Source organism: Balaenoptera physalus, assembly GCF_965194825.1.
Source record: "Balaenoptera physalus genome assembly, chromosome: 13".
Lineage (NCBI taxonomy): Eukaryota > Metazoa > Chordata > Mammalia > Artiodactyla > Balaenopteridae > Balaenoptera > Balaenoptera physalus.
In genome coordinates, this window is record NC_138892.1 from 13,432,466 (window position 1) to 13,576,644 (window position 144,179).

Consider the following 144,179-nt stretch of genomic DNA (forward strand, 5'->3'; position numbering starts at 1 on the left):
ATCTGTTGATGGACATTTAGGTTGGTCCCATGTCCTGGCTATTGTAAATAGTGCTGCAATGAACATTGTGGTACATGTCTTTTTTTGAATTATGGTTTTCTCAGGGTATACGCCCAATAGTGTGATTGCTGGATCATATGGTAGTTCTATTTTTAGTTTTTTAGGGAACCCCCAAGGGAACCCTCCTGCACTGTTGGTGGGAATGTAAATTGATACAACCACTATGGAGGACAGTATGGAGTTTCCTTAGAATCTTGATTTTCAATTAATATTTCCTAAGACCTTCTTTTGCCTGCTATGGGTATCAATATGCATCTCGAAAATAGCAAAATAATAATAGCTCATATTGAATATTTACCTTGGTCCATAGTACATATTACTATGTTATAAATATTTTTCAAACTTGAATCTGTACACTAATCTTGGGAGGTAGATACTATCATATCCATTTACCCACTCAGGACAATGGGGCTCAGAGAAATGAAATAACCCGTCCAAGTTCGCAGGGCTGGGAAGCAGCAGAGGTACATTCTGAATTCCAATCTTCTAGATCACAAAGCCTGCTCTCTTAACCACGAAGCATATTGCCACCTAAAAACACATTGATCAGTTTTCTCTACATTAACGGTTTTTGCACGTATTCATGGGAGAGAAATCTATTTAGATTTTAATAGATAAAAATCTATTTGGAGTTCAAGCATTTTGGGGATTCATTTTTTTCTTCTTAGTAGGTGATTTCCAGTAAACTATGTGATAGATAAGGCAAGAGCAAAATAGAATGGAAGCTGTAGGGATTCCTCTTTGTCATTAACTTAAACCTCACCCTCAAGTTCACATTATCCTTTCTCTGATTTTATTATCATAATAACATGATCCTATGGCTATCGATATAAGAAGGGCTTGGAGCATGCAGATTTTTTTAAAATTAATTAATTAATTTTAAAAATTTATTTAATTTATTCATTTTTGGCTGCATTGGGTCTTCGTTGCTGTGCACGGGCTTTCTGTAGTTGCAGCGAGCGGGGCCTACCCTTCGTGCATGTGCTTCTCATTGCGGTGGCTTCTCTTGTTGTGGAGCACAGGCTCTAGGTGCACGGGCTTCAGTAGTTGTGGCGCATGGGCTTAGTTGCTCCACGGCATGTGAGATCTTCCTGGACCAGGGCTTGAACCATTGTGCCCTGCATTGGCAGGGAGCGTGCAGATTTAATTTGAATGCTAACTCTGCCACTTGCTGCTTTTGTGGCCTTGAACAAGTAACATACACCCTTAGTTTTCTCATACACAAAATAGAAATAATGAGGCTTCCCTGGTGGCGCAGTGGTTGAGAATCTGCCTGCCAATGCAGGGGACACGGGTTCGAGCCCTGGTCTGGGAAGATCCCATATGCCACGGAGCAACTGGGCCCGTGAGCCACAATTACTGAGCCTGCGCGTCTGGAGCCTGTGCTCCGCAACAAGAGAGGCTGCGATAGTGAGAGGCCCGCGCACCGCGATGAAGAGTGGCCCCCGCTTGCCGCAACTAGAGAAAGCCCTCACACAGAAACGAAGACCCAACACAGCCATAAATAAATAAATAAATAAATAATTTTTTAAAAAAGCATAAAAAAAAATAGAAATAATAATGCCTTTCCTACGAAGATAATTGCTTTGAGTCTTAAATAAGCATAAATGAGTCAATAGCTGTAAAGCATTTCAGAGTGTCCTCGATAATTAGCAGGGTATGGTAAATACTTCTTTATGTAAGACTCAACACATTTAGGGTTTTAGATTTCCTAATAGTATATACGATCATTCATTCAGTCATAAATTTTTGTTTTTACTAAGAACCAGTCCTTGAGCTAAATTAGAGACATGTAAAGATTAAAATTTTTTACTCATCTCTGCATTTTTCTCTGTCTCTTCTGAGAGGTCCAGACATTCCTGCCTAAAAGTGGGAGCTGGGAGAGAAAATAAACCATAGACCACTGCAGCAGCTCCAGCTTCAAGCAGTTTAATGGACCAGGAGAAGCAGGAGCTCTGCCAGCCCAGTGTCCCTCCTCACAGTGGTGGTTCTGGGTGATGCACTGTGGCACGAGGGTTCCCATTTATTTCATTATTTGTACTAATCACAGCTATAGATCAGTTGTTTTCCCAAGAAGAGTCTGAAAATGTTGGCCCCTTAGAACTCCCTTTGCACAAGGCTCATCTTCTTCTCCTTCTGAGTTCCTTCTTTGTTGAACAAATTTTTGCCAAATAATTCTCTGGATCTGCTTACAAAATGGAGCTGGGTAGAACATTGGTTGCTTGTCTGTAGTTATGATTTATTTTGTTAACACATGGATCGGTTCCTTATTTCAATATCATTACCATGGGGTGGCTCCATCACCAGGATACAACTTTCAATATCTGTACCTTCTGTTCTGTTCAGACAAGTTCTGTATACGCATACAGCTGATCTCATTTTTATGATCACAAGGGTATAAACATATAGCAGCTCCTGTTTCTGATTTTCTGATGCTCCATCTGCCTGTATACTTTTTTCTACATCTCATTCCTGTATCTTATTCTACTTCCATTAATTCATATTGATATTTTTTCCTCATCTGATATAAAACATTTCCCTTGTGATCAATACTGTTTATTTAGCAGAGTTCACCATGTAATTGGGTAGACAGACATAAAATCAAATACAGAAAACATCATTAGGGAGAACAATCTTACATCTGAACAGTATGCACACGGTAGAGTGGTGACATGGAGAGGAATAGTTAATTCTGCTTAGAGCAATCAGGAAAGCCTTCTTGGGAGGTAACATTTGAATTGAGTCTTTAGGATTCAGTATGAGATTTCCAGACATCACCCTAAAAAAACAAACAAACAAGGAGAACTGAGAAGTTAGTCTGAGGACATAACATGTGCAAAGATGTGGAAGCCCGAACCATGATGGATCAAGTAATTATTAGGTTCTTCAATATGGCTAGAGCATAGGGAGTGTGGGGTTGAAGATGGAAGATGAGAATGGAAAATATGTTTGAAGCCAGATCACAAAATGCTGTAGGACTCTATAGGGCTTCAAATTGTAGGTGATAAGGAGCCATTAAATAAGAAGCAAGCAAAATAAAAATCTGTAATTAATTAGCAATCATTTAGTGAGCCCAAAATAAAGTGGCAGACACTGTACATACACTGCAAGCAGTCTACATACATTTCATGTAATTTCACTGTTAGAGATGAAAGGGAATTAAATGAGATTAAATGACAATATCATATGGTATTTACCGTTAGTAACCCAAGAATGCCTGGACCCTGCCTAGGAAATCATCCCAACCCTACCAAGAATTTCTAATATGGATAGTAAATACGCGAAATTTAAATCCAGCCCTGTCACACTAAGTCTGCACTTCTAATCTCGTTTTAGAATGATTGTTGGTCACCAACAATCATTCTAAAACGAGATTAGAAGTGCAGACTTAGTGTGACATTCTAAAATTTATGACTGAATGAATGATTCTAAAATTTATGACTGAATGAATGATCGTATATACTATTAGGAAACCTAAAACCCTAAATGTGTTGAGTCTTACATAAAGAAGTATTTACCATATCCTGCTAATTATCAAGGACACTCTGAAATCTATTGACTCATTTATGCTTATTTAAGACTCAAAGCAATTATCTTTGTAGGAAAGGCATTATTAAGGTTTACTGGGGAAAACCTTGGAAGAAGTAGAAAGGGAAGCAGAATGTCACTGCATTAGTTAAGGTAAGAAGAAACTGAATTAAAGAAGTGACCCTGGGAAGGGAGAGAAGGAAACAGATTGGAGAGATACTTAGGAGATAGAATAAACAAGACATTCATTGAAAGTGAAAAGTGAGCAAGAGAGAAAAAACTGTCCAGGCTGCAGACTCTGAGATCTCAGGGGATAAAGAACAGTGTGGAGAGCATTCCAGCTCTCTTTCAGCTATCCTCCCATCCAGAACCTCAGAGTGTCACATCTTGAAACTTTTTGAAACTTCCCCCAAATGCCAGGACACTCACTGCCTCAGCCTTCCTCTGTAACTACCGCAAACCCAGAGATGATTTAACTGCCTCCTCTCAAACTTCTTGCCACTTTTGATTTGCAACTGACCCTTCCTTGTTCTGCACTAATCATTCTTCTAGACACGGCTCCTTCTCTGCCATTTCTAGCCCAGCCAGCTCCGGTCCAACACAGAGCCAATTTCTCCTGAACCCCTATAGCACTGTTTGTAGAGTGATGGTAAACTGCTATTTATTTTTGAATCTCCAATGACTTGCACAGTATCTGGCACATAGAAGACAAATGATTACATAAAACTTGTACTTGAGTTTTCTGAGCTTAAGTTTCCTTGCACATGGAAAGGGGATAGGAAGTCCTATCTCAGTGCATGGTTTTGAGGATAAAATGTGATTTTAGGGAGGGGGAAGTGTAAGCTGTGACAAAGTGAGAGAGTGGCATGGACATATATACACTACCAAACGTAAAATAGATAGCTAGTGGGAAGCAGCTGCATAGCACAGGGAGATCAGCTCGGTGCTTTGTGACCACCTAGAGGGGTGGGATAGGGAGGGTGGGAGGGAGGGAGACGCAAGAGGGAAGAGATATGGGAACATATGTATATGTATAACTGATTCACTTTGTTATAAAGTAGAAACTAACACACCATGTAAAGCAATTATACTCCAATAAAGATGTTAAAAAAAAAAGAAAAGAAATGGTAAAAGTGTCTTTCAGGTTGCATTGTGCAATATACATGGAAGGAAATATTACTGTCCCCATTACCATGAACAATGGTTAATTATATGTGTCAACTTGACTGAATCAGGGAGTATCCGGACATTTGGTCAAACATTATTCTGTGTGTATCTGTGAAGGTGTTTCTGGATGAGATTAACATTTGAATTGGTAGAATGAATAAAGCAGATTGCCTCCCCAATGTAGGCGGATCCCATAAAATCAACTGAAGGCCTGAATAGATTGAAAAGGCTGACCCTCCCCTGAATAAGAGGGAACTTCTCTTTTCTTGCATTCAGACTTGAACTGAAAACTCAACTCTTCTTAGGTCTTGAGTCTGCAGCTTTCACATTGGAACTTCAGCCTCAGACTGGAAATACACCATCACCTTTCCTGAGTCTCCAGCTTACCAACTGCAGATCTTCGGATTTGTCAGCCTCCATAATCACGTGAGCTAATTACGTATAATATTGGGTTGGCCAAAAAGTTCATTCGGGTTTTTCAGTAACGTCTTAGGGAAAAACCCGAACGAACTTTTTGGCCAACCCAATACATCTCTTTCTTAGATAGATAGATAGATAGATAGAGATCCTATTGGTTCCATTTCTCTGGATAACACTCATTAATAAGACATTATTATTCCTAAGGTCAACTCCAGAATTCTTCCCTTCTAAGAAGCTCACACTGAGATCCAACCCATGATGAACAGAGTAAGAAATGCTACTCTGGGGAACTTGGGCAAATACAAGTTACAGGGACTGGAGTGGAACATGTGGGGATTGGGCAGGAGTGACCAGCAAGGCCAGCAGCACACTCCACATACCTACGAAGCAAGAAACCTCAGAACAGTCCTCAAAACCAGAGCAGGAGCGACCACTGGACGATCAACTCCTGGAATGAGATATGACCAATCATGTAAAGATAAACCACAGGGTCGCAGGCTGAGGCTTCTAGTTTGTTACTTTTTGTTGCAGTGTATCAGGATACACTCCGATTATTTCAGAAAATAGAATGAGAAGTGAACAGACAAAATAGCTGCCCAGCTATGGGCATCTCTAATATATCATGAAAATTAGTAAAAGATCCAGAAATGCAGGGTGAGTTTTGACAAGTGGTTCAACACTTAAAAAAAAAAAAAAAGGAGAGGGTGCCAGGGGCTTTTTTTTAAGTGGTAGCTCCAACTTGGTTGGATAACAGGAGTGACATGGTGCCTTAAAGAAGTCAGGTAAATTAAAGACTCTGGAGGAAAGTCTTTTCATTTCTTTCTTCATTTTTAAAAATATTTGAACCTAAGCATTCACTTTCCGAAAGGATTTCTCTCTAGAAACCTGTGCAGCCTGAATAGCCCTGAACTTGTGTTGGAAATGAGCACTTCCAACAGAGCTTTATACTCATCTGTCAAACCATAGTCTGCCCTGAAACAAATTGACTCTAAAACCGTGAAAACACCATCCCCTGGCTCCACAAGGTCCTTGGGAAACATGTCCTGGGACAGCAGATATGCAGGGGAAATATGAGTGGACTGCCCTACCTGAAGGGAGACATTGATCAATGGATTCTTGAATGTCCAGGAAGGACCAGATATAAACATCAGCCTTGCTGTAAAAGAGTGTGCAGAGCCCTTGATGTAGGAGCTGCCCAGTTTTGAACCAATTATAAAAGGCACAGACATGATAAAGATCAAACTGGAGGATCAATGCTGGGTCCGGGCCAAGTCGGCTGGTGGAGCCAGATGAGCGTTACTCAGTTTCAAGGTCACCTGCCTGAATCAAGAAAGGTTACCAATAATATATTAGGCAAAGTGTGTGTGGCTCAGTTGCCTGGGCTGATCTCCATGAATGCATATATTCTTATAGAGGTACCCATGCATTAGTAGAAAGAAGATGTTATCTTCTGAAAGAATTATTTTTTTTAACATCTTTATTGGAGTATAATTGCTTTACAATGGTGTGTTAGTTTCTGCTTTATAACAAAGTGAATCAGCTATACATATACATATATCCCCATATCTCTTCCCTCTTGTGTCTCTCTCCCTCCCACCCTCCCTATCCCACCCCTCTAGGTGGTCACAAAGCACTGAGCTGATCTCCCTGTGCTACGCGGCTGCTTCCCACTAGCTATCTATTTTACATTTGGTAGTGTATATATGTCCATGCCACTCTCTCACTTCGTCCCAGCTTACCCTTCCTCCTCCGTGTGTCTTCAAGTCCATTCTCTAGTAGGTCTGTGTCTTTATTCCCGTCTTGCCCCAAGGTTCTTCATGACCTTTTTTTTTTTAGATTCCATATATATGTGTTAGCATACGGTATTTGTTTTTCTCTTTTTGACTTACTTCACTCTGTATGACAGACTCTAGGTCCATCCACCTCACTACAAATAACTCAATTTCGTTTCTTTTTATGGCTGAGTAATATTCCATTGTATATATGGGCCACATCTTCTTTATCCATTCATCTGTTGATGGACACTTAGGTTGCTTCCATGTCCTGGCTATTGTAAATAGAGCTGCAATGAACATTGTGGTACATGACTCTTTTTGAATTATGGTTTTCTCAAGGTATATGCCCAGTAGTGGGATTGCTGGGTTGTATGGTAGTTATATTTTTAGTTTCTTAAGGAACCTCCATACTGTTTTCCATAGTGGCTGTATCAATTTACATTCCCACCAACAGTGTAAGAGGGTTCCCTTTTCTCCACACCCTCTCCAGCATTTATTGTTTGTAGATTTTTTGATGATAGCCATTCTGACTGGTGTGAGGTGATATCTCATTGTAGTTTTGATTTGCATTTCTCTAATGATTAATGATGTTGAGCATTCTGAAAGAATTATTTTTTAACATCATTTATACCACTATAAGCTATGAGACCTTTATAGATTTATATAGCCTCTCTGATTTATCGGTTAAATAGAAATTAAAATGCCTTGGGTACAAATAAGAGGAAACCAACTCAATCAAGCTTACGGAAAAAGGAATTTGTTGATTCATGGACTTGTATCATTAAAAAGTCCAGAAAAATACAATAGTTGGGCAAGTCCAGATCCCAGGGTTCAGTTAAAATAGTCAAGATTCTGTTACTCTCTCCAGTTCTCAGATAGCATCTTTCCATATGAAGGAAAATATGGCAGCTGGCAACTCCAGACTGTTAGTTTATTTCCAATGGAAATAAGTCTTTCCAAAAATTCCAGCAGAAGGCACCATGGAAGATTCTAATTGGTCCAACTTGGACCATATTTCTATATCCCTAAACAAATCACTTTGGCAAGGAGAATAGGATATTGTTATGAAAAGAGAGATACAGGAAAGGGTAGTGAAGTGGTGAAATGCATAGTATATAGATCAAAGGAACAGATGTCTGTACTTGTTTCCTTTTCTATATTTTTAGGACCAGATGAGATAACTACTTGGAAATCGTGTTTTAAAGTGAAAATTCTTACAAAAATTCAGATGTGTCTAGCACTTAACATAGGGATAGTCAATGTTAATGTTTTATTTGTCCACAAATAGCTGAGAGATAAATGTGGGCTCTTTTCTTGCATTTTCTTCCCACATTGAGTAATAGAAAGGTACAATTTCTGGAATAATGAGACCTGAGTTCAAATCTAGACTCCCCTCTGTTACCAGATGCATGATCTAGGGCATGATCTACTAGCTCACAGGATTGCTAGGAGGATTAAGAGAAACATACTATGTGGAAGCACTTTGTAACCCAGAGAGCTGTATGCAAACATAAGAGGAAATAGAGTTATGAAGCCACGTTACAGTACAAAGAGAGATGGGGAAAGTGCGAACGGCCAGGAGCTTAAATAGCCCTCAAAAGCCTGCAGGGCAGCTTCATAAGGCCTGAGGTGGAAAGGTCAGTGAGACTCAACTCTTTGGGGTGGTCAGTTACAAAAAAAGGGGGCAGCTTGGGGCAGTCACTGATGCCAGGGTCTCTTGGTAGATAGTGTTAGTGGAGAGAAGACCAGGTTCAAGACTTCTCAGCCATACCAGCTTCTCTCCATCATCCAACATCACTCTGGTCCTACAACCTATACTTCATTCCCTTTAGGAAGAGTCCAAGAATGAAAGGACTCTAAAAAAAATAAAGGCTATGCAGAAAGCAGAGCTTATTGTTAACATCTCATTACCCAAGATTCAAGGATAATATTCACAACTGCCTTTACGGGCGCTGGGAAGGGCAGGGAGGAGGAGATTGGAGAGGGTGCTTTGAATGATTTGACTAGAGTACATGAATGTCTTCTATACTAGACTCTTTGATTTGATCTTACCTGGTAAGCCCTGCCAGATAGAGAAAAAGAATAGCCCTGTTTTGGGTCATGCTCTACCTAATTCATTGATTCAACTGAAATACTTTACTCTTATTCTCTAAACTTCCCACAACACTGCTCAATGCTATTCTGTTACTTCACTGAGTCCCTACTCTGTGCCAGGTCCAGTGCTGGAATCTAGGGTGTGAAAATGAGTAACCCATGTTCTCTGTCATCCCAAGGAGCCCAGGAGGTAAGGACAGGGCAGCACGATGGATGCTATGACAGGGGGAAGCACAGGTGAATTGGAAGAACGGAGGAGTGGTATCAAACACAGTCCAAGGAGGCATTCCAAGAATGCTTCCCAAAGGAGGTGATCGCTAAGCAGAGTTGACGATATCCAGGCAAAGGAATGTGGGGAGACCATTTTGAGGTAAAGAAATACAAGAAGCAGCATCATATGTATAGAGGTTACGAAAAGGTGTGTTTTACCAAAGGGCAAAGTGGAAATGAGCTTGTTGAGGGGGTAATATCGGTGTGTAAGGAGCATGGACCTTATCCTGTAGCTGTTCAGGAGCCACTGAAGGGCCTTACCTGGAGTGCATGGTCTTATTTTTATTTCAGAAATATCTTTATGGTGTCTGCATGAATGATCTATTAGAGATGAAGCTGGATATAGGAAATAGAGAGCTAGAGCAATAACTCATTTGGAAGATAATGAGGTTTTGAATGAAGACAGAGCTCTAGCAGGGATGAGAGAAGAGAATTAATTTAAAAATATATATGTAAGGTAAACTTGGCCAGATAGGCAGCTAACTGATTGAATACAGAGCTGAGGGAGAGGACAGAATCCAGCATAACTCCCAGGCTTCTGACTGCGGGAACTGGTGGTACCGTCAAATGAGTTAGTCAAAACAGGGGGGACAGGCTTAATGGGCACCATGATAAGTTTGTTTTAGAACATATTTGAAACAGTGATGTTCACAGAACCTCAAAATGGAGAGGTCTGTTAAGTAGCTGCATGCACAATTCTCTGTGTCGGGGAAGATACAAAGGTGAGTATCACCAGACTAGAGGTGGTAGTTAAAACCACAGAAGCATGTGCTATTGCTCAAGGATAACTTAAAGACTGATGAAAGGAGTTAGCTGTGTGTGCCAAGAATCCAAGAAGTAAGGGAAGAAAGGAGGAGGTAGAGCAGATACAAGATGCCAAAAAAAGAATGGCCAGAAATGGAAAGACAAAGAAGAGAGAAGTCTCAAGATGGAATGCAAGTGGTCATTATTATCAAAAGCTACTGAGACATCAGGGGATGTCTACAGACTAAAAAGAGTCCTTTGGAGGTGGCAATTAGGAAGTCACAGGTGAGAAGAGAGATTGCAACTGAGTGTGATCAGTTTTGGGGAACCAATTAATAGCATCCCTACCTTCCTAGTCTGTGGGCAGAATCAACTGAGACATTAAGACAGAAAACTCAAATGGAAAGCAAAATGTAGCTTAGAAGTGTAATTGAAGAGGCTTGCTCCTTCTTCCTCTCCCTTGAATTGACCTCCTCCCTCCTCAATTTAGTTCTCTTGGTTGCAGAGTAGAGTGTATCTGAGTGAGCTTACTGCAGGGATAAACAGATAAACCTGAAAGAAGGGGAGGAAAAAGTTGAGGAAGCAGGCTTCAGCTTTTTTCCAGTATCATCAATCAGACAAGTCTATCCATCCCCAGAAAAACAGAGGGAACAGTGAGGCTATCTTTCTGGTAAAGCTTCATTCTGGGAGGGAAGGAAAAGTTGCCTTCCCTCTTTGAAACAAAAATGACAGAGAAAAAGAAATATCATATGATATCGCTTATATAAAAGAAATATCATATGATGGCTCTTATATGTGGACTCTAAAACAATGATACAAATGAACTTATTTATAAAACAGAAACAGACTCACAGACTTAGAGAACAAACTTATGGTTACCAGGGGGAAGGGTTTTGGGTGAGAGATAGTTGGGGAGTTTGGGACTGACGTGTATACACTGCTATATTTGGGAAGGATGGCCAACAGGGACGTACCGTGTAGTTTAGGGAACTCTGCTCAATATTATGTGGCAACCTAGATGGGAGGGGAGTTTGAGAAAGGATGGATGCATGTACGTGTGTGGCTGAATCATTCTTGCTGTACACCTGACGCCAGTACAGCATTGTTAATCAACTATACTCCAATATAAAATAAAAAGTGAAAATAAATAAATAAATAAATAAAATTAAAAACAAAAAAACCCCCCCAAAATGATAGGGGAAAATAATGTTCTCTTCTAGCAGTGGTGGGGATAAAATCGAAATTTCAAGACACTGAGGAATGAATGAAAATGAGGAAGTAGAGGCTGCCAATGTAGATAACTCATTCTGTAGGCCCAGCTGGGAAGGGCAGGAAAGAATGATTGGAGAGAAGAGATTTGAATACTTAGTTTAGAGCACGTGAATGTCTTCGACACCAGACTCAGATTTTGTCTTACCTGTCCCAAGGCCACGACTCCTTAATTTCAATCAGCGTTATACCCAGAGGCAAGAGAGAGACTTCCTTGTTCTAACCAAGCTGAATCAGCAAAGTTGGTCCTTTTCCCTCAAATACAGTAGTTTGTTCTTTGATGGTAGAAGGAGCGCTGGGTTTGGAGTCAGAACATCTGGACTCCAATGCCAGCTCTTTTACTTACTCTTTATATCACCTCGAGTAAATCTTTTACTATTCTGAGCCTCGGATTGCCCATCTCTGAAATGGAAATAATTGGCCATATCTCATAGGGTTGTTGTTAAAATCGACTCAAATGGAATCAAATCAGATTAGGTTAATATCAATAGGAGAATGCACACGATATGGCCTCCTCACATTGCTCAGGGGCTCAATACATGCTTATTGATTCTAAATCTATTTACTGGCAACAATGCTCTTCTATAAAAGCATCTAAGAACTACAATTTAGGACTATTACACACAACAGTTAGTATACTGTTGTCCCTCTGGAAAGACTCCCTTTTTATTTACATAGAAGAAATATCAGGCTAAGAGTCTGGCTGACTGCTCAGAGCACAGTAGTGTCTTGTCAGAATCACTCTTTTCTAGAGCTTAGGCACCAATTTTGCCAATTTGGATTCTCAACTTTGTTTCAATACCTAGAGGTAATCTTACTTAAAGGAATAGATCAACACTGTCCAAAGTTACAAGGGAGCTGGGATGTAATACAGGTGCCAATATGTTTTTAACAAATCTGCTATTCATTGGTGATAATATCCAACGTGTTATATTTATTTACTCAATCATTCATTCAATACTTAGTTTTGTTCTGTGCCAGATATTGTGACTACAAAGATGAACAATAATGATCTCTTACCTTGAGGAACTAATGGTCTGTTAGCAGAGAGGCATGCAAATAGATGCACGCAAAGCAAGAGACGAGTGCAAAATTCCAAGTCTAGGGACCTCAGTGCCACTGAAGAGAGGTTAACCCTGCTTGGAGGAAATCAGGGGAGATTTGAGAGTAGCAGCTGCTTGAGCTGAGTCTTGGAGGGTAAGTAGGAGTTTGTCAGATGAAGATGGTAAGAAAGAGCACTCCAGACAGAGGCAGCTGTGCTCTGGAGACATGAAACAGCTGCTCATTCTAGGGACTGTTCATTCTGGAAACAAGTTTAGTGGGAATGGAGGGCTGGATGCAAGTGATGGAAGCCGCAGTGGAAAGTGGAAAGGTAGATGCCATATCAGGGAAGACGATGAACACGAGGAGCTTGTACTCAACCTATAGGCAGAGGTAGCGATGGGAAGGGGCTGGGATGAGCCAGTCTCTGCCTACAGTCTCTGCCATGCATGAAACCAGCCTCCCAGGAAATTACTTGCTGATCTGACGTCAGAACAAGCATATATGATGACATTCTTCATTAAGGTCATATGACTCCCCTCATTAGCTCATTACTCAGTTGACTTACCTTCATTGTTTGGCAGAGCACCTGCCCTCCTCTTCCATGAGTGAGGGAAATATTCTATGTCCCATATGGATAACCCGTTTCCATTTAAAAATATCTTGTTTCTAACCTATCACGGTATAGCTCCGCAGTCAAGAACGTGGAGCCAGACTGCTTGGGTGTGAATCCTGGCTTCTCCACGAACTAGTTGTGGAAACTAAAATGTGGGCTCAAGCTTTTTATGCCTCAGTTTCCTCATCTATAAAATGGGGGGATAATATAACTGCCTACCTTAAAGTGTTGTTAGATTAAATGGGTCAATATACTCTATATAAAGTGCTTAGAACAGAGCCTGGCTCATGGGAAAAGGTATGAAATGTTAGTTGTTGCTATTATATCTTAGCAATTAGATTGTAGCTTTAAAAGTTCTGTTCTAGACAGTTAAAGACAACAGGCCCAAAACAGAGTCGCTTATGTTAAGCCCCGTGTCACCAAACCGAGACTTAATAACAGTTTTGGCTCTCTCAGAAATGGAATCTTAAAACAGTCAGTAAGGAATTGCCTGGTCAACACTACTTAGGAGTGCCTGATAGACCCCTACTATCCCCTAAAGGAAAGTAATCTTGCAATAACAACCTTTTTTTTTTTTTTTTGCCTAGTATAACTTCATTATTCTTGCTCCCTTTTGCCTATAAGTCTTTCATTTTGTTCAGCTCCTCAGAGCTCCTTTCTATCTGCTAGATTGGATGCTACCTGATTCAAATTGATATTTTGCTCAAATAAACTCTTAAAATTCTTCATATGCCTCAGTTTGTCTTTCAACAAAACCCACGAGATTTCCCTAGACTGTGGGGTATTTTGTCTAGTGTTAATCAAAGAGATTCAAACTGCCTAGGTTCAAATCCCAGCTGTGGCCCTCAGTGTTCATATAATATTTGGCAACTTACAAAACTCTGTTAGCCTCAGTTTTCTCATTTATAATATAAAATCAGTAATGTGCACCTCAAAGGATTAGTGTGAGGGTTTAACACAATAATGTCTGTAAATGTTCATATCACACAGAAGATATGCAATAATTTCCTATTCCTTCCATTAGGAATCAGCTAACACTGATTCTTCCCTGTGACCCAAATAAGAAAATAAACCCAATAACAAAGAGCACATAGGGAATTTTTGTCAACTAGGTTTCAGAGATGAAAAACTGAATAAGAACTGACTTTGGATTTGTCTTTAAAACCCAGTGAATAGATTAGTCATGATTTATCCAGACACTAATTTCCCTAAGCTGATTTGAAAATTGTGAAAAATGTCTTCTTTCTCTTTGACCCTAAACTCTAATATTGGGCACATCCATCCCAGATCCCTTTCATGCAGGTAAATGGTGCTGAAATTGTACTAACTAACTGTGATCACTCACCTTGGTTATAGCTTCTGGATTCCTGTACAACTTGCTTTTGAAGTCCCAAAGTGCACATCTGACCTGAAGAGGTGTCAGTTTGAAGATTACTTTGACTTAATCTAGCTCTGCACTTCAGAGACACTCAAATGTACCCCCGGTATAGACTCACCTAAGCGAACATTCATTTGCAAACATTTCGTCTGAAATTTACCCATCTGGGCAGCCAATTTCTCATTGGTAAAATGCAAAGTTTAGATTATCAGGGATTCTTTTCTTTCCATTTTTAATTTTTTTCTTTTTTATTGAAATATAATTGACATATAAATTATATTAGTTTCAGGTTGTACAACATAATAATTTGATATTTGTATATATTGTGAAATGATTACTACAACAAGTCTAGTTCACATCTGTCAGCACACTTAGTTATAAAATATTTTTCTTGTGATGAGAACTTTTAAGATTTACTCTCTGTAGCAGCTTTCAAATGTGCAATACATTATTATTAACTATAGTCACTATGCTGTAAATTATATCCCATGACTTATTTATTTTATAACTGGCAGTTTCTACCTTTTGACCACCTTCACCCATTTCACCCACTTCCCACCCCCCACCTCTTGCAATTATCAATCTGTTCTCTGTATCTATGAGCTCATTTGTTGTTGTTGCTTTGTTTCATTTTGTTTTTAGATTTCACATATATATGGAATGGAAGAACAATTTAGGAGTTGTCAATATTTTCAGGGTGGGTATGCTTTCTTCAAATGGTGCAAGCCTCCTGGGGATTCTGATAGTTGCTTTCCTGGAAAAGGGAAAGAAGGGAAAAATGGTGTAACTCTTCTCCCCTGCCCCCATTATGGAGCAGCCCAGAATCATGTAATGAAAGCTCTTTTTTTTGGTAGGACTATACGGAGGAAATGTTGAGGGCTATTGGATTATAGTATTTCTGAGAGCTTTGGTAAACTCTCAGAAGTGAGGCAATTGAAAGAGCACAAGTTTTGTTGCTGGAGAGGCGATATTCAAACCCCAATTGTATCTTTTATTAGTGAGAGTGAAAGGTTGTTCAAGGCTTAGCCTTGATTTCTCCATCTGTAAAATGGGGATGACCATAGAAGAGAAGAGAAGAGTAAGTGAGAGATTGAATGTAAAATCATAGTAAATACTCAAAAATGTTATATACTTTATCCCAGCAGGGCACTATGGAGCCTTCCCAGGACAGACACCACAACCACCCCCATGTCCTCAGCCTGCCTCTTGTCTATAGAAAAAATTTAGCCAAAGTATAAATTTAATCATAGAAGTGAGAAAATGAAGAAACAAAGGAAAACAACCAAACAAGAAAAAATAATAATAGTTTAGCCATTAAGTAAAGTCAAGAACATTTAGTTCCTCCTCAAGGGCTATAGATAATATTCTGAGCCATATCCTTTGAGCTGTTTTGCAGGTACTGAAACCCCTACCAGGTGGAAGAAGTTAACTACATGGTGACCAGACTGTAGCCATGACATAAGCTGCTCCATCTTGCACAATTCCAAGAACTGGCCTCAAGGAAATGGGAACAAACCAACCCTGGAGTTGAAGATGAACTGTACTTAAAACAATCAAGATGACCAGACCATCCCATGACCATTTTCAAGATGGTTGTAGGAGCCAACTGTGCTGTTCTGCACATAGCCCCCCTTACTCTACGTGTGCACCCTTGAGATTCCCCTTTAAAAGCTCTTGCCCCTTGATCAGCAGTGGAGGAGTGGTTCTTTGGGACATGAGTCCACCTTCTCACCAGGATTTCTGGCTTCCTCAATAAAGCTATCTTAACTTTTACACAACACTTGTCTCTCAGTATTGGACTCTTCGGCAACAAGCAGCTGAGCCTGAATTAGGTAACAATGCCTTTTTTCTAACACCCTGCATCTATGATTCAATGAGTAAAGGTTACAGGCATCCATATTTTAACTGTGTATTAGGAAGAAATTTCTAATATTGGGGGTCTCCCAGTAATGGAATAGACTGATTCATAGGATTCTGAGCCCCCCAACTCCTGTTGTCTCCTGCTATTGCTGGAAATAGTCAAATACAGTCACAATAACCTGCTTTTATTATAAAAGATGATGAGATAGGAAGTTGGCTTAAATGCCACTTAAACTCAAAGACTTTAGGATCCTTGAGAAGTCACTTCTTTTTTTTTTTTTTTTTTAAACTGCCCTGATGTGGGCCAGTTAGGTTTTTTTTTTTTTTTTTGGTTGTTGTTGTTTTTTTTTTTTTTAAATTATTTAATATTTATTTATTTTTGGCTGTGTTGGGTCTTCGTTTCTGTGCGAGGGCTTTCTCCAGTTGTGGCAAGTGGGGGCCACTCTTCATCACAGTGCGCGGGGCCTCTCACTATCGCGGCCTCTCTTGTTGCGGAGCACAGGCTCCAGACGCGCAGGCTCAGTAGTTGTGGCTCACGGGCCCAGTCGCTCCGCGGCATGTGGGATCTTCCCAGACCAGGGCTCGAACCCGTGTCCCCTGCATTGGCAGGCGGATTCTCAACCACTGCGCCACCAGGGAAGCCCCGAGAAGTCACTTCTAATTTTTAAAATTCCCTAATGGATAAACTAGATGCTTTTAAAGACATTCAGGTTATTCATAGGAGTTTATAGGGAGAACACCCTTGTTACCCAGAGGAAGAAGATCCTCAAGTATGGGCTTGATCATGGAAAGAAAGTTCTACTGACATTATTTAACCTCAAGGGCATCCACCTCCTTGAGATACCCTTGCTTTAGTGTGTAAAAATGGAGATTACACAGTGTCACAACTGTTAACTGAAAAAATGGACAGAAAAGTATTCAGCAAAAGGGTTTCTCATTTACATTACCCCAAAACAAACAGTTCCACTTCTTGTCCTCTGTGAATTGACTTGAACTAAATTTAGCGTTTATCAGAGGGAGGGAGAATAATTCAGTCTTACAGGTTGCTGTTGCCTCTTTTACTTAGAGAGAAAGCAAGGTTTCATGATGAAATCTTAAGCTTCAGCCCCATCCCTGCCCCTGACAGCTATATGTCTTTGGGCTAGTCATACAATGCCCCGGAATTTCATTTTCCTCATTTGTAAAATAAGGGTATACTTTAAACATCTTGTAGAGCTGTTGTAAGAAGAGTTGAGATTTGTTTTCCAAAGTGTGGTGGTTTTTGTTTGTTTTGTTTTCAAAATGGTACAGGCACTTTGGAAGACAGTTTGGAGGTTTCTTACAAAACTAAACGTACTCTTAACGTACAATCTATCAGTCGTACTCCTTGGTATTGACCCAGAGGAGTAGAAAACTTATGTCTACACAAAAACCTGTACAAGGATGTTTATAGCAGTTTTATTCATAGTTGCCGAAACTTGGAAGCAGCCGAGATGTCTGTCAGTAGGAGAATGGATAAACTGTGGTACAACCAGGCAATGGAATGTTACTTAGTGCTAAAAATAAATGAGCTATAAAAACATGAAAAGACATAGAGGAAACTTTTATTACTAAGTAAAAGAAGCCAATTTGCAAAGGCTACATACTGCATGATTCCAACTATATGACATTCTGGAAAAGGCAAATCTATGAAGACAAGAAAAAGACCAGTGGTTGCCACGGATTTGTTGGGGCAGGTGGAAGAATGAATAGGTGAAGCACAGAGGATTTTTAGAGCAATGAAAAGACTCTGTATGATACTATAATGATGGATCCATGTCATTATAAATTGGTCCAAATGCATAGAATGCACAACAGGAGTGAACCCCAAGGTAGACTATGGACTTTGGTTGATTATGATGTGTCAGTGTAGGTTCATCCACTGCAACAAGTGTACCACTCTGGTGGGGATGTTAATAATGGGGGAGGCTATGTGTGGGAGCAGGGAGTATATGGGAAACCTCTTCACTTTCCTCTTTATTTGCTGTGAACCTAGAACTGCTCTTTAAAAAGTCTTTTAAAAATGTGTTTCTTGGGTCACTACAGTTCTGCCTTTGAAGGGGGTATAAAGAAACCAAACAGATAAAGTCTGGGGACTCTCACTCCACAATCCAGAGTAGCTCCATATTGGCTTCAAGATTTTAAGCATTTGAAAACCCTTAAGCTCTCATTTATTCATTCAGGTACTCACATATGTATACTTTGTTTTGCTATATGCCAGGCACTGTCGTAGACCATGGGGATACGACAGTGATCAAGATAGACAAAGTCCTGGCCTTCATGGGATCATATTCTAATGCGATAATGTTCACAGGACTGAGGGGAAAGTGATTATTATTTTACCAGAGGATTGATTCTAAGAAAACCAACAAGTCTGGCTGGCACTTGGAAAACATGTGAAATCTGACTCTGGAAGCCAAATCTCTATGTCATATTTCTCAAGAAGTTGTGCCCATCTGGCCAAAAATGCTTTTGCTTTGGAGAAAGGGAGTTGCCAAATGGCAGGATGGGTTCCAGTGGGATAGTCCAGGCATCCTTCCCCGAGTTGGGGCAAGAAGCCCACTGTTCAAAGTAACTTGCCAAACGTCCTCTTTATGATATGAAAAATTCACCACTCTCCACTCTTTAATCATATAGCTGCTTAATCTGCAATCAAAGGCTGTCTGTAGATTGCCTTGAGCCAGTTTTTCCTAGGCATGGGTCATTTCCATGCCACTTTTGAGGTATTTTCTCTCTCTCTTTTTTTTGCCATATCCACATACCTTCATTATTATTATTTATTCACTATACAGGTTTAAATCTACTCACATTTTACTCAAATTTACTTAAATAAGAACCTCTAGTAAATAAAAAACTGGAACCATTTTCCAGAAACCATAAGGTATGCATAGGGAATAAATACTACACAGACAAAATAATGTTATTAAAATCTAAAGTGCTGTCTGCTAAAGATTTTGAGCCCAAGACCTGCTCTCTCTTTGTTAAAATATACTATTGCAAGGGTTAGAATCCTGCTAAAGATATGCTGACACTAAACTGGGACTTTCTGCTTGCCTTAATCAGAAATATGGAAATCGAAAAAGAACTGTCTCAGTATGTGACTCAATGTTATTTAATTCCATGGTTGCATACCACCTAGATGCATCTCACACACCACCCATTGGCCTAAAATAAATAGACTGCCGGAGAGTTCTCCAGCAAAGATGGGTTTATTCAGAATCAGCAGAGAATTGCAACTGGGGTCTGCAACCACGGCGAGCCACGTGCAAGTCAGTCCCCACATAGCAAGGGAAGGAGAACCCTTTTATAGAGGAGGAAAAGAAGTTGGGAGGGCTGTAGTAAACAAGGAATCTATGGCATTTCATTGCTGAGTCCTTTCCAGGAAAGAAGAGGAGTCCTTCTTCCTCCTGTTGGGCTCAGCTGTCATCGCAGGGCATGAGAGCTCCCCCTTCAGGTCTCCTGACTCTATTTAATTGTGATTTCTGTTTATTAACTTTTAACACATCTAAACTCATTTCAATCTCACCAGTGCTGAGTGCTCCTCGTTGGGGAAGCTGTTTTGCGGGAGCTTGACTTTTGTAGACCTTAACATTACGCTCTGTGACGCCTCAGATCTAGCGGACCAGCCCTGGATATGCTTCCACACATCACCCGGTCTGTGAGCCAGAGATGAAGTCCCAGTGTCTCAGCTCCAAACTCATTCTTTTTTACTCTCTTTCTGATGCTGAGGCTGGGACTTTGCAAACCACAGTTCCCCCTTACCAGAGGGGTTCTCATTAAATTCTGCCAGTCGGAGGCATTTGAGGGATTCCGCGTGGCAGGAGGAGGGAGAAGGGACTTGCTCCTCTCCTTTTGCCTGTAGAAGTTTCTGTTGGTTTTGCCCGAGCAAGGGCCTTTCACCTGTCGTGGGCATTGGTTCCGCTCTCCAGACTGTTTATGACTTCCAGGATCAGCCTCATTGCACCCCTCAGAGATGCCCTTGGCAGCCGGTCAGTACCCTTCCCTTGGGCCATACATCTGTACCTCATCTCCACCAGGACCTGTGAACTTCTCAGGTACCACCATCAACGGGGCAGCACTCTATCTTCAGATATCTGAGTCCCAGCTCCTCATAGCCGCTCTTCCAAGTCATTAGGTTTTGGTGACCCCCAAGCTCTCCCTTTGTTCCTGTAACCCTAGCAGTTGTGGCTGCTTCCTGAAGTTACTATCTCTGTGGTGCTTCAGTGCTCCCTTTTGGCTTTTTCTGTTCTCCAGCATCTGTTAACCAATTCCTTTCATCAAATTCTCTTGGTTGAAATACCTAGTCATTTTTGTTTCTTGACTGCACCCTGACTGACAAGTATTTGCTTACATCTTTCTCACTAGAGGGAACTCATTAAGCACAGAGATCATTATTAAATATTCAACCAGTGTTTTCTGAATGCTTGCTTTGTAGAAGGAAACAATTTCACACTCTTGTTATCACTGCTGATCATCCCTTCCTACTTCTGATTCAGTGTCCCTGAAGGGAGAGCTGCTAATCTGATTGGCTAGCACCCAAGACGTTGGCTCTACATCATTCCCTAGTGGTCAGTGTTCCCAGGAGCCACGCCCTCTTCTGCACCACCACTTTCACTCTACATTGGGTCAGACCCCTTTTAGGATCTAGCCATCTTTCTCTTTCCCCCACAGACAACTCAAAATATGCTGCTCATAAGATTTTAATTCAAAGGAAAATAGGAATCTCACTTGGACCTCCAGGGCTAAGCCCAATAATAGCTCAAAACAAATTTTATCATACATAGTGATCCCTCTATATCCATGGGTTCAGCAACTGCAGATTCAACCAATCACAGATTGAAAATATTTTTTTAAAAAGTCCAGAAATTTCCAAAAAGCAAAACTTGGATTTGCTGCATGCCAGCAACTATTTATGTTGCATTTGCACTGTATTAAGTATCATAAGTAACCTAGAGATGATTTAAAGCATACTGGAGGATGTGTGTAGGTTGCATTCAAATATTACACCATTTTATATAAGGAACCTGGGCATCCATGGATTTTGGTATCTGCGGGGGTCCTGGAGCCAATCCCCCATGGATACGGAGGGATAGCTGTACATTGGGGTTTGTGGGTACTGGATCTGTTAATGATAAAGTGGAACTTTTACATATCCTCCTATTGGTTTTTGTGGGTTTTGCTTCCTTAGGAACTTGGTAGAGATGAGAGTTGTATTATTTTCTATTACTGTATATCAAACCACCCCAAAACCTACTGGATTAAAATAATGACCATTGATTTGCACATCATTCTCTGGGTTGGCAATTTGGACAGGGTTTATCTGGGATGGCTCATTTCCACTCCACCTGGTGTCGGCTGGGCTCATTCATGTGTTTGCCATCAGTTGGTGGATCAGCCGAGAGGTGGCTGTCCCTGGATGCCTGATGATTGCCTAGGGTGATGGGGGCGGCTGGACCGCATGTCTCTCACCATCCAGTTAGTCTGAATGTCTTCATATGGTGGCTAAGTCCCAAAAGCAGCAAGACAAAGAGAGTGAGCACTAATGTGAAAGTGATTTTCATCCCTTTTCTACCATTCTATTGGCCCAAACCAACCAAGTCACATGACCAAGCCCAGAGTCAATGTGGGAAAGGACATGAGGTATAAAGCCTTGCATGGTTTGGGGTCACACTCACCTTTCTGGTTCTGTCTTTAGCTAGACTCCCCCCACCAACCCCCACCTCACCAATCTCCTTCCTCCAGCCTTCTACCTGCCTCACTCCAACCCTATCTTATGATCTAGACTTATGAAACTAATTGCATTCCCTGCCATCTCCACGTTTACTTGCACCTCTGGCCCTTTGCACATGCTATTTCCTCAGCCTCGGATTTTTTTTTTTTTTTTTTTTTTATTACCACCATCTCTCCTCTGAGTCTTGTGACCAGTACTGGTCATTCTTCAGCATTAAATGCAACTTCCTACTGGAAGCTTTCTGCCAATCCTCTGAGACTGTGTAAACTTTTCTTAAAACATGTTTCCATGGCACCCAGCTCCTGTCCTATTGCATAAGATATGGAACTTGTCTGTTTGCTTATCTGTACTCGCACCAGACTATGGGTTTTGTAAGGATAAAAACCATGCACATTTCTGTGCCTATAGCCCATCAAATTTGTTTTCTCTAACCTTCCTGAGCAAAGAGTTCTCTAGAATAGAAGAAAATGTTTCCCTTTTGCATTATGATGGCATGAGAACAGGGCAAGCTCAGGACATTGAGACATGGCATCTTCCCATCCTTTCTGGACTCATGTTTGGTTAATGTGCTCTATAATTGGCTTCCTGACTTTGAAATGTTCTCCTCAGGAAGCAGTTTAACTACCAAACACAGTTACTCTAACAACACGCTCCCTGGGGGTGTTGCTGGAGTGGAGAAGAGAAGATTTAACTGCTAAGATATTAAGATTTTTTTCCCTATTTTTTTTCTTATAAAGATCTTATATTCATAGACATAAATGGAGAAAAATTGACCCATATGGTACAACAACAGAGAGATGACTCAGACAGCTAGATTAGAATTTAACTGCTCAGAGCTGTACCTCAACAGAACCCTCAGTGTTCCTGCTTATAGGACATGTGCTACAGGGCAAACCCAGGGGTACCTTAGTGAATAACCATTGTTTGACCTTCAAGGCTTGGAAGGACATCTTGCTTTTGATCAGAAGGACCCCTCACACACATACCATCCCACCACCCTAAACATCAGTGTGGAAACAAGAGAAACTGTTGCAAAGTAATTAGTCACCTAAAAAGGTACATCTAAAAGTCTATCCCCCTCAACCCCAGTGGTCATTGAATTTGGAAGCCATATCTTGTTCACAATGTACAAAGACAGCCTTGTGCATAGAAGATACTTAATTATCATATGATGAATAAATTGATAGTGTTGGTGAATGGGAAAATAAAGTCCCTATTCAAGCCTGTGTTCCAAGTGTGTAAAATTATGAACAAGGCATATCTTCTAGAAGGTGTTGAACAAGTCTTTGTTGAATGAATGAAGGAAGCTGAGGCCCTAGAGAAGGTCAACACTTCCAATAAACACGTTAATCTCAGGAGTCAGCCTCTTCATTTTGACATTTCTCCCAAAGAGAAAGTCAATTATCCTTGAAATATGACCCAACACTTTGTCTCTGATTATTCTTGAATATATGAACAAAAGAAAAAAAAAGAAGGTCACCTGGGGAAATAAATTTTAAGATGGTAAGCTTCGAGAGAGAGATTTGCCTCAATCTGGAACATCCAAGATGGAAACTTAATATGTAGCAATGGAAGAATGCAGGCAATGCCTCTGGGCAGAGACAGGAGTCCTGCCTACTGCTTTTCACTCCAAACTTCTATCTTGGAAAGATGCAAGGTCATTAGAACATCAAGGCTGGGTCTGAATAGAAGACTACTTGGTTCTGCACCTCTTCAACTACATAAAGCTACAAATTCATCTCAATATGAACAGACAGACAGCACATGGCATAAAGCAAGAGTTCTGCGTTACGGGTTGATAAACTTGTGTTCAAATTCAGGATCTCCAGATAACAAACTCTAGGAACTGCATAAATTATTTCCCCTTTTCAGGCTTTAGTTTCCTCATCGTAAATAATGACAATAATATTTCAGATTGTGGTAAGCAGTAAAAGAGAAAATGATTTATAATGAACAATGCTACATAGTGCAAGCGGTAATTGTCACTACTATAAAGACAGAGCTCTCATCTACAGAAACTTAGAATCTAATCAGAGAGATAGATCCGCGTTTAAAGCTGGAATTCATGGAAATCTGTATTCCTAATCCATCTGTTCCTTGAGTGATTTTCAACTGTTATTTGTTCATTTAACAAATATTTATTGAGCATGCACAACTGGTCAGATAATGTGCTGGGCACTGAGGGGATATCATGGCAGGAAGAAGAGAGACAATCCCACTCTTCTCATGGGCCTTCTAAGTGAGTGGGTGACCTGCAGACACACGCAAACGGGATGTTGAGAGCTTCTTAAGACAAATCCCATTTGGTTGCCTCCTCTCTCTTTCTTGAGTGCTGTGATCACTCTAGTTATTTTAACTGCCTGATCTTTGAAGGCAAAAGAATTGGCAACAACTGGGCAAACTATTTGGCTTTTCCTGTGTGTGCTCAATGTGATATATGAGCAAAGAAGAAGGTTAAAATAAGCCTGGCCATGGAATGGAAATGAAAAGCTTGGGTATGGAAGGACAAAAATCTTGGGGATTTCAAGGATTCCTAGTCTGAAAGTTTTCATAGATATTAAGAATCCAGTCTAGATGAAGGAACTCCTATGTTTTTCCCTGGACTGGCTCTTTAGACTGAAGTTTGAGAAAAGGGGCCTTTGTAGAGGTAGGGACTGGTCTATGTGACCCTTTTCTCTAAAGTCACGACTAAAAGGAAAGAAAATTGATGGCTCCTTCTTCAGGAATGTAGACAAAGCTGAAATCACCATCTTAGTAAGAAGGAGTCTGAAGAATAGAAGCATGGGAGAGCTTGGGAAAGTCCAACACTTTTTTTTTTTTGATTTCCTTTTTCATACAGATCAGCAGTGAAAACTCTTAAAAAAAAAAAAAAGGAAAAAAAGAAGGGACCACTTCTTTAGGAGAAGCTGAGAAAAGAAGATGTGAGTAAACTGTATTCCACTCTGCAGCCAGAGTGGATCCCAAGCAAAAGCCTGGGTGGGGTCTGCCTCAGAGGCAACACACTTCCAGGGCCTCTGCTCGTGGGAGAGTGGGGAGAATTCGCTGTTTGGATGCTGACCTTGACCAAAGAAGGCAGCCTGGGCCTGAGCCTCAGAAAGACCAGGGACACCTATTGCAATAGTCTTGAAAAAAAGTCTTCTTTACCATTTTAAGTGTCAGAATAATTTTTTTTTAACACGAACTCTAGCGAACCTATAGAATAAGGACCAGAGCCTGTGACCCACAGCTCTGAGCTCTTTATCCCAATCGTTCAAATTTATAGGTTCGTACTACTCTACCCATAGCCTGAGAGAGGTCCACTCTTTTATGAATCATAGGGAAGCCTTATAGCAGGTCTTACTATTTACAATCTTCTCTGCTGTTATCCACTCTCCACAATGCGTTGGAGAGTATTTCTAGAGCATGCATGACAGGATAAATTGATGGCCCAAGAGCAGGCTCTGTGAAGAGCGAGGCTGAGTTATCTCTGAGTTTACATATGGAGGGCTGGAAGCCAGGTGCAGCACTCTGATGTGTTTGTTTGACCCACAGAGTCTTTTTAAAAGAATAAGTTAGTTGGCACTTTAACAATGAAAATCAACCTGGAGAGTTAGCTAAAAGTCTAAATTTCCTCCCTTGAAAAAATGGAAAATCTGGCCATAATGGGTCAGCATTTCTAAAGGCAACAATCCAATGGAGAGCAGGAGCTGTTGTTCTCCTAGATAAGGCATGTATCCTCCAGTTTGTCCCAGTCCCCACCATTCCCTATCGCCACTCCATTGAGTTATTTAACCACCTAATCTTTGAAACCATATGTGTTTTTAACAACTGGGGAAACTACTTGGCTCTTTTTTTTTTTTTTTTTCTTTTTTTTTTTGCTGTGTGAGGTATGCAAGTTAAGGGGAAGAGTAGAAATGTACGTAACAAATGTTGGGTGGGGAAGGAAGAAAAAGTTGGGGAAAGGTATCAGAAATGGCTAATGGAAAAGTGTGATGAAGCAACCCACACCACCTTCCATAAAACCTCTGCTTTTGAGTGCTTCTGTCATTAGCTTTGAGAGTTATAGGAAAGCATTGGGAATCAGCTGAAGGTGGGCACAGCTCAAGAGCAGAGACTGCCTAGTGTGTAGACTCAGCAAAGCATGGCCTGTGGATCTTCCTGGTCACATTATTCTCCTGTGTTAAATCTATGTCCCTCTTTCCTACTCAACTGTGGGCCTCTCATGAGCAGGGACCATTCTTTTGCCCTTGTGTCTCCTGTATCTTTCTATCACTTTCCTGATTAAATCCAAGTTCCTGAGACTAGAACATAGGACTCCAAGATTTGATTTACTTCCCAATTCTTTTTTCTCACTACTTCCTCTGCATGATAAACTCCATCATTACCCAGATGTTTATAGTTCTCCAAACGCCCTTTATTCTTCTACACCCTTGTGCCTTCACGTTTGATGTTTCCACTACCTGCAATATCAAACTTCACCAAGCAAATATAAATTTTTCCTTCAAGCCTCAGCTTAAGCATCTCCTTGTCTTTGAGTTAATCCTGGATTCTCACTTTTCCACAGGCCAAATGAGTCATTCATGTGTCTTTGTACATATCTGCATTGTATCCATTACATTCATCATATTGTGATATACTTGCATCTTTACAGGATTCTCATCCCAAAGGTATTCAGAGCAAAGGATAATAGTAAATGTATTATTCCATAGCTCAGCCCCCACCAGTTAATGTTCTACAAATGGAACATCGGCCCATCCGTGAGGCTTCCTCTGACCTTTAACCCGTGTGCTTTCTGCTGAATGGATGAGTGTGGGGATGGATAAATGCATACATGGCTTAAGAAATGGAAAAATGATTCCTGAGGTGTCCTAAGGAGACTGCTATCCTCTGTGCCCATCTTGTCTTGGTTCCCACACACAAAGATGAATCCCCTCACACCCAAACTATCTGTAGACTTAACATCCCTACCATTGCCTGATGGAGCCCTATACCTGTGTCCTCCTAGCCTAGAAAGTGCTATTGCAGATGTTACTGCTTATCATGCATAGTGCCTAAGGCTCTGTCTCTGGTCACAGAATCTCTCATGCAAGGGGCCAAATTAAGCCTCTGGCATGATTCTTCAAAGTATGCTTCGTAATTGGATCAGCAGATGTTCCTTCCCTCTTGCCTGCCATTTTTCTTACCATGCAGTGAAAGCCTTCCACAAGGGATAAACCCCACACTGGGAACGTTCTCATTTATCAGCCACTCGCACCATTCTCTGGGTGTTTTTTTTTCCTACTTCCATGGAGCAAATTCAGTGCCCTCCATAGGGGAAGTTGCCCCTTCAGAGAGCTCGCCCCAGTTTCCAGGCAGCTCCCTTAGCTTTCTGCTCCCTCCTCCCATTCCCAGTTATATCTCATGCAGCAGGCTTGACTTAATTCTTGTGATTCTCTTGGATGCTTTTGTCATACATAGAGGTTTACCTCTCTCACTACACCGAGGAGGAAGAGTAGGAACCATCTCTTCTCATATTTATGGGACCTAGCCCCACACCGGCCAAAAGCAGTTGCTTAATAATTACTTGTTTAATTAAGAACAGTCTTAAAACCTGGCATTTAGTTGTAATAATAACTATAATACTAATGACACCTACAATTTATTGATTACTGGCATACATAAATTATGTCATTTAATTCTGCCCCGAATCCTGAGTGGTCATATTATTATTTCCATTTTCCAAACCAAGGCTCAGAAAATGTATGTGACTTGCCCAAAGTTACACAGTTTAAAAGTAGTACCCACGTTTTAGATTGAAAGGAAGACCTGATTTCAAAACACATCCACAGAATGAATGCAAGAGTAACTATGTGAACGTTTCCATTTGGAAGTAAATAAACAAATAAGCGGAGTCTAAATATTGCAGTATAGGCACGGTCATATCACATCCACAAATGCTATAAAACTGCACAGCCCTTATGAGATGCAGGTGCTTGGGGTCTTAGAAGCAAGAAGCTTGGGTACCTTTCAGTCTTCAAATTGTTGCTTGGCTGGTGAAGAAGATGCAGGAGTTAGGGTAGGGAGGAGGCGGGAGGAAGTCGACAGAATTTTGCTCTGCTCTATTCGTCGTTCTTTGGCTGGACACACATTTTTCTCCAATTCAAAAAAAAAGGGAAAGAAAAGACAGAGATCTCTTTTGTCTCCCTCTGCTCTTCCTAAACTCTCAGGCTCTTTCCCACAGGTCCACAAAACTATCAAGTATCCACTGAAGTGGAAAAAAAAAGAGATGTTTTTTATACTTCAAGTCACAATCCTAGGAGCACCTCTGGCATGGATCTTTCAAGGAAAAGACTTGATCCATTGCCTCAGTAATTACACCATCCTCCACAACTTCCTCCTATGATTCCAGCAGACCTGTCTCTCACTGGAAGAGGTGACCCGGGACAGGAAGAGCTTCATCTTATTGACGCAGATGAGAGGGGACTCAGATCCCTCTTCTTTAAGTGGATTTTGCTTGTGTCCTCAAGACTAGGGATGAGAGAGGTGTTGAGCCTTCTTGCTGAGCACACTGTAGTTCCCCCAAAGAACTGGCATCAGAGGCATGGAGGTAGCTGGGCATTGTGAGGGGGGTAGCAGAACTCTAGGACTTCCAGACTTCCCTCAGAGGCTCAAACCTGATATGCTCTCTCTGATCTCAGGAGTTTTCCCCCTTGCTGTTCTCTCATCCTCAAAATGTGCTTCTCTGGTCTCTTCATCCAAACAATTTGAACCTAGACTCATGATCTCAGCCAAAATATCACCTCCTCCAGGAAGTCTCCCCTCACCTTCAGATTTTGTCACAGTAGTAGACTGGTCAAGAGTGTGGGAGCTGGAATCCCTAGGCCTGGAGTTGTACCCATAGCTACCACTTACTAGCTATGATCTTTGGGCAAATTACTTTACCTCTCTGTGCTTCAATGTTCCTTTTTAGTGTAAATTGGGAGAATAATGTTGTGAACATTAACTAAGTTACAGCATATAAATCACACAGAACAGTCCCTGTCATGTAGTAACAATTTCATACCTGTCAGTTATTGTCATTATTATTATGATTTTTCTTTATTGCACTTTGGCACTTGGAGTTATTTGTTCATCATCAGCATTTGCCCCGAGACATCAAGACTCAAGAGGTTCAGCGAGTGTGTCTGTCTTGTTTACAGCTAAATTACAACCGCTTTGCATGACACATCAAAGACTGAATAGATTTTGAATAATGAGTGACTCAATCAATGAATTGAAAATCTTCGGCACACAGTGAAGTGACACCAGCTCTCTCTAAGAATATCTATCATGTTTTCTTTTAAATCCCTAGCACAATTTCAGCCTTCCAATAGACAAGAAAGAAATATTTTTGGATGAACCAATGATACTTCTGGGGAAAGGTGGAAGAACAGTAGAAATAAGAAACGCAATCGCCAAGCGCGTGCCAAAATGCCAGAAAGGGTTTGTTCTTGCAAACGCTTAACATCCAGTGAAAATCATCTGGGATAAAGGGGCTTGTCATGTAGCAACCTATGAAAACACAAAAAAGGAAGCACAGTGGTGGCTGCCAGATGAATATGTTTCAGGCAGCTGAGGCCAGGTTGTGCTGTGGGAAGTGAAAGCAAAAAGAAATACCTCACTACTTAAAATCAATGAAGTTTGATTTCTGCTGCTGCTCTACAGGGAGTCCCTGGAATCCCCCAGGGACCAGGCTAACAGGGCCTCTACCATCTTATAACGTCACCGTCTCAACACGAGACTTCAGGGTTTTCAGCAGCAAAGGGAAGAGCGCGGAGAATCACACACCCAGCAGTTCAGGGAAAGAAACAGAGTCTTGGATCCTTTGGGTTCTGATCCGGGTTGGCACCACTGGATCTGAATCTTTTATGCAATTCCTAGAAAGCAGAAGTCTTTGGAAGTAGAGCGGAAGTAAAAATGCATTATCTGAAGAGCCGGTACCAGCATTTTTCTTAAGGAGGAAAACGCCTTTTCTTTTTTTTTTTAAGGAAAATACTTTTGGAAGCTACTTGGGGTAGAAGGTGGGACTCTGAAAGCGCGAATGCTGGCAGGAGCTCTGGAAGCAAATACGCCAGTTCTGCGTGAGATAAAAGAGACGAATTATACTCCAATAAAGATGTTTAAAAAAAGAGAGAGAGACGAATACAAAGGAGAGGAAATCTCGTTTGTTCCTAAGAAGGGAAAGATGGTTAAGAGAATGAAATGATGTTCTTGAGATCTAAACCATGCCCCAACTTTCCTCTCTTACATACACGTCTTCAGTAAAGTCAACCGACACAAAGACTGCTTAATATGAGCCTATTGTGCGTGAATGTATGTGTGAGGGAGGCTGAGTTCCTATTTAGGCTGACCATGTATGGAACCAAGACACCATGCCCTCTCGGGTGAGATATCCTGTACAGCAGGGAAGCCAAAAACCCTGCCAAAGGCAGCTATGAGAAATGTAAAGCCCCTGGGAACCGTCAGAAATACGGGACAGTACTTTGAATTTCCGGAGACTAGGATGGAAGCCAAAACACATCTCATTTAGATCACACGAGAGTCTGGCTGGAATTTGGGACATCTGTAAATTAAACTCTCATGAAAACATTTCTTCTGTAATGCCTTGCAGTTGTAAACATTGCACACTAAAAAATAAAAGAGTTCATGGGAAGAACGGATTGGGGAAGATCATTCAAAACTCTTTATAACCAGAGCACTGAGAAGACAATCACAACCCTAGTACAAATACTAACAGACTTAAGTGCACCAGCAAATATACGCAGACCAGAGTAAGTCCTCAGCAGATTTACATCTGGGCTTTATGTCTCCTTTGACTAACAATTTCATTAAAATTAAAAATACGACCCAGGTTGTAATTTTTTCCCTGAATCCATCCCTTTAATGAGGGGGAAATGTCTTCCCAGATCCTCTAGAAGCTTAACATGTGGAAAGCACAGTAGTTCTTGAGGCCATCAAACTAGCCATTACATGTACTAACGTTGCAGGATCACCATCTTCTGTTGCAAGCTCTTCTTTAATTATTGGAACACTTGCTCCTAATCACGTCAAAGCATTAATATGCTGGGGGAAAGCTGTGAATGAACTAATGTGACTTCTGCATTATACAGACATCGTGCCCTTCTTAACTGATCACGTAGGAGATAATTCATGTCAATGAAATGTGTTGACAGAACAGACAGTACTACTTGCTTCTCTCTATTCTTTTTTTGGTTTTTTGAAGGAGGAGATGGAGACTTTAGGGCATCTTGGGACCCACTGAATTGCCCATCTGAAGCCCTGCTTACCCCAGGGAGCATCCCTGGTAACAGAGCGATGACAATGATCTTGGGCATAAAGTAAGAGAGGTCATGGAAATCATGAAAAGACTCTTCTCTGAGCTCCGAGATCTTAAATATTCTGTTCCTCTTTCAAGACTGAGTTTTGTCTCAGAAACCTAATTATAGTTTCAGAAACTTTTCATTGTCATATATTCATTTTTATAGCCTTTCACTTATTCATTTGTTTTTTTCATTAACTATATATTAAGTGGCTGTTGTGTTTAAGGGAAGGATACAAGACATGAATATATATTAATGTATATGTTTGTTTTCTAGGCTATCTCCCCCTCTAGATTCTGAAATCATTTACATCAAATGTTCATCTCTCTATCCTTACGGTCTAAGTCATAGCCTAGCATAGAACAGATCTCCATAAATCCTGCCGAATGAATGAATAAAAGGAACTTACTTACTTGGCAGTTAAAATACATGCCTTGGATCCAGAAGAGCCAAATTTGAACCCCTTTTCTACCACACAGATAAAACCATAGACAGGTTACTTAACTCCACTAGCCCCAGTTTCCTTATATGTGCAGCGAGAGCAATAATAGCTGTTGTGAAAACTAAATGAGTTAATGAGTGTCAAACAGCACAGTGCACGGTACAATTCATACGTTCAATTAATGTTAGTTTGTTATTATTATTACTATTATTTCAAACATATGAATAAGACGTGCATCTTGCCCTCAATTTGTATATTGATAGATCAGAATGACTCTAGAGATCATCTAAGTAATCGTTTTACTGGGGAGACTGACTCAGAAATGTAGTGATTTGCTCAAGGTGGATTTAATAAACTCAGTTAAGTGACAGCACCATGACTAGAAGAGTGTTCTAAATCCTAGTCTCTCTGTGACTCCAAGTCCTTTTCTGAATCTATCTTTTACTCCTCACTCCCACCCAATGTCTGGAGAAAAGAAATAGATGCTACGATTATTCAGACATACAATTTCACATGTTCTTCCCTGTGTGTTACCGGTGTTACCTTGGAGACTTGCAGTATCCCATGAAAAACATATGACAAATATCATCATCTCCATGAAGCAGTAAGTGTTCTTTACATTGCAAGGAATAGAAGATTCAACATAAACTAGATTAAACAGTAAAGGAGATTGTTGGCTCATGTGATAAGAAAGAGTGAAATATGACAGGCTTCAGTATGGGCTAATCCAGTAGCTCCATGATCTAACACTAAAGACCTTGTTTGAATTTAAAAAAAAAAAAAAAAGGACCTTGTTTGTTTAGGTCTCAGCCCTGCTCTCCAGTGTCAGCTGCATCCCAGGGCTGGCCTCCCATCATGGTCACAGAATGGTGACAAGCAGCAATCTTATGTCCAATAGAAAGCAGAGAACTCCATCTCATAATCATCAAACAACATCTTGAACTCCATGATGACTGGACTACCTCTGAACCAATCCAGGTGATGAGGAAAATTCCATGTGCCAATTGGCTTAGACCTATGATATTCTCAACCAATCACAGTGGAAAGTGAGGTGGAATTAACCTGATTGGCTTGGACCACTCAGGGTCTATTCCATAGCTGTGTGTGGGGAAAATGCCACCAAAGATAGATGGTTGTTGCACAGTAGGAAAGAAGTAGAATGAAGAGCTGATGAACTACATCCTAGTTACAAATAAGGAAGACTAAAAGGGAGGCTGGGCATATTGGAGCTATATTTAGAATAGGGTTTTCTTGATTCTCATGCCAGTATGTTTTTTCTGCTATTTCCTCACTTCCATGAGAGGTGGGTCAATTTATTATTGATTCTATTTTTGCTCTCCTAGGTGAGTGAGGTGTGGGTGCCCAAGCACTGACAACAGGGATGCTTTTCTCACTGCATCACTACTTGATATGTACCTGGTCTATGTTATTGTCTGCAAAGGATTAGAATGAGTTTGGGGGACCCCAGAGGTCAGAACAAACCTGTGCAAATGCAAGTACTTTTCATATATATATTTGTAAATGTCTTCTAGCCTTTTCATTGTTAGCACATAAATCAATGGCATAGTATAACCCAACATTACACAATGCACAGTAAATAACTGAGTGAACCGTGTCAGTGTCATCTTGAAGATGCCATCACTGAAAATTATGGTGCTGGCACTTAAATATCAAACATCATCATAAGTTGTGTAAAAAAGAATTCTTTTGTCATCTTGAGCACCAGAATTGTGTGTTAAGAAATGGCTCTCCACGTCTGGTCGCTTTATACTCCTCTGGAATTTCAATTCCATGCAATGAATTTGGGTTTGGATGTCAGTGTCCGTTTTCAGTTCTATTTACTTGCCTCTTTAATGAATTTTTTCTCTGGTAGCATTAGCAGAAACTCTTCAGCATGAATGTCTGGGAGAGTTCTTTGAAGTACCTGCAATGGTGCTGCATTTGGTTCCCCTTCTGTGTGTCATCTTAACCTATCCAGGGTTTTCCTTACTTCACCTTCAGCACCAACACCGTGATGATGTTTTCCTGTCCCATCTTGAATGACTGCATGTTATCCAAATCCTGATGAATTGTACATTGGGCATTGCATTCTCTTCTCTTCACAGAGTCAATACTGTTTACTTCTATCTCTGTTAAAAGAATGGAAATGGCAATAAAAACTATTAATAATGTAGCATTGGCTTTTCTTTTTGTAAGTATACTGTTTCTGCCATATTTCTCTGAGAATTTTCAAATAGAGATGTCATATTGCCAAGCAACAGTAGGGTTATTAATTTTTTCTTTTGTAACCATCTGACCAATGGTCATTTGCTTACCGCTAAGGGAAACCTTACTAGTGTCTTATGGGTTCAACACCCAGTTCTCCTGGGCTGGATCAGCCTACGCACCAGCCAAGGGCATAGTGGTCTACGCTAATTGGAAGGTAAGTGTGGGAGTCATACCCACTAACACCTCTCCAAATAGTGGAAGACATTTCTTGAGGTCTACCATGATCATACCTCTACAGAACGTTGATTCAAAGGAAACATTGCCCATTTGTCCCAGGTGATGGGATAGTTTTAGGAGGGTTAGTGAAATACCTGGTATCTCTTCATACCAACAAGCTCCTTCTTTCAAACTCCACCCTTATTGAATGACCGAGCCACGTCCAACCAAATGTCCAGTGACATATTAATGCACTGTGCATGGCAAGATCCCATCCTCTACCTGTCATTCTCTGTGCATTTCTCTAACTGTAGGATTCTTCCTCCAGATGCACAGTTAATATAAATCCTGCTCTTCTGTAAGATTCAAATCCCAGCCCTCTACCTAACCCCATGTGGCATCACCAGTTAGGCTGCCAAGGCAAGAATGGTTGTTGGCAATACAGTCATAACACAATTATTGGACCAATAAAACCTGAGTATCTTTTATGTATTAATCCTATAAATCAAAGTGTAAATAAATGTTATGGGCTATTTGAACCCAGGGGCGTTTTCTAAGTGTGGATACTTTTGACAGGACCAAACTTCAAGGACATTATAGTGTAGACCAAATGTCTCAGTGGTCATTTTGGACAGGACCAAATATCTGCTAATAAACTTTAGAACATTTTCATCTCCCCCAAAAGAACCCTTAGTCATCACTTCTAATCCCCTCATTAACTCTTCTCAAAACTCTCTTTATTGAGAAATATTTCATAGATGCAAGGAAATAATTTAATGTATATGTAAAGTTTAAAAACTGAAAATAAAACAAACAAAAAATAAGGCTTTGTTGAATAAAGAACTGATGAGTAAAAGACGATGCTAAAAAGTGAAAATAAAACAAATCTCAAATATTCATTCCCCAGATGGAAATATAAAACATTGCTAATACTATTGATGCTCCGTGTGCTTTTCTCTGATTTCATCCCCTTACTTTCCTCCTAGAGGTACCCAGTGTCCTGAATTTTTAAACATCAATTTGATTGCATTCCCTGATAATTTTAGAAGAAATACATGTGTTCTTAAACTATGTATTATTTAGTTTTATCTGTTTTTGAAAGTTGAACAAATCAAACTGAATATATTCTTCTGCAACTTGTTCTTTTCCCCCTCAATGCTATGGTTCTTGAGATTTATCCATGTTGATGCTTGCAGCTATAGTTATTTTCACTGCTTACTTATGTTTGTTGTATGAGTGAAGCACAATTTATCCATTTCATAGAAGACATTTTAGTCACTGTTTTTTGCAATTCTGAGAAAAACAATGCTGCAATAAACATTCTTTACATGCCTATTAATATTCCTAAGTATGCACTTATATAGAGTACAGCCCCAGTTGTAGAAAGCTGGGTAATAGGGCAAGACCCTGTTCAGTTTTATTAAGTAGTGCCAAGTTGTTTATCAAAGCAGTTGTTCTATTTTCCACTCCTTCTGTGAATAAATGAGATTCCTATTGTTTCACATCTTTGTTATTATTAGACTTAAATTTTTTTCAATTTCATGTATTTATTTTGCCTTTCTCCAATTAATACTGAGGTTACAAAGTTTTGTCACATTTGTATTAGCCAATCATGCTTCCTGTTCTGAGAGATACCTAATTTTGTCTTATGCTCATTTTCTATTTTGTGATTTGTCTTTGCATATTGTTTCATAGGCCTTCACTATACATTCTGGATACTAATTCTTCCTTGGTTATACCTATTGCAAATACCTACTTCAAATTTGTGGCATATGTCTGTGGTGTCTTTTGATGAGTAAAAATTCTTAGTCAAAATTATCAAACTTTTCTTTATGGGTCGCATGTTTTTGAATCTTGTTTAAAAAAATCCTATCCTTTATGAGATCAGAAAGACTTTCTTTTATACTGTCTTCTGATCATTTAAAAGGTTTTCTTTCACATTTAAATCTTAGATCCATCTGGATGTGATTTTAATGTGTGATGTGTAGAAAAGATCCATCACTAATTTTCCATATGAATAAGCACTTGTCAATATATAATGAAAAATAAGCTAATGCTTCCATTGATCTGAAACCTCAGCTCCATCATATATCATGACTCCTCGTAGGCAAGTGTATGTGTATGGTACTTTATTGTGTTCTTTTGGAATAATTATCTCATTTTGCACCAGTACAACAGATTACTAACTATTATAGCTTAATAGTGAGTCTCGATATTTGGCAGGGTGAGTCTCCATTGGGAGCATCTTAACTACTAATTGGTTCTCCTTTAAAATTATTCGAATCAGTCTATCAAGTTATGTGAAAATTCTTCTTGTGATGTTGACTGGAATTCTGACAAATTTAAAGATGAATTTGGAAGGAATTGACATATTGATGATATTGAGTTTTCCTGTCCATTAGCATAGCATTTGCAGTCCTGAGCTCTGTCCTCATTCTTCAGTTCATATGTTCTATTGCCCTCAGACCCATCGACCTGAATGTCCTACTTATTCTTCTAACCCATAGTATCCAAAATGGAATTCATCAAGCAGTGCCTCCCATACAGGCTCAGTCCTCTCATGCTCCCTGCCTCAGCTGATGGCACCACCATCTCTCCAGTCATCCAAGCTGTTTCCACAAACATAATGTGAATTGCTATCTGCTTACCTTATATCTGTAACCGTGATGATTGGTTAATGAACAAAACCTTGACTCAAGATAGGCCAATCAGAATGCTTCCCTGGGAATTTCATGCCTAATTCTGAAATAAGAGGGCTTTTCCCATCTGGAAAGACATGCACCTATAGCTACTTGAGACCATGGTTCCATTCTGATGGATAAAACAGAGCTGAGAGGGTGAGACAGTAATGATAGCTCCTGTTAATTGAGCACTCACTATGTGCCTGGCACTGTCCTTAGTGCCTTGCATGTATTAACCATTTAAATCCTTACAACGACCCTATGAGGTAGGTACTATTATTCTCCCCATTATACAGATGAGAAACTGAGGCACAGAGGAATTAATTATTGGCCAAGATGGCCCAGTGCCAAGGCATGACTACAACAGGCAGTCTGGCTCTTCTCTTAGCCACTATGCTATACTGCCCTCTGATGGTCAATCAGGCATTGCAGCTGCAGCACATCACAGGCAAAAGCATGATCATGTGCAAGTTCGTGGTAACAAGAATTCCCATTTGTATGGAGTAAATATCTCTATGGAAAAGAAGCAGGAGATAAAACTGAAAACTAGTTTGTAGGTCACATCCTGAAAACTCTTCATTGCTGTGTGAGCCTGGACTCCATTCTGTTTTCCTGAGAGCAATGCAGCTAAATACACGATCAGGCCACAGTGCAGATGCCAGTGTTCAGAGTCGCCAGGCACAACTGTTGAAGTTGTGCACTGCACAAAGGCACCTAGCCGCAGGGACCCGTGGGGGCTGAAGTCCAGCTTGTGCATCTCTCCAGACCAGAGGCCTTGCGCAAGGAGTAGCCACCTGGAGATTGCACCTGTTTATAGTTTGCACAAAGTACTATATTAACTAGCAGACACCCGTCATCTTCTCTGCCGTGTTTTCTTGCTCTTAAGAAACTGGGAAACCTTTCACAGAAGCCACTACTGAGGGCATCTCCAGTGCCAGGCAATGAACTAGATGTTTAAATGCTCTGACTTCTGATCGTTACACAATGCAGTGTGGTAAGTTATAATGTCCCACTACAGAAAAGAACTAAGGTGAAGAGAGGCTATGTCACTTGCTCGAGGCAGTGGGACCGACACTCAAATCCAGGTCTCACTCCAAGCAGCAGTGAGATTTTTAGTCCCCTCCCCCTACCTCTTCAACATCAATGTTACACAAAATTTTCACCCACGGACACCATGCTATTAATGTGCCAGTGCCAGGGCAAAGCTGGCCCGCTGGTTCCTGATCAACCACATCTAAGACCAATGACCCTGCTGAAGTCTCCCAGCAGCCCAAGAGGGATTAAGAAAATCAGCTTCTGGGCTGGAAAAGCGGATGGAGTGGACTGCAGTTTGCTTTGAATCCCATCAGGAAATAAAGCACGGAAGACAGGTGAGCAGTGTTCCTGGCAGCAGACGAGAGTGAAAATGAAATCCAAGCTGCCAACTCGCACCTCTCCTTCAGTTTAACAAGTATATTATTGTCGAATTTGTATCGACGGACATGCCAGTTATGGTTCAAAGCCCTTTCTGTTTTAGCCACAACTCAGTCAGTCAGAATTGGCAGGGAAGGATTTTTAAAAAGAATACTTTTCAGTCATTGTTCTCCAAAGTGAACCTTAAGTTACTGTGACTGCGTGTGAGGACCAGTGGGGGGCGTCCCCAGAGGTTTTTCTCGGGTCAGTGAAGAGGGCATTTTGCCCCACTTTCATTCTCTGGTCTTTAACTGGTACCATCTTCAAACAGAATTTTTTTCCCTGGAATTGTTTAAAATTTCAAACATCAAACACAGCCTCCGGGGAATCCTGGTTGAGGGCATAGAATCCTTGCTGAGCCAAAGGAAAAAAAGAAATGATTCTGAATGAAGGAACTTACTTCCTTGGAGAGATGCTACTGTTAAGACCTGCAGATGGATGAGGGGTCAGAGAAACAAGAGATTTACTGTAAGAAATAAGAAAAGGAAGGAAACCCTACCATTCTTGTATATGCTCAGTGTTGGGTGCTATTCTAAAAATTTATACTTATTAATTCATTTAAACATCGCAACAACCTGAGTGGTCAAATACCATGATTATCATCCCCTTTTACAGATGAGGAAACTGAGTCACTAAGTTAAATAAATCACTCAAAATCAAAAACATTGGTAGAGCTCTGGTTGAATGCAAGCAGTTTGGACCAAGAGGCTGTGTTGCTGACCACCATGCCACATGGCCTCTTGGTGCTTGCTTTGCTTCAAGGGACATTTATGAAGACAATTCTCACACACCTGAACAGAGGAAGAGCTTAATGAAGGTACAAGCAATGTGTTATGGGTGCATACAAGAAGAAGCTGGAGAGGGTGGAAAATTAGAGACCACTTCACAGAATGGGTAGATTTAGACCGGATCTTGGGAAGTAGGTAGGATTTAGAAGGGTTACAAACAAGAGGAGAGGCTTTTAGATAGTTCCCTCTCTTGAGCTCAGTTATGCAACTTCTTTTTGGACATTCCAAATTTGGCCATTCACTGTGATTTCAACTCAGCATATGTGAAACCGAGCTCAATAGTTTTCCTCTCCCTCCCAACCTGTCTCTCTTGTACTCTGCTTTAAATGGTGATCTCTCCATTCCCTCAACCACCCAACTTAGGAATCCACCTGGATTCACCTCCTCAATATCTCATCAACAATTTTCCTGTGTCTCACAATCGTATTTTGACAAGAAACCCAATTTATCAGGAGGGTTTGGCCTAAGGGACACACAGGAGATTCTTCGGGAAATTCTTCACAGGAAATACCCTGAAGTTAGTCCATGGAGAGCGCATGTAGGAACAATTCAAGAAGCTTGGTTTGTTAGACTTGCACTAACTTGTTTGTTAACTTGTTTGTTAACTTGGTTTGTTAACTTGCACTGACTGCTGCAAAATGAACCCATCTCCTTGGGTCTCAAACTCCTCTTCTGTAAAATGGCAGGAGAAACAATAAAGAATAAAACTTGGCGGACTAAATATTTATAAATTCCCTTTTAGTTTAAGTATTCTCTTATTCTTTGCTTTCTGACCAGTCGCTTGCAGACTTAAGAATTTACAATAGATCCCATTTTGTCTTCATCAAGTTTTTTTAAAATTAATTTTTATTGGAGTATAGTTGCTTTACAATGTTGTGTTATTTTCTGCTGTACAGCAAAGTGAATCAGTTATACGTATACATATATCCCCTCTTTTTTAGATTTCCTTACCATTTAGGTCACCACAGAGCACTGAGTAGACTTCCCTGTGCTATACAGTAGGTTCTCATTAGTTATCTATTTTATACATAGTAGTGTATATATGTCAATCCGAATCCCCCAATTCATCCCACCCCCTCTTCCCCCCTTGGTATCCATAAGTTTGTTCTCTACATCTGTGTCTCTATTTCTGCTTTGCAAATAAATTCATCTGTACCATTTTTCTAGATTCCACATATAAGCGATATTATATGATATTTGTTTTCTTCATCAAGTTTTAATTAATCCTCTTCCCATCCTTCATAAATTCTGAAGCAAGAAAAAGCTTGATGTACCTATGAATTCTGTTTCCTACAAGGTCAGAAGGCCCAGTGAATCACCTCACTTAGGTCTTCCTGTTCCCATCCTAGCTATGAAGGTTAGTCCATTGGTTCCTCTATCCTAGATCAGAGGGCAGATCTAAACAGCCTGAACAACACTTCCTTTTCTATAAACCACACTCTGATTCCTGCCTGGGTCTCTCAGGATGAAGATTTCTCCCAAGAAGGGGCACCCCTTGACCTGTCTTATCAAGCCAGTCATATGCCAAAGAAAAAAAGAGAAAAATTCGGGCTTCCCTGGTGGTGCAGTGGTTGAGAATCCGCCTGCCAATGCAGGGGACGCGGGTTCGAGTCCTGGTCTGGGAAGATCCCACATGCCGCGGAGCAACTGGGCCCGTGAGCCACAACTACTGAGCCTGCGCGTCTGGAGCCTGTGCTCCGCAAACAAGAGAGGCCGCGATGGTGAGAGGCCCGCGCATCGCGATGAAGAGTGGCCCCCGCTTGCCGCAACTAGAGAAAGCCCTCGCACAGAAACGAAGACCCAGCACAGCCATAAATAAATAAATAAATCATTTAAAAAAAAAAAAAGAGAAAAATTCATATGAGAAAGAGAGAGAAAAGTCTAAGAACAAGAAAACGAGCATCATAAATTCCTCAATTCTGAAACAAATCACAAAATAAAAATGTACCCAAATGCAATAAGAAGTTGATTTTTCCATCCCCAAATTCCACTCCTTCCCCCTCCCCCAAGATCACAGCTCAAGACTGTGTCTTTGACAAACAAAGAAACTCTCCTTTGGAGTAAAATGAGGCAGAAGAAACCTTGAGCTCTTCTTAGAAGTCAAATCGTGTCACAACTGCACAGTCTGTCAAATAAAATGTAGGTGTTCAATCGATATCTGTCAGGTGAAGAATGAATACATTAACATTGTAATGTTCTTCTCAACACTATAGTTAATAACAAAATCCAGTTCAAGCCATCATAAATATTTGACCAAATAAAGCAAAGTTTCTTTCTTTCTTTTTTTTTCAACCACGTGGCTTTTGGTTCTCTGCTAATTCTGTTTTTATTTTTGTTTTAGAAATTTGTCAATTGAAAACACACTGTTATCATTCCATTCATTTCATGGCAGAGGAAACTGAAGTTCAGAGACTCTAGGCACTGATGACAAGTAACAAGCTGTGAGGGGAGTCAGGATTCAATTCTGTTTCTATCTGACTTCCAACCTGGTACCTTTTCCATCTCACTGTGTGTTGATAGGGAGAGATGTGAGCAAAATTGAAGACAAATAGGTTTAAGTTTTATCATCCTCTTACCCTCTAGCTTGCTGAGAAAGTAGAACTTCACTTTCCTCTTTGCCAGTTCAAATATGCCTCTTAGAAGCTGCATCAAGAGGGAGATAGTGTTTCTTGAAGGAGTATCCTTGTCCCGTGTCTAGAAATGATGACATTACTGCAAGGCTAATATTGCTTTACTATGGATTTTTTTTTTTTTTTTTTTTTACTTAAATGAAACTAAGGAGTGTTTCAGCTGGGACTCCTTCCTCCTAAGAATCCATCTTAAGATGCTGAACTTGCTATCATGTATATCTTGTTCTTCTCTTCCATTCCAAAAAAGAGTAGGGACAAAACAGCCTTCTTTCCAGGGCTGCAGGATGATGGGGAGAGGCTGATAGTTTTTTCCTTTTGCTCTTTTCTATCACTGTCAGTGTAATCCAATCTATTCCACTTGTGGTTTAATGAAGTTCTTATACCCCTGTTGATTCTTGTGGAGACCACTGGTCTTTCCAAAAGACTTGTGCCCAAACTGCAAAGACCTAAGTCAAACTCTTAGAGATATCAACGTTAGCTGGCCTATCTAGACTTTAGCTTAACTGAATGTAGGCAGATACTAAATCTTGGGGAAAAAAAAGAGGGAATGTTTATACACTGTAAAGGTTTTAGTCTTTCAAAAGACTGCCCATACACTTGTAATTTTTAAGTTTCTGCTCTTTAAAGATAATTTTTGTGAGATTTCAATTTCTGAATCTTGTCAAGGTAAAATATTAGTAAAACTACTGCTTGGATAGTGCAGGTATTCATCAATTAATATTGCTACATATTACATTGGTACATACTGACCTGTGCCCATGTATGAGTACACGCACACACACACACACACACACACACACACACACACACACAGCAGCCCCTCTTCCACCCCTTTCCACTTTAGACTTGTTGGAGAGGAAGTCTTAGTCCTACAGCCTGATGTTTCCTTGCACATGAGTTAATATCCACTAGTGTGATTCCCCTGCCTCTTGCTGACACTTCCTTCTCCTCTGGGTGGGAGGGGCAGTGCTTGTTCTGATACTGAGTTTGAGAAGAACCAGGTATGTGTAGATACGCGTCTTCCATTCCTGTTATCTCTTTGGGAACACCCTGCTCTGAACCATGTGATAAGTTTACCTGTAAAGTCTCCCCTCCTGTGGGTGAAACTTTTCCCAACCCTGTCTTAGGTGGATGGTAAGCCTGTCTCATTCTGAAGCTTAGTATCAGGAAGCCCATGGCGGCAACTCATCCAAGCCACTGACCTACCTTTAACAATGCTTATACCTTGCTCACTGTTCGCTGGATTCCTTTTTCTCTCTCAATTGGCTCAGGACAAAGGCAGGGGAAAGAGGGGAATTATGTGTGTATTTATAACAACAACCCTCAACAATTACAACTACAGTCACCCTCACCATCCACGGGGAATAGGTTCCAGGAGCTGCAGCAGATACAAAACCCTGCAGATGCTCAAGAGCCATAGTCGGCCCTCCGTATACATGATTCCACATCTGCAGATCCAGGCAACCACAAATGGTGTAGTGCTGTATGTATTTATTGAAAAATATCTGCGTATAAGTGGACCTGCGCAGTTCAAACCCGTGTTCAAGGGTCAGCTGTACTTCCATTTTCTAACCTACGAGCAGACACTGGCTAAAGGAAGGGAACAAACACAGACTACATTGATGGAACACAAAAGCTCTCCCTAGATACCAGCTCTCAAATATCCCTTCCATTATATGGTGGGGGGGGGGAGGGGAGGGAATCCTGACTTCCCTTCTGGACTCAGCCGTGAAAGCAGCACCATCACAGTACTGCCAAATGAGGTACACGCACCCCCGTGTACATAGCAGCACTATTCACAATAGCTAAGACATGGAAACAACCTAAATGCCCATTGACAGATGAATGGATAAAGAAGATGTGGTACATATATACAATGGAATACTACTCAGCCATAAAAAAGAACGAAATAATGCCATTTGCAGTGACATGAATAGACCTAGAGATGATCATACTAAGTGAAGTAAGTCAGAAAGAGAAAGACAAATGCCATACATATCACTTATATGTGAAATCTAAAATATGACACAAATGAACCTATCTATGAAACAGAAACAGAATCAGGGGCATAGAGAACAGACTGGTGGTTGCCAGGAAGGAGAAGGGTGGAAGAGGGTAGGATTGGGAGTTTGGGATTAGCAGATACAAACTGGTATATACAGAATGGATAAACAACAAGGTCCTACTGTGTATAGCACAGGGAACCATATTCAATATCCTGTGATAAACCATAATGAAAAAGAATATGAAAAAGAATGCATATATATGTATAACTGAGTCACTTTGCTGTACAGCAGTAATTAACACAACATTGTAATTCAACTATACTTCAATAAAAAATAAATTAAAAAAGAAGACACTTCCACACTCCCCTCGTGAGCATAGAGATCCTCTACTGACTCATTTTATAGATTCGGCACCTCTCTGGGCTGCACCTCCCACACCTATGCAGTGGGGATAATAGATAATAGTGCTACCCAGCTCATAGGGTTACTGGAGGATAAAAGAAGACAATAGATGGCAAGAACTCAGTTTCTGACACTCCAGAGGTCTCAATAGAGTTTATCTAGATTTGTTACTTCTTTGTTTTGTTTTTACTTCATGTTGTTAGTTTTGACAACGAGGCCCAGGAAGGTTATGCATCTTCACGCAAACACTCGTTTCACAATTCGGCATCTGTTTGCTTTGACATCTCACCCATCTTTCACCTCGTTGTTAGTGAAATGCCAAATTAGCCTAAGTGGGCAGGTCTTCTTTTCATGTGAATGGAGTTAGAGTCCTAATCATTTTTTTTTCAAAGTGATCACCTTTAATCAAGAGAGACAAGACCTCTGTGCACAAAAGAGTCCCTGCTCAGTCCTGCATTGATTGGTAAAGGTGTTCATGGCATCCACCTATAATTAATTACGCTGCCCTCAGAGGTCAGCGTTTCCATTATCGCCAGCTCTGTCACGGATGTGCCTAACGTGAGGGAGGAAAGGAGCAAGGGAAGGGCCTACTGTGCCCTTCAAGACACTTACAGTCCTGTGACACCCATGGGAGCCACAGTTGCAGCAGGAGCAGATCAGGTCAGGAGGAAACAGTGATTTTAAGAGTGTGATAGTTCAGAGCGCCGGGGCCCTGAGCAGAAAGGCTATTGGCCTCTAAGTCAGGAGTTCTGGGTTCGAGTCACCTATCTGCCTCTAAGTAGCTAGACAAACCCTGACAACAGAAGGGAACTAGCATTACTGAGTGCTTACTCTGCCAGACTGCTAAGTACATGATTTTATTTCACCTCTTTAAAATCACCATGAGAGAGACATTATTCCTCTCCAATTGACAAGGAGTAAAAATTAAGCTCAGACTAGCAAATACTTACTCGAGGGCACACAGCAAGTAGATTACAAATAGGGGATTCAAACTCTAGAGACTGACTTGTTGCCCTGCATCCTTCTGTCTCCAAGATACCATGCTTCTAAACCGCAAGACGAAGGATGCCTCTGTGTCACCAACGGTTCACATGCTGCTCATCAGCCAAGGAGAAGCTCTGTGCCATTTCTTCCATGATGCTGCTTCTGACCTCAGCTAGCTACTATATCTCTTTATCCTTTACGCGCCAGGGTTACGGTCAGTTAGTGGAATCTTGTCATTACCTATGGCTCAAATATACTAGCCCTTTTAAAAGCATTTTGCTTGTGCCTATAATGGACATAAATTATTAGGTCTTCCCAAAATGTCTCCCTTCCACCGGGAACAGCAAATTCTTTTCCTGGAGCTTCTCCTCCTGCACTTCCAGCCATGGTGTTCAAGTGGGTACCACTGTCTTCTTACAAACCCTATCTCCCTGATTACACCAAGTTCAAACCAGTCCATCATGATACCACATCTCTCATCCTTTCTCCACTCTCAGTTGATTGGTCCAGACGTGAAACAAACAAAGGAGAGACTCTGAAAAAGTGGAAACAGCAAGATTAAAAATGTAGAACTCATGGGCGGCTCTGTCCCATACCAAGTGGAGAAAGCAGTGTGTGTTGGAACAGACTGAAGCAGAGATGCAAGACCAAGGTAAAGGTCATCCTGGTGGTGCTCAAAACCTCCATGTCCCATTTAGCTGCATGTCTACACTGCCTGCCATTTTGAAGTTCAGCTGATACCAGGGTACCCTTGCAACAAATTCTACTTTTTGCCTTCCTAATTTCAGTATACTGGTAACTAAAATATCCTAATTTAATATCTATCCACCCACCTTGTGGCATATATATATATATATATATATATATAGAGAGAGAGAGAGAGAGAGAGAGAGAGGGAGGGAGAGAGAGAGAGAGAGTCAATCCTCATTATTCACAGATTTCATAGTTACAAATTTGTCTACTTGCTAAAATTATTTGCAACCCAAAATCAATGCTCATGGCACTTTTGCTGTCACTGGCAGACGTGTAGAGAGACGAAATATTTGTTTCCGACATGCACGTTCTCAGCTGTGGTTGAACAAGGCATTGGTCTACCTTCTTGTTTCAGCTCATACTGTAAACAAATGTCCTTTTCACAGTCTGTTTAGTGCTGCCTTTTTATATTTTGTTGGGAATTTTGCTCTTTAAAATGGCCCCCAAGCATAGTGCTGTGGTGCTGAAGTGCTGTCTAGTGTCCTAAGTACAAGAAGGCTATAATGCACCTTATGGAGGAAATAGGTGTGTTAGATAAGCTTCATGCAGACATGAGTTATGGTGCTGTTGGCTATGAGTTCAATGTTAATGAATCAACCATATATATTAAACAAGGTGTCTTTAAGCAGAAACACACAAAAAAACAAAGTTATGTATTGATTGGTTAATGGAAATCCTGTGACCAGAGGTTTGCAGGGACCTAACTAACCCTGTATTTCCTCTAGGAGCAGTGGATCAGTATTTGCTAATTCAGTGTTTACAGTGACTTATAGAATAAAACTACTGTGACTAATAAGAATCAACTGTGAATATAAATACATACACACATATATCGTGTGTATATATCATAGGTAGTATATATAATATGAATATTTGTGTGTATGTGTTTATATATATAACTACTATGACTAATGAGAATCAACTATAGATAGAAATACATGCACACATATATCATATGCTATGTATATCACATACAGTATACATAATATGTATATATGTATGTATATGTATGTGTGTGTTTGTGTGTGTGTGTGTGTATATACATCTAGCATAACTACTGTGAGTATAAGTGCTTATAGAGAAAAATGGCAGGCCAAATAAAAAGGGATAACAATTGGCTTTTGGGAGTTTGGGACTGACATAAACAAACTGCTATATTTAAAACAGATAACCGTCAAGGACCTACTGTATAGCACAGGGAACTCTGTTCGATATTCTGTAACAACCTAAATGGGAAAAGAATTTGAAAAAGAATAGATACATACATGTGCATGACTGAGTCACTTTGCTGTACACCTGAAACTAACACAACATTGTTAATCAACTATACTCCAGTATAAAATAAAAATTTTAAAAAATAAATAAGGACCCTCTTTAAGAAAAAAAAAAAGCAATATAGCATAGTCAAATTCAGTTGGACCAATCATTAGCAACATATCATTGGGCAAGTTACTTAATTTCTCTGTGCCTCCATTTCCTTGTCTATAAAAAGGGCTAATAATGGTAATACCCACTTTTATGAGGGTCTTTATGAGCAGTAAATGGATTAATATACATTGAGTACCTAGAATAAGATGAGGCACATTGGAAACGATATGTAAGTGTTTACTACTATTATTTATGTAAAAATTGTAAATTAACATCAGATGCTGGAAGACAATGACATAATATTTTAAAGTGCTGTATGATGGGAATTTTGGATTTATATTTTATATTTCACTAAACTAAAAGTTAAAATTAATATAAAATGTATTCTTGGATGTTTAAGTTCTCACAATTTTTACCTTTAAAAAGCCCTTTATGAAAATATTCATGGAAGAAGAAATATGGCAGGAAAGGAATCAGAGAAATGTGGGACCAAGACGTGGGACTAATGGGACTCAATAAAAGTTGATGTTGTTTAAATAAATAGTAATTAAAAATACAAGGAAAGGAAAAGCATACTTGTGACAGTACAGAGCAAAACTTTTTGATTAAATTGAATTGGTAGGGTACATGGCTACGTAGGTATACACCACGAGAAATGAAATCAAATGTTCATGCAAAAATGTGCACAAGTGTTCATAGCAGCATTATTCTTTTTTTTTTTTTTAATTAATTAATTAATTAATTTTATTTTTGGCTGTGTTGGGTCTTCGTTTCTGTGCGAGGGCTTTCTCTAGTTGTGGCAAGTGGGGGCCACTCTTCATCGCGGTGCGCGAGCCTCTCACTATGGTGGCTTCTCCCGCTGCAGAGCACAGGCTCCAGATGCGCAGGCTCAGTAGTTGTGGCTCAAGGGCCCAGTCGCTCCGCGGCATGTGGGATCTTCCCAGACCAGGGCTCGAACCCGTGTCCCCTGCATTGGCAGGCAGATTCTCAACCACTGCGCCACCAGGGAAGCCCAGCATTATTCTTAATAGCCAAAAAGTAGAAACAACTCAAATGTCCACCAACCAATGAATGGATAAGTAAAATATGGTGTCCATATAACGGAATATTATTCAGTTATAAAAAGTAATGAAGTGCTGATAGTTTCCACAATGTGGATGAACCTTGAAAGCATTGTGCTAAGTGAAAGGAGCAAGTCACAAAAGACCACAGATTTTATGATTCCGTTTATATGAAATGTTCAAAATAGGCAAATCTATAGAGTCAGAGAGTAGGTAAGTGGTGTCTAGGGCTCAAGGGTGGGAAGGCAGGGGAGGAACATGGGGAGTGACTACTGATGGGTGCAAGACTTCTTTTTAGGTTAATGAACATATTCTAAAATAGATCCTGGCAATGGTGACACAACTGTGAAGAGACTGAAGCTATCAAATTGTACACTTTAAATAGGTAAGGTGTATGATACATAAATTACATCTCAAAAAAGAAAAAAGAGAAAAGTTTGAGCAAAGTTAAACAAAAATGCTTCAAGAATACCATAGAAATAATTCTAGGCAATAATCATTTCAAAAAGGTCATCAAAATGAATAAAATATTAATTTCAGAGTGAATATAAAAGAATTTTACATTTTAAAGGTCAAAAATAAGACCAAAACTTTTATGTATTAGATGAGAAACTTATAAAAACAATCCTTGAGAATGACTTTAATATACCTTTCTCAGCCTTTGACAGAATAGGATGTGAAAAGAAGAGAATGACAAAGAAGATTTAATTTTTAAATAATATTATAAAATTAATAAAATACGTGTACAATTATATTGACATCAAACAGAAAGCACACCTTTGTAAGCATTCATGTGATGTTTACAGAATTTAATAATATAGTAGAAATTGTAGAGGTCATAGTTTCTACATTGCATTAAAGCTAGAAATTAATCACAAAGTGTACTCAAAACAATGTGAAAAAACCACTTGGAAATTAAACAACATTCTATTAAATAAGGATTGGTTCAAAGAAGAAATAAAAAGTGTAATTACACGCTATTTAGAAAATAGCAAAAATGAGAACAATGTTTATCAAAACCGATGGGAAAAGGTTACACTTTACCTAAAGTCAAATCCCTAAAAGCTTTCATTATTAAATAGAAAATAATGTAATCACTAAGAATCACTAAGCATTCAATCTTAAAAAAGCTAACTAAAATAACGCTAAAATCAACATCAAGAAAAGAGGAAATGATAATGTTAAAAGCAGATACTTGTGAATTACAAGTAAATAGAATTCTTAATTAAACTTTGGAAGTAATTTGTGGATTCTAATAAAGAGAATGTGATTAACACGTGATGTCCAGAAAGACTTCTCAGAACAGCATATAAAATGCTGGATAAAATATGGGCCTTGAGTTTTTAAACACATGGTTCAGCTGGCTAGGAAGAAATACAAATCTTAAAAGGCCAAAAAAATCAAATAAATAAAAAATGTAGAGAGATAAGTGAGCCTTGTAGCACCATTTACCCTCAGCAATTTTGTCACCCCCTGGTGGCCTGGAGTGTGAGTTTTAAAGGATTCCACGTGTGATGGGAACTAGACGTGTAATCAGAAGACAAAACCTAGAACACACAGATTGAAGACCCTTGCACAAATCCAAACCCCCCTAAGGGCAATGCCATCCTTGGTAAACTAAACACACACACATGCACACACACACCCCTCAGAGATAGACAGACAATATGGATTCTGGTCTCTCTTGAACTTGACTCAGGCTTATGTGAAAAATAAGAAATAAAAACAAAAGCAAAAGGCAAGATTTCACCCAGGGAATCCTTAACACCAAGTTTATACTCACATGAGTTTTAACTACCTTGACCATGGCCCTCAAAAATAAATATATATATATAATGTAAAGTGTCCTGGAATAAGAACCCTCCCTAAGCCACTGGCAGTAGCAAATGTATTTCTCTCTGGAGAAATGTACCTTAAATTCACACCTCAAAAATTTCCACAGATAATGTTTCACAAAACATCATCTTATAATCATCAATCACAGGAGCTATGGGAAAAATTAAGCCACCATAATGTGAGGCAGCAGAAACAACTAATCATACTCACAATGACTGTAAATGTGGGAATTAGCAGATAGGCAATATATAACTGAATATATAATTTGTTTAAAACCAAAGGAATTAAAGTGATTTACAGTTCAATATAATCCCTTTTAAAATCCCAATAACTTTTTTTTTTTGAAAAAATAGAAAAATCGTTCCTAAAATTCATATGGAATCTTGAGGGACCCTGAATAGCCAAACAAAATCTTGAAAAGGAAGAATAAAGTTGGAGGACTTACACTTCCTGATTTCCTTACTGCAGAGCTACCAAATCCAGCAGTAAAATTAAAAGAATTATTCACAATGACCAAATAAGACATCTAAGAAATGCAAAGATCACTTATAAGGAGATCTATTAATGCAACATTTCATATGAATATACTTAAGGAGAAGAGAAGGGTAACAACTCTAACAGAGGAGGAAAAAACAGTCAGTAACATTCAAAGTACATTCTATAAACCTCCCAAATTTGTTTTTGGGAGGGAAATAAAAATGGAAGATTTTTTTTCACATATTAAGACTTTGAATCTGAAACTAACTACTAACATTATCTTTAACCGTGAAAAACTAACAAGAATTCCTATTAAAACCATAGGCAAAAGCAAGCAAGCAAACAAGATGCTCGTTGTCCTCATTATCATTTGCCATTGTTCTGAAAATTCTCAGCAATGCAATTAGCATGAAACACGAAGAAGAGATACGATTATCGAAAAGATGACAAAATTATCACTTTGTACAATAATGCAATTATATTCTTATAAAACTCCAGAGAATCAATTTTTAAAACATCTTTCAAGTTAGTTTTGTAAAATAGCTTCATTGAAGGTATTAAGATCTGTATTTTTCACATATATCAATGAAAATCCATGAGAGATTGACAAAAAAGACATTTTACCATGGTAACCAAAACATAAAATTCTGAGGAAAAATAAACTTCCTGAAGAATAAGTACGATCTGTGGGATACACTCCAAAATTTGCTGAAAAATAACAATAAACATTTTTAATATACAGGCAAAAAATATTCATGTATGAAAGATTTGTACATTAATTCTTCTGGGATTAATTTATGAGCTTAATGAAATCCTCATTACAATCCTAATGGAATTTGTTTGGAACTTAATTATTGGATTCTTTAGTTCTCCTGGGGGAAAAAGCAATAATAATACAAACAAAGCAGATTAATAAGAAAACTACTGAGAATTTTTTAAAAGAGTGATTAGAGAGAATTTTCTTACAAAAAACAAATGAATCAATACATACAACCATTAAAATGTGTGATAAAAGCCAAAAGAGAACTATCATTAGAGGGGGGTGGTTAAAGAAACAGGACTGGTCCTTGGGGCTTCCCTGGTAGTCCGGTGGTTAAGTCTCAGCGCTATTAATGCCCTGCCGTGGGCCCCAATGAGGAAGTGAGGGATTATTCAGGATATTTTATTTTATTTTGGTTTTTTGGTTTTTTTATTCAGGATATTTTAATGGAAAGATTTACTATTGGGTTAGCCTCAACCAAACGACTACAAACAATTCTGTGCTGATAAAGAGTTGAAAGTTTAAACAAACCCAGAAATCAGAAATCCAGGGGGGAGTGTACGGGAGTTTTCAACTGTCTTCAGTTAGTCAGAGCTTCTTTATCAAGCCCTGCTTCCTTCCTCACCCTCCACCCCACCCCCATCTAGCCCCTCATCAAGTCCCAAGAAACTGAGCGCTATAGCCTGTCTCTAATGCTTCCCCATCTCTCCACCTCCTCCGCCACCTCACCTGTCCAGGCCACTCTCCCCTGGACCACTGCCACTGTCTCCAGGGGTCTTCTGGTTTTGTGTCCTTCCAATCCATCCCCCATCCAGTAACAAAAGTGACCTTCATCACACGCGAATTTATTCGCATTATTGCTCTTCTTACTTCCCTTTCTGGCAATCCATCGCACTTAAGATACATTCCAAAATCTGAAAACTCATGTTATCTGATCCCTCACTGCCTCTCCAATCCCAAATTTGCTCATCTCCTCTCCCTCATTCTTCTTCTCCGGCTACATTGCATTCATCAGTTCCTCAAAAGAAGCTTGGGAAGAAAACAGAAACAGGCAATGGAAGAAATCGCTAAGAGAAAAGATGGATAGATTTGATTACATAAAATTTTAAATCCTCTTTACATAAAAAGTCATCACTGAAAAAAATCATCGTAAGTAAGAGGATGAGAGATGATGAACTGGAGAAGGATTTGCAATAAATAACTAGACCAGGACTCAGATACACTGCTACTTAGCAAGGCTTTTCAAATTAGTGAGATAAGAACAAAAATTCCGTTTGGAACCTGGGTCTGGAATATTCCCGGGAAATTCACCAAATAAATGCTTAAGACAGATAAACATGTGAAAGATTTTCTCCCTTACTTAGTCAAAGAAATGAAAGTTTGAACTACAAGATAGAATGTTTCACCTATTGCTTTTGTAAATACGTCTTTTTCTTTTTAAAAATGTTTCTATTGAGTTATAATTTATATACATTAAAGTATGCAAATGTTCAGCATACATAGTTTTTACATCCATGTAACCACACCCAGATCAAGATATAGAACATTTACAGCCCCGGAGAAGCTTCTTTATGCCCCCGTCTAGTTAATACCTCCCTCATAAAAAGTAACCATCATTCAGACTTCTGTTTCATGAGCTTAGTTTTACCTGTTCTTCAATTGGACAAAGACAGGATTCTACAAAATGTCCTTTTCTGTATCTGTTTTGTTTTGCTCATACATAGAAAACACCTCAGTGCATCTCTTCATTCTCTTTTTGATGGACATTGGGGTTGTTCCACTATGGATCTCGTATGAACAGATTTGCTATGATATTCTTGTATACTTTTTTGTGGGCATATATATTCATTTCTCTGGATATAAACCTTGGAGTTGGACAAGGATTGCTTGGGTCATATATTTGTCTGTCATACGTTCAGCTTTGGTAGATAATGCCAGACAGTTGTCCAAAGGTATTACACCAAGGATTGGTGCTCAGGCCTTCTATAATGAAGTTTGGTGCTCTTTCCTAGAATGTGAAAACAGAATGCTCTTTCCTTCTTTTCTACCTTCCTCCCCTCCTTCCTTCCATTTTTCTCTCCCTCCCACCCTCTCTTTCCCTCCTTTAATCTCCCACTCAACTTGTCCCCATCCTCTCTCTCCCCCTCCTACACCATTTCAGACCACTTACAGCTGGACATGCTTCTGGCCTGAGCAAGCCTGTAAACTAGATTCCATGCTCCTTGCATCAGCAACTGCTTAATTAGAGGCACACTTTGTGGTCCAGCAAAGTCTCCGGCAGCCTAATGTGTCTCTCGGAGCTTCTGCCCGTAATTACCTCCAACTTCCAGTTCACAGAAGGGCAAGAACATCTGCATCAAGAGTGATGAGAAAGCCCTTGCCCAGGGTTCTCTGCAACAAGCGTGTAAAGCAGGGAGCCAGCATGAATACACATTCAGCGGGCCATCCTTTACTTCCTCGACAGTCCCTCAGTATCTCCTGTCCCGTGTCTCTCTTGCCCAAGGGAGAGGAGTTAGTTTCTAACTCTGGAGCCAGTATTTATTATTTAAATGGGAGAAGAAGGAGAAAATGAGGCGTGCATGGAGCATAGATTCTTAAACGTAAGAATACTGAGGCATGTTACAAAGTTAGTTGGTTCCTAATAATTAAAGGACCGAAGTCGCCAAGTGATGCCCTTTTCCAATAGACAGAAGATGCAGGTCCTTCCTTACAATATCAGTCCTCTCATTTCCAATTCAGTGCCACCATGTTTAACTCTCTTCAGTACCCACCCCGTGCCAGGCCGTGGGAATTCAGTAGTGAGAAAAATAGAAGTGGTTCCTATCGTGGTAGTTCTGCAGTCTAGTTATATATTAACAAGGCATTGCTCAATTATTTACCTAATAACTGTTTCATGTTGGGAAGAAATGTAGTGATCACGGAGGTGTAAGGGCAAATTCCAAGGGTCTTGAAGGAGGGTGCGAAGGTCAGGAAAGGCATCACCGAGGAAATGACAGTTGTGATCTACAGGATGGATGGGTGTTGGGGAGTTGGAGGGCCATGGACAAGATAGCCTGGAGTGAGAGGCTGCTGTGTTGGTGGGAGACAAAGGGCCAGAAACACAATCAGGCACCAGAAAGTACCAACTTCCCTGGTCGTTCCCATTAAAATACCACAGGCATGCGAAGGGTTACTCTAGTTTCATTTGTTGGATCAGAAAGAAGAGAAACTCCGTCTGACAGTTACCATTTCTTGAGCACTTATGATGTCCCATGCATTAAAAGTATTTTCTCATTTAATCTTTACACTCATCTTTTGAACTCTGCCCTCTTATCATCCCCATTGTACAGAAGTGGAAACTGAGGCACAGAGCAGTTAAGCAGTCTTCACTAGGTCGCTCTACTAGTAATTTCAGAGCCAAGTACACAAAGAATTCCTTTGTTTGGTGGGAGCAGCAGCAGCCACCAGCCCTCTTGGGCCTCCTCTCTAGTTGCAAATCTACTGTTAGCACTAGGAGTTCCCACTCAGTCTTAGTGAGGCCAAGAAGCTTCCCGGGGCCCCTTATTTCCTGAGGCCACAGTTGTTGGTCCTGACCTTGCCCAGCCAACCTTCTGAAATATGTCCACCCAAGGAACCCAGAGAAGTCCAGGAATGGCATGAGGAAGTCAGCAGAACAAACCTTGTACATTCAGCACGATGTCACCAGTGTAGCAAGCATGAATTTACTCCACAAATTTCAGGTTAAAAAATATTTCAAAATGTGTTCTTTTTCTGAACCGAATGGAATCTGGCTTCTAGGGCCATTAGTGAGTAGATCATTCCTCTTTCTAAGGTCACCTGAGGGCTCAGAGGGACAGAATCAGTACAAAAAAATGTTGTGGGTACCCCTGTTCTTTCCTTCCCTCCAGGCTCATTCTTCCCAGCTCCCTCTACAGAGGCTTGGACCTCTCCTATTCACAGGAGTTCCAGCCCTAAAGTCCACCCTTGGGGGAGAAAATGTTCATTGCCCTGTTGGGGCAAGTAGAATTCAGCCCTCCATTTGCTACATGGCAGAAGCGAAATATCACTGGGTACCTTTCTAATGAGCTTAGGGGAGAATCAAGTTATCCTGTGTGTGTGTGTGTGTGTGTGTGTGTGTGTGTGTGTGACAGAGAGAGAGAGAGAGAGAGAGAGAGAGAGAGAAGGAGAGGATAAAAATCTAACTAGTAGAAAATACTCCGAATAGGAATACCAGTTGTCTCAGCATATTGAGATTTGGGATGATTTTTATTTCTTTCTTTATACTTTTCTCTATTTTCTAAATTTTCTAAGACTGACTTGTATTGCTATCATAATCAGAATGGAAACAATAGAAGTCCTCCCTCTCTTCCCCCTTCCTTCCTCCTTCCCTCCCTCCCTCCCTTCCTACCTCCCTCCCTTTCTTCCTTCCTTCCTTGCTCCTTCTCTCCCTCCCTCCTTTCTTTCTTTTTCTTTCTTTCTCTTTCTTTCCTTCTTTCTTTCTCTCTCTCTTTCTTTCTTCCTTCCTTCCTTTCTCTTTTTCTTTCTTTCTTTTCTCTTTCTTTCTTTCTCTTTCTCTCTTTCTTTCTTTCTTTCTGTCTGTCTGTCTTTCTCTCTTTATTCGGCTCTGTATAATTGCAGGGTGCCTTCACTGAATATGAGCTCCTGGAATTCCACTGCACTTTAAGCTGCATTTTTGTTTCCTTCTGTTTAGCTGCCATGAACGACCACTGTTATTATCACCAGCTTTCCTCCTGCCTCACGGTCCAGAGAAATGGGAGCTCAGAAACCCAACCTCCTCCTCTCACAGCTGCAAATTAGATCTAAGGTTGTGGTGACTGTGACCCACGCCTGGAGTCCAGAATTGAGAGGGAATTTGTTGAGGCCGCCTGGGTCTCCATTAGGCTAGGAGGAGAGAGAGGGAGACAACTGGGACAAAGGGACCTAAGATGCTGCAGTGCTGGTTCTGCAATTTTGTGTGTTTTGACAAGAGTAATTTAGTTCTAATTACTGACAATAATTATTTCGCAGTCCACAGTGGGAAGCTGTCAGGCTTGTAGCTATGTGGATTCCAAGGACCTCTACTTGGGCAATGCCTCTGTTGTGAAGCAGTTTGGACCCTGAAGGCTCTCTGGTATGAAAGGCTGAGCCTAAAGATGAAGGGGGAGTGGGGAGGAGGAATTCCAGGAGGGAGAGAGCTGATGGAGACCAGGCTGATGGCCAGAGCCTCCCCATCAGAACATCTGCCTGTGGAAAGAACACTGGCCTCAGGACCAGGAGGCCTAGCTCTGATGCTAACTTGCTGTGCAAATGCTGACCTCTTTAAGCCTCAGTTTTCTCATCTGTAAAATGGTGATGACAGAAATGCCAACCTCACAGGCTTGTTGTCAAGATTGAATGGAAAGTTCTAGAAGAGAGGGCCTTTGTTGGGTTTTGGCCTCCCAGCACTCTTTCTACTCTTTCTTTGAGTTAACTACACTTCAACTTCCATCTGAGGAACCTCCCCTTCCCCCACCTTAGTTCACATGTCTCAGGGAGCTTTCCTCTTTCAGATCAAGTGGCCCCAAGCCAATCAGCGCACGCAGCTCCAAGGCCCTAAGATTCTCACCTGAAGAATGTGTGTGTGCAGGTTGAATGACAAAAGCCAAATGGAAATAGTACATGTACCCAAAGTGAGGTCAGTCAAGCAAACTGAAATGTCAAGTTTTCTTTCCCTTTTTTTTAAACCTAAGATTCAAACTATATTCATTCAGTGTAGGAAAACTGATTAATCATGCCCATCAAAAGGTCTCTTTGTAGAATGTCTTTGGTTTTCAAAAAGCATGAGTACAAATTAATTATTACTTAACAGATGCACTCTTAGATATAGCCTTCTGAAACATTCAAGCCCAGGGGGAAAATAGCTACAGGGATGCTTGGATGTTAAAAATGATGAGATCCTAACAAATTTCCTTCTGTCTCTAACAATCTATTAGCATCCTGTGGAAATTGTAAGCCTCCTGACAGGCGGAGGGGAGTATCTGAGGATCTGGGAATGTAAGTCAACAAACCTGAAACCACACTGTATTGTCAGGTGAAGGAATGGCCAAAGAGGTGACACTGCTGGGCTCTTTCCATGAGTTTTCTCATTGAGGTCTCACAAAAACCTGAGAGGTAGGCAGATTATTCACATTTTACAGATGGGAAAATTGAGGCTTGAAGAAGTGAAGCAACTTCCACGAGGTCACCCATAAGAGAGCAGTGCAGTCAAGTTGGAAGGCAGGGCTTTAGAACTTTAAAAGGGTGTATGCCCAACATCAGGCCCAGCTCCCTCAAGCAGGCTCAGAAACAGGAGTTGAAGTTTCCTGACCCCTGGATTGTAGCTCAGTTGTTTTGTTGCTGGAGCCAATAGTTCTAGTGTTGGAACTTCTTAATTCCCCAAATTCTTAAGACAGACAAAGGAAGCAGCTCCATGGGTGGGTTGGTTCTGCAGTGTCATTCTGGGGTGTTCTAGGAGCCCAGACTGCTGGCCACTCCTCCAATACTTCCAAAGATTTTGAGACATCTTACTCCTCTGCTGAAAATACTTCCTGCTGAAAATATCTACTGTAGTTTCTGTTACCTGCAACTGATTCCTAATCGAGTCAACTCCCAACCTCTCTCACCATAGAAATTGCCTTTCTTACCTGGGAAAAGGAGGAAAGGAACAGCCAGAGTGTTTGAACACAAAGCAGAACTCATCCATAGGGCTTATTTTCATTTCTTTACCCAGTGGGTTCCATCTTCTTACCCTGGGATAGCTATGTCTGGAGTGAGTTTGGGGCCATTGAATCCACTTCTTTCTTTCCACTTTGCTGCAGAATTGCTCACAGAACACATTTGTTTAAGGAGCAGTGATGAACCTTCTTTCTTAGATGCCCTCTAAGGGTAAATCAGCATTTAGGAAGGGTTTACAAAGGGTTTAGCAAAACTTTGTTCTAGCTAGTCCTTCCACTGATATACCACACTAGGCTCTGGAATACGGCCTCAGAATTCAAGTTGGGGGAAGCGTAAAAATTTCTGTGACCAGAGTACGAATGAGCACATTCTGGGAACTCAGAGGTACCTCCAGGACCACCTCCATCTTCCCCCTGCTGGAAGGCAGCATGGCTCTCTGGAGCCCCCAGGTCTAGTGTAAACATTTCATATTTATACCAGTTTTCCATAATACTATGAGACCATGGACATGTATTTAACCATTTGGTGTTATTGTTGCATTGACTGGAAAATTAGGATTAAAATGGTACCTATGTACTCCGTAAAGGTGTTGTAAGAATTAAATGAAATAATGTGTACACTTCGCTTAGAACAGGTCCAAGCAGAATTAAGTTCTGTATAAGCATTCACTATTATTATTGTTCACTTAATGTACGAGGTGGACAATATTTCTCCATGTTATATTTGAGGAATCTGAAGCTCAGAGAAGTGAAATAACTTACCTAAAATTTCTGCTGACACTTCCTGTCTGTCAAACAAAATGTCGCCCTACTTCCTGGCCCAGCACAAAAGCTCTCTTCTCTGTGAAGCTCTTTCTGTTACATGCCCACACACACGCATACACCCTCCAGGTTAGAGGTACTATTTCCTTTTACTATATTTTGTATTTCTCATAAGACTTAACACATTTTAGCATATACAGTTTACAGGAACACTAATATCATCCCCTTTTGTAAATTTCAAGACTCTACAAGACTGGCACCATATATTCTAGCACTTGAATTTGCCCCAGTGGCTAGCATCGTGCCTTCCACATAATAATTATAAGGATCACAACATGGGTATGTGGACTTTCAGTTTATATCAAGCTTTCATTCAACCCCACCATTCAGTTCTCACCAACCCCCTATGGATTGGGTATTGATCTCCACATCTTACAATACAAAAAGAGAAGCTGGGAGATGTGATGTCACACAGCTCATGAGAGGTAGAGTGGGGGTTTGAACCTAAGTCTGACATCGAAGCTCATTGTTTTTCTCATGCACTGCTATTATTTCAATAAGAAGCTTTGGTATGGAATGGGATGGGATGGAGTGGAAGAGGATGGGTTGGAGGCATGAAACATAGTGATGAGAGGTAAGGCGAGCATCGTGTGTACAGGTAGAGCAGGACACATTATCAGAGTCAGACAGTAGAAAAGAACAGTACAACTTGACCACCGGACCATGTTTCCACAATAAGACCACTTGGCCCTTCCTTTTCTTCAAGGCTATTGTGAGAGTGAAGTGAGGGGAAAAAACCCTGAAAATGTTGAGGACAAAACAGTGCTCCCTGGAAACGTAAAGGATGGTTAATGGTATCCCATGTTATCCCAGTGACAACCAGGAGATGACAAGTCTTCTGGGCACCCTCCCAGTCAGAAAGTCTTTGCCTGGCAATGCTGACATTGAAACTATTGAGGGCAAGCAGTTGTTTCCTCTCCTCTCACAAATGCAGTATCCGTTCCTCTTCCTCTTCCCGGAGCTAAGATGCCAGAGAGCAGGTGAAGACTAGATCTACCAGGCTCAGGGCAGCTTAGAGGAGCCAAGTCCCTGAGACAAGTCTGGGTCACATTTCTAGCAGGTCAGCCAAAGACAGGAGCCCCTGTGGGGATGACATTGGAAATCTGAGGGGGTCCCATGCAGTAATCCAAGACCTTAGGTTTTGGTCAGCATCTGGGCTCCCTGAGCTAAGGCAGCAAGGATCCACTTCACCAGAATAGGTTTCATGCTCAGAACTCCATTTTTTGATGTATTTTATACAGAAAAAAAAGATGTCTTTCTCTGTCTGACTTATTTCACTTAGCATAATGTCCTCCAAGTCCATCCATGTTGCTGCAAATGGCAAAAGTTTGTTCTTTTTTATGACTGAGTAGTATTCCATTATATATATATATATATATATATATATATATATATATATAATCTCACACCTTCTTTATCCATTCATCTGTTGATAGACACTTAGGTTGTTTCCATATCTTGGCAATTGTACATAATGCTGCTATGAACATTGGGGTAAGTGAAATAAGTCAGAGAAAGGCAAATACTGTGTGATATCACTTATACGTCGAATCTAAAAAATACAACAGACTAGTAAATATAACAAAAAAGAAGCAGACTTGCAGATATGGAGAACAGACTGGTGGTTACCAGTGTGGGTGGAGGCAAGATAGGGGAGGGGGAGGGGGAGGTCCAAACTACTGGGTGTAAGATAGACTCAAAGATGTATTGTACAACGCAGGGGATACAGCCAATATTTTGTAATAACTGTAAATGGAAAGTAACCTTTCAAAATCGTATAAAAAATTTTAAAAATTAAAATTTAAAAATGATGGACACTCTTTCCACAGGCAACATGCTGTGCCTTGGACGGGAACTAGACCACAAGGAAGTTCTGAGCCACATCGACCCAGGTGGAGGCACAGGGGCCAGAGCAAGTCTAGGAACAAAAGTTTTCTGATACTGAGTCCCAGGAACTCCCCGCTAGCTGTCATCTAAGCATCAGAATTGACCAGGTTGCTCTTCCAGGTGGAGGGCAAGAGTTTCCATCTTCAGGATTTTCCATCTTCCAGGTCCTGTGTCTGCCCCATCCCCACAAAAAAATCAAGATATCTGGTGCCAGTTGAATTCAAAGCAAGTCATGTCCTTGCTTTACTGAGTGATGGGATGTGTAATATGTTATGGGATGGAATCTTGGAATAACATCTTGAGCTACGGACCCCCTACATTCTTAGACATTTCCAGACTCTGAAGATCTATTTATATGAGAGTCCAGGGAGCACATGGCAGGGCCGATGATTAAACACGTGGTGTGATCAGGGACCAAGGCCACACATTCACTCATTCTTTTTATTTTTCATTTATCAAACATGACAAATAAAAGATTGTCCCTGACTTTAAGGAGCTTGCACAAGACAGACGTGTAAATAAATGATTATGTCCTTTGAGCAAAGCGCCGTGCCGCCGGCAAGCATTTTGCTGTGAGGTCTCAGAGGAAGAGCACCTTAATCAGATTCAGGGGATAGAGGGAAGGCTTCCAGGAAGAGAGGAGGCTTAGCTCGAATATTGTAGGATAAGAACATGCTCATTGGATGATTAAGAGGGAGAAGAACATCTGTGGAAATATTTAGTTTACTCACCATGTATTTGCTGAGACTCTATTACATGCCAAATCCTCTGCTAGTGTCTGGAAATATATGGTGAATGAAATAGACATGGACCCTGGCTTCATGGAAATTGCACCTAAGTACTTACCATGGATACCATATAAACTCCCGCTTGGCAGCCTTGATAGAAAAATAAATTGGAGAGAGATTTATTTTATAGAAAGTGGCAGCAAGGAATGGGTGAAAGTTAAAGAAAGGCTGGAATCAATGCTTCTGTGGAGACAAGCAATGACTTTCAGTTTAGGAACTTGAACCAAAATCCTAGGGAACAGAATGGTGGGATAGGGTGGCAGGTTGATGCTACGGTAAGACTGAATCTGACGAAATAGCTATATCTCTGCATCTTTTGGTAGAAACCAAAGCTTTATAACCCACTGAGAGAAGGCAGTGTGGGTAAAATGGAAGGTGAATCCCCAGGGATTCACTTGATGATTTCTGGAACAGAAGAAATTTGTTAAGTTGTTAAGGAGATGGAGCAGTATCTCACCTCAGTAGCCTTGAAGCCGAGAGAGGATGACCCTTCAGCTAAAGGGCCACTTAGTGGTCTGTATCAAGGGAGGGAGAGCTAGCAGGTGCCAGGGATAGAAGGAAATGCTGGGTGCAGCCATTGGTGTCCGTTAGGAGGCACCCTCATGGACCCCTGCAGAGAAGGTTAGAAGGATTTGGATGGGTGTGTTCCTAAGGACTCTACGATAGGGATTGAGCCAGGGTATCAATTTTGGCGTGGCCCCAGAGAAGTCATGATACCCCAACTCGAAGGCCACCACCTCTTGTTCATTAAGACCTCCCCTCTTTGAGATCAGAACACCAGACCTCAGGCCAAGATCCCTTGAAAGACAGAATGGCCAAGGAGGTAAAGCAAGCCTGACTGACCAGTTTCATCATGGGCAGCAGCAACTCCCTTTCAAAATGGAGTAAAAGAAGTAGAAGCAAAACCAGTGGCCCATGTTGGGAAGAGCAGTGTACTTTGTCATGGACTTTGACAGCTGCGTGGATAAAAGACAGATGCCTCCTCCCACATCAAACATCCCTTTCCCCTCTGAGCTTTCACACTCTCCCTCCCACTCCTTCTGCTTCAAAACATCCTACCTCTCCTTACTACCTGTGAACTTTCTTTATCTTACCTAACCTCACCACCACCTGCCCCATGGTGTTAGGTTGGGCTGAACCCCCTAAAACCCAGAACTGCTTACTGTTCTCTGAAAGGCCTTTTCTAGGGGGTACAGGGCTTGATTCTCTGGGGCAGGAGCCAGGATGTGAAAGTAGAGATCCGGGAGAGGTGTTTTTGTGCCTTACACTCCTGTGTCAGCTTATTACATAGTATTTCCTGAAGGCAGCATTTACCTGGGAGGGAGAATGATGAAGAAAGAACCCAATGACAGGATGGGTGGGAGAAAGTGCATCAGGGGTGCAGCATTCAGTCTCATTTTACAAGTGATGAGAAACTGGGGCTCAGAGAGGCTAAGTGACTCAGCAAATGTCACACAGCTCACAAGTGGCAGAACTAAGCTGTGAACCCCGGTCAAATTTGAATTCCAAGTTCAACTTAGAAATTACATTATACCCACAATAACCATCCCAGTTAACATTTGTTGAGTGTTTATTATGTGCCACGCCTTGCTCTAAGCACATTTTACATGGAATAACTCACCTAATTCTCACAGAAACCATGAAAAAGGTTAATATTCTCCAAGGTAAGCACTCACAACCATTTTACAGATGGAAAAACTGGGGTCACCCAATTAGTGGGTGACAGCACCAGGATTTAAATCTAGACAGTCCAGCTCCAGAACTCATGTCTTAACTTCTATATCATAGTGACTTTCTAATTTTTGCTTATGATCAATGATCACTTCGCTATGCCCTTGACAGAGAAATATACACAGGACAATGCCCAATTAATGGAAGGCAAAGTGAACTTTGATTTTATTAGCTGGGACATGGGCTGAAAGTCCAATGCAGAGACCTCTGGCAAGATGGGCAGGGCAATGTACAACACCCTTTCCCCTAAAATAAGCTTAAACACTTCTAACGCCAACAAGACCCAAGTCCTGCTCTATTTTAACACCAGGGCTGTATCTCAGGTCTTACCAGCATGAAGTAAGGTCAGATCCCATGGAATGGGTTAAGATTAAGAATCCTTCATCTGCATTCCAGATTGTAGGGAGGTAGAACTCAAAGCCTGCAGAGGGATTTGAATTTGGCCAGAGAAGAGTTTGGACTCGGGTGAAGAAACATCAACGAAGAAGGTTAAAATCATTTGCTTGAGGATCTCAACCTAGAATTGTTTAGATCATATCATGGGCCACTGCTTTAGGAACCTCACTCTCCAGGCTAAGTTAGAAGCCAGTGTCTTGGAACTTGGATTCCAAGCGGATACAAGAGAAGGGGTAAGACTTAATGTTGAGTGCCCAAAAATTTCAACTTTGACTTTCTGAAACCCCCTTTTTGCAATCAGGCCAAAGTGGCCCCAGCTGTAGGGGACGGAGAATGAGAAGATACTAAAGACATCTTTGGCATATGGTGGTCCAGAAAATGTACTTAACTTCCAATGGGGACATCTTGGAACCACCCTGGAGGTCAGTAAGGAAGTAGAGAAGTGAAGTTATTGGCCAAATCCCACTTGTGCTGATTTATTCCCTTATCCCACTGTTGTCAGGAGTCTCAGAGGGAATGTTCCACTTTATTCTTCCACTTTAACCATTTCACAGAATGTGAAACCATTTGAAAGGAGTCTCTAAAACAATGGGCTTAGCTCCTGGCACTTAGATGCCCTTTTCTTCCTCTCAGTGCCCACGTGTAAAAACACAGGTTCAAGTTCTACCTTTTCCCTTCTGAGCTGTGTGACATTGGGCATGTTACTTAACCTCTCTGAGCCCTGGATTCCCATCTGTAAAACTGTGAAAGATGATAGTGATGGCACCTAATTCAGTGGATAATTGTGAGGGTTAAATGAAAGAGGTGAAAAATGCCTAGCACCATGCTTGGCACATTGTAAGACCATAATAGATGTTGCTAATGCATTAATTTTTTTCTAGCTTTACTGAGGTATAATTGACAAACAAAACTTGCATGTATTTAAGATGTACAACATGATGTTTTGATCTACATGTACGTTGTGAATGATTAACACAGTCAATTAACACATTCACCATTTCAAAAGTGGGAGAATGCCGTTGAAACAAGTTCCAGTTGAAACCGACTCAGGGGTTTTCACTACCCCCAGATCTGCCGTGTTAGCCAGTGAAGAAATTCCACATCCTTCTGCACCAGTGTCTTCCAAGCCATCAGTGCCCCCCTCATGCTGCTGCCAAGTTCCACAGCAGTCACTGGGCCACATCGGATGGGCAGGTGCATGTGGCCCGAGGGAAGGACAGACAAGAAGGACAGGCAGAAGACTCCAAGAGACATGAAGTCAGAACCCAAGATTCCGGGAACCGTGCACGCTGCAAGGCTCCCTCTGTCCTGGCAAGTTCCAGGACTTTTCTTCCTAGAAAGTTTTTGAAAAGAAAGAGAGAAAAAGAGGAAGAGAGAGAAAGCATTATTTTACTGACTTTAAGAGCCCTGACTTTTTAACCCAGCCTTCCAAAGAGAAAAGGGTTTGTGCTTCACAATTTCTTTGGAGTCAATGATCCTGAATGCATTCCTTGAAACAGGCTCTCATAAATCTATATATGCACAAGTAAAAAAGATAACGAAGCGCTCCGATTCTGAGAAGCAGCAGTCCTTGACAATTAAAAGACCCAAAATGCATTCATCTCAAATTCTTCTCTTCTTGGACCCAAAGACCTTTCTTCTCATTCTCACTCATTCTCATAATAATTCAATCAAAGCAACACCCTGAGCATATTTTCTTGTCCAGTTCGAAGAAACCCTTGTATAGAATACAAAATAAATAAGAGAATGGGGCCCCTATTCTCGAAGAACTTAGACCAGGGGCAAGGTAAATTCAATTATTTGCCCCACCAGTCAGGTGCTAGAGCTATAACAGTGTCCCATATACAGTCTTTAACCATATGGAGGTTAAAATCTATTGAAAATAGGTAGCGGGCAAAGCTAAAGTTAAACTCAGGGACTCGGATAAGTGGCGAGGACAGGGAAGAAGCTGAAAGTGTAACAGGACGAGGCTGATACTGAACCCAAGTTCGGCTGCTCGCCACTCAAAAGGCCAATACTTGAGAGACAAGTGTTGGTGGAAAAGGAGAAGTTGCTTTATTCAGGAAGCCAGCAACCTGGGAAGATGGTAGACTAATGTCCTAAGACCATGTTCAAGTTGCCGGTTAGGAGACAAAGCTTTTCAAGGCAGTGTTGGGGAGTGGGCTGCAGGGTGTGAGATCAGCTTGTGCTCAGTTCTTGGACTGGTTGGCACCAAGGTGAAGTTTTGAGCATCACCAATCTTCTAGTTTCAACCCATCTGGGGTCTACGTGCTTGCGGTTAGCAGTTTTCATCTGGTGGAGGTCTGCTTCCTGTTAAAACAACTTAGGAATGTGCGTCAGACCTTTATCTGTATCTTTCAGGGAACTGGGAGTTTGGTAACTCTGCTAAGTGGCTAGTTTGTAGTCTAAAGTGTTACCAGTTTCCTGGCCCAGCAAGTATTCTTTGTTTCTACATCTTCATATTTCCCAATCATTAACTCTTGAACCAACCTTTTGAGACTCAGGCGAGGACCTGGGAGACTAAAGCAAAAGGGACACAAGAGCTTGTACACAGTTTCGACCCTCCCTTTTCTTTGATACCCCTCAACCTGGAGGGGAACACGTGTTGGACAAGAAAGGGAATAACATTTTGTATAGAGAGGGCAGAGGAGTGCCTGCTTTCTGCCAACACTAAGAAGGATGCTTTGCATGTACTGTATCATTTAATTTGACAAGGAAGAGGTAGAGACTGTGCCACTTTGTGGGGAAATTGACTGCCTCCAGATCACATAAAGAGTATGATGAAAGAACCCAGATTTGAAGCCAGGTCTCACTCTAAGTGTGTGTTCTTTCAGCAATCACAGAAGTGCTACAGCTTAAGACGCTGGATCCAGGGAACAAAGAATTGATTGGCTCCCAAATAAGTGGTGCTAGGAAAGCAAATTCCTCATTTGGTATTGAGGGTCACTCAAACGGGCGTGATTCACCACAGATTGAATATGGGCACTGTTATTTCCCTGCCTCAGGTGAAAGCCTCCTGCTTTGGAGAGTTTCTGTTTCCAACTCCCCTTTGAGTGAAATGAAAGATTCCACCATTTGTTCCTGGAAAGCGTCAGTATTGGTTTTGTAGGGCGGCCACAGCAAGTTACCACACACTTGTGGTGAAAAGTTTCAACAACAGAAATGTATTGCCTCCCAGTTCTGAAAGCCAGGAGTCCCTAGTCCAATCAAGGTATCAGCAAGGCCATGCACCCTCTGAAGTTTCTAGGGGTGAATCTTCCCTTGCTTCTTCCAACTTGTGGCTCTGGGTGTTCCTCGGTTGTGGCAGCATAACTCCAATCTCTGCCTCTATCTTCACATGGCTTTCTTCCCTGTGTCTCTGTGTCTTCTCTTCTTTTTATAAAGAAACAAGTCATTGGATGTGGGACCTACCCTACATCCAGGATGATATCTTGATATCCTTAATTAAATATATTTGCAGAGACCTTCTTTCCAAATAAAGTCCTATTCTGAGGTTCCAAATGGATAGTTTTGGGTGATACTATTCAACCCACTACTGAACCTCATCATGCATTTCTTTGTTTTATAAAGACAACTAGATGTTAGTCAACTCAAGATAGTTCTTTCCTAAGCTTCATACTAGGACATGAGGAAAAAGTGGAAAGGACATGGTCTACTCTAACCTGAAAAGTTTTTATGATTTGAGAGGTGTAGTAGTGACAGTATAGCATATGAGCTGGGGGATAATGCTTTTAGTATTAACCCCATTGTTTACCAACAGTGGGACCTTGGGTAATTTATTTAACCTCTCTAGGAGCTCCATTTCTCAGATAAGGAAATGGAGGCTTAGAGAGGTTCAGAAATAGCTAACCACCCACCAAAGACTGTTGTTATCTCTTCAGTAGTATAGGTTATTGCTTCAAAGTAATTGACCAGCCAAACGTTACACTTCAAGTTCACCTTTCATCTAATTGGGCCCTTTGAAAAGATCTTGCCAATGGAATGTGTGTCACCTCCAGGCTGAGTTGGCTAAGAAGTGGTTACACTTCTTCTATCCTCTATTTCCCCGTATACAGATTGAATGAAGAGGATTCTGAGGGCCTCTGAGAGGGTGGAGCCCCCAGATGTGCAGAACCTGAGTTCCTGAATCACCATATGGAAGGCCACCCAATAACAAGGAGCACAAGTGTCAAACTCTTAAGTGAACAAGAAATAAACATCTATTACATATCCCGTACATTTGGCACTTCATTTGTCATCGCATATAATATCACCCTAAATAATACCCTACCCAAAGTTATGAAATGAGTGGGCTGAGATGCAACTAAAATCTTCCTTTAAGCCCCATATTCTTCCCACCATACTTTCCGGTTCCAAGATGTGAACGGGAGCAGGTTCTGGACTCAGGCCAGAATCTCCATCCTAGAATCAAGATGAGCATTTGGCTGGAAGAGAGCTTATCCTAAATCTCTTAGGAAACTGAGTTTGATGGATGCAGTACAGAAAAACAAGTGCTAAAGGGCGTCACAGAGTAAAACTGGAAATGTAGATTGAGTGAATCAGCAGGAAGGTTGCTGAGGGTGAGTTCAAGGCCAAAATTGGAGGGAAATCTCCACATCAATGGGTGAGTCCTTAGTTTCTGCAAAAGGAGGTGTCTTTGAGATGCAGGGTAACCTCTTTCAGACCTGCCACTTCCTCATTCTCCATACAACCAACCCAACACAGAACAACTTCTCAAAGATGTTTTATTGTTCTTTTAATAAACCTAAGTCTCTCTTCTCTCTCCTGCCCCCAAAATGTATGGGCCTATTGTTAAAAAATCCCTAACAACAAATTCAAACATCAGATATTAAAAGTCAACTGTTGAAGTTTAAAAAATAAAATAAAAAGAACGCTTTCTTGTACGGCACAGTACTTTGAAAAGCCTTTGTATTTCCCATTATTGAAGTGATGGTATTTTATTCAGCCCAACATAAGAAATTTGAAGCCATTGTAGAATATCCAGAGGAAGTTTGCAGATGGAATTTTCTGTCTGAGATTAAAGGCATGTTTGAGCAAATGCTTAGCATTTTATTATACATAGGAGATCCCATCAGAGCTCGGGCTTGGCTAGGTGGTGGAAAGTCCTGTATTGCTGCATTTAATACCTTGCGTTATACGAAGTTTTGTACGTTCAGAGCACTGGATTTGAAGCCTGACAGACTTGATTTCAGGAATTCATCATAAGGTTTTGGTCTTTGGAACCCAAAACAGTACTCAGATCCAGCCACCCTGGATCAGAGACACTTACAAAGGACAATCACAAATGGGAAAACTCAGTAAAATTTTATTATTAGTTGGGCTTGTGCCTAAAGCCCCATGCAGAGCTCTCTGGTAAATTTAACTGGAGAATGAAGAGGTTCACCTGAAGCCTGGGAGAAAAGGATCTACTCCAACCCCATGGGACCAAACCCTACATTCACCAGATGACAACATTCAAGTTTGAGAGAGAAAGAGAGAAGGATGGGAAGAGAGAAAAGAAAGAGAGAGAAGCTATTATCATCCTAGTGCTGCCTTTGTAGGGATAGTCACCCTACCCACTAGGATACCGAGCCTAATCAGATTTCTCAAATTTACCTGTCACATGAAGAAATCCTGCGTGACGGGTGAAGGGAAAGCAAGGTTGCAGGGGGAAGGGAGACAAATCATTTGGATGCATCTCACCTCCTAAAAACCTAGCCTTCCTCAAAACCCATCCCTCCCTCTTACTATTTGTGTGCCCTTGGGACAGTCATTGGTCCTTCTGCCTTGACTTTCCTCAGATGATTGACAGGGGCAATAAAAGGAATGAAATACATAAAGTTTCTAAAGCAATGCCAGGACTCTGTAGAGGTGGTGCCATTCCCAGTCAGACCAAAATAGGGCCCTAGAGATTAGGTAGAAGGCTGAGCTGAAGATGGAGGTCAGGGGGCCTCAGGTGGCAAAGTAAGGAGGATGCAGGTCTGAGGGGGATTCAAAAGTAGGATGACAAGCCAAGAACGAGAACAAGTACTGAAATTCCTGGTTTGGAAGAAATAAGAGCCAGACTCACCCTGGGGCTGGAGGGCACGTCACCATGAGATCCTCAGATAGATTAGGTATCCAAGGATATTTCTTTTTCCTCTGATTAAGAGGCTGGTTAGTTCCAGAGCCTGAGGCAAGCCAAGCCTGCTATGGGGGCTAAACAGCCTGTGCGGTAGGGGATTGGAGAAATATGGGGGCAGGGAGCCAGGCAGGTTTATAACGAATTTCAGGAGCCAACCTACAAAGGAAGTGGAGTCTGGCAATCACAGGCCAAAGAAGTGCCAACACTTCTGACAACTGTCATTTGGTTTAATTGTTCTGAGGCAACATTGCTCAGCACTAAATACACTTAGGAGGCTTGCAGAGAACTTGGATATTCTGGTGGCCACTGTGGCATGATGAACAACTGAATAACTCTATCAAAGGGGAGGGGGGCAGGGGAGGGAAGGAGAGAGCTGTGAAGGGAACTGTGTTGCTCTATTGTTCTGGAAGAAAAATATCCAGGACTCAGAGCTCAGCAGTTCCTCTTCTGGGCATGTGCAAAGGATTTTCCTTAACCAGAGCTATTAGGTGAAGATTATAGAAAGTAAACAGTAATTACTTACATTTATTAAACATTTATAATTTTCAAAGCACTGCATAAGTGCTTTCTAAGGATTATCTCATTTAACCCTCTAAATAACCCTATGGATTCAGAACAATTATATGCCAATTGTTTAGATGAAGAAACTGAGGTTTATGTATGTTACACAATTTACCCAAGAACACATAGCTGGTCAGCGGCCCATCAGGAACTCACACCAATGCCCATACCCCAAGCTACATTGCCATGTTGCCAAGAACCTAAGGACCCGAGGAAAGCACATATTTGGTGCCATTTCCACTAGGATACATTTGGCTGCAAGTAACAGATTGTTTGAGAGTATCTTAGAGCCTAGGAATACTTACTATTTGCTTAATAAATTCAGTACCTCATCAATGTAAGGTCTCTGGCCAAAGTTTCTGAAGTTTTCTTGGCCTTTCCCTTGTGGTCAAAAGGTCCTGCTACAGCTACAAGCATTACATCCCACCTAACAGCTTCTACCCCGTTTCTCTGCTCCCCTTTACAGGGAGGGTCCTCAAAATATTGGATTGGCCAGAAAGTTCGTTTGGGTACTTATGGGAAAACCCGAACAAACTTTTTGGCCAACCCAATAATTTTTCCATGCCCTCAGTTTCTCCTTCACCTCCAGCTATTCTCTCTGGAACCAAATCCAATCAGGCTATTTCTTTTTTCTACCAATCCCACTGAAACTGCCTCTTTGAAGGTCACCAATAATCTCCACATTGTCCAATCCAAGAGTCAATTCTCAGTACTGATTTTACTTAACCCATTAGCAGCATTTGATACACGTGACAACTCCCTCCTTTTTGAAACACGGTCTTGCTTTGCTTCCAGGATATCACTCACTCTTGGTCCCTCTTTCTGGTCATTATATCTCAGTCCCTCTGCTGGCTTCTCCCCATCTTTTCCAACTTCCAAATGTTGGTGTGCCTCAGGGCGCAGGAGTTAGACCTCATGGTCCCGTGCCTCATACACAATCCTTAGGTAACATAATCCAGCAAGGCTTTAAAAACCATTCATAAACTCATCACTCAAAATTTATGTCTCCAGCCCTAACTTCCAGACCTAAATATAAAACTGACTTGTGAACATCTCCACTTAAGTGTCTTCAAAGTTTACATGCCCCAAACAGAACTTCTGATCTCATTCTCTCTCCCAAACTTAATTCTTCTTCAGTTTGACCCTCCTCAGTAAATGACAGCTCTATTCCTCCAGTCACTCAAGTCTAAAGTATTGGAATTGTCTTTCACTTTTATTTATCGCCCCACATCCAATCCATCAGAAAATTGTGTTGGGTCTATCTTTGAAATAAATCTATAATCAGACCGCTTCTCATCACTTCTACTACCTGTCTGGTCCAAACCACCCTTATCTCTTATGTGGGCTATCACAACAGCCTCTGACTGTTCTCTGTGTCTCCACTTTTGGCCTACTACATTACATTCTCCAAAGAGCAGCCAGACTCATGTTTTAAACACACAAATCACTCCATAACTCTAAATGTTTTAACAGCCTTCTTACTCACCCCTTCCAGAACCTAAAAAAGCCCATTCTCTGCCCTTCACTACCTCTCTGATCTTAATTCCTATCACTCTCAACCTATCTCAGTGTAACTGTGGGCTCTGATCTACTAATAGGTTATATAATCAATTTAGATAGTCATGACCAGAATTTTTAATGAAATAAACAAAATAGAATAGACAACATCAGAGTGCATTGCACAGGATAAGGGTAAATATTCCTTTGTGAAATTTTGAATTCAGTGTGTGTGTGTGTGTGTATGTAAGTGTGCATGTGTGTGTGCAAGTGAGTGAGTGTGTGTGTACTCTGTTCCAATAGAAAATTTATGTCTCGCTCTGGGCCATGGTCCAAAAGTTTGAGCCCTAGCTGCCTCTGCTCCAGTCATTCAGATTCCTTTTTAATTTCTCCAACATGCCAATCATACCACTGCCTGAAGGACTTTGCCCTCTGCCTGGAATTCTCTTGCACCAGATATCTGCTTTCTCACTTCTTTTCAATCAGTTCTCAAGCTTCCCCTGATGAGAGAGGTCTTCTCCGGTCACATTATATAAAATAGCACACCATCTCTATCTGTCCTAGCCTGCTTAAATTTTTTTTCATATTGCTTCTCACCACTTGACATACTATAGATTAATTTTTTCAACTAGTTCCTTGTCTGCCTTCCTCCAGTATAAGTTCCATCAGGGTAAGGATTTTTCTGTCCTGTTCATTAATGTTTCCTGGCAAACAGTGGGGACTCAATAAATATTTTTCAAATGAATGAATTATACAACTCAAATAATATCCTTTCTAGAGATGGGAATAAGATATTCTCCCAGGATATTTGATCTCTCTCATTAAGAAGAGGTAGGAGAAGCCTCCTTTGAAAGGCTGGGTATACTCAAAATTGGGAAGGAAGAAGATAGACACTAGGGTGGAATCGTGAGCTAAAAGCTTACAGCTTCTTTAAATGAGTTCCTTACCCAGCAGACCAGTATTGGTCTCTGTGTCTGGGCATCAGATGGGAAGCCTTCTTATCTGCCATCCCTTGCTCCTGGCTCAGACTCAGGACAGGCCCCAGCTCCATTTTAAATAGCAGTGAGAGTTTAGTTGGTCCATCTCAGGGGATAACATCACATTCATATCCCAAAATGTTTAATGAACATTTCTGTGTGAGGCACTGCTCTAAGTTCTGGGGATAAAGCTGTGAATAATATGGACAAAATCCCTGTTCTGATGAAGCTGATGTGCTAATAAATTTTAGAATAATTAAACTAATAAAGCAGCTTCAGCTTGATGTAAGTGTTGTGAAGAAAATTAAATAGGGTAATGTGATAGTGTGACAGAAAGTGGAGGAACAGAACAATATTAAATAAGGCAGGTTAGGGAAAACTTTTCTGAAAAGGTACATTTGAGCAGAGATTGGAAAAATTATGTGGTAGGTTATATCACTGCTCTTCCAAATATAGGCAGACCTCGCCATGCACAGGAGGGTGAGATCATAAAAATGGCCATGCAAGTGGAACAAAGCGATCTTAACAACGGGAACAATTATGATTGTTCCATGGCCTTGAAAAATGTTTGTCAAAACATCACGCTTACTACCATTTATAAATCTATAGAGAAATGAGAAAATTTAAAAATGAATACAGTAGTTCTATTTTCCTTCCTAGGTATCCCGTCTCTGTGATAGGATGATATGTTTCTGCCTCATCCCCATTAGATTTGCTGAGGACAGTGGAATGTAACTTCAGAGCAAAGTTTTAAGAGCTAGCTCTTCGTTCATGTCTCTCTTTTCCATCTCAGTGGGGTCTGCTCCATAAGCTAGCAAAGTAAGATGATGTAGAACAAAGCTACAGACAACCCCAGTGCTCCTGTAAGTTTAATGAGAAGCAAACCTTTTTTGTTCTAAGCCAGTGGTTCTTAAACTTTAGAGTACACTGAAAGCAACCAGAGGTCTTGGTAAAACAAGAGAGATGGGACCCATCCCAAAGTTTTTCATTCAGGAGGTCTGGAGTAGAGGCCAAGAATCTGCATTTCTACCAAGTTCCTAGGTGATATTGATGCTGACTGTTCAGGGACCACACTTTGAGAATCACTGTTCTAAGCCACTAAGATCCGGGGGTTCAGTTGTTATGTGGCATAACTTAGCCTATACTAACTGGTATAGAGCAGAACAAATGAGTTACGTACGGATGGAGAAAAAGAGCAATTCAAGTAGAAGTTAATTCAGGGCTTTGGAATGAGAAAGTTTGGAATTAAAATCCTTACAACTACTTATCATATGTCAGGCATTGTGCCAAGATTCATGAAAATGACTGAGAGTTCCTGCTCTCAAGAAGTTTATATCCTTGGAATGTTTGTCTAGATTTAAAAAAAAAAAAAGACTCTACTTTGATCACCCAGCAAAGTAACGTTTATGATTCCTCTAGGTGACTTTACACTGAATCACAATGGACCGATTTGAATATTTCTCCCAGAAATTTAAAATTTGACTATAGATATTCTAGTTAAGCCTGACCTATACTTACAGACGATGTTAACTCAAGAGTCTATTGTGTGGCCAAGGATAGCTTGGCATGTGTAATGAGGAGTAAAAAAAGAAAGCCTTAGAAGAATATGAAATAATCGTTCAAAGAAAAGTAAACATGTGAGTTAAAGAGATTGTCCTGATGTCTTTCCAGATTCTGCTTCCAACTTTTTCCTGAGACTCAGCTACTTTCTTTCCCTTGGGTGACATGAGACATATATTTTTATAATGAAGTCCTCTGATCCCGCCAATCTTTTTTTTTTTTTTTTTTTGCTTTAGCAATCTCCAGTGGATATCTATAATTTACTCTCAAAGAATTATAAGAATGGAGCTTTTAAACAAAGAAATACAATATACTGTGAGAAGTATAATGGCATTAGTCCATTGGATATACTCTGAATGGTTTTGATGAGTTTGATCATCCTAACAACTCTGGCAAACACATTATCCTTATGCTCTAAAACTGCAAGACAGATGTAATGATATGTTTCTTTGCCAGTATTTAAATATATAATAACTCATTAAATTCTCATCTGACCAGACACTGCTTTTAGACAGGATGCCATACAGGGGATTGTAGGAAGTGGGATGTTTGTTCTCAGAGCCAAGGAGGGAGTAGTCTTAGAAGGAAGAGACTTTATGTTAAGGGTTTACCTTTTCCACCCCAATCTCAACCCCAGGTACTGGAAGGGTCCCCTGCTTGGTCTTAGTAACCAACTTAGACATGCTCCTTACACAAAAGAACTTGAATTCTTACCTTGATCATTGATGTGTGACATTATCTGCTGCTGGAAATGTTTGTTCTCATTTTCAAACTGAGGTCTGTTCAGGGCACACACTACCAATGGACTGATGAGGCATAACTGCATCTCCAGGTGCATTCATTTCTTCATCCATCCATCTATCTATCCAGCCATCCAGCCAATCATCCATTCATTATTCATTAAAAATCTAATTCTCAATCACCTATCATGAGTCAGATCTCATGTTGTAGATATTCAGACACTGCAGATATATACATAAATACAATATTATTCTTACCTTCCAGAAGTCTAAAGTAGTCAAGACTACGCATGGTAGTCAAGAGCATAGACTTTGGAGTTTCTTCGTCTTTAAAATGATGACTTGTTCATCATAACTTGTTTTAAATATTCATTGAGGTGATGCATGTAAACAAAGCACTAAGAACAGCCTGGTATTCCGATAAGCATTTAAGTATTTGCATGGTGTGTGTGTGTGTGTGTGTGTGTGTGTGTGTGTGTGTGTGTGTGTGTGTGTGTGTGTGTATCTCCATACATTTAACCTATGTCCTTATATTTAAAGTGGTTTCTTGTAAATAACATAGTCTACTGTTTATTCTTTATCCAATCTGAGCATCTTTGGAGTATTATACCATTTTGATTTAATGTAATCATCAGTATGATTGTGTTTTAAACTACCATATTGCACATTTGTTTTCTTTTTATTCCATCTGTTCTTTGTTCCTTTTTCGCTATTTTCCTGCCTTCTTTTGAATTAATTCAGTATATTTTAGTATTTCGTTTTCTCTCTATGATTGGCTTCTTGACTATACTTCTTTCATTTATTTTCTTCGTGGTTGCTCTCAAGTTTACATTATACAACTTTAACTCATCAGTCTACCTTCAAACAATATTATACCACTTCATGGAAAGCATAAGAATTTTATAGCCGTGCACTTCCTTGTTCCCCTTCACATCCTTTGTTTGTGATATTTGTATCTTACAGTTCTTTCCCTACATGTGTTATAAACCTCACAATATATTGCTAAAACTTTTGCCTTAAACAGTTAACTTCTAAAGTAATTAAAAATGAGAAAAAGGGAATTCCCCTCATGGTCCAGTTGTTAGGACTCAGCGCTTTCACAGCTGTGGCCCTGGGTTCAGTCTCTGGTGGGGGAACTAAGATTCTGCAAGCTGGGCGGCACGGCCAAAAAAAAAAAAGAGAGAGAGAAAAAGTATCTTATATTTATTCCAACATTTGCCACTTCTGGTGGTGTTTATTACTTAAAGTAGATTGAAATTTCTATCTGATATCATTCTCCTTCTGCCTAAATAGCTTAACAATTCTCATAATGTATTTTGTTCTTAAATTGGCCCAGATTTATTTTTCTGATTATTTTTGAAAAATATGTTCACTGGATAAACAATTTTTCTGGCTCAGTCAAATATGTCACTCCAATGTCTTCTTGCTTGTACAAATTTTGATGAGAAGTCTGCTGTGATGGTTAAATTTGTTCCTCTGCATGCTATATGATTTTTCTTTTGCTCTGGCTTCTCTTATTTTCCCGTTATTACTAGTTTTTAGCAATTTAATTATATTTGTGTAATTTTCTTTTTGAAATTTTTTGAAATTTTTATTGGAGTATAGTTGATTTACAATGTTGTGTTACTTTCTGCTATATAGCAAAGTGAATCAGTTATACGTATACATATATCCACTCTTTTTTAGATTCCTATCCCATATAGGTCATTACAGAGTATTGAGTAGAGTTCCCTGTGCTATACAGTAGGTCCTTATTAGTTATCTGTTTTATATATAGTAGTGTGTATACGTCAATCCCAATCTCCCAATTTATCTCTCCCCTCCTTTCCCCCCGGTAACCATAAGATTCTTTTCTACATCTGTGACTCTATTTCTGTTTTGTTAATTTTCTTAATGTTTGGTCTTCTTAGGAATCGTGAGCTCTTTGGTTCTGTGAGCATATAGTTTTCATCAAATATGGACTTTTTTAAGCCCTTATTTCTTTAAATACTCTTTCTGTTCCCCACTTCCTTCTGAAATTCTAAACACATATGTTAGATTGTTTGACATTCATGCACAGAACATGGCAAATTTCCTTGTAGCCTATTATGAAATATGTGAGTTCTCTAAGATTGGGGTTCCTGAGCAGCGGTGCAAACACTCCTGGGCCCCTCTATGTTGCTCCTGTGGGATTTGGGAGGCCAGGAAAATCTGAAGCTCATGCTGCCTGCTGTGCTGTGAGCAATCAGTGCCCTTTGGCTCTGACTCAGGAAGTTCATGTCTTTGGCCAGCATCCAGGAAAATGTAGCAGTACACCACAGTTCTTGACAGTTGACTCCATGTCATACCCTATACCACACAGTCTAGGCTAATTGTGATAATTCTGTCCCTTTTTATAGACATACTTAGGTATGGATATGAGCTCTGATTGTAGCCAATGAGATATGAGAGGAAGCTAACATCATGGTGATTGTGGAGAAAGCTCCCTGTTTTCCAAGCAAAGGAGAAGAAGGAGGAGGAAGAGAGGAAGGAGAAGAGGAAGAAGAAGAAGAAGAAGAGGAAGAAGGAGGAGGGGAGGGGGAGGGGAAGGAGCGGGAGAGGGAGAAGGAGAAGGAAGGAAGGAGGAGAAAGAGAGGGAGGAGATTTCTTCTCTCTGTTTCTCTGTTTCTGTAAGATGGTGATTTCTGAAACTAACAGAAACTGATTTAACCTGGTTAAAAGAAAAAAATAAGGAAGTTTATCTCAAGGAAGCAAACTCTAAACATAGGAAGCTTCCAGGGCTAGTTGATCCAGTAACTCAACCATGTGGTCAAGGACTCAGATTTTTTCCATGTTTCTGCTCTGCCACTTTCAGCATTTTTAATTAATCTTTAGACTGATAACAAACGACTACTCATCCAAACACATTTAGAGGAAAAACAGGGTAACAGCCTGTGCTGCTTCCACTTTCTTCTCCATTCTGCTCCACTGCCCTGCCTTCTTCCTCCTCCACCGCTTCACCCTTCCCCTTCTCTCCCACTTCCCCCTCCCCTCACCCACCCCCCCCCCCCACCAGAGATAGCCAAGTCTGCACTAAAACCACGGAGGAGGGATGCCGCTTGAAGCACTGAAGAGGGCCATCCTGATGATGCTATGTTCACTGAGAAGGAGGCTGCTGTGGCTAAAGCTAGGACCATCCCAAAAGGAGGCAGCTTCTTCTGGAGACACTGCCAAAAGCAGAAAAAGAGAAAGCAAATGTAAGGCTTCTCCCCCTCTGACAGTATCTCCGTGTTGGCAAAACTGAACAAGAAGCCAGATGGCCGGGGAGTTCAGGAAATGTAATTTACACAGGCTCCCAGCCTCAGCATTACAGAAAGAGGTAAAGGTATATTACCTCTACTGGAGAAAGGAAAATGGGCTGGAAGGAAAAAGATGATGATGATGATGGTGGTGATGATGATGATGGTGGTGATGATGGTGATGGTGGTGATGATGATGATGGTGGTGATGATGGTGATGGTGGTGATGATGGTGATGGTGGTGATGATGATGATGGTGGTGATGATGGTGATGGTGGTGATGATGGTGATGGTGGTGATGATGATGATGGTGGTGATGATGGTGGTGATGATGATGATGGTGGTGATGATGATGATGGTGGTGATGATGGTGATGGTGGTGATGATGATGATGGTGGTGATGATGATGATGGTGGTGATGATGGTGATGGTGGTGATGATGATGATGGTGGTGATGATGGTGGTGATGAATTTGATGATGACAATGACGATGGTGACGGTGATGGTGATGATAACACTTACAATAAAAATACTAACAACAGCAGAACAATTAGCATTTGTGGCCAGGCCCTGTTCTAAACACTTTGAATGTATTTGCTCAGGAGGGAGAAGGAAGGAAAAGAGGAAAAATCAGAGGAAAAGAGCAAAGAAGAAGCAAGCCCACTGTTCTGAGATGTGGGTTTTCATCACTGAGGAACTTCGTTTTGTCCTTGTTCTTGCTCACATCCCTCCTCTAAATACACAAAGGAGAAAAAAATTAGCATGTATTGGATAAGAAGTCAGGGGCTAGACGGTGCTGAGGACTCTTCACCACGTTACCTCATTCGCTGTTAAGGATAATCATGTGTTAAAAAGGGAACCAGGACAAGACAGGTTAAATAACTTGCTCACTGCCAGCAAATAGCTCAGAGACAGTAATATTTAATTCTTTCTGATTTTAGAGCTTGTGTTCCTTCAAATTAAGTGAAAAGAGTAAAAGCTCTTCTTATCCAGATATCCAAACCTGGTGCTCATACCTGCGCCCTCTCAGAACCCTGTTTCCATCCACGAGAGGCTCCAGGGATGCGGTGCTGTCTTTTAACTGGGAATCTGAGTGAGTCTGGAGCCTCTGGCCTGGGGCAACCCACTCTGGCCTAAAGAGGATTTGCTTTGAGAAAGGGATTTTGAAGTTAACAATGAAAGTAATCTTCTCCCCAATGGAGTGAAAATAGCAGATCATGAAAATCTGTCAAGCGTAGAATAGTTTAAAAGAAAGAAAAATTAAAAGTGCTATCACAATCCACCTCCCCACCCCCCCAAGAAGGGGATATAATTCAAGACATAATGAATTATCTAAAGTAGATAGTCACAAACGACCAGTAAATCTTTTTTTCCAGCTTTATTGAGATATTATTGACATATAACATGTTTAAGGTGTACAATGCGATAATTTGATACATGTATATATTCTGAAATTGTCATAAAAATGTTAGTTAACACTTCCATCCCCTCACATAATTACCACCTTTTTGTGTGGGTGATGGTAACAGTTAAAATCTAGGCTCTTAACAATTTTCAAGTGTGTTAAACAGCATTGGTAATTATAGTCACCATGCTGGATATTAGATCCCCAGAACTTATTCATCTTATAGCTAGAAGTGTGCACACTTTGACCAACATCTCCTCGTTTCCCCCACCCCCAGCCCATTGTAACCACCATTCTACTGTTCATTTCTATGAGTTAGGCTTTTTTAGATTCCACATATAAACTAGATCATACAGTATTTGTCTTTCTCTGTCTGACTTATTTCACTTAGCATTATGCCCTCAAGGTCCAACCATGTGGTCACAACGGCAGGATTTCCTTCTTTTTTATGGATGAATAACATTCCACTATACATATATATATAGGTATGTATGTATGTATATCACAACTTTTTTATCCATTCATCCATCAGTGGACACTTAGGTTGTTTCCATGTCTTGGTTATTATAAACAATGCTGCAGTGAAAATGGGAATGCAGATATCTCTGCAAGATAGTGATTTCATTTTGGATTCATACCCAAAGTGAGACTGCTGGATCATATGGTGTTTCTACTTTTAATTTTTGGAGGAATCTCCATGATGTTTTTCATGCTGGCTGTACCAATTTACATTCCCATCAACAGTGCACAAGGGTTCCTTTTCTCTACATCTTTACCAGGATTTGTTATTTTATGTATTTTTGATAATAGCCATCCTAACAGGTATGAGGTGATATCTCATTGTGGTTTTGATTTGCATTTTCCGAATGATTAGTGATATTAAGCATCTTTTCATGTACCTGTTGGCCATCTGTATGTCTTCTCTGGAAAAATGTCTATTCAAGTTTTTTACCCATTTTTAAATCAGATTTTTTGGTTTTTTTGCTATTGAGTTGTATGAGTTCCTAATACATTTGATAAGGGGTTAACATGCAGCAGACTTTTTTACAAGGAGACACAGCTTTTAAGGCTCCCTGTGTCTGAGTGCCTCTGTTGGGAGGGTAGCTGGTCAAGTTCACGTTAGTATGAATGGATTTACTGTCCTTTCCCAAGAGACCTTTTTGATGATTGAAGAAAATAAAAACATCCAGGCCCTGGTGCTCAAGGCCGGAAGGAAAAGGGACCACTCCATTCATAGTCTATCACTGTTGGTTTCTGCCACTGCAGACATTACACTTTTTTTTAGTGACTTTGCACATTTATTATTTCATAGTTTCTGTGCATCAGGAGTTCCAGCATGGCTTATGGTTCCCTGCTCAGGGGTCACAAGGCTACCTTCACGGTGTTTGCCAAAGCTGGGTTCTCATCTGAGGCTAGAGGTCCTCTTCCAAGATCATTCAGGTTGTTGGCAGCGTTCAGTTCATTGCAGTTGTAGGATTCCTAGTGGCTCGCTTCTTCAAAGCCAGACACGGAGAGAGAGAAAGAGAGTCTAGAGTGAACTGGTCAGCAAAATGAGCCTTACATAACATAATCGAAGGAGGTCCTATCACCTCTGACATATCCATTGGTTAGAAGCAAGTGACAGGGCCCATCCACACTGCAAGGGAAGGACTCATGCAAGGGTGTAAACACCCAGAGTTGAGGATCACAGGGACCACCCTAGAGTCCGTCTGCCGTAACCACTGGGGCTGTAGAACACAGTAATGACAAGATGCTGAACCTCCGCTGCTTTCTTACTTCCTCTCTCCCTATCTTGTGCCTGTCACTCACTCTTTTCCTACCTTGCCCTCCCACCGACCCCGTAGACCATGCAGCGTCTCATCACATCTCGCATCTGCCCAGAAACAACACAAGAAGTCTTTGCTGCTCAGGGCTCTCCTGACAGGTCCAGGAGCAGGAAAGAAGGCCTTCGAGTGCTCTGTGTGTGTCAGTGGATACACGCCGAAGACGCCGGCACCAGGGCCTATTGTGGGAATGGAGAGGAAGGTATTAGCAGGTGATGAGAATAGGCAGGACTGTGTTTAAAGCTTCTCCCCTATTTAATCTCTTATTGACCAAGAAACATCACAAGGAGGTGTCTGGGAGGAATTAACACTAACCCCTTTCCAACTCACCAACCCTCTCCTCTGCCTGGACGCTCCACTGGGAATCTGTCAATCACAGAGGATCCTGGGTAATCATTTAAGATGTTCACACAGCACCTTCAGAAATGCATTAGCTCTGGTCCCACCAATACATTTCACATTAAGTGAATCACAATAAAAGTGAGATCTGGAGCATCACAAATGAATTAAAAGAGGAAGATGAAAGTGTGGGAAGACAGGCATGGCATAGGTTTTCATTTAAATAGGAAAGGAGAGGAAATTAAAAAAAAGAAAAACAAAGGGAAAGGAGAGAAGAAGAAAGAGAAAGGAACTAATTTTTCTTTTAAAACTTAATTCTGCTGCTATAAACTGAGCCAGACAAGACCCCTAGGAACCTGCTTGGAGTACTTAGGCCTGCTAAAAGCAAGATTCACTGTAGTAAATATATAACAAGAGCCAGGTGGTCCAAGACCAGGGTCTTGCCGATTAGAAAGAAGTCTGGTCCTTGTGTCTTGGGTCCATATTGCCCAGCAAGCAGCCTGATACAGAGCAGATATTCTGGAAATGTTTGTTAAATGAACCAGTCTACTGATATTTTCTATACCAAAATTTAATCACGTTAACCCCCTCCAAAGTTCTGGTCACCCTATTTTCATTCACCCGTCCATCAATTCATCCATTTATCAGATATTTATTGAGTGTTGCCCCATCTGTGCCAGTCACTGTGATAATATATGGTGGCATATCAGTGATTCAGATAACACGGTCACTTTCCCCACACATCCCTGTTACTGGGCAGATGTTCATAAAAGCTGGAAGATGTTACAAGTGATAAGTATTACTTTAGGACCCATAGGAGAGACATTTAACTCCAGTTTTATGGGATACAGAGAACGTTTGGGAGCTAGTTACATCTAAGTTAACCTAACAAGTGAAAGTAGGCAAGGGGGCTTGGGACAAGGGTATTCCATTCGGAGAGAAGAGCACATTCAAAGCCCTGATGTCAAAGTAGCACATCAGAGGAAATCAACGTGGTTCAGAATGACAAGAGCAGGGACCAGGTACAAGTTATGAAGTATAAGAAGTATAGGGTTGTCTGAGATATAAGCCTGGAGGAATAAGCAGGGTCAGATTATGTTGCGTATTTTGTTGTAAGGGCAACAGAGGTCTCCTGGAGAGTTTTAAGTAGGAACAATGGCATAAGCCAATTTGTGTTTAAAAAGTTTTACCCCAAGCATAGAGAATAGACTCAAGGAGGTAAAACTAAAGGTAGTAAAACTAGTTAGGAGGGAGGCTGAGACAACACAAGAGTCCAGGTAAGAGATAAAGGTGACTTGAATGTGGGTAGTCGTGGAGGCGATAGCGAAGCATGAAGAGATTTTGGAAACAAAACAAAACTGGCAGGACTTAATGGCCAGCTGTGCATGGGGGGATAGTCAGGAATGACTTTCATCCTGGTATCTCTCTTGCTCAACTGGGTGGTTGGTGGTGCCATTTACTGGTGGAGTAAGACGGATTTTGGAGGGAGAAAGATGATGGGTGTAAGTTTAGAGGAGTTCATTTATCCATGGCATATCCAAGCAGAGATGGCCAGTAGGCTTCAGGAGAGAAGTCCTGGTTAGAGGCGTCAGCATATTGGTGGTGATCAAGGTCATGGAACTAGATGAGATTATTCAGGGAGATGTGGGTCCAGCAGCCATGCCTTGCCCTACTCATTCCTTCTTCCCCAGTCAAAACCTTGACTCCCAGCCCATATCAGAGGTATGAACATGGCTGAGCTCCACTAAAATGGACTTTACAGCAGCTTTGGCGGGGTTATGGGGGGGGGGACAGCTTCTTTAGCATTAGGTTTGGACAACAGAAAAGCTTTCTGCTGTTCTCACTGTGATTCTTAGAGCCAGAAAGATGTATTTGGAACGTTGGCTATTTTTATACTGCCTGTATTCGCTGCAATTATTTCCTTTCAGTTTCCCTTAGTGTTTAGTAAAACTCTTTCTGAAAATACCAGCCTGTCTCAGTTGTGTTAAAGGGATAGATGTAAAGGGAGTTTTGTCAAGCTCGGATTCGACTATTGAAAGGGCAGCTGTGGCCCTTGGGTGCTTGGCATGGTGTCACAGGAGGAACCAGCCAGGAAGAGACCCAAACGGAAGGTAAAACCCTGGGGATTGGAGTGGGAGCCATGTGTACATGTGTCCCCTCTTACCTGAAGATGGTCTTCCAACCTGATTCTCTGCTCTCACTTGTTCTGTGAGATATGGTGGAATATTGTGAAAAGAAAAAGGATATAGAAGTCAGACAGAAATGACTTTGATCCCCAACCCTGCCATTTAACAAATTGAGAGACTCGGGGCAAGTTATTTAACCATTCTGAGCCTCTGTTTTCTCATAGGTAAAATGGAAATAATAATAACCAACTTCTCAGTATTGTTAGAAAATGTCTGTAAAACTCAAGGCATAGAGTAGGAACTCAGTAAATGGTGTCTGTTGTCATGGTTATCCCTTGAGTAACCATAAGGAGTGAAAACAGCTGAGGGTTAGAATTCAGAAGTCAAGGATGAACCTAAAGGAGCTGAATCAAGGGAACTAAAAGGCAAACTGGGTCAACATTGAGGTCAAAGCCAGGCAATGGATTCCAACCCATTTGGTCAGAAATAAGAGGCCTGTAGGAAACAGAAGCATAGAACATAGAGGAGATAAGAAGCCCCAGCCTTCAGAAGATGCCAACTTGAGACCAAGTTATGCCCCAGTCCTTGCATTTTTGTATTTTTCCTGGTGGGACAGAAGCCTACCCATCAGCACAGCTCCCCCCATGATCTGAGGTTGGCCAGTGGCCAGAGGGAGCAGGTGCCTCGAACATAAGTGGGGGATTCTGATGTCCTTTCTGGGATGATGGAGTTATTAGCCTATTCACACTGAGCCCCTACTGCTTGCTAGTGACTCTGGGTGTAGCCTATATGCTCTATCTACCTTCTCCATCTACTCTGTCCTTCAAGTCCTAAGAAACAGAGTGGGATGAGACCTCAGCAGCACCCCCATCTCAGCACCTTTCAAAGACTGGGTGAGTGACTACAGAGAGCAACTCGTGACCTCCAGCCCATTTCCTCCCCCTTGCTAGTTGTCTGTGTTCCTCTTCCCATCTCCCACGATGGGGGGAGGTGGATGGATTACAGTCACTTCCTAGGAATTACAGTTGCAGAGGTGACAAGATGGCTAAGAAGTAGGTATATCTGGCACAATTCACCATTTTTTTTGTAGATATTTATGATGCCAGAGATGAAAGGGCTCATGAAATCACAAAATCCAGGGGTTGCAAACTCAAATGTGGTCACCTCAATCCTGTGCTCTCTTGTACCTGGGAGACAAGGTACACAGGCCAGAGTGGTACGCTCTCTGAGGCATCTGCCAACCAGCATGTGGCATTCTCCTGTGGGCTTAGGACTGATGTGTCACAGGAGAATGAGCTTCAAGACCTTTTATTCAGTGGTTGGTAGATAAAAAAGTTATCTCTCTGCTCCTGGATATGAGTGGGGGACCAGGTAGCCCTGGGAGCTGTCAGCATCTATATTATTGACATGAGAAGTCAGCCTGAGATCAAAGACAAACTACAAAGGAGTAGAACCAAGACGCCTGGAGGGAAATGGACCTGCAGCCCCAAGACACCTGGGGGGAAATGGACCTGCAGCCCCATATCCATGGTGAACCCCTAAATGAAACAAACCCTGAAACCTGCTCTCCTTCTAGTTTCTTTGGTCACTGCCTGTAAACCCCCTTGAGTCAACTTCCCATTGGTTGAAATGTCAGAGCTCCCTCTTAATTTACTACCTAGAGACTCCTACTGTTCTTCTCTCACTTTGGATCAACATGGGCTACAGAAAAGTAAATCCCCATTACCACACTCTTTTCTGGAGTGCTGACTACCCTTTTGATCTTTGGAAAATTACTTAACCTCTGCATCTCAGGTTTTTTATCACCAAAATGGGATAATAATAGACCCACCACAGAGAATGTGTTCAGACCAGCACCTGAGTGTTCACTGTACATTGGTAACTGTTATTGCAAACAGTAGTAACAACAGTGACAGTAGTCATATCAGTATTGGTATTATTACCCACAACTCTATTTCTGGGCAAATTCTTCATTCTCTTCCTTGCTCTGGGGCCTGGAGTAAGTCACTGAGGATAAGAGTTAACTTCATATTCAATACCCTTAAGTTTGGGAAAGAGTCTGGGTCTAAGAGGGACGTGGGAGGGGAAACCTGGCCAGGTGTCAGTCAAGTGGAGTGTGCTGGCATCTGGATGATAAGAGGTGACAGCCAGACTGAGGTGTCTTATCATAGGAGAGAGGAAACAGATGAACAGGCAAGTTCAAAGCAAAACACTTACTGCTTTGAAGTAGCTTATCCAGGCAAACTGAAGTCAACCAAGTCTAAAGGTGAAGAGCCAGTTCAAAATTCAGGCACAAATTAGAACAGAACTAGGATAGGGCAGGAAGAAAGGTTCTAGGGAGATTGCTCTCAGGCCATGTAATCTACGGTGAACTGGACTGTTTCCTCTAGACACTGTTGTCACCAAGAGAGTTGGCATGTTCCCAGCTCCACCTTACTGGTCATTGGTTGTGTGGGTCATGGGGATGGGGGCAGGGGGAGTTGCATTAAAGAATCAGGGTCAGGGTGGACAAGAGCTACTGAGGATTCAGTGTCAGTTATTGTGAAGCCCCTATGGGTTCTGTGATTCTGTGAACCCTAAAAAAATTGGGGCAATCATTCCTGTTGTTTATTTCGTGCAATTGTCAACCTCCAATGGCATCCTGAATTTTTCTTATGGCAAAATAGTCATCAGCCTACCTGATGCCCTCCTGATCAGTCCCTCCTCCTGCTACCAAGTCATTCCAGGTGGATAGAACAATCTTCCAGGGAAACCAAGAGATATCACTTTGCTTTCTTCATAATACAATTTGTCTCTGATAATCTGCTTGTCATATCTAACTTTCCCCCTTTCTGCCAGCAGCGACAAAGGTCCCTCTCATTACATGGCTGCCAGGTTTGCTCCAGGCCAGCCTGCTGCAGAATTAACATGTCATGTCCACCTCACCATGGGGACCTGCGGGGTGTCAGAGACTCAAGCAACTGAAACGCGCGTGGGAAAGAGGACCAGCTGCCTGAGTCGTTTCCCATCTTCAGCACCACGGCCAGCTCATTAAGGAGTGCGTTGGAAAGTGCTTTTGAGCTTAAACCCAGGAGGACACACGTTTGTTTGTAGGACATTTTCTACCTTCCAAAGCACTTTCTCACATTCTCAGGTGTGAAGCAGGCCGTGGGGAGGTGATTATTTCTCTTTTCACAGAGTTAGCTGCCATGCTGCCGAAAAACATCGCGGAACTCTGAGTACGGAGCAACCATCTAAGTAATGTCTCTGCTACTAACCAGTGTGTGAATCTGTGCAGTCACTTAACTTTTTCAATCTTCAGTCTTCTTAGTTCCCAAATCGAGGCAATAAAACAACTGTTAAGAGGACATGATCAGATGAACATGATTTTAAAATGTTTTATAAACTCTAAAGTGCTGTAAACATTGATCCATTATAATGATTCCATTATGAAGCTGCAGCTCAAGCTGAAGTGACTAAGTGTAAGCGAAGGCAGGAGGGCAGCAAGTACCATGGGGCCAAACTCCTCAGGTTCCAGTCTCTGTTCCTCCTCTTCCTCACTCTGTGGCCTGGGATAAGTTACTTAATTTCCTTGTGGATCCATTATTGCATCTGTAAAATGGAAAATAATAAAAGCTACCTTGAGGTTTACTTTGAGGATTAAGCAAGATAGTGCAGGCAAAGTACATACAGAGAGGCTAGAACATCATAAATGTTCAGTGAATAGTTGGTATTATCATCAACATCATTATTCACTTCTAGTTACTAAACTTCAGGATCAGAATCCAGAATCCATGATTCCTGGTCCAGTGCTACAGAAGTCTCCCATCAATTTCATGACTCTAATGACCCTGACCTCAGACCACAGAAGGTTAGAACAAGGGGCACTGACAACCACAGCCCACCTTTCTGTTATTATAAACAAGACAACTGGGGTTCAGAGAGGAAACTGAACTGCCCGAGGTCATAGGAGGTAGGAAAAGAGTTCAGACTTCAACCCAAACTCCTCAGCTCTCAGTGCAGTGCTCCTTCCACCATCCTGCTGAGTTAGAGACCCACAGGTCTTAGAACTGCAAAATCTGTGAAGGACCATCTAGGTCTCATCCATTACTCATAATGGGAGGCAGTCATGACTCAGCAGACAAGGAAACAACATTGCTACTCCAGGGTCCTCCTCACTCACCTCAAGTCTCCTAAGAAACTTCACACTGAACACCAAAGTCAAAATGAAAATCTAAAAATTCCAAACCAAAAGAAGAAACTCCCTTCAGAGAAACAAAAGTGAGAAACATAACTTACTTATCAACAGATACCAGCAGTGCCAGAATACAAAAGAATGGCCTCTTAAAGCTCTGAAAAAAGCAACTGCCAGTCTAGAATTCTACTCAGAAAAATCGTCCTTCAAAAATGAAGGTAAAATAAAGACATTTCCAGAAAAACACAAACAGAGAGAATTTGTGGTCCACAGACTCACATTGCAAAAAATGTAGCTTTTTGGAATGAAGAAAAATTATTCCAGATGGATGCATGACAGTTCAAGAAGGATTGACCATCATCAGAGAAGGTAAATATATAGGTCACTTTAAGAAATATATGGATGATTTACAGCAACAATAATAGCAATGCCTTGTGAAAAGTATAACAAAAGCTGAGGGAAATATATGGTAATAACAGAAAAAAATAGAAAAGAGATAAGTGGAGTTAAACAACAGTAAAGATGAAGGAGTGTTCTGAATGTGATAAAATATTAATTGTAGGTAGGCTATAATAAGTTTAGAATGCATTTGGTAATTTCTGAGATAATCACAAAAAAAGATGTTGAAAAATAGAAAAAAAAATTAGAGGAGGTAAAATGGACTAGTGAAAATTCTTAATAAATACCCCAAATGTAAACAGGGAGTAATAGAGCAAAGAACAGAAAGGACATATAAAAAATACCAACATGCTGAATTTGATAACCTTAATCTCAATTTTATCAGTAGCTGCATTGAATTAAAATAAATATTTCAACTAAAAGATTTCCAGATTGGAGTAAGAGAAAACAAGGCCTACCTATGTGTTAATTACAAGAATTACATTTCAAATATAAAGGACAGGTTGAAAGTAAAAGGATGGAAAATATGTATCACACGATATTTAAACACTAAGCAAAAGAAAGAAGGTGTGGCTGTATTAATATCAGAGGAAGGTAACATTAAGGGAAGAGTTATGGTGAGTGAAAAAGAGAAACATATAATACAAATAATAAAAGAGTCAATTTAATTGGAACATATAGGTATCCTCAAGTTGAAAGTACTTAATAATAAACCTCTAATATATGCAAACTTTAAGTAGAGCTAATGAGAGAGATAGACAATACAACACTAAGGGTTGGATATTTTAACACATGTATCTGAGTAAATCATAAAACGATCATAAAAAAAAATAGTGAGTCTATAGAAGATTGGAAAAATATGACCAAATCTGACCAATCTGACCAAATGGGATACATCCAACAATGCAGAAGGCACATCTGTTGCAAGTGCACGTGTAACATTTATCAAAATAAACTATACTCCAGGTTACAAATCAAGTCTTAAAAGAATTCCAAGGAAGGAAATAATTTAATGTGTATACTCTGACAAACTCAATAACAGAAAGATAACTAGAAAATTTCCAAGTGACTGAAACTTAGATAACACCTCAAAATAAACCATGTGCAAAATGGAAATCTAAATGGAATTTAGAAGATAGTTTTATCTGAACACTAAATATCTCAAATACTAAATATCTAAATTTGAGAAATGAAGTGAAAGTAGGACCTGGGAAGAAAGTATATATTTATGTGCATATATTAGAAAAAGAAGAAAAGTTGAAAATCAATTATCTAAGCTTCTAATTCAAAAAACTTGAGAAAAACACCAAATAAAGCCCAAAGAATGTTAAAGAAAACAAAAATAGAAGCACAAAAAATTATAAGAGAATATAGACATAAAATAGAGAAATTAACACAGCCAAAAGATGATTCTTGAAAAGATCAATAAAATAAATAAAACATTAGTGAGATTAGGAAATAAAACGAAGAGCAACTACAAATTACAAGTATCAGGAATAAAAAGTTACATTCTCATAGAATTTGCTGATATTTAAAGGGTAAGAAAATACTATGAAAAATTTTATGCCAATACATTTATTAAGTAGATGAAATGGACAAATTCCTTCAAAAACACAATTTACCAAAACTTTTACTGGAAGAAATTGAAAATGTGAAAAATGCTGTAACTACATGGCTTCATTATCAGACAGTGGACAAGTAAATAATACAAACCTTTTTGAAACTCTTCCAGAGAACAGTAAAACAAAGAACACTTGATAACTTCTATTATAGTTCTGTATAATCTTGTCCTAAAACCTGACAAAAACATTGTAAGAAACAAACTGAGGTCAATATTCTTCCTGAACAGAGAAGAAACAAGTTAAATCAAAATATCAGCAAATCTAGACAAAAGACCTGTATGCAGAAAACTATAAGACACTGATGAAAGAAATTAAAGATGATACAAACAGATGGAGAGATATACCATGTTCTTGGATTGGAACAGTCAACATTGTGAAAATGACTATACTACCCAAAGCAATCTACAGATTCAGTGCAATCTCTATCAAACTACCAAGGGCATTTTTCACAGAACTAAAACAAAAAAGTTCATGATTTGTATGGAAATACAAGAGACCCTGAATAGCCAAAGCAATCTTGAGAAAGAAAAATGGAGCTGGAGGAATCAGGCTCCCTGATTTCAGACTGTACTACAAAGCTACAATAATCAAGACAGTATGGTACTGGCACAAAAACAAATATAGATCAATGCCACAGGATAGAAAGCCCAGAGATAAACCCATGCACATATGGTCACCTAATTTTTGATAAAGGAGGCAAGAATATACAATGGAGAAAAAATAGCCTCTTCAATAAGTGGTGCTGGGAAAACTGGACAGCTACATGTAAAAGAATGAAGTTATAACACTCCTTAACACCATACATAAAAATAAACTCCAAATGGATTAAAGACCTAAATGTAAGCCAGACACTATAAAACTCTTAGAGGAAAACATAGGAAGAACACTCTATGACATACATCACAGCAAGATCCTTTTTGACCCACCTCCTAGAGAAATGGAAATAAAAACAAAAATAAACAAATGGGACCTCATGAAACTTAAAAGCTTTTGCACAGCAAAGGAAACCATAAACAAGACAAAAAGACAACCTTCAGAATGGGAGAAAATATTTGCAAATGAAACAACTCACAAAGGATTAATCTCCAAAATTTACAAGCAGTTCATGCAGCTTGATATCAAAAAAACAAACAATCTAATCCAAAAATGGACAGAAGACCTAAATAGACATTTCTCCGAAGAAGATATACAGATTGCCAACAAACACATGAAAGAATGCTCAACATCACTAATCATTAGAGAAATGCAAATCAAAACTACAATGAGGTATCACCTCACACTGGTCAGAATGGCCATCATCAAAAAATCTACAAACAATAAATGCTGGAGAGGGTGTGGAGAAAAGGGAACCCTCTGGCACTGTTGGTGGGAATGTAAATTGATACCGCCTATGGAGAACAGTATGGGGGTTCCCTAAAAAACTAAAAATAGAACTACTGTATGACCCAGCAATCCCACTACTGGGCATATACCCTGAGAAAACCATAATTCAAAAAGAGTCATGTATCACAATGCTCATTGCAGCTCTATTTACAATAGCCAGGACGTGGAAGCAACCTAAGTGTCCATCGACAGATGAATGAATAAAGATGTGGCACATATATACAATGGAATATTACTCAGCCATAAAAGGAAATGAAATTGAGTTATTTGTAGTGATGTGGGTTGACCTAGAGACTGTCAAACAGAGTGAAGTAAGTGTGAAAGAGAAAAACAAATACCGTGTGCCAACACATATATATGGAATCTAAAAAGAAAAGAAAAGATGGTTCTGAAGAACCTAGGGGCAGGACAGGAATAGAGATGCAGATGTAGAGAATGGACTTGAGGACACGGGGAGGGGGAAGGGTAAGCTGGGACGAAGTGAGAGAGTGGCATGGACATATATACACTACCAAATGTAAAATAGATAGCTAGTGGGAATCAGCTGCATGGCATAGGGAGATCAGCTCAGTGCTTTGCTATCACCTCAAGGGGTGGGATAAGGAGGGTGGGAGGGAGACACAAGAGGGAGGGGATATGGTGATATATGTATACGTATAGCTGGTTCACTTTGTTATACAGCAGAAACTAACACAACATTGTAAAGCAATTATACTCCAATAAAGATGTTAATAAATAAATAAATAAGAAAAAATAGGCTACAAACTTTAATAGGCACTTCACGAATAAGAATACCCAAATGGCCAATAAACCCTTGTAAAGTTGTTCAACATTGGGAAAATGCAAATTAAAATCACAATAGGACACTAGCTCATGCCCACCACAATAGCTAAAACTCAAAAGATGAATTCCAGATTTTCACAAGAGAGTGGCACTTCTGTGTCATAAGTGACCAAAAAATTCCACTCCTATGTATGTGTAGAAGAGAAATGAGTGCATATGTCCATCAAAGATATGTATAGAATTTTTATATCAATTTATTCATAACAGCCAAATCCTAGAAATGATCAAAATGTCCACCAACAGAAAAAGTGATAAAATTTGGTATACTGGATATGAAATACTGCACAGTAATAAGAAGAAACCACTCAAACATAGAACAGCATGAATAAATCTCACAGGTATTGGGTTGAGTAAAAAAGCCAGTAGTTTCCATCTTCTGACTGGCCCCTGATGGAAACAAGTGTACACTATATGATCTCATTAGACATTCCTGAACAGACCAAATTAAGCTACGATGATAGAAATCAGAATAGTAGTTACCTCTGGGGTGGTGATATTGACCAGGAAAGGGTAGGAAGGAATCTTCTGAGGTGTTGGTGGTATTCTATATTTTGACTAGTACGGCAGTATGACTAGTCATATACATATGTAAACATTCATTGAGTTCTTCCTTATATGTAAAAAAGAGAGAGAAGTATTGAATCACCCTTTCAAATCCATTTTCTTGTTACATTATCTTTTTCTTGTCAAATTGTAAGCACATTTTTATTTTATAGATACCGTGTCGATCTATTAGCAATATTAAAATTTTCAGATCTATTATTTATTGATTCTGTCCATTGATTTTGTTTATGGTATCTTTTGTCATACAGAGTTTAACATTTTTATATAGACAAATATTCTTCTTTTAAAGCTTCTGGGCCTGTAACTATGGTTAGCAAGTTCTCAAGGTCCCAGATTGTATATGTTATTCCCTGGACACCATGTAAGATTTTTATTCATTCTTTTTTACATATATATTTAAATCTTTAATCTATATAGATTTTTTGTACACAGTGTGTTCTATGGGTTGAATTGTGTCCCCTCAAAATTTATATGTTGAATCCCTAACCCCCAAGGTGACTATATTTGAAAATATGGCCTATAAGGAGGAAATTAAGGTTAAATGAGGCCATTAGGGTGGGACTCTGACACTATAGAATTAGTACCCTTATAAAAAGGGACATGAGAGAGATAGTGCTCTCTCTTCACCATGTGAGGACACAGTGAGAAGATGATTGTCTACAAGCCAGAAAGAGAATCCCCATCAGAAACCAAGCATTTCCAGGACGTTGATCTTGGAATTCTTAGCCTCCAGAACTGTGAGAAAATAAATTTCTGTTGTTTAAGCCACCCAGTCTATGATATTTTGTTATGGCAGCCAGAGGAGACCAAGACAATCTGTTATGGAAGTCTATTTTTATTTTCTTCCAGGTACATAATCAAACCCAAAAGATTTTAAATAACCTTTCTTTACCCCAAATATTTTGAGATCAATGTCTGAATTCTCCATTCTATTACACTGATAAGTTTGCCATCTTTATACACATTTCAATGCCATATGAAAGAACAAAGGCCCAGGAATAGCCATTAAAAAAAGAAGAATACTAAGTATTCAGGCTATACTATAAAGCTCCTGAAATCAAACTAATATAGTGTTGCCAATGGGGATAAACTGAGAGGTGCTTTCACATATTTCTGGTAGAAATGTGACGGCCACAGCATTTGTAGAAAACAATTTTTCCAACATCTATTAAAGTTAATGATACATATTCCCTTCAGTGAGCCATTTCAATTCAGAGTATATACCTATAGAAATGAAAGCATAAGTACATAAGGGCATGAATCCTGGAGTGTTTATTTCAGTGTTGTTCTAAGTGGCAATGAACTGGAAATAAAGTGAATGTCCATTAATAGATCAATGACTGAGCAAACTATGGGACATTTACATAGAATATTATGTAATTCATTATAGAAAATTAATTAAAGCTATCTGAGGACTTGGAAGAATTTCCAAAAGGAACTGTTGAGTGGGAAAAGCAAGATGCCTGAAAGATTGCATACTATGACTCCATTTGTGTAAGGTGAACAATACCAGCAAACTCTTGATATGTACGTGTATATAATAAATATCTATAAAGAATCATGTGGATACTAAGAGAAATATGGAAGAATTCAACATAGGTCATTAAGTATACAGTGAGAGCAAGAGGGAGAAAAGGATTAAGGATGTGGGAAACAAAGAACACACTAAGGTGGGAGCAGGAGCAGGAGTGCCAGTGGTGGGCCCAGTGTCTGGAAGCCAGACTCACCACACACACTGCTCTCTTTTGAAAGGAAAGAACATACTTTCACTTGAAACTCTCCTTAGAAATGAAAAAGGGGAGAGGGACCTTCAAGATGGCGGAGGAGTAAGACGTGGAGATCACCTTCCTCCCCACAATCACATCAAAAATACATCTACATGTGGAACAACTCCTACAGAACACCTACTGAACGCTGGCAGAAGACCTCAGACTTCCCAAAAGGCAAGAAACTCCCCACATACCTGGGTAGGACAAAAGAAAAAAGAAAAAACAGAGACAAAAGAATAGGGACGGGACCTGCACCAGTGGGAGGGAGCTGTGAAGGAGGAAAAGTTTCCACACACTAGGAAGCCCCTTCGTGGGCGGAGACGGGGAGTGGTCGGGGGGAAGCTTCGGAGCCACAGAGGAGAGCGCACCAACAGGGGTGCAGAGGGCAAAGCGGAGAGATTCCCGCACGGAGGCTCGGTGCCGAGCAGCACTCACCAGCCCGAGAGGCTTGTCTGCTCACCCGCCGGGGCGGGCGGGGCTGGGAGCTGAGGCTCGGGCTTCAGAGGTCGGATCCCAGGGAGAGGACTGGGGTTGGCGGCGTGAACACAACCTGAAGGGGGCTAGTGCACCACAGCTGGCCGGGACGGAGTCTGGGAAAAAGTCTGGACCTGCCTAAGAGAAAAGAGACCATTGTTTCGGGGTGTGCAAGGAGAGGGGATTCAGAGCACTACCTAAATGAGCTCAAGAGACAGGCGTGAGCTGCGGCTATCAGCGCGGACACCAGAGACGGGCGTGAGACGCTAAGGCTGCTGCCGCCGCCACCAAGAAGCCTGTGTGCGAGCACAGCTCACTCTCCACACCTCCCCTCCCAGGAGCCTGTGCAGCTCGCCACTGCCAGGGTCCCGTGATCCGGGGACAACTTCCCTGGGAGAACACACGGCGCGCCTCAGGCTGCTGCAACGTCACACTGGCCTCTGCCGCCGCAGGCTCACCCCCCATTCAATACCCTTTCCTCCCCCCGGCCTGAGTGAGCCAGAGCCCCCTAATCAGCTGCTACTTTAACCCTGTCCTGTCTGGGCGGGGAGCACACACTCTCAGGCAACCTACATGCAGAGGCAAGACCAAATCCAAAGCTGAACCCCAGGAGCTGCGTGAACAAAGAAGAGAAAGGGAAATTTCTCCCAGCAGCCTCAGGAGCAGCAGATTAAATCTCCACAATCAACTTGATGAACCCTGCATCTGTAGAATACCTGAATAGACAACAAATCATCCCAAAATTGAGGTGGTGGACTTTGGGAGAACTGTAGACTTGGGGTTTGCTTACTGCATCTAATTTGTTTCTGGAGTTATGTTTCTCTTAGTTTAGTATTTAGAGCTTATTATCATTGGTAGATTTGTTTACTGCTTTGATTACTTTCCCTTTTTATTTTATATATGTATATAGTTTTTTCCTTTTTCTCTTTTTCTGAGTGTGTATGTGTATGCTTCGTTGTATGATTTTGCCGGTATAGCTTTGCTTTTACCATTTGTCTTAGGGTTCTGTCTGTCCGTTTTTTGTTGTTGTTGTTATTTTTTTTAGTATAGATTTTAGTGCTTATTATCATTGGTGGATTTGATTTTTGGTTTTGATGCTCTCTTCTTTCTCACTTTCATTTTTTAAAAATTACTTTTTCATTTTTTAATTTATAATAATTTTTTTAATTTTTTATTTTAATAACTTTATTTTATTTTATTTCATTTTTTTTCTTTCTTTCTTTCTTTTTTTTTCTCCCTTTTCTTCTGAGCCATGTGGCTGACAGGGTCTTAGTACTCCGGCCAGGTGTCAGGCCTGAGCTTCTAAGGTGGGAGAGCCAAGTTCAGGACATTGGTCCACCAGAGACCTCCTGGCCCCTTGTAATATCAAATGGCTACAGCTTTCCCAGAGATCTCCATCTCAACGCTAAGACCCAGCTCCACTCAATGAACAGCAAGCTCCAGTGCTGGACACCCCATGCCCAACAACTAGGAAGACAGGAACACAACCACACCCATTAGCAGAGAGGCTGCCTAAAATCATACTAAGTTCACAGACACCCCAAAACATACCACCAGGTGTGGTCCCACCCACCAGAAAGACAAGATCCAGCCTCATCCACCAGAACAGAGGCACCAGTCCCCTCCACAAGGAAGCCACCACAACGCACTGAAACAACCTCACCCACTGGGGGCAGAAACCAAAGGCAACAGGAACTATGAACCTGCAGCCTGAGAAAAGGAGACCCCAAACACAGTAAGTTAAGCAAAATTAAAAGACAGAGAAATACACAGCAGATGAAGGAGCAAGGCAAAAACCCACCAGACCTAACAAATGAAGAGGAAATAGGCAATCTACCAGAAAAAGAATTCAGGGTAGTGATAGTAAAGATGATCCAAAACCTTGGGAAGAGAATGGAGAAAATATAAGAAACATATAACAAGGACCTAGAAGAACTAAAGAGCAAACAAACATGATGAACAACACAATAAATGAAATTAAAAATTCTCTAGAAGGAATCAATAGCAGAATAACTGAGGCAGAAGAAGTGATAAGTGATCTGGAGGATAAAATAGTGGAAATAACTACCACAGACCAGAATAAAGAAAAAAGAATGAAAAGAATGGAGGACAGTCTCAAAGACCTCTGGGACAACATTAAATGCCACAACAATCGAATTATAGGGGTCCCATAAGAAGAAGGGAAAGAGAAAGGGACTGAGAAAATATTTGAAAAGATTATAGTTGAAAACTTCCCGAACATGGGAAAGGAAATAATCTATCAAGTCCAGGGAGCGCAGAGAGTCCCATACAGGACAAATCCAAGGAGAAACATGCCAAGACACATATTAATCAAACTATCAGAAATTAAATACAAGGAAAAAATATTAAAAGCAACAAATAACATACAAGGGAACCCCCATAAGGTTAACACCTGATCTTTCAGCAGAAATAATGCAAGCCAGAAGGGAGTGGCAGGACATGTTTAAATTTTTATTTATTTATTTATTTATTTATTTATTTATTTATGGCTGTGTTGGGTCTTTGTTTCTGTGCGAGGGCTTTCTCTAGTTGCAGCAAGTGGGGGCCACTCTTCATCACGGTGCGCGGGCCTCTCATTATCGTGGCCTCTCTTGTTGCAGAGAACAGGCTCCAGACACGCAGGCTCAGTACTGGCTCATGGGCCCAGTTGCTCCGCAGCATGTGGGATCTTCCCAAACCAGGGCTCAAACCTGTGTCCCCTGCATTGGCAGGCAGATTCTCAATCACTGCGCCACCAGGGAAGCCCCCGCAGGACATATTTAAAGTGATGAAAGGGAAAAACCTACAGCCAAGGTTACTCTACCCAGCAAGGATCTCATTCAGATTCGACAGAGAAATTAAAACCTTTACAGACAAGCAAAAGCTAAGAGAATTCAGTACCACCAAACCAGCTTTACAATAAATGCTAAAGGAACTTCTATAGGCAGGAAAAGACCTACAAAAAAATAGAAGGTAAAGACCTACAAAAACAAACCCAAAACAATTAAGAAAATGGTAATAGGAACATACATATCAATAATTACCTTAAAGGTAAATGGATTAAATGCTCCAACCAAAAGACATAGACTGGCTGAATGGATACAAAAACAAGACCCATATATATGATGTCTACAAGACACCCACTTCAGACCTAGGGACACATACAGACTGAAAGTGAGGGGATGGAAAAAGATATTCTTTGCAAATGGAAATCAAAAGAAACCTGGAGTATCAATTCTCATATCAGACAAGATAGACTTTAAAATAAAGACTATTATAAGAACAAAGAAGCACACTACATAATGATCAAGGGATCAATCCAAGAAGAAGATATAACAATTGTAAATATTTATGCATCCAACATAGGAGCACCTCAATACATAAGGCAAATGCTAACAGCCATAAAAGGGGAAATCGACAGTAACACAATCACAGTAGGGGACTTTAACACCCCACTTTCCCCAATGGACAGATCATCCAAAATGAACATAAATAAGGAAACACAAGCTTTATATGACACATTAAACAAGATGGACTTAATTGATATTTATACGACATTCCATCCAAAAACAACAGAATACACTTTCTTCTTGAGTGCCCATGGAAAATTCTCCAGGATAGATCATATCTTGTGTCACAAATCAAGCCTTGGTAAATTTAAGAAAATTGAAATTGTACCAAGTATCTTTTCCGACCACAAAGCTATGAGACTAGATATCAATTACAGGAAAAAACCTGTAAAAAATAGAAACACATGGAGGCTAAACAATACATTACTAAATAACCAAGAGATCACTGAAGAAATCAAAGAGGAAATCAAAAAATACCTAGAAACAAATGACAATGAAAACACCACGACCCAAAACCTACAGGATGCAGCAAAAGCAGTTCTAAGAGTGAAGTTTAGAGCACTACAATCCTACCTCAAGAAACAAGAAACATCTCAAAAAAAACAACCTAACATTACACGTAAAGCAATTAGAGAAAGAAGAATGAAAAAACCCCAAAGTTAGCAGAAGGAAACAAATCATAAAGATCAGCTCAGAAATAAATGAAAAATAAATGAAGGAAATGATAGCAAAGATCAATAAAACTAAAAGCTGGTTCTTTGAGAAGATAAACAAAATTGATAAACCATTAGCCACACTCATCAAGAAAAAAGGGAGAAGACTCAAATCAACAGAATTAGAAATGAAAAAGGAGAAGTAACAATTGACACTGCAGAAATACAAAGGATCATGAGGGATTACTGCAAGCAACTATATGCCAATAAAATGGACAACCTGGACGAAATGCAGAAATTCTTAGCAAAGTACAACTTTCTGAGACTGAACCAGGAAGAAATAGAAAATATAAACAGACAAATCACAAGCACTGAAATTGAAACTGTGATTAAAAATCTTCCAACAAACAAAAGCCCAGGACCAGATGGCTTCACAGGAGAATTCTGTCAAACATTTAGAGAAGAGCTAACACCTATCCTTCTCAAACTCTTCCAAAATATAGCAGATGGAGGAACACTCCCAAACTCATTCTACGAGGCCACCATCACCCTGATACCAAAACCAAAGATGTCACAAAAAAAGAAAACTACTGGCGAATATCACTGATGAACATTGATGCAAAAATCTGCAACAACATACTAGCAAACAGAATCCAACAGCACCTTTATAGGGTCATACACCATGATCAAGTGGAGTTTATCCCAGGAATGCAAGGATTATTCAATATATGCAAATCAATCAATGTGATACACCATATTAACAAATTGAAGGAGAAAAAACATATAGTCAGCTCAATAGACACAGAAAAAGTTTTTGACAAAATTCAACACCCATTTATGATAAAAACCCCCCAGAAAGGCATAGAGGGAACTTACCTCAATATAATAAAGGCCATATATGACAAACCCACAGCCAACATCATTCTCAATGGTGAAAAACTGAAACCATTTCCTCTAAAATCAGGAACAAGACAAGGATACCCACTCTCACCACTATTATTCAACATAGTTTTGGAAGTTTTAGACACAGCAACCAGAGGAAAAAAAGAAATAAAAGGAATCCAAATCGGAAAAGAAGAAAAAAAGTGTCACTGTTTGCAGATGACATGATACTATACATAGAGAATGCTAAAGATGCTACCAGAAAACTACTAGAGCTAATCAATGAATCTGGTAAAGTAGCAGGATACAAAATTAATGCACAGAAATCTCTTGCATTTCTATACACTAATGATTGAAAAATCTGAAAGAGAAGTTAAGGAGACACTCCCATTTACCACTGCAACAAAAAGAATAAAATACCTAGGAATAAACCTACCTAAGGAGATAAAAGACTTGTATGCAGAAAACTATAGGATACCGATGAAAGAAATTACAGATGATACAAACAGATGGAGAGATATACCATCTGTTTCCATCCATATATATACCATCCATATATTCTTGGATTGGAAGAATCAACATGTGAAAATGACTACACTACCCAAAGCAATCAACAGATTCAGTGCAATCCCTATCAAACTACCAAGGGCATTTTTCACAGAACTAGAACAAAAAAGTTCACAATTTGTATGGAAACACAAAAGACTCCAAAAAGACAAAGCAATCTTAAGAAAGAAAAATGGAGCTGGAGGAATCAGGCTCCCTGACTTCACACTATAGTACAAAGCTACAGAAATCAAGACAGTATGGTACTGGCACAAAAACAGAAATATAGTTCAATGGAACAGGATAGAAGCCCAGAGATAAACCCATGCATATATGGTCACCTTATCTTTGATAAAGGAGGCAAGAATATACAATGGGGAAAAGACAGCCTCTTCAATAAGTGGTGCTGGGAAAACTGGACAGCTACATGTAAAAGAATGAAATTAGAACACTTCCTAACACCATACACAAAAATAAACTCAAAATGGATTAAAGACCTAAATGTAAGGCCAGAGGAAAACATAGGCAGAACACTCTATGACATACATCACAGCAAGATCCTTTTTGACCCACCTCCTAGAGAAATGGAAATAAAAACAAAAATAAACAAATGGGACCTCATGAAACTTAAAAGCTTTTGCACAGCAAAGGAAACCATAAACAAGACGAAAAGACAACCTTCAGAATGGGAGAAAATGTTTGCAAACAAAGCAACTGACAAAGGATTAATCTCCAAAATTTACAAGCAGCTCATGCAGCTCAATATCAAAATAACAAACAACCCAATCCAAAAACGGGCAGAAGACCTAAATAGCCATTTCTCCAAAGAAGATATACAGATTGCCAACAAACACATGAAAGGATGATCAACATCACTAATCGCTAGAGAAATGCAAATCAAAACCACAATGAGGTATCACCTCACACTGGTCAGAATGGCCATCATCAAAAAATCTACAAACAATAAATTCTGGAGAGGGTGTGGAGAAAAGGGAACCCTCTTGCACTGTTGGTGGGAATGTAAATTGATACAGCCACTATGGAGAACAGTATTGGGGTTCCCTAAGAAGCTAAAAATAGAACTACCATACGACCCAGCAATCCCACTACTGGGCATATACCCTGAGAAAACCATAATTCAAAAAGAGTCATGTCCTACAATGTTCATTGCAGCTCTATTTACAATAGCCAGGACATGGAAGCAACCTAAGTGTCCTTCGACAGATGAATGGGTAAAGAAGATGTGGCACATATATACAATGGAATATTACTCAGCCATAAAAATAAATGAAATTGAGTTATTTGTGGTGAGGTGGCTGGACCTAGAGTCTGTCATACAGAGTGAAGTAAGTCAGAAAGAGAAAAACAAATACCGTATGCTAACACATATATATGGAATCTAAAAAAAAAATTGTTCTGAAGAACCTAGGGGCAGGACAGGAATAGAGATGCAGATGTAGAGAATGGACCTGAGGACACGGGGAGGGGGAAGGGTAAGCTGGGATGAAGTGAGAGAGTGACATGGACATGTATACACTACCAAATGTAAAATAGATAGCTAGTGGGAAGCAGCCACATAGCACAGGGAGATCAGCTCGGTGCTTTGTGTCCACCTAGAGGGGTGGGATAAGGAGGGTGGGAGGGAGATGCACGAGGGAAGAGATATGGGAATATATGTATACATATAGCTGGTTCACTTTGTTATACAGCAGAAAGTAACACACCATTGTAAAACAATTATACTCCAATAAAGATGTTAAAAAAAAACAAAACAAAGACCACACTAAGGAAAAGCAGGTATAAGACTACTTTCATACATTTATGTAAAATTGTGTGTATGTGTGTGTGTGTGTGTGTGTGTGTGTGTGTGTAGTGGAATATGTACAAAATCTTTTAAATAGTTTTGACACCAGAAGAAAAAACACTGAAGATTAATTAACTGAGTTTAAGCCCAAGAAATTACAGTAAAAACCTGAGAAACAGAGGATGAAACAGTAGAGACAATATTAAAAAATAAAGAAATAGAAAAAACAACTATAAAGTTGAGTAATAAAATTTTTTTAAAACTAGGTATTTTTAAAGACTAATAAATTCAACAAACCTCTGGCAAGATTGATCAAGGAAAAAGGAAGAGGGATTGCATACAGTAGCACGTAGAAAGAAAGAGAGATCTGATAAATGAAACAAAAGATTGTCCTAAGAATCTAGGTTTGGAAGAGGAGTTAATCTTCACTTACTCCACCAATTTAAAAAGTGATGGAATTCTCATTCACCTTAAGAGTGTCTATAATCATGTGTGTAGCTACATAACTATTCCAGCACTACAGTGGGCTTACAATAGGCAGATCTGGATCAAATTACACATCTACAACAGCGGGACCATGAGAATCCAATTCAGTTTTCCAAATATTTATTGAAGCTTGACTCTGTGGCAAACCTTGTACTATAAGCTTTATCTGCTTTGTAATTAATCTTCACAGCAATCTTGTAAGGTAAGAACTATTATTATTTTGCCCTTTTTTTTTTTTCAGATGAGGAAACTTCAACATGAGGAATTAAATAATCTGATCAGAGTCTACTAGCTTGTAAGTGATAGAGCTGGAATCATTCCAGGTACTAGGAGGCTCAGTTTCTCATCTGTAGAAGGTAGCTAAGTGACCTCTATCTCAGAGGGAGGACATCAGAACGAAGACATCAGGAGGGTGAATGTTGAAAATTACAAAAGGTGGATGAATATTACCTGGTCTCCAGAGACAAACAGATCTGGTTCAAGTCAGTCTCTGCAACTGAGAAGTGGTCTTGAGTGAGTCTCTAAAACCTCCATTTACCGTTGCCAGATTTAACAAGGAAAAATACAGGAAGTTGAATTAAATTTGAATTCAGATAAACAATGAATAATTTTTAGCATAAGTATGTCCTAGACAATAACGGGGACATAATTATACTAAAAAAAATGTTCATTTGAAATTCAAATTTAACTGGGCAGCCTATATTTTATCTAGCAGCCCCACCTCAGTTTTCTTATCTGAAAAGATGCATAAGGTGAAAACAACTGCCCAGCACATTAGTGTCACTGAGTATGCTAATTGTCTCCAAATATCCATCCTCTATCCTCTTCTCCCTTAATAACAGAACCCTGATTTGTAGCTGAGCATATAGCTACCCAACTAAATAACTACATTTCCTAACCTTCCTTGCAGGAAGTTGTGGTCACGTGATTTAGTTCTGTCCAATGAAGCAGTCAGAGGACTATAGAGTGGATTCCCAAGAAGTTGCCTTGAAAGTTAATCAAAGGATATGTCCATCCTTTATCTCCTTTCCCTCCATTCTATTTCCCAAAACATGGATGTGATGGCTGGAATTCAAATAGCTATCTAGACCATGTGGATTAGCCATGAGGCTTGTGTCTGTCCTATGGTCTGCAGTCACAAGAGTTGGAAAGACTGGGAAGTAATGACCATTAGCAGTGATCCTTAACTTGCCTGCATATTAGAATCATGTGGACAGCATGTAAAACTCCCAATATCTCAAATGATCCAATTAGAAACTTTGTGGGCATCTGTATGTTTAAACGCTGCATAGGGTTACATTATTTGGCCAAAGTTGAGAACAGCTGTTTTAAGTTCTCTTCTTTTTATTTTAGTTATTTATTTTTCATTGAAGTATAGTTGATTTACAATGTTGTGTTAGTTTCACATGTACAGTAAGGTGATTGAGTTATATATATATTAATATATGTATAATTAATATATATAAAAATATTAAACATATATAGTTATATATATAAATATTCTTTTTCAGATTCTTTTCCCTTATAGTTTATTATACAATACTGAGTATAGTTCCCTGTGCTATACAGTAGGTCCTTGTTATTTATCTATTTTATATATAGTAGTGTGTATATGTTAATCCCAAACTCCTAATTTATCCCTCCTTCCCCTTTCCCCTTTGGTAACCATAAGTTTGTTTTCTAAGTCTATGCGTCTATTTCTGTTTTGTATATAAGTTCATTTGTATCATTTTTTAAAGATTCTAAATATAAGCGATATCATATATTTGTCTCTTTCTGACTTACTTCACTTAGTATGATAATCTCTAGGGCCATCTGTGTTGTTGCAAATGGCATCATTTCATTCTTGTTTATGGCTGAGTAATAGTCCATCATATATATATATATATATATATATATATATATATATATATATATACACACCACATCTTCTTTATCCACTCATCTGTTGATGGACATTTATGTTGCTTCCATGTCTTGGCTATTGTAAATAGTGCTGGATGCAGTGAACATTGGGGTGCATGTATCTTTTTGAATTATGGTTTTCTCTGGATGTAAGCCCAGGAGTGGGATTGCTGGATCATATGGTAACTCTGTTTTTCATTTTTTAAGGAACCCCCATACTGTTCTCCATAGTGGCTGCACCAATTTACATTCCCACCAACAGTGCAAGAGGGTTCCCTTTTCTCCACACCCTCTCCAGCATTTATCATTTGTAGACTTTCTGATGATGGCCATTCTGACTATTGTGAGGTGATAGCTCATTGTAGTTTTGATTTGTATTTCTCTAATAATTAGTGATTTCTCTAATAATGAAGTTCTCTTCTGTGTTTCCCAAACAATGTTCAATGAATAACAAGAGTCACTCTGTCCTTCCATGCCCATCCAATGGAAATTATAATTCAGTAAGTTTACATTGGGGCCCAGGAATCTTGTTTTGTTTTTGTTTTCACTCAGCACTCCAGAAGATGACTATCTTTAGTCATGTTTGGGAAACACTGTCAGGGTCAGTGTGTCTGGGTCTGTGCACCTAAAATTATAATGAGCATCAAAATCACTTGGAGAGCTTTTTTTTAACAACTTTATTGACATATATTTTACATATCATAAAATTCACCCATTTTACATGCACAGTTCAATGCTTTTCAGTAACTTTACTGAATGGCACCATAAATCAGTTTTATAATATTTTCATTGCCCCAGTTAAGATCCCTCATGCCCATTGACAATTAATCCGCATTACCACCCCCAGGTGCAGACAACCACTAATCTACTTTCTGTCTCTATAAATTTTGCTTTTTCTGGACATTGCCTATAAATGGAATCATACAATATGTGGTCTTTTGTGTCTGGCTTCTTTCACTTAGCATCAAGTTTTGGAAGTTTGTCCATGACATAGCATTTACCAGAAGTTCATTCCTTTTTTGCTGAGTGGTATTTAGAGAATTTGTTAAAACCCAGAACTAGCAGTGGGGTGCACCCCTCAGAGATTCTCATTCAGTATAATTTGCATTTCTAACATGCTCTTAGGTGGTACTGATATTGTTGGTCCACACACCACACTTGAGGAGCACTGGTCCAGAAAATGCCAAACCACAACTGCCTAACACACCTGTCTACTAAATACCATTCCCCACCAAGTGACGGGATATCATTATGAAGATTCTCTGGGCATATTGTTTCATCCCGAGGAGGCTTACTGCTGGAAGTTACCTTTTATTTTTCCTTTGTCATCTACTGACAAAGGTGTCACCGCACACACGTCCCTGCAAAAGTCTCAGAAGCCATTTAGAAAAATAGGGAAATCAGGTCATCGACACGTGGGAGCATTACATTTGTCCAATAAGTGGGAAGAAAATGTTGAACTTCACTAATAATTTGTAGGATAAAAATTAAAATCATATTAACCTATCAAATTGTCAATGATGGATTTAAATATCAAATGCTCAGTGTTGAGGAGGGCAACGTGAAATAAGTGTCCCCATTTACAGCTGGTGGAAGATTAATTGGTAAAAACATTTTGGAGGGTAACATGCAATAGTGACTATATCAAGATCCTTAAAATGTTCATACTTCTTTCTCTTCTTAATTCTATTTTTTAAATTAATCCTAATCAAATAAATAGAAACATACACATGGACGATTTTGTCTGCGGCAGTGTTGTTTTTCACGTTGAAAAGCTAACTGCAAATGAAGTGTTCAGAGCAGTAAGGAGAGGGGCTACACATATTTTAATGCATTCAATATAGTATAGAGGACAAGGAGTGATTTTGATTTTTGCTCTAATTTAGAAGAGTTCAAATCCCAGCTGTGCCAACTGCTGGCTGCATAACTGTGGGCAAATCACTTAATATCTCTCTGCCTTGGTTTCCTCATCTGTAAAATGGATATAATAATATTACCTACCTCCAAATGCGTAACGGTTAATTTTATGTGTCAATTTGACTGGGACACAGAGCACACAGATATTTGCTAAAACATTATTCTAGGTGTTTCTATGAGGGTGTTTTGGGGGAGCTTAGACTAATTTAAGTAAATTGTCCTTCCTTAATGTGGGCCTCATTCAATCAATCGATGGCATGAATAGAACGAAAAAGGCTGACACTTCTCCAGATAAGAGAGAATTCCTCCTACCTGACTCCTTATGAGCTGGGACATTGCGTTTTCCCAGCCCTTGAGATTCAACTGAAACATTGGTTCTCCTGGGTCTCCAGCTTGCTGACTGCAGGTCTCAGGACTTGTCAACCTCCATCATCACAGGGGCTGATTTCTTATAATAGATCTCTTTCCATAGATAGATAGATAGATAAAGTATATTTGTTTTATATATGTGTGTGTATATATATATATATATATATATATATATATATATATATATCCTATTGGTTCTATTTCTCTGGAGAACTCCGGCTAATATAAAATGGCAGTATGGTGATTCCTCAAAAAATTAAAAGTAGAATTACCGTATGACCGAGGAATCCCACTTTCAGGTATATATCAAAAGAAGTGCAAGCAGGGACTCAAACAGATATTCGTACCTCCTCGTTTGTAGCAGCATAATTCACAATAGCCAAAGGGTGGAAGCCACTCAAGGGTCCACTGATTGATGAATGGGTAAACAAAATGTGGTCTATATACATACAATGGAATGTTATTCAGGCTTAAATAGGAAGGAAATTTCGGACACACGCTACAACGTGAATTAACCTTTCAGATACTATGCTAGTCACAAAAGGACAAATACTGTATGATTCCCCTTATATGAGACACCTAGAACAGTCAGCTTCATAGACAGAAAGGAAAATGGTGGTTACCAAGGGCAGAAAGAAGGGGAATGGAGAGTTGGTGTTTAATGGGTACAGGTTCAGTTTGCGAAGATAAAAATGTCTAGAGATGAATGGTGGTAATGATTGCACAATACTGTGAATATACTTCATGCTACAGAATTATACACTTAAAAATGGTTAAAATGGCAAATGTTATGTATACTTTACCACAATAAAAAAAAAGGAAAGAAAATCACTTTCCTCATAGAGTCTCTGTGAGAAATAAATGAGTTAATATATGTAAAATGGCACACACAGTAAGCATGATATAAATGATATTTGTTTCACAAATAAAGATCTCACATATTGATATTTTCAAAGTACATTAACACATAAAAATACTCATGAGAGAAGGTAAAATTAAAATGCAGAATACGAAACTATGCATTACCAGTATAATTCCAATTTTGCTTGAAATGTTTTAAAGATCTATGTATATCTATGCATAGAAAAGAAAGGATGTGATCAAGAGCAGTAAAATGTTAACCTAATTCGTTCTGGGTGAAGACATTACGTGTGACATTTGTTTGCCTTGATATATTCTGATTTTTGCAATTTTGACAAAGGATTGTGTTATTTTCATAAGCTTCACCCCTAAATGATGATTTTAGGTGCTTAAGGTGAGCTTATCTGTGTTCAGTATCCTGTTGACCCTTCCTCGTTAACTGGAGGTGACTTTCTCCTTCCAGGAGGAGAGATGACCAGCGTGCCATCTCTGTGCACTGTTTATATCCCCCAAACACTTCATCTGTGTATCCAAGACAGATGAAGGGTCTCTGTATTAGGGACATTCCTGGGAGCATTTGTTTCACATCCTGCCTTCAGAAGAATTTTGAGAAGCCACAAAGATCTGGAGACTACAGATAGGAAACAGGAGTCAGGCAAGAAATGTGGCTTCTGTCAGACATGGGCAAACTTGGCACTTTTGTGTATGTTCCACTTTTTTGTCAGTTTCATGGACATCAGGGACCTCACTCCATGTCCTGTGTAATCAGGGCTTAATTGGACATCTCCGAGACTGTACTAATCTCTGGGCTCTCTGCTGTCAATCACGTCTTCTCTTGCCTTCTGTATAATTGGAGGGTTTCAGAAGAAAAGCAAAACTCCAGAGAATGTCACTTCACGTCCTTCAAAATTTGGCCTCAAGTCTCATCACCTTGCTCCAGGTATCCTGTATCTAAAACATGCTGAGGCGGGAGATAGAGGGGCTCCAGGCTAGACATTTACAACTGACCTCCTGTTCACACCACCTGGGGTGAGAAGAAGATGGGCTCCAGGACGGACATTCATTACCAGCCCCCTGTTTACATTTCCTGAAGCAAGAGACAAACGGGCTCCAGGACTACATATTTATGACCGGACTCCTGTCTATATTGAAAATCTGAACTCTCAAAGAAGAGATCTTTCTTCCATTCTATAAACATTTTTATGTGAAAGCAGACTTTTAAACAAAATGTTTATTATGGGAAAGCATGGTAATTTCTATAATTTTAAAATCTGTTTTTATTGATTAAATTTTAAATAAAATTCTATATCATTTACATAAAAAAAATATATATATATATATATTTAGAGATCTGCACCTCAATATAAAACCAGCAACAGGGGGGCTTCCCTGGTGGCGCAGCGGTTGAGAGTCTGCCTGCCGATGCAGGGGACACGGGTTCGAGCCCTGGTCTGGGAAGATCCCACATGCCGCGGAGCAACTAGGCCCGTGAGCCACAATTACTGAGCCTGCGCGTCTGGAGCCTGTGCTCCGCAACAAGAGAGGCCGCGATGGCGAGAGGCCCGCGCACCGCGATGAAGAGTGGTCCCCACTTGCCGCAACTAGAGAAAGCCCTCGCACAGAAACGAAGACTCAACACAGTCATAAATAAATAAATAAATAAATAAATAAAAGAACGTGAATTTCTTAAAAAAAAAAAAAAAAAAAAAAAACCAGCAATAGGAATAGGGTAAATAACCGGACATTGGGCATTTTTATGGCAGGGACAGAGTGGGACTAAACCCTATTAAAGGATCAAGAGGTCACACACTTCCCATCGTTGGGACAAGGGAAACACTACGCATGCGCAAAAGCCTTCGCGGGGTCAAAAAGGCAGGAGATGCCAGACCATAGTAAGTTCTGCTATCTCCTCCCCCAGGCCTTTGCAGTGGGATCCATCTTAACTAAAGGGTGCGTACACACCCAGGGGAGGGTCCAGAGGCAAATTAGCCCTGGGGTCCAAACAATACGATTGGCCAAAAAGAAGACAAAGACCCGGAAGACTGCCCCCTCATAAAGGATTTAAACTTCCCAAAGGCGCGACTCTCAGAGTTCGCCCATGCGTCTTTCCGCATGTACTTTGCTTTTCCAATAAACTTTTTACTTTTGTCTTTACCTTCTGCCTCCTTGCCTGAATTTTTTCCTGACAAAGCAGGTAAGAACTAGGGACCCAGGCCCTAGCTGCTGTCCCCTGTGGTCCAGTGGTTAGGACTCGCGGTCTGGGACATAAGATCTTGCTTCCTTGCTGCAAGCTGCTGCTTACTGCTGCCTGCATCCGAAACCAATACCAGCTACAGCTTTCCACCATCCTAAGCTGGGCATGTTCACACCATGCTTGTGCTTTTCTCTCTGCCCAGAGGTATTCTTCCTAGTCTTCTGCATTTGTCAAAATACTTCCCATTTTTCAAGGCCCAAAGTGGACTGTCGTCTTTGGGCGGCCTTTCCCAACTCTCCAGGCAGAGTGGAGCTCTGCATCCTCTGCGTTGCCCGGGCAGTTGGCAACCACCCAAATGATTCTCTCGTGCTGTATCTCCCTAGACAACTAGAATGTGAGCTTCCTGAGAGCAGGGATGGTACTCAGCTTTGTAGCAGGAGCTCAGTGAATACCGATCTGATATTATTCTGTTCAGTTTCCCCTCAGCTGTGACATGTCCGTAATGGTATCCACAAGCTCAAATGTTAAATGGAGAGACCATTCTTGTCTACTTTGCTTGGTTGGCAGGAGAATGTGAAGCTCCAATAAGTTACTGAAAATCTCTTATTCAGGGAGTTTCAAAATGATCCCAAAGGATCTTGATAATAACCATGAACTTGCCTGACACCAACGAAGCAAACCGGGCCCAAAACATTGCTGTGGGCACAGCTTTGCCTTACACTGCTAGAAATGAAATCTTTTCAACTGCATTCACCTGAATAATTGAATGGTTCGTTGCTTGGGAGAGGAACAATTGAGCATGAAACTATTTGGAAGAGAAATAATTAGGCATTCCATTGTTTAGGAGAGGAACAATTGAATATCCCATTCCTTGGGAGAACATTTTAAGACAGACTTTCACCAATTTAGGATGCTGTTCTACCTAAAAAAGTTAGTTTCCAAGTCATTTATTTGTTTGGAACAGAGAACACTTTCACCCAGAGAAACAACGTTTGTAATGATTTATAGATTTGTAGGTTTCTAGAGTAGCACCTTCACCCCCTCAACATCTATTAACTTTCCATTATATTTGAAGTAGAGTGCTGGCTTCAATTTCATTTTCACCACACCACTTCTGATAGTGCATCAGTAAGGCAATGCGTACCTAAATTCAGCCCTGGATGGCGAGAATTTGCATTCCCTGCCTTCTCTGCAAAATTGTGACCTCTTCTTTCACTGTCCCTGTCATTTCATTCCTTCACAGGTAGAACAGACTAGATAGCCCAGCCTGGTCACTCTCTCAACCACTCTATGTAAATTGAAATCAGTTCTGTGTATTGGCAATAAAAGAAAGGAACTCTCTAGGCCATTCACTCCTCAGGATGTCCTGAATGTCCAAAGGTCAGTGCTACACCTCAGGTTACTAGAGTTCCATTGCTTTATATTTCTTATCTTCCAAGAGCGAGTGACAGTGAGTTGTACCATCTGCTAAGCCATTGGGACAAGATTTCTTTTTTTTTTCCTCTAGATTTTTTTTTTTTTAAGTATAGTTGATTTACAATGGTGTGCAATTTCTGCTGTATAGCAAAGTGACTCAGCTATACACATATACACATTCTTTTTTTATATTCTTTTCCATTATGGTTTATCCCAGGAGAGTGTATATAGTTCCCTGTGCTATACGGTAGGACCTTGTTGCTTATCCATTCTAAATGTAACAGTTTGCATCTACTGACCCCAAACTCCCAGTCCCTCCCTCTCTCCCCGCCTCCCCATCGGCAACCACAAGTCTGTTCTCAATGTCTCTGAGTCTATTTCTGTTTCATAGATAAGTTCATTTGTGCCATATTTTAGATTCCATATATAAGTGATATCATATGATATTTGTCTTTCTCTTTCTGATTTACTTCACCTAGTAAGGGACAAAATTTCAAAGCATTCACTTTCTCGGAGCTGGTTGCCTCTTCCAAGCACAAGATAAATCTCTGACAGTGACAATGTCCTTAAGATAGGATTTTAAATACATCCTTCCACCTTTCCTTCTCTCCATCTTTATATCTGTGATAATTGTTTGCAAAACTGGCTGCCATAGTTACCCTCCCTGTGACCACACCCTTGGGTGGCCCCCTCCCATGCTGACTCTGGGCTTAGCCATATAACTTGATTGATCAATAAGACAACAGAGAATGCAAGAAGAGAAGAGAATTGAAAAGTATTTATGTATTTAGGGCCTGCTCTATCTATTCTTAAAACTCAGCTGTCATGTGAGCAAGCCTAGCTTGCTCTATGATGGGAGACACATGGCCAAGTTACCCCTGTTGCCCCAACTGATGGGCTTTCAACTTCCAGGTGTATGAGTGAGGTTACAGATGACTCACTCAGTCACCGGTCACTCTACCAGGTGACAGCAAGCTCATGAGCAAGCCTGGCAAAAGTCAGCCAAGCTGGCCGGCCCAAACCAAAAGAAATAGTTGCTCCATGGAATCAGAAGCTGAAAAAAATGGTTGTTATCTTAATCCAGTGAGTTTTGGGCTAGTTTATTACACAGCAAAAGCTAACTGGTACAGGAATTGATACCTAAAAGTTGGGAGCTGCTATAACAAAAATCTAAAACATGTGGCATTGGCTTTGGGACCAATGGATGGAGCCTGGAGAAAAGGCAAGGGAAATGTTAGTGAAGACTAGGAAAGTGGTGAGCAAACTGTTAGTGGAAACTGGAAAGGTGGTGAGGAAACCGCAATAGAAATATCAAAAAAATTACCTATGATATATAGTGGTGGAACAATTAGTAACACTGACATCTGTGGTAATACACGATAGCCAACGTACTTTAGGACCTTAGCAAAATTATTTCCAAGCATATTGTTGAAAGAGTCAATTGGCTTATGCCTGTGATCAGATACAGGAAAAAGAGAGGTAATTAAAGGAAGGATTGTTCATTTTGCAAGTAGAATTTTGAAGGCACAGGAGGGTCTGGATTTGCTGGATCATAACATAAATGTGTTTTCAAGCCCGATCATAATATAAATGTGTTTTTCAAGCCCAGTCTCAGTCTTTCAATCCCAGTAAAAGATTCTCAAAGTAAGTGATAACTTCAAAGTAAAGGTGAATTAAGGATATGGCTCTCAGAAATTTCATAAAGACCTCTGAAAAATTTAATGTGCTACCTGTCGGACATTCTTAGCTAGAGAAAAGGGCTTAGAAGAATCTTACAGCAATTGTCCCAGAATAGAGACGTGCTTTATAAATTTTTGCAAGAGAGAGGTCTTACAATCTGATACATAGAAAACCCACAAAGTGTTGAGGGACTTGTATCAGTAAAAGGGCCATCAGCTTTGACTGGAGTTGACCGATATTGCTCAAACTGCTAAAAGACCTCTAGGGTTCCCACTTTAGGTGGGCATAAAGCAGGCAAAAAAATCTACTCAGCTGCCAACACACGTCATTTCTTATGGAAAAGAAAGAATACCTCAAAGGTAGGGTTGAGAGCCAAGATAATGGACCCTTGAAAAACAATAGACTTGGAGTCCCTCTCAAGATGTTAAACTGAGTCCTGATCAAGGAACATTTATTGTCTCCACAGTAGGTATACAGGGCAACATCTGCCTGGAGGGGTTTCAGAATTGCTATGGACCATGTTTGCTATGTGCCTCCCATTATTCTCATTTTTATGATTTTCCTTCCCTGTGTTAGTATGGTATTTTGGGGGTCAGTTATCTCTTTTCTAGTTTAAGATCTCTAGATCAACGGGACCCACATTCAAAGAACTGCACCCATGGAGCCTCGTCCATACCTGGACCTCATGTAGTTCAGGAGATCCTAGACTTTAATCCTGATGCTCTAACTGGATGATATTTTAGAGGATCCAGAGATGGGTCAAACATATTTTGCATGTGGGTGGAATGTAATTTATTTTGCACAGGGCAGACTGTGGTAGATTGTAAAGGTAGCCAACGATTCTTCTTAAAAAGGCTTGCACACTGGGGTTTTCACTCTCTTGCTTCTCTTGGAACCTGCCATCATTTGAATAAGCATGGGCTAGCCTGACGTGTGAAAAAGCTTTAGCTAGCCTGCTGGATGATGATAGATGTGTGACACAGCTGCCCCTGCTGCTCCTAGACAGAAAACCACCAGAAGTTTGAGTGAAGTCATCTAAGACCAGCCAACCTACCAATACCAAACAATACAAAGTGAACGCAAGCATATGAGCAAACTGCTGAGATTCATTGAGTCCTACCCATAAGAAATGTGAGCAAAAACTGACATACCTCCAAATACCTATGATCTACTATTAACCACCTTATTAAAATGGTACCATAAAACCATTGGGATAAATTATACTAAAAAAAAAAGTTTCACCTCTTCCCTATATAGACTGTAAACTCCTTTACCAAAAAAATATGGCATAGTGGTTAATTGCACATAATTTGGAGTCACACTATCTGGGTTCAACACTCAACTTCATGACTACAATTTCTGTGACTTTGAGTAAGTCATGTGACCTCACTGTACTCAATTTTCTTAGCCCTAAAATTGGGATAAAACATTACTCACCTCTAAGGCTGTGGGAGAATTACATGAAGTGATATGTGTTATCTGTTGACAATAGTGCCTGGCACTTACTGATAGTGAGTTATATGTGTTTCCATTATTTGAGGTCCAAGATGAGTTTTAGACAATGCCAGATGCCCCTCACTTCCTGGTGCTTTGATTGGTAACACATATCTATAAATAAGTAATCATTAATTAAAGATGTGGGGAATTCCAGGGATTAATTAGACTATGAGGCACTGAATAATAGATGTAATATATTCATAGTGTTGTCAGTATAAGGTATTTGTGCAGCACTTTTCCTTTGAGGATCTGGGAGTGTTCCTCAACCATTATCACAACCATCTCTGCCACCTGCCCTGTTAAGTTCTAAGCCTAAAAATGGGTAGGTGACTTTTTACACATTAGTGCTGTGTTTTATTATTAGTATCTCCCTTCCTATGCAGAGAAAACAAGAAAACACCTGTTGTACCATCTCAGAGTCTGGCCAAGGCTGAGAAGAGCAGCCTCTAGATACTCATATCCCACCTTCTTGATAGAATCTACCATGTGGTGTGAGGGCACTGCTTTTCAAAAGACCTTTATCAAATCCGTGGACAATCAAGCAGCACAGTATCTTTGAAGGCAAAGTTACAACATTGTTGCATGAGACAAAATCTGGAAATGAGTCCTCCATAAGCCAGCACAGGTGGAATTTCCCTATAGACAGAGGAAGGATGAATAGGTAATTCCATGAAAAGAGGAAGTTTCCTCAATACAAGGAGTCTTCTTCATTTCCTCAGACATGAGGCATATCATCCTCAAGTCACCTGTGGTCCCAATAAGAATGAGTACCATTGAACAAGTTGGGCATAGCTTGTTGGTATCAATAAACACCTGCATTGACTTAATCTGCCTTTCTTGCATCCTGGATATTCGTAAAATATGATCCTTGACTCTGCATCAGAATCTCCAGGGAGCCCACTAAAAATTCTGATGCTGAGTTCAACCCAGACGTATGGAGTCCGTGCTCCTAGGGTGGGTGGGGCCTGGGAAGCTCCTCTTAATGATCTCCCCAGATGTCCCTTGTGCACACTAATGTGTAGGTCGGGTGATGACTTGTGCTATAATGACAAGAAGCACAGTGAGGAGACTTAAATGTGAGGAAATGGTGCATCAAATATCCATTCTTAACAAGTTCCTCCTGTAATTAAAGAGAGATAGAGAGAGTGAATGTCTGTAGAGAACACTTTTTACATCAAGATCTGACACACATACCCATAAACATACACACTTAACCAAAACACAATTTTCTGGAAATAATACTTACAAAACCTTCCTGACACAACTTGAATTTCTTCTATCTTTTTAGTATATTTTTTAAGAATCCAGTCACATTCAAGTAAATTGGTTTTTTCCACCCACTAATGGATTGCAAAAAGCATTGGTGTGGAAGAACTGGTGTGGTGGTGATAGTGGAAATAAAGGTACACAAGAATCAAAGCTTGGGCAATGAGAGCAAGTGACTAGTATTGACCAGAAAGAAAATATAATAGAACACCCTTTCCTCCTCTTGTCTCAGCGATGATTGTCTAGTCCCTTTCATGAAATGGACGTTATGAATCCCCTAAGATAACCAACAATCTTGGGGAAAATGAATTGAGAACAATAGTAGTTAGGCAGGAACCAAACACACTGACCTGTGAGAAGGGAGTAGAGTAAGATGATTTTGCTATTTGTGGAGACTCTTAGGTTTATACCAAAGTTGTTTCTCATGTAGGAAAATTTGTGCTTAGGTCAATATGAATCTGCAAAGAGTCAGGAGAAATTAAGTTCTGCGTTGTGGCCAAAACACCTAATTATCCACAACATTCCTTTGTTCGTTCAACAAATATTTATTGAGTGCCTAGTAGAACTAAGGATAGAGCAGTGAACGAAAAAGACAAAATCTCCTGCCTTCATGGAGCACATATTCCCGTGGAAGAAGCAGAAGTCTTTTTAAAGTGAGCAACATATGTGATATGTTTAATGTAAGTGTTAAGGAAATAAGGAAGAAAGAGTGACAGGAGGTGTGGGGAAAGGGCTTCAATTTTAGATAGGGGTGGCCAGAGAAGGTCTCACTTAAAAGTACCTGTAGAGGGTAGAACTGTGCCCCTCCAAAAAAGATATGCCTAAGTCTTAACCCCTGGTACCTGTTAATGTGACCTTATTTGGAAACAGGGTCTTGGTAGATGCAACCAAATTGAGATGAAGTCGTACTGGGTTAGAGTGGGTCATAATCTGATGACTATTGTCCTTATATGACGGAAATTTGGACATAAACAGGGAGAAGAGAGCAGCATGTGAAGAGAGAGAGACACACGGGAAAGGCAGCTATGAGACAGCAGAGGCAGAGATTGGAGTGGTGCAATTGCAAGGATTACCAACAACCACCAGAAGCTAAGTAGAGGTAAAAAAGAAGAATCCTCCTCTAGAGGCTTCAGAGAGACAGTGGCTCCTCCAACAACTTGATTTTGGATTTCTAAGCTCCAGAAAGGAGAGAGAACAATTTCTATTGTTTTAGGCTACCCATTTTGTAGGACTTTGTTAGGGCAGCCGTAGACAATGAATGCAATGGCATTTGAGGATATTTATGAAAGCAACGAGAGAGCATCCCATGTGGATATCTGGAGGGAAGAGAATTCCAGGCACAGGGAACAGCCAGTGCAAAGGCTCTGAGATGGAAGCGTGCCTGACATGTTCAGTGATGAACAAGGAGACCCGTGTGGCTGGGGCAGGGTGAGCAAGGGGAGTAGTAGACAATGAGTTCAGAGAATAAGTGGGAGCCAGGTCACACTTGGCTTTGTAGTTTTATAAAAAGTTCAGTGCTTACTTTGAGTGAAAGGGGGAGCACTGAACAGAGGGGTTACTTGATGTGACTTCCATAGGAAGTAGGATCACTCTGTATTCTGCAAAGAGAATAAGTTAAAGTAGAGTCAGGGTGGAAACAAGGAGATCAGTTAGGAAGCTATGTAAACGATCCAGGAGAGAGATAATGGTGACTTAGATCAGAATGTGGCAGGGTTGGTGGTGAGAAAGGGTTAGGTTCTGAATATGTTTTAAGGTATTGCCAACAGGATGTTCAGTCAATCGACCCCCACAGCTGTCCCCAGAACATCACAATCCTGATTACTATCACTGTAGATCAGATTTGCACTTTGTGTCTTGTGTTTTTTGCTCAGCAAAATGTGTTTGAGATTCATCCACGTCAGTGAATGTACCAGTATTATTATTGCTAAGTACCACCACTATATGGTGGTATTACCAGTACCAGTATTATTATTGCTAAGTACCACCACTATATGTATGTCAAATAATTTATGTATCAAGTCATCAGTTGATGGACAATTGGGCTATCTCCAGTTTTGAGCTATTATGAATAAAGCTTTCAGGAAATGTGATTTACAAGTCTTTGTGTGGATATATGTTTTCATTTCTCTTGGGAGAATGTCTAGGAGTGGTATGGCTGGGTAGTATGGTAAGTAGATGCTAAACTTTTTAAGAAACCATCAAACAATTTTCCAAGTGATTGTATCATTTTATATTCTCATCAGCAGTGTATGATTTCCAGTTGATTCATATCCCTGACAACACATGGTATGGTCAATCTTTCCAATTTCAGGCATTCTGCTAGGTATGTAGTAGTGTCTCATTATGGTTTTAATTTTCCTTTTCTTCATCTCCAGTGTTGTTGAGTATCTTTTCATGTGATTATTGGCAATTCACTCATCTTCCTTTGAAGGAAGGAAATCTATAGTTTTATTGTGGTATAAATATACAATAAATGGCACATGCTTAAAGTGTGTAATCTGATAACTTTTGATATACAGATACCTGTGAAACCATCTGTAACCTTCCTTCAAAGAGTGTTGGACTTTGTTCTAGCAAGTGTTTAAGTTACTGGATAATTACCCATTCTTTCTGAGGTTTGTTTTGAAGCTTCATTAGGTTGCGTTTACAGTAGACTTTAATCCAGGCTAGTTTATCCTTACTACTAAAGTAAGGATATCCTTACTTTAAGGATCCTTAGTACTAAAGACCCCTCTGGGGTCTCTACTGAATGCCTGGTTTTCAACAAGGACTCTCCACTCAAGCTGGTGGGAGCTCTAACCTCTCCAGCCCTGTATGGGATCTGGGAATTATTTAACTTACAGCTCCCTGGTTGTTCTTTGCCCAACCTTGCAGTTATACCGTATGCATTTGTGTAATGTATCAGTGATTTAGTATTTGTCAACAGACTCAAGAAAACCGTGTTCAGATGTCTGGAGCTTTCTTTTTACTGCATTCTCTTCTCTGATTCTCTTTCCCGCAAATTCCAGCCATTCATCTCCTCAAACTCCGATCTTTGTCTTCTCAACTTGGTAAGACCATAATGTTTTTCCTGAGATCCCCCTCGCTGCATCAGGGTCTAAAGAGGGCCTCCATGGAGGAATCCAGAGCACTCACTGAGCTCACGATCTTTCAGGAATCACACTCTGTACTGTCTCTTGTTCAATGTCTGAAACCTGGGTTTTTTCCTATATATTTTGTCCAGTTTTCCAGCTGTTTACAGCAGGAGGGTTAGACTTGTCCCAGTTATTCCATTATAGCCAAAATAAAAATCTTGTTTGGGCTTAAGTATGTTTATGAACACAGATTTAAACATATTTTGTAGTCTCTTTTTTGCCAATAGGTGTCTCATAAAGGTGGCTTCCAAGTCTTTTGGACATATTCCCATTAAGTTAGAACCGCTTTCTGGGTTCCAGGAAAATGGTCCAGGCTCATCTTATTATTTTGTCTGTCCAAGATCTGGAGTCAGACGTTTCTACAGAGCACCATAGTTTCATCTATTTGGAAGTGGGATTTGGGGACCACACTATGAGTACTAGGGGAATTCACTGCTACAGGATTGGTCATTGTATCTAGTTCTTTTCAGTGGGCTAAGCTAGAAAATAAGGTTTTTGTTTTCTTTTTCATTTGAGGAAATTCATTATGAGTCATACTCAAACTTCTAAATCAAATTCAGGACTAAGGAGTTTTTACTTATTCTCTTCAACCTGACACCTTTACATCTTTTCCCCCACACTAATAATTCTAGTTCTCAAGATACCAATATAAGCACTCAACTTACCCCACAACGTACGCACAGAAGTCTCAGAATAACCATACCAACACTACACCAACATTACGATTACTACAGATGTTTAAGTGTATTCTATAGCTATTTTTATCCATGGAGTATATGCCACTAGAGATGCAGTCAAATTATTGTGTTTTGAAGTCACTCGAAATAATTCTTCTCTATTTGGTTATTGAACACACAATTAAAATTCATTTCTTTCACTTTGCTTTCAATCTTTAGAGATTGCTATCTTCTAAATTTGATTTTGCTTTGTAATTATGTAAAATGTCTTTCTGGTTCCAGAGTTGAGTCTAATTCAGAGATATTTAACTTCACCCCCTACGTCCCTCATCTTGTTTCTTCACTGCTCTTAGAGGTATGTGTAACCTTTTTCATTTGCGTTTTTGGTTTATCTTCCCAGCATTATTATAAATATGGACCCAGAGTCTGTCATACAGAGTGAAGTAAGTCAGAAAGAGAAAAACAAATACCATATGCTAACACATATATATGGAATCTTAAAAAAATATTACTGATGAACCTAATGGCAGAGCAGGAATAAAGACGCAGATGTGGAGAATGGACTTGAGGACACGGGCAGGGGGAAGGGTAAGCTGGGACGAAGTGAGAGAGTAGCACTGACATATATACACTACCAAATGTAACATAGATAGCTAGTGGGAAGCAGCCACATAGCACAGGGAGATCAGCTTGGTGCTTTGTGACCACCTAGAGGGGTGGGATAGGGAGGGAGGGTGGGAGGGAGGCTCTAGAGGGAGGGGATATGGGGATATATGTATATGTATAGCTGATTCATTTTGTTGTACAACATAAACTAACACAGCATTGTGAGGTAATTATACTCCAATAAAGATGTATAAAAAAATAAATATTCGTATATAAACATGTATATACATATATGATTTATATCCTCACCCATATTTTCTTAAATTACACATGTTTTTGTCCATTTTGCTTAATTTACTTCCAGAATATATTTTGAGATCACTCCATTGCTGTTTATAAACATACTCCTTCTTATAGCCATGTGGCCATACCAAAGTTTATTCAGCTAGTGCCTTGTTGATGTACTGCATTTAAGTTTTTCCACTCTTTCATGCATCTTTCTTTTTGCCCAAGAGTATTTTTAGGCTCTTCTTTAAATTTTATGAAATCTTTGACTCTATAGACAACATGAATCTCTAAAGATAAGTTGGGAGGTAATAGATGGAGAGAAATACACCCTGTTTATGTCTTATTTCAACTTCACGCGTGTTATTGACACTGTGCTATGTCCAAAGCACTGTGCTAAGTGTCACAGGGGACACCAAGATAAAGAGAACCATCTTGCCCTAAAGGGCCCCAAGTGAGTCAAAAAAGAACAAGAGACAATCAGTTGTGTAATAAAAGGCACAATAAGATCAGTGTTACAAGAGAATTATAGAAGAGAAGCCAAAGAAAAAACATGTGATTACTTATAGCTGGGAAGGATCAGATACAACTTCATGATGGAAGAATAGTGGATCTTTTAAACCATTGCAAAAATTTTGACCAACATAGGTAGAGGAGGAGGGGCATGCCAGGAAGAATTAAGGGCATGAACTTAGGTGTGCTCAAGGGATGTGTGAGATGAAGCTTGGGGGATTCAAAGGGAAACATTCAGAGGTGACATAGGGATAGCACAAAGTTATGGCTTGGGAGTCAGACACTGGGGTCCAAGTCCTGGATGTTCACTTAGACTCTGTTCTTCAGTAAGTTCACTCAACATGTATGTTTGCTTATACAAGAGCTATTGTGAGTTTTCCCTTGTCCAATTGAGTCCTAAAATAGAATTCCACAGTGTCCAACATTGTTGATGACCTCCTTCTTAAAACTCTTCACCTTGGATTTCTGAGATGACCTCCCCATTTTCTGAGACAAACTACTTATTCTCCTCCCCTCTCATGGGCTGCCTTTCTCCTATGGACACGGGGAGGAGCTACAGCTGCAGAGGAAGGCTGGCCTTTGTTCTCAGCACCGAGCTCTTCTTCCCCAGGTGTCCACCTTCTTGGTTTGGGGAATGTACTGGCTTCTATGGCAACTACCTCTGCTACACACTCATCTCTACATACACATCTCTTCCCTCAGATACCTCAAGAGCACTTTTCCAAGCCTGGAATGCTGGTTTGCACCAGTAATGTCTCAGCCATTTTAGGATTATATGTCAGAAGAGTTTCCCCAAATCATCTTTCCCAGCACACCTTATTCTTTGTTGCCATATAAACTCCTTCAGACATTGTGATGCAAAATTACCCTTCATCTCTCCTCAATAACAATAATAATGATTGCTTGATAGCTGACATTTTAACGTATATTCAACAAATATTTGTTGATTGCCTATTTTGTACCAGGCAACGTTCTAGACATTGAGGATAAGGTCGTGAACAAAACACCTGGATGAGGCTGTTATGGAGCATGCGATATATGCCAGGCATTCCACTAAATATTTTATGTCCATTGGATGGTTGAATCCTTGCAACGTCTGTGAGATCAATATTTTTGTTAAGTCTGTTATATAGGTGAATAAAATGAGTGTTGGTTAGAGTAACTAACGTGATCCCTGAGCTTGTATCCTGCTTTTCCTCTGACTAGTTGTCTAATTTTACCAAGTTTCTTATGACTGCTCTGTGTCTCACTTTCCCTGTCTGAAAAATGGGGATTATAGTAACTCCCTCATAATGCCTTGTGAGAAATAAATGAGCTCTCACACGGAAAGAAAGTAGAACAGCACGTGGCACATTAACAGTATTTCATAAATGTTAACAATTATTACTGTGTTTCCGGTCTTATCAAATGATACAACATTCATTTGTTTAAGCATTTGTCCCATTAGATCGTGAGATTCAAAGGATCTCGATTTTGGTTTTTTTCAGTTTCAGAATCCTCATGTGCACAATGGGGTTGTTAATTCTTACTTTGCAGCTGTGTTGAAGGATTACAGAGAAGGTTTTCTGTTTATTTAAAGCACTTAGCACAGTTCCTAATCTATAGTAGACGCTTAATAAATTTCTATTTTTACAATTATTATTATTACTATTATCACTACTAATTCTTCAATGATTAGCACAGTTCTAGTAATGGAAAGAGTGTTCAAAAAACATTTTGTGACTCAAATGGAAATAAATGGGATAAAATTGATTCGGAAGCACCGCCCACCGCCCATGGGACCTGAAGGATTACCATTGCCTCTCTCTGTTTCCTGAATGGCAACTCTTCACTTGCTTTGGTTAACACCGAGCAGTGAGGGCTTACCCTTGTTAACTACTTAAAAACTAATATTGGGTTTGCAAAAACTGCTTTTTAATGATCTTCAACAGCCCTCCAGAAAACCCCATTAACAGGCACCGAATCACTTGGGGCTGTGCAGAAGGAGGTTTGCATGCATGGCCAGAGGTCGTTAGCTCCCTTTTTGCTCTGACTGAAGGCAGAGCACGTGTTCTGGACATGTTCTACAGAGACCCCTCCTCCAAGTCTCTGAGAGTCACCTCTTCTTCCTCTTGCCCGTCTTCTCTAGGGGCTCGGGGCTCAGTCACCTGTCAGCTGACCCGCCAGACTGCAGACTTCTCCTGCATGGATTCTCCCTGGTCCTAATAGCTAGTCATCATCCCTCGGCTCAAACGCCCAGCATGGAGCCCTACCACCTCTGCCACTAACTCTGAGTTCTTCACAGGGGCCCCTTCCCACCTCCCTCTCTTGCTTCTCATGACTCCCCCACACTGAGACCATTTAAATCAAGTGAATCAGGATGTTCTGTCCCAGACCCACATTTTCCCTGCTTCTAAGCTTTTGCACATGAAGTTGCCACCAGCCAGATTGCCACTGCTCACTCCACAATTGTTCCTGTAGCAATGTGGGGGAGGAGAAAGAACTCAGGTCGTGGACTCTGTAGATAAGGGTTCTTATCCTATTTTTGTCCCTAAACAATTCTTTGCTGAGAGCAAATACATCACTCCATGGTCCCCCTGTTCTTCCTCATTGTTCAAAATATTGCAACAGTGTTGACATTTAGGGCCAGACAATTCTTTGTTGTTAGGGCAAGGGCAGGGCGGGGGTGGGGGCACTCTATACAGTGTAGACTGGGAGTATTCCGTACCTCTACCCACTAGATGCCAGTAACTGTCCCCTTTCCCCAGTCATGACAATCAAAAATGTACCCATACATTGTCCAGTGTCCCCTGGGGAGCAAAACTGCCTACAGTTAAGAAGCGTTGCATCACACTGACTATAAGAACCTTTGGAATATTCTACCTGGCATACTGTAATTTTTCCTCTTCACGTGTCTAATTCCTCTTTTAATAAAAACAGCAATAGCAAATACTTATGTAACACTCATTTTACACCTAGCATTGTCCTTAAGAGATCTACTTATGTTAATTTATCATCACCTACCCTATGAAGTAAGTACTTTTATTGTGTCTGTTTTATAGATGAGGAAAATAAGAGTCACAGAGAAGTTAAATAACTTGCCCAGAGTCACACGGTCAGAATTCACTCCCAAGCAGTGTGTCTCCAGATCCCTCTTCTAAATCCATAACGCCTCTTGAAGTAAGCAGGTATTTTGAAATAAGAAAGACCTAGGTTTACATTCCAGCTCTGGCACCTATGAGCTCCAGAGCTTTGGGCAAGTGGGATCTCTGATTTCCTTAGTTATCAAAATGGAGATGAAAATACCTATGTTGCAGGACTGTTTGAAGTTTTAAAATAACATATATATGTGTATATATATATACACACACACACATATATATATCTAGATATATATCCATCTCCTAGAATAGGTCTGACCCGTAGAAGATGCTCTATGAAGAGAGCTGATGGTGGTAGTGGTGACCAAGGTAAAAGAGGAGTTGAAAAACCAGGAGAGGAGAAACTGTAAAATCCTAGAAAAAAGGTCAGTGCTTATTTTCTTCTATATATTCCCATAGTCCAGAGAGTGCCTGGCATAGAGTAGATGCCGTATCTCTGTCTTTCTGGGCCCCCAGAGCATAGGCTGGCAAACTACAGTCCACAGGCCACCCCGGCCCACCATCTATTGTTGTTAATAAAGTTTTATTGGAACCCAGCCCCGCCTGTTCACTTAGTCATTGTCGATGACCACTTTCACGCTATAGTAGCAGAGTTGAGTAGTTGCAACAGAGACCGATGCCCACAAAGTCAAAAATATTTGCTATTGGGCTTTTTACAGAAAAGGTTTGCCTACCTCTCATGTATAATTAGAATTAGAAAACACTAAATGTGAAGATCTCCAATATCCTTTCCTGGCTCAAATACATCCAGTGATTTTCTGAATTCCCAGCTCCAAACTCACCCCTTCCACATTACCTTTTGTAACTGACTTCACCGAGTTCAGGCTTTGCTGATTACTTTTTCACATTGTCCCCCTTGCACCCTCAGATGAAGGCACTATGATATTAATTTTCACCATCTCTCATGTTGTCAATCTGCAGGTGTCTCACGATTGCTTCCAGCACATCCTTCTACAGACAAACTCCCCAGGGCTGTTCAGTGTTGTTGCCAAGGGCTGCCCTCTGAAGCTTTCTGACAGCCCAGGTGCCAGCTTCCAGATTGGAGAAATGACACCAGCCTCACATTCAAAAGGAATAGACTCAGGAAGGCCCACAGTTGACCATTCCTTTCCATCTTGGTTTTCCCTCCATCCCTACTAGTGGCTCCAGATCTGGTTGGTTTCCTGTAGATATCACCATGACACTCACCAGCTATCAAAACTCCTCTCTATCTTGATCAGTTACAATATGACAAAGTTCTCTCTTAAGAAGAATTCAGAAGCTGGATGGGAAGAATAAAACAAATACAAAAGTATAAACAAAAAGAAGTTCTGAGTCCATTTTGCTTTCTAGAGATGAGTGCTTAATTTCTAAGGTAGCTTCCAACTCTGCAATTCCATTATTCCACAGAGTGATGCTGTGATATTAACAGATAGGGTATTTAACAAATATAGGTTGGGGCCACTTACCAGCTGCGTGACACTGAGGCATCTCTCTTCATTAGGGAAGAAAATTCTTAAAATAAGTTCATATCCTCTTGCCATAGCTGCAAGGGAGTTTGAGGAAGTGAGCACCTATCATTTTCATCATCTGTCGTGGGAAGTGGTCTATTCCAGAAGGAAGAAGAGGGAGGGGAATGTCTGTTGTTCAGGAGCAATCAGTGTTTGTCATCATGAGTTACTACTATTCATGAGTTACTACTATTCAAATAAAACACCCCATTTCTATATACAACTATGTAGATTATTGTTTACAAATGTCAGCTACCCAGAGGGCTCACACTGTGAGCCTCTTTTCATTTTTGCTCCCAGAGAGACAAGACTCTATTCATTCTAACAGATGCTTTTTTCCCCTTCGAAAGGCTTGAAATTTCTAACAAATTCTTTGGGTCACCTTTCCACAGCCTGGCAAGATTGGCACATTGGAGATGAGAGGGGGGGATACGGTAGCTTAGTATCTGAATATTCAGTGTCCCCATGTAGCCAACCCTCTTCTAATTACTTTCTGTGCATAATTTTATTTAATTCTCATTTCAACCATATGAAGTAGATATGATCATCACCAGGGCCAGGGGACTAGGGTGAACAAGTTGGGTGCCTAGGGCTAAAATTTTAAGGAGGCACTTATTCTCAGGGCTAAGCCGGTGATCTCCCTGAACTGACATAACCTAGAGAGTGGGTACCTCCTTAAATTTTGCACTGTAGGCTCCCCATTCGCCTTAGCCTCATCCTGGCCTTGATCATCACCACTGTATAGATGAGACCATCAGAGAGGCTGTAACTTATGGAAAATTACATTCCTGAAATTTGACAGTCTGCCTGACTCCAGAGAACTCACCCTTAAACACTGGATGCTGCTGCTTTAAGTACGAGTGATGCAGGCAGGTACCATGGAAAGAGGGTGGAGGTCTGTTAAAAGAGCTGAGACCAACTGGTAAACCAGACATCTTAAAGAAGCAAGACTCCACTTCACTGATTAGCTCATCCATTAATGGCCACATGTTGACCACAGCTGGTAGAAGGCAGCTGCCTCACTTCCCCTCCCTGGTTTGCATGTCAGTCCCACCCATAGCTCCAGTCCATTTGTTCCATTCCTCCTCTGTGGCATTTGCCTTCCCTCCTGGTGGAACACACCTGCAAGTCCGTATAGCACTCCTGAATCCCTCTTCTAGGTAATTAATTAAAAATCTAAAATAGAGCATTACCCCACACCTCCCTGGTGTCATTCAACAAGAGATCATCTCTCAACTGGATACCGTGTTATTTACCACTTTTTAGTTTAGATTTCCTATATGGTAAGCATTGAGGAAACTGAGTAACAGAGTTCTTTTCCACCCCCAGGTGAATGTCACAAGACAGTTTGTCTAACTGTGCCTGTGCTCTTCTAGTTAATCACAAAAATCTGAGTATAGAAAAAAAAAAAAAGCCAAAGCCATCTGGTCCCTAGAAAAGATGAGAATGTTCAAATGGTGTTTAATATTTGACTGGCAAGTACTCAGTAAGTTGTTATGATGTGTGAGACACTGTGCAAGTCATTGCCAAGGACACGAGGACACATGTGCTGAGCTGCTGAGGCTCTGCCCTCCCTCTAACCTAAATTTATTGGCCAATTAACACCTATCCATAGATCCATCCTGCCACAAATGTGGAGACAAATTTTTATTACTCAAGTAAGAGGTACATTGCAAAAGACATCCAAATCTGCCCAGCCCCACGCTTTAGCTTTTCTTTCCCTAATTAAATGAAGTGGCATTTTGCTTTATCATTTAACAGCTAAGCCTCTACATTATATCCCACATTTAGGAAGTAGGTCTCTCTTATCTCACTAGGCTCATGCAGCTCCTTTCCTATCCCTGGCTAGACTTCATGGTGTAATGGAAAGAACATGGACTTTGGAAGGAGTTAAATCTGTTTAGGAAAACCTGAGCTGAAGCAGGAAGATTCCCTCTTAGTCTAAATATAACCTGTTGATACTAGTTAACACTTAGATAGCACTGATCATTTGCCAGGGACTGTTCTGAGTGTTTTATATAGATTGACTCATTGAATCCCCATAGAAACTCTGTGATTTAAGCACGATTATGTCTATGTTATCAACAAGGAGATCTAAGGCACAGAGGGTTTAAATTTCTTGTCCAAGTTTGCATAGCAGAGAGTGGTAGAGCCAGGACAGCCCTGGTAGTCACATGTGAGAGACTGTGATCTTAACTATTACGCTTCACTGCTTCTCATACAGAATTCTTGGACGAAAGTAACGACAACAAAAATTAAAATGCTGTTGCATTTTTAAACAGTGGGGATGATTGTCAGATGCCACAAAGAGTGAATTTAAAGCAAAGAGGTAAGCAGGAGCTGAAGTAAATATCCAAACTGGTATTAGAACAAAACATGGGACTTAGGAGCTGTGACTGGGGCTTTGATATCCATTCAGGATCAGGGACTGAAACCTCAGTTCCTAGGTGACCAGAGGAAACTTCCTGTCATAGAATTCATAAAAATTCTAAGTAAAGTATTTTAAAAAATGAAAATTCCCCAGAGGTTAAAAATGATGGGAAAATAAAGAAATATGGTTCAGAAGGGAAATTATTGTTTTCCCTAGAGTTTCAATTTCTAGTGACCAAGAACTTAGGTTTTAACAAATCATGCACCCAGGGGACAGTTGACATAACCTAGGACTTGCTCAGGGTGAAAGCTGAGTTAGGAATCCCTATGTAAAGACAAGACTCTCAAAGTGATTCAGGAAAAATAAATTTTTAAAAACTTGCTCTCCAGAAGTCATGGTTGGGATATTTGCTTTTCTCTGGGTAAAGCAAATTAAAGCCTCCCCAGGACTCTCTACCCATAATCTCTACCCATCCACACATGAGTTTGGGTCCAGAACTCACGTGTGCTATATAGTCCAAAAAATATCTCAGAACAAAGATGTAGCTGTGAGTAGTCCAGTGCCGTAGTAGTGCCCCAGGGTCCTGGCAGAATATAAGTCAAATCCTCTTTTGAGGAATGCAATTTAAACTCAGGTCCCTGAGGAGTGATGTTGCAAAGAATATGCACTCACAGCAACAAATTACATAATTTGCAAATCATTATGATTAAGATTTAAAACATGAACAGCAACAAAACCCAAAATTGCAGAACTGGACTCATAAAGACTCTCAGTATTAGAATTAACATAAGGGAAATTTTAAAATAAGTATAAATAACATATTTAAAGAAATAAAATACGGTATTAAAAGTATGACAAAAGACCAACTCCCCCCCCCCCACCAAAAAAAAGCTATCAAAATTGATCAGGAAATTTTGAAAAAGAACCAAATGGAACTTTAAAAATAATAACTGAATAAATAATACAGTAAGTCCCCTACATACAAACCTAAAAGTTGCAAACTTTCAAAGATGTGAATGTGTGTTCCATCAACGTCAGGCGTGAGTGAAATTGTAGCTTGCCCTCCATCTCCTATTGCTGACAATCTTTCAGCTCTACCATCTTTCACCTCCTCTCCCTCCTCCAGTCAGTAACTCTTCTTGCCTGTTCACTGGATGCCAGCCCCTGCATGCCAGCTGTTGTATTGTACTATTGTACTTTTCAAGGTACTTTAGTCTAAGATTGAAAATGTTTTCTTTATTTTTTTGTGGTTTTTTAATGCATTATTTGTGTGAAAAGTATTATAAACCTATTACAGTAGAGTACTATATAGCCTATTGTGTCAGTTGGGTACCCAGGCTAACTTTGTTGGACTTATGAACAAATTGGACTTACGAACATGCTCTCAGAATGGAACTCGTTCGTGTGTAGGGGACTTACTGTAATTAGAAACTCTATGAGTAGATTACATGGCAGATTATGTAGAGATGAAGAGTCTTGGTGAACTGGAAGATAGGTCTAATTAATTACCAAGATTGTAATCAAGAAAGACAAAAAGACAGGAAATATGAAAAAAGGAGTCATAGAGGATAGAGCAAGGAGGCCTAATAATCAACCAATTGTTTTCCACACAAGACAATAGAACGACTAGAGAGACAAAGGTCATACTTAGGAAGGTTACTATCTGAAAAATTTTCAGAATCACTAAAAGGCATAATTCCACAGGTCCAGGAAATCTAATAAATCCCAGAAGACAAAAATGCACATTACTGTCAGAGGGGCTACAGAATGACAGATGACTTCTCATCCACAAAAATGAAAGCCAGAAGGTGATTGAATAATATCAAAAGTAGTGAAAGAAAATCATTGTCAATCTAGAATGTATGTATTCAGAGAAACCATCTCTTAAGAAAAAGAGTGAAATAAAGATATTTTCAGACAAAACAAATAATATTTACTACCAAGAGACCTTCATAAACTATATATTTTAAAAGGGAAAAAATGTGAGCCTCAGAAAAGTCATAAGATACAAGGAGAGATGATGAAGGAAAAAAAAGTAAACGTGGGAAAAGTAAATGTGGGTGAATCTAAATAATTTAGAATTGTACACAGCAATAAAATGATGTCATTTGTGAGGTTAAAAAGGAACTAAAAATAGGCATCATTTTTATTATTGGAGGGTAAGAAGCATAAAAGCATTCTATGGTCCTTTTATTGCTCAGGAAGATAATAAAGATAAACTTTAGGTTACTTTAAGTTAAATATACATATTAAGACATCTAACCACTAAAAGAATAGAAATAGCTAACTTTAAGACTAACAGTAAGAAAAATATAATATGAAAGATCTCTGTTCACAAGATGACACCAAAGGAGATGATATTGATAGAAACATATAAATTAAAAACAAACAAAAGTAAAACATATTATCTTTATTCCCTTCCACTGCTTAGAGAAGGAGCAATGAACTTTGCTGATCACCTGAGCTGGAGGAAGATGTCTCCACAGAATGACTCCTTAAGTTAGGACATACAGGATTCACAAAGGAAAACAGCTGCAACTAAAGATGAGCTTGTAGTTAAAAAAAAATTATAAACTACATGAGGAATAAATGTCAGTGAGAGTCGGTAGACATAGCAAATGTCAGAGTCACACCCCAAGAACCAAGGATGATAATGATGATCATGATGATGATAATGATGATGATAATAATAATAATAAATAAAGCACTATTCTGTAAACATAGAACTCAATTTTACTGAAGTTAAGCTGTCTTTCTAGTATTCAGTATGTTACCTTTTACCCAACATTCTGACATTTTGGAGCCAAGGCCAGGTTGGGAATGGGGCTTCCAACTTAAGTATGTTTACAATATTCGAAGAGATAAAGGAAGGAAGAGAGTCAATAATATAATAACTACAAAAAAAATTACCAACAGATTTGAAAAAGAACCAAATACAAATTGAGGAAGTGAAAAATATAGCAATAGAAAACACATAAAACTTCAGTAAATAGATTGAATGGTAAATCTTTAATTGAATTTCAATTCTACAACCTACTGATTAACATCAGTAAGGCAAATTAGTTTATTCCTCCAAGCCTTTGTTTCTACATTTATAAAATGGTCTATGAATAGCTATCACATAAGATTATTGTGACATTTAAATGAATAATATACATAAAGCCTGGCATATGGTTAATCTCAACCTTGTTCATTTTCCACATGCCTGCCTAGTTTGTTTTTTTTTTTTGCCTTGTATTGTAGTTATTTTTATACTTGAATTTTCCACTACCGGATTGTAAGTTCTTCACAAGCAATAATAATAAGTTTGCATAGAGAGGGTTTTGGATAAATAGAATTTTATATATATACATAATATAAAACATAATAATATAAGGAAAGTAAAATATATTTGAAAATGAAGTAAAGTAGAAAATGAAGGATCACTATCCAAATACACTCAAAAAAAAAAAAAAATTCTGAACAACTGCCCCAAATTTGAATTGATAGTTCCTGGCACTCAACCACACTTATTAAAGTAGCTCAGGAGTCAGCAACTTTTTTCTGTTAAAGACGAGGGAGTAAGTATTTTAGGCTTTGCAGATCGCATGGTTTCTGTTGCAACTACTCAACCCTGCCATCGCAGTGCAAAAGCAGACTCTATGCAAATAATTGAGCATGGCTGTGCTCCGATAAGATTTTATTTATAAAAACAGACAGCAGGCTGGACTTGGCCCATAGGCCATAGTTTGCCAACCTCTGAAGTAGGCTACTTTTTTCTATGCCCCTTTGCCATTTAGTTCCTGCCTTTTCTAGCCCTTATCACACTATATGGACATTATGAGTAGGCACATAGGCCTCCTTTACTAGACTATAAAATTCTCCAGTTTAGGCGCATGAGTGATTCACTTCTGCAACCCGCAGTAGTAGCTAGCCAAACGTTGGCACAGGATAGGAGCTCTATAAATACTGACTGCAGAAATGAATGCTTGAGAGATGGGGTCTAATACCCTTTCTGTAACACTTTTAGGACTTACTTGACTAATACGATATGACAGTAATAACAGGGGGACTTCTGAAGATGTGACATAGCAAATCTTACTGCTTCTGCTTGGGTTTCTTGAAACATTGTCTCATAGCCCTGAGCAGCTATATAAGAAGTCAGACCGCTCTGCAAGAGAGAACATTTGGAGAAGCAGGTGCAAAGACTACATGAAAAAGAAGAGTGACCTAAGACTGGCCTTCCAGTTCCCTCCATCAAGGCACCAGGGATGCGAACAAGTTATATTAGACCCTGGAGTCCAGCCCAGCCATGGGTTGAAGACTGAGTGATTCTAGGTGATGCAACGTGGAAAAGGAGAGCCATCCAATTGAGCCCTGTCTGAATTCCTGACCAACCAAGTCATGAGATAAAATAAAATGGTGGTTGTTTTGGGCCACTATGTTTTGGGATGGTGTGTTACACAGCATCAGATTATTGGAACTCTTGGAGATGTAACTATATCAAGGAGGTAAGCTCTATCTGTGTCTCTGGGTACCACTGTCTGAGAATCAGTCTCTTCCAGGCAGTCTTAGAATTTTCCTGTCCCATCCTTCACTTTTCCAGAGGGTTTTCCCAGCTTATGATGACCTTTGAAAATCCTGCTTTCAGGATTTTCAGGACCAACCCCTCAGATCCCCAAAGAAAGGTCTTTCTGGACTCCTTCAGGCCATGGTCAACACTTCCTTCTGTACAAATAGATAGTATGTATTTCCTATACCACTCTTTGGAAATACTTCCTTCCATCACTATTACATAAAATTGTTGTTTAAGTCTTACCTGGGTTTTTACATTTTATGTTCCTATATTTGTGGTAGATTGGGCTGTATGACTTCTGAGTTCTCTTCCAGCTCAGCAATTCCAAGGTCACATCTAGGATAGCTGAGCTCATACTGTAGCCAGGTTTAAACTTCTCTTTAGCGATATAGCAGGGATAAAGCCTGGAGCAAACCCCTGGGGATCACTAGATTCACAGGCAGAAGGGCAACAGGTTCGTGGGTGTCCTGTAATCTCTGCACCTTGCAGTGATGGGTACTTTGATCTGGGCACAGCTGGAGAATTTGTGGGCCTGGGCTCCAGAGAAGGGACCCCACCATTTTCTCTCCTTTTGTACTGGGCGAGCATGTAAGTGACCTTGCAAAGGGAAATACACATTTTGGACTTGTGTACCGGGCAGACTGAGACGGGGTGCTAGATATCGAGACGAGCCCTGGGGATGCCCAGACGCCCAACACCTGGAGAGCTTGGAAAGCTAGTGTCAGGCATAGTCCCTCCCACTAGGGGGCGGGGCGAAGACCCAGCTCACTGGTTGCCTGGCAGCTTGAAGAGAGATGGAGGGGTCATTCAGCCATTCTAGGCTGCACTGGGAGGCTTGTCCCGTTTCGCTTTTACGTTGCCCCATAGGCTAAAACGATCCTAAACCACCGTCTTTGCATTGCCAGACCCCCTCCCCTACCAGTTTTGCCCTATGGAGAACAAACAAACATGCCTTGTACCTCTTCAGTGCTGTCAAGAATTTCTTTTTCTCACACTCCGCATCCTTGAGCAGTCCTTCATGAATCCACAGCAGATGTTCCTTAGTCCTTTCATTTTCCTCTGTCAGAGGAATTGTAATCGGCTGCGCTTTAATTAGGATCTCCCGCAGGATACTCCGGCTTTCTTCCACACCCGGGAGTCTGCAGCTTCCCTCTTAGTGCACCAGGCTGATTAGATTTCTTAATTCTCTAAGATTTGCTGTCTCTAAGCCTAATACCCTTGTAGCGCTGAAGTCTGTTTCTCTCCCTCGCCTCTCCTTATTGTGCTCAATCCAGGCAGCCGTCCCTGCTAAGGTGCTTATTCGCTGCCTTGGGATCCCTTTCTCGGGAGGGCACGTTGGCCTCGCAGATGGAGCCTCTCCTGGGTGAACAGCTTTGCTGAGGTTGAACGATGCCCTCTGCACTGATTTGGAAAGTCCTCCTCCTCAGCAGACTGGCCTTCACCCCACTAGGTTGGATCTAATTTGGAGGGACCAGAATAAGCCCAGCACAGGTTGTAGCTTCTCATTCATTCACCATCACTCCTTTCATGAATTTTTATGGGGCTCCTACGATGTGCAGTGGAGATATCATGATAAACATGGTTCTTAATTTCTTAGAAATTATCAGTATTATCTAGTGGGAGAGACCAATAAGCGGAAAGACAATTAAGCACCCTGTGGTGCTGTGAAAGGGGCTACGAGCAAAGTAGGACACCTAGGTGGGCATCTCACCAGTCTTTGGGGTATAGAGAGGGATTTCTGGGAAGAGGGACATCTACACCGAGACTTGAAGGGTAAGTAGGAGTTTCAGGCCAAGGAGGTTGGGGATGGGGTGAGAAGGCATGGTAGAAAAAGAGGAGAGTATTCTAGGCGACATGAAGACCTGAAGGCAAGAGAGAGTGAGGCTTGTCCCAGGACCTGCAAGTAATTCATTGTTTCTGGAGTGTGAGGCAGTGGGCAAGGAAGTGAGGCGGGGTGTGTGTGTGAGGAGTGTTGAGAGCTAAAGATGGCAGAGCAGGCAGAGGCCAGAGCATGCAAGAACCAGAGAAGCAACCGGAAACCGTGTTAATCACTTGCATTGCATCTGGTTGAAGTGGATCTCTCCCCTTTCTACCCCTTACTGAAGTGTGGACTTCAGGACCTGGCACATCGTGCTCGCGGGAATTGGGAGAGCCCATCACTACTCACACTCTAGTCAAGGCTGGTCCTGGCTGCAAGTGCCATCAAAACCTGAAACACACACCATCTCTGCTCTCTGAAGTCTGCAAATCTTCTGACCAAGGAAACAGACTGGAAAAGACAAAATGGGTCCAGCAGAGAAGTAGATGGAAAATACTTACAGCCTCAGTGAACCAGGAGCTGGGTGTTCCGGGCGCTTGAAGAAGAAGCCAGAGTGATGGGGCAAAGCTGCTTTCGACTTTCTATGGTCAGAAACACCCTCGCTACATCCAAGCATGGCCCAATAGCCACTCCAGGTGGATCCTGTCATTAATACTTGTCACAGATATATGGATTGCCTTTTTTGTTTTTTGAAGCTTTGAAATTTTAGAGTTTGTCTCAAAAGCTTCTTTTGGGGCTAAAGGGTAGAAGAATGGAGGAACAGGGCAGAGAAGGCAGTTGTTTGTTATTTCTTACCCAGATTCAGGGCAAAGCAGAGGAACAGAACTCTCGAGGAGGATTCAAGGTGAGGATAAATAGGACTTCATGGAGATCAGAGATCAGAGCAGGCCTGGAGTTAGGGAACTAGGATAGGAAAAGATTAAAGGGGCCGAAAACAGCAAAAATTGAAGTCGGCCAAAAGACAAAAACCACAAAATCCCAGGAACAAGTTGGACCAAACCACCAGGCACTGAACATCACCAATTATCAGTCAATAGATAACATTGTTATCGATGTTAGTTGATAATGATTGTTATCATTATTAACATGATAACTATTGTTATCAATTGATAACACTATCAATGATCACCATTAATAATCACAATGTGCATTTATCAGGCACTTACTATGTGTCGGGCACAACAATTTACAGAGGATGGATAGACAAATACATACACACTTACGTACATACATACACACAGTTAGATAGCTAGGTAAGTAGGTAGATAGATAGCACTACTGTCTCCTGTCCCCTCTGATCAGTAGATAAACTCTAATTACTTCGAAGCCATACTTGGGCAAAGTGCTTCCAAAGTTAATTAAAAAAAAATGTTTATATTGAGCAAGAAAGACACACAAGCACTCTTATCAGATTGAAAAATTATGCTAGTGAGAAACTGAATCTTATATGTTGCCCTGGGTGGGGGGGCTTTTGACAGAATATTAAACCTTGAGGGACAAGGTATCCGATTTTTTGTTTTTTTAACTCCTCCAGGCTATTGAAGAAAAACTGGGGAATGAAAAGTCAAGAGTGAACCCAGGGCAGATGGTTCCCAAGTCTTTCCCTAACCCCACTTCACCTCCATGGTTTTCTATCTGTCCTTACCCAGCAACAGAAATAGATGCAAGCATCTTGAGATGCAGAAGGAGGCTGATCACTGCCGGGGAAGGATGATGGCCTGGGAAAAGGGGGAGGGGGCTTTGCGAGAAAGGCAGGAATCTGTTTGACATTCTTCACAGGCTGCGAGATTGTCTGTCAGGGCGCCTGGAGGCTGGCAGCTGGGGAGCTGCTGTAAAAGCCCTAATCCAGAACGATTAGAACCAGCTAGTTGAAAAGATGGTTAAAGAAGAGAAATCTTTAAAAATGAAAGATGCCCGTCTTAAAAATTGTGTTCCAACCTGAAACGTACTCATGCATATTTGTTTGCCTTCTGCCATAGGGCCCATATCTTTTTTTCCACAGCGTCCTGCAGATTGGATACCCTCAATCTTCTGGTATAAACCTCCTTTACATTTCAACTTCTAGTTTCCAATCCTTTCAAATGGGATGACAGTGTAGAGACCCACGTGAAGCAATCAGAGTGAAGTCATTCTCCATTTACACTACTGTTTTCCAAGCACTTACATATACTTGATGGAACAGCATTTTTAAATGACTTGGCTTTTCAAATTTTTCCAATTAATTTAACTTCATTTTTATGGAAATGCTCTATTTCCTTTTACATGCACATTTTATCAACTTATATAATTTCTAATTAGGTTAAAGTAACAGGAGTAGCAGGATATTAAATGGAATTTTTACTGTTGACCCAGAATTAGCAAATGGCAAAGTAGCATCAAGTAGCCCACATTCTAAAGGGAACTGAGAACATTGGGCAGACACACACCCGCTCGGAGTGTCAAGGGGAGGCTGAACCCCCAAACCTCTCTTCTGTATGACCAGATCGCTAGGAGAAGGGATGGAATTCCAAGATAGCCACAGAGTCTAGGGGAAGGGATGGAATTCCAAGATAGCCACAGAGTCTAGGGGAAGGGATGGAATTCCAAGATAGCCACAGAGTCTAGGGGAAGGGATGGAATTCCAAGATAGCCACAGAGTCTAGGGGAAGGGATGGGATTCCAAGATAGCCACAGAGTCTAGGGAAAGGGATGGAATTCCAAGATAGCCACAGAGTCTAGGGGAAGGGATGGGATTCCAAGATACCGGCAGAGTCCTCATAGATGTGAGTATGGTTTTGTTCCTCTCTCCCCGCAGGAGAAAGAGAGGGTCACTCCTTCCTCCAAGACACGAGAGGAAGGCTATGAGGGCATCACCAGTAAAGACTGGGGACACTTCATTCTTTGGTGAGATGTTGGATGTACTTTGCATTTTCTGATCTCCCCTGTTCCATGCCTATTTGGGCAGAGGGAGAAGAGGACTGGAAAGAAATGCCAGGACAAAGAGGAAGAAGCAGCATGAAAGGCTGCACTCCCACAGTTGTGGTGGGGAGGAGGGGTCTCTGGTGGGCTAGTGGACACTGAAGAATGTAGCCGCGGGCTGGGACCAGGGAGCTGGTCACTGGTGAGGAGACTTTCTTCGCAAAAGTCTATGAGTTGGAATACAGGGAATGAGCAGAAGACAGGCACTACATCACAGCACCACGCAGCAGAGGAGCCCCCGCCGAGGACCACACGTGTGTCCCGGAGAGTCAACATTTAAGTATCGCTGGCAATCAGTGATGGACACAGCTGGCTTACAGCACGATTCATTTCTCCCTGTTGCTAATTTGTGTCCCAGGAGTTAGAGAGAAGAGACGTTGGTAATCACCGTGGAGAGAAGAGAGTACATTTAGAAACTGTATCGGAATCTACATATAAATAGATACCTAAAAAATAAAAAAAATATAGTAAATCTTTACATGGTACCTACTAATAGATACTACTCTAAACACTTTACTTGTATATGAATTCATTCTAAATATTCATTTGCATATTTGTAGGAAGATAAAAGAATATACACAACATATGCATTTTATCCAATAGAAGAATTTATTTATTCAGGCACAGGTACCTGTGGCAGATACTGTTAGTGGCTTACCTACCAGCTCTCCTTCTTTCTTCTTCCTTTTTAACAGAACCCAATTTTATTCTGGGCAAAAAAACATGCCCAACCCCAAGGGGTGAATCATGATTTTTCTTAGGCTTTTCTCCTTGCTACATGTCTGTTTCTTCTCAAGAGGTAAAAAGGAAAGTGTGCTGGGAACTTTTCAGAAAGATTTTGCTTTTCTGAGTAGAGACAGATCACTGAAGCTGCTCCTTCCCCACTTCCTTCTCCTTGGATTTGTATGTGGTATCTGGCACAGCAGAAATCATTTTGCATTTATTAGGTAATAATTATGATTATGAAAAGCCAATGTGCTAAGGATAGTAGAGCAGAAAGATAAAAAGATTCATAGTCTGTGACAACATTATTCAGCAGCTGAACCTATAACAACAACAAACTCCTTAATGGAGCAAAGGTGGGTATTGTTGAATCATTGCTTAGGTTTTATGCTATTAATAATAGCCACCCTCAAAGAGACTTATTCCTAAACTACTACTTATCGAGATTTAAAATCCCTTTTGATACAATTGTGTCAATTGTATATTAAGAAACAAAATAAGGTTTGGAAGACTTGAAATGAGTTCATAAGAAGAATAATATATAAATAGTACTGTAACTATGAAACATAATTCCTATATAATTAGTCAACCTCAAATAAGAAGGGATTAAATGACTGAAACATGGTTCTGATTAGAAATATATGTATCATCATAGAGTTTTATCAGAACAAGGAAAGTTACGTTCTCATTAGTTTTCTGAGCATGTCTGTTCTAATTATAAAAGGATAAGATTTAAAAATAAAACAGAAGAGATGTGCATGAGTAGCTGGATTTCTTGAGCAAGGCAGAAAAAATTGGGGGGGGGGTACTTGATAAGTAAAAGGATTGCTTCAGTACTAATTAGGAATAAATAAGCAGATAAGTCACACTCCGTATTGAACTTCATCAACTTCGGTTACCCCAAACCGCCAGAAGTTAACTTGCACTGGGAGTTATCAAGCACCCTGTACGTTTCTCCTACATTTGCTGAAGATGTGTATTCAGATCCAGGCTGAAAGGTGCCCCAAGTGAATATTAACCATTTGGCCCCAGGAGTCTCCTGAATAGACCGCTCCTGATACACAAGTAAACCTAATCTGAGGAAGGCAGTCGCAGGACCTTCAAATTTTGAAAAGCAGAGGCTGGAAAAGTATCTTGGTCAAATCTCTTTCACAGATGACAGAAGCCAACTCAAACCAGCTTGGAAAGGACGAAGGGTAGCGGTTTGTGGCTCATTCGAAGGAAAGTTGGGTGTTCTAGCTTTAAGCAAGGCTGAATCCACTTAGTCAGACAATATTGACAGAAATCAATCTCCCTGTCCCTTGACTCTGCTTTCCATTGTTTTGGCTTAATTTTCAGCCAAACCTTCTCCATAACGGTTGCAGGAGTGGGGATAAACCGCAGAAACTCCTACGAGTTCCATGCTTGCACTATTCCAGCCTCAAGGCCAGAGGAAAGAAAGCTTCTCCTTTCTAGAAGTCACAACAAAAGCTTTATAACTGCATCTTATTGATGCCCAGACTGGGCTGCATGCCCCTTGATTTGGCCTGCTTAGACTGCTATAACAATGCACCGTAGATTGGGTGGCTTAAATAACAGACATTTATTTCTCACAGTTCTGAAGCCTGGAAGTTCAAGATCAAGATGGCCGTGTTCTGGTAAGAGCCCTCTTCCTGGCTTGCAGATGGCCGCCTTCTCACTGTGTGTCCTCATATGGCAGAGAGAGAGGGCTCCGATCTCTCTTCCTTTTCTTATAAGGACACTAATCTTATTATGGGGATCCCACTCTCATGACCTCATCTAAACCTAATTACCTCTCAAAGTCCCCACTTACAAATAACATCACGTTGGAGGTTAGGGCTTCAGTGTACAAATTTGAGATGGGGGACACAAACATTCAGTCCTTAATACCCATCCTGAGCCAACTGCTGTGGTGAAAGGGAGAAGGCTGTGCTGTGAATGGCCAAGCTCACAAGAGCTATGTACCCTTCCCTGGGGCGAGGGGTGAAGTCAGCTCTACCTGAAGCACACAGACTAAGCTAGGAGCGCTTTCCCCGAGGAGTACCAGGATGCTGTAATAAGGAGAAGGGGGATGGATCCCTGGTAGGAAAAAGCAGATTTCTTCTACAGATAAGGAAGGTTCTTGAACTGCCATTAACTGAGCGTGTCCTATGTGCTGAGAAAGCTACATGCACTGTGTCCGTTCATCTACACAACCACTTTCAGAGATAGATGTCATTATCCCTATTTCACAATAGAATACACTGAGACTGAGAACATTTAGGAAACTTTTCCCAGCATCACAAAACTAGTAAATAGAGTTGTGGGGACTCTACCGCAAATACATCTCATCTCAAAGTGCTACTCCCTGGTGTTCTGCCTTCTGTTGTGCCATTTACAAACCCACCAACATAGCAAGTAAGTTCCTCCTCAGTTTGAGGTGGGCGTAAGGTTGGTACTTACCTTCCACGGTCTCGGGACCAGCAGGTAATTTCAACGTTGAGCAGAGACGTGAACAGGACCTTGAAGAGGAGGCAGAGTTAGTTACTTCTGAAGAAGAAGCATTCAAAATTATAAATACTGAATAGTCTAACTCCATTAGAAATGTAGAGAAAAGGAAGGAAGGGAGGGCGGGGGGGAGGAAAAGCGAGCTGGAATCATATATCCAAAAGGTTGAGAGTATATGCTTCAGGGAGTTAAAATGTAAGGAATTATTTTCCTCTTTATATTTTTCTGATCTTTCCGAATTTTCTACCATGAGAATGATTAATTTTTAATCAGCAGAAAATTTATTTTTAACAATCCTGGAAATATAGGGTGAGGAAAGGTAAAATAACCTCTAAGATATTTGAATCAGGTCAATAAGCTGGAAAAAGCTGGAAAAATCTTGTCAGGTTTCCGTGAATGAACTTTTTAAAAATAAAGCATTGGAGTTAATAGCAAATTCTCTGCATGAACAGAAGTTAATATTTTCATGCCCTCTGGCACTCACTCAGAGGCCAGCAGCAAACAGTTGTTATATATTAACAACCTGGACACGGGTGCAAATTGCAAAAATTTGCTGAGTCAGCCAAGTTCCCAGAGTTGGAGGAAGTGAAGCAAAGACAAAATCTGAGAACTCTTCCTGGAAGACCCGGAGCTTCTGGGATCACAGGCAGATGGAAAGGTGAGCCATGGACCTGGAAAAAGAGAACAAAATGGAATTTTCCCCTGGTATGCAAAGCGCCAGGCGATTCTTGTTGGGGGCTCCCTCCTGGTCACCACCTAAAACCTTTCTTCCTGGTGAAATCTGAGAAAATAGTCCTCATCACAATCAGGGCCCCTCAGGCCTCTCTATTCATCACAGTTTGCAAACCACTTTCCCATTTACCGTCTCACTGTACTCCAGCTGTACAAAAGAATGTTTTTGTTTTTAGGATATACACATTGAAGTGTTGGGGGTAAAAAGGCATCAAGCTAGCCACTGAAATTATTCAGAGAGAGAGAGAGAGAAGGGAAGAGGGAGGAAGGGAGGGAGAGAGAGGCCTACACACAGAGAGAGAGAGAGACAGATAGAGAGAGAATGATAAAACCAGTCGGTATATAAAGGTAGACATAGAAATATAGGGATAGATATGAAATAATAAAGCCTGCTGATGGTTGAGAAATCTGAGTAAAGGTTACAAAATATTTCTTTGTACTCTTCTTGCCACTTTTACGTCAGTCTGAAACTATTTCAAAATAAAAAGTTTAAAAAGAAAGAAAATAAACAAGCACTTCTAATAGGGCAAATCTGGGGTAGATGGGCACATCTGAAGCAAGTTCTCATGGCATCTGACAAAGATGCAGGAAGAAGACAGAGGGTTGACTATGGTCGTGGGTGGGACTCGTGAAGTGTATATTGCTTGTTCCCAAAATGAGCTGGACCTGACTTGACTGCATTATTTTTCCTACACACGTCACTGTGTGTAGAGGACTCACTATGGTCACATGAATCTCCAGCCACTCGCCTGCCTGGAGAGACAACCTAACCCATGTGAATATCTTGCCTTGGAACCAAGGATTAGAGATAAGGGGAAATTGGCTGTGTATGACTCCTCTAATAAATAGACTTCAGTCTTAAGAGTATGAGTGTTAAAATCATTTATTTCAACTGGTCCATGTGGATGAGTCATTGGGGATTGTAATAAGCTGTTCTTATAACTGAAACAATGGAGCTTACCCATGAGCTGAACACCAAGTCTGTCACCTTAGCTATAGTGAGATGGCCCAGCAGAGCCAAAATCATCCTGTCTTCAGCCCAAACGAAATGGGTAGACCACAGAGACCCTGCCTGTGGCAAGATGCCAGTGAGGTGCATTAGACTCAGTGCCCAGACTAGGACACCATCTGAGGAAATGGCACACAGAGACGTCTTAAATAACTTGTGTGACTTGTTCACAGCGTTTCAGAGGACTGTCAATACCACCCAGTCATGGATTAAATTTCAAATCCCCTACATCAGGGTCGGGGGGCTGCTGCTTACCATCCTAGATAACCCAAGGTCTATTTGGAAGAACAAGTCCCTTTTCCATTTTGAAGGTGAGAAAAGCCCAGAGATTACATGGCTTGCCCAAAGGCACACAGAACAAGACTATAGAACTGAAAATTACACATTTTATAGTATATCCTCTTAATTGTACATTTCACCTGAGCCACTTTTAGAACTTGTGATTTTCCACACTGTATTTCCATCTTTTATGTCCTTGCCCACTAGACAAAAACAGTTTGTTGACAAGCTCTTTGTAGATTCTGTTTTGAATTTACCCCAATCCTAGTGTAATACCAGTTATGTAGTTAATGTATAGTAAATGTTTGTTGAATAGATAGTAATGAAACCATAGTGGTCATCTAGCCCAGTGGTTTTCAGTCGTGGCCGTAGATTAGATTTATTTTGGAAGGTTTATTTAAAAATCTCAGTGCCCACCAAAAGAGTGGATATATGTATATGTATAACTGATTCACTTTGCTGTACAGCAGAAAGTAACACAACACTGTAAATCAACTATACTCCAATAAAAATTCAAAAAAGAAATAGAAAAACCTGCAACTCCACTCTAATCATGAAAAAAATATCAGACACACACAAATTGAGGGACACTCTACAGACTACCTGACGAGCACTCCCCAGACCATCAAGGTCATAAAGTCGGAGAAACTGTCACAACCAAGAGGAGCCTGAAGGGACATGACAACGAAATGTCATGTGCGATCCTGGCTGGGATCTTGGAACAGAAGAAGGACATTAGGGGAAAACTGAGGAAGTCTGGATTTTAAAAAATGGACTTGGGTTAATAACAAAAAAAAAATTACAATAAAAAATTATAAATAAATAAAAATCTCAGTGCCCAAGACTCACCTTAGACTGACTAAATCCAGATACCTGGGGATGAGGGAGGGGATGTGGGAAGGGAGAGGTTCTATATATCTTTAAAGTTCTCCAAGTGATTCTAACATGTTGCCAGTATTGAAAACAGAGATCAAACCAAATTTTTCAGGTGCAGAATTGAGGAATGGGGAGAAGAGAAATGAATTTGTCAAGGTCTTACATAATTAAATGCTATGACAGGGACTGAAGGGCTCTTTTTCTGGCTCTCTGCCCTATAATCTTTCCAGTCATTATGATGCTTCCTTATTCATTCATATTGTTTGGAATGGAATGAGATGGGATTAGATGGGGTGGCATAGAATGGAAAAGGATGGAAAGAAGAGGAATAAGATGGGATGGGAAGGGGTGGAATGGGAAAGGATGGAAAGGGGTGAGATGGGATAGGATGAGATGGGTGATAATGGCCTGGAGTAGAATGGAGTGGGACGGAGTG